The 144,179-nt window shown below is 38.2% G+C and overlaps 1 non-coding gene across 1 annotated transcript; it reads left to right on the top strand.

Moving 5' to 3' along the window:
• The first annotated feature begins 96,852 nt into the window (after positions 1–96,852).
• Positions 96,853–96,924, top strand: TRNAW-CCA (transfer RNA tryptophan (anticodon CCA)). Its single transcript has one exon. It is a non-coding gene; the product is annotated as a tRNA-Trp (tRNA).
• Positions 96,925–144,179: the final 47,255 nt, after the last annotated feature.

The raw sequence follows: 144,179 nt of genomic DNA, 5'->3' as shown, positions 1-144,179 counted from the left end.
CTTGTGTTTGATTTCATATCTTGAGAACCAGAGAATCCTCCCATTTGAGATTTCTACATTTTCATTTCAGAGACAGTCCATGCACCTTACTAATAATTGTCTCTGTATCAATATGAAGTAATCTTGTTTACCTCAGCCCTGCCTTCCTGTTGGGGACCCCACTTCCCTGCCCACTTGGCAGAGTCTTTTTCATCCTTGAAGGCCAGTGTGACTTTGGCTTTCATATACTCATTGCCTTCTCTTTATCCTCAAGCAGAAGGCATTTCTCCTACTTTGACATGGTTCTATCTTTTCCTCTCTTATAGCTCTTGGTTTAGTTTAGTTACTAAGTCATGTCCATCTCTTTTGCGACCCCAAGCACTGTAGACCACAGACTCCACTGTCCATGGCATTTCCCAGGCAAGAATACTGGGTTGGCTTGCCACTTCCTCCTCTAAGGGATTTTCCCTACCCAGGGATCGAACCCACATCTCCTGCTTTGACAGGCAGATTCTTTACCATTGAGCCACAAGGGAAGAGACCTTATAGCTCTTACCATAATATTTCAATTGTTAATTGCCAGTTGGTAACTCACTGAGAGCAGAAACCTAATTTTCTTCCTTTCGTGCCCCCAGGCTTAGCAGACACAGGTATTAAGAGCTCAGCACCTGTTTACGAAGCTGTTTATGAACTTCCTTTGATCTAAAGTGATCACAGTTTTCCAGTTACTTCACACACAAAAGAAAACTGCTTATAGCTTGGGAAACTGAAAAGAGCGAAGTACTTGGAGGGTAAAAACTAATTATTATTTTCTCTTTTTCCCTAAAAAATATCATCTCGTATTTTCACATATTAATAAACAACAAATTTGTGTTCAACATTAGCTGAAGACACGATTAAAGGAATTTACTTAATAAAAGTCAGTGATACCTAGGTTGTTTATTATCTGTAGTCTTAATATTTTCAGACTTTTATATGTGGAAATATATACACAATATATATACTTTGGGTGAGAGATCTAAAAGCATCTTAGTCAGAATGACTGCGATCCAAAAGTCTACAAGTAATAAATGCTGGAGAGGGTGTGGAGAAAAGGGAACCCTCTTACACTGTTGGTGGGATTGCAAACTAGTACAGCCACTATGGAGAACAGTGTGGAGATTCCTTAAAAAACTGGAAATAGAACTGCCTTATGATCCAGCAATCCCACTGCTGGGCATACACACTGAGGAAACCAGTAGGGAAAGAGACACATGTATCCCAATGTTCATCGCAGCACTGTTTATAATAGCCAGGACATGGAAGCAACCTAGATGTCCATCAGCAGATGAATGGATAAGAAAGCTGTGGTACATATACACAATGGAGTATTACTCAGCCATTAAAAAGAATACATTTGAATCAGTTCTAATGAGGTGGATGAAACTGGAGCCTATTATACAGAGTGAAGTAAGCCAGAAAGAAAAACACCAATACAGTATACTAACGCACATATATGGAATTTAGAAAGAGGGTAACATTAACCCTGTGTACGAGACAGCAAAAGAGACACTGATATATAGAACAGTCTTATGGACTCTGTGGGAGAGGGAGAGGGTGGGAAGATTTGGGAGAATGGCATTGAAACATGTAAAATATCATGTATGAAACAAGTTGCCAGTCCAGGTTCGATGCACGATACTGGATGCTTGGGGCTAGTGCACTGGGACGACCCAGAGGGATGGTATGGGGAGGGAGGAGGGAGGAGGGTTCAGGATGTGGAACACATGTATACCTGTGGTGGATTCATTTTGATATTTGGCAAAACTAATACAATTTTGTAAAGTTTAAAAATAAAAAAAAATAAAAGCATCTTAGGCCTTTTTTTATTTTTTAGGTGATTAATGCGCACATATTGTTTTTAAATTATATCATATTGAACAAATTTTTTTTCTTTTAAGACTTTTATTTTGTATTGCTATATTGCCAGTTAACAAACAATGTTGTGATAGATTCAGATGGACAATGAAGCGACTCATGTATACATGCATCCATTCTCCCCCAAACTCCCCTTCCATCCAGGATGTCACATAACACTAAGCAGAGTTTTATGTGCTATACAGTAGGTTTTTGTTGGTTATCCCTTTTAAATGCAGTGGTGTTTTAAGTATGTTCCTATCCAGAGCTGAGCTTCTCAGATGGCTTACCAGTAAAGAAACCACCTTCAGTGTGGGAGACATGAGCTTGATCCCTGGGTGGAGAAGATCCCCTTGGGGAGGAAATGGCCCTGCTCCATTATCCTTACCTGGAAGATTCCATCCACAGATGAACCTATCAGGCTATAATCCATGGGGTCACAAAGAGTCGAACATGACTTTTGTAGCATAGATTATGCTTTATAGCATAGGTTATGCATACAAGCATAGGTTATGCTTTTATAGCATAGTTTATACTTTAAATAAGAAATCAAAAGACGCTTGCTCCTTGGAAGAAAAGCTATGACCAACCTAGACAGCATATTAAAAGCAGAGACATTACTTTGCCAACAAAGGTCTGTCTATTCAAAGCTATGGTTTTTCCAGTAGTCATGTATGTATATGAGAGTTGGACTATAAAGAAAGGTGAGCACCGAAGAATTGATGCCTTTGAACTGTGGTGATGGAGAAGACTCTTGGGAGTCCCTTGGACTGCAAAGAGTTCCAAGCAGTCAATCCTAAGGGAAATCAGTCCTGAATATTCATAGAGAGAACTGATGCTGAAGCTGAAACTCCGATACTTTGAACAGCTGATGCAAAGAGCTGACTCATTGGAAAAGACCCTGATGCTGGGAAAGATTGAAGGTGAGAGAAGGGGACAACAGAGGATGAGATGGTTGGATGGCATCACCAACTTGATGGACATGAGTTTGAGTAAGCTCTGGTAGTTGGTGATGAAAGGGAAGCCTGGCATACTGCAGTCCATGGAGTCACAAAAAGAGTCGGACATGACTGAGCAACTGAACTGAACTGATGCTTTAAATAGCAATTTAGACATTATAACTATGGAGCTATATATTCTAAATATCTCATAAACACATTTCCAAGGAATGTTTGGTAAAAAAGCAATGAAAAATAAAAGCTTTAAGAGGTTAGTCAATAGCTATGTGTTCCTAAACTTATCTCCTCTTTCTTAACATAACTTTATAATCTTTTGGTGAAAAACATAAAGTTTATTGTTCATTATACAAACTATTTGTTCTTTAAACATTTAATGTTTACATCAGCTTAACAGATTGAGGATCAATCTGTTTACTAGCAATTAAGGCTCTTTCAAGTTTACAGTTGCCTCCTCACTTATTGGCCCCTCAAAATACTCAAAATTGATGCAGTAAGAACATAAGAGAATAGTCTTCTTCCCAGAGAAATTAGTTGCAGACCAGAGCAACCAGAAAGTTAGCAGCAAGTTGGCCTGATTCTTGCCTTAACTTTTATTCCATAATTTCAGATAAGAAATTGCCTTTTCAGAAAAGTTTCCCGTCTGTGCTTAGAAGAACAATGAGGGATGATGATAAAAATTTCCAGATGCCTCGGTATTGTTAAAGATATTAGGCCTTTCCTATTTAACTGAGGCAGAAAGCAATTTTCTGAGATGCTTTAATTCACTTGGTTATTTACATTCACTTGGGCCATTGGGATTGCCTTGCATTGTTGTCAAAGTTCTAATCTTATTCAATATTCATGTCTTCAGAATTTGGGAGGAATAAATATATTCAGAGAAAACTTCCTTCCCATAGTGACTAGTGCATGCTCTCCTTAATAGGTTAATACAATCCAATCAGAGTGTCAGGAAAGCAGTTTAAACTTTATATTTTGTATTGAAAATAGAAACATTTTAAAGGTAGACACCATTCAGATGTTACTATGGCAAGGAAGTATTTGTGTGACAGCAGAAAGAACATTATCTTTACCTTTTGAGGCTGGTTCAAAATCATTTCCAAGTTATTACAAGGTTTATTTCTGTTTTCAGAGTTCTTTTTTTTAGCATTAGGCATGTTTATTACTTTTTTAAACTGTCACTATTCAGGAGCATTTTTATTATGAATTATGCAATATTTCACAATAAATTGTACTAACAGCCTGTGAGAAGCCACGGGCGTCCTTCCTCCCAAATTCAGTGTCTCCTTGTCTCCTTGCTAGCACTCTGTCAGCCTCATTCCTTGTGTTGATAAAGTGAGAAACAAGGTTAGTTGTGGTAAATTGGCTTTATGCCATCGTTTTGGTTGGGGCTAGACTATAAGCAGCAGCAGATTATAAGCAGGTAGCACCTGTTTCTCACTTTTCTCAAAGAAATGAAAGTCTTGAATATAACCAAGGAAAATTTGCCTCAATTATAAATATTCCTTTGGAGGAATATACTAAGAAATCTGAAGGCAGAACTACTTACTGCATTTCAGGAAGGAAGAGTTCCAAAGAAATGCAGGCAGCCCTCAAATAGTGAGGCACAGATCTGTGTATATTCTCCACGAGGTGCACAGGACTGATGGCTTTTAAATGCATCCCTTTCATCACTTCTGTGTTTCACTGCTTTGAATTATTTCACACTGTTTTCTACTCTGAAGAATTCTGTTCCCTCCCACATTTACTTTGCCATGATTTGGCTTCTTGGAAATCCTCCACTGGGAAGGTTGTTAACCCTACAGGGGAAGTGTTAGTTGTTGAATCGTGTCTGACTCTTTGCAACCCCGTAGACTGTAGCCTGCCCGGCTCCTCTGTCCATGGAATTCTCCAGGCAAGAATACTGGAGTGGGTTTCCATGCTCTTCTAAAGGGGATCTTCCCAATCTAGGGATTGAACTCAAGCCTCCTGCACTGCAGGTGGATTCTTTACCCTCTGAGTTACCAGGGAACAGGTCTCAAATCAAGAGTCTTCTTGAATTCCCTCTGCAATTACTAACATGATACTCTTAGTATTACAGAATTATGAATATAATTTTTTAAAGTCTTAAATTTCCATAACTTCTACCTTCTTGCAAGAAAACTTCTCAGTTATTTTCCTCAGTTGTAACAATATATAATAAACAGGAACCAATTAGAACTGTTTTCACTTTATGATTAAGAAGAAGAGGCGTGTGTGTGTATGTGTGTGTGAGAAATAAGTTTTCAAACTTCAAGTGACAAAGTAATCATAGATTTTAAGAAAGAATCAAGGGGGTGTGTTGCTAGACATATCTCCAAATTCCATTTCCTTTAATAAGCATTTTAATGACATTAATTAAAATTTCATGTGAATCTGGACCTCCCTTTGAGGTCCTCATCAGTATCTTCAGAGCCCTACACCTCTCACATGAAGTCAGGAGCCTGGGTTCCTATAACTACAGTCATTTTCTGATGGAAAAAATACCTGCCACCAAATCTACAAACTTCCCCGAACATATTCTAGTCTTCTTCCCCTAGGTTTTTCATGCTAGAGAAAATGAATCACTGCAGCTTGAACTCTGAATGTCATTCCTCCTTCCTTCTTGCCTCCTAAGAAACCATAAGTGTGGCTCCCAGATCCTCTCTTTTGTGTCTTCAATGCTTCTTTCTCCCTGGGATTTGAATCCTTCCCATCGGCCTTCAGACATCCTGAAAACTAATTCTTAATCCAGAGCTGTGGATAAATATCTCACCTAACTGCCAGAGCAATACTGTGAACCAAGCAATGCAGATTTTATATATAATGAAAGTAAGATTTACAGTGTTTTGCCAAAGACTGCACACTTAGTAACAGTTGGCAGTAGAACTCTGATCTTCCTACCCCTTCTCTAATATTATTTACAAATTATTTTCTAGTGTTAGTAGTACTGTTCATCAAACACTATAATAGACTGCATCTCATGGAAGGTGAAGGGCTCTTCAGGTGGCGCTAGTGGTAAAAAATCCACCTGCCCATTGCAGGAGATGCAAGAAACGTTGAGTTCAACCTCTGGGTTGGGAAGATCCCCTGCAGAAGGAAATCGCAATCTGCTCCAGTATTCTTGTCTGGGAAATTCCATGGACAGGGAACCCTGGTGGGCTACAGTCCATGGGGTCACAAAGAGTTGGCTGAGAGACTGAGAACATACACGTATAAGGAGAAGTAGAAATATGAAATTAATATGTTGGAGCAAATTCACTGTTGAAACCAGATCTGTGATAGACCACAGTACGGTATTGCCTGAATTCTCTACATAGCATGCTGGAGAATGAAAAGTAATATGAAAAATGGTGTTTCACTTAGATTAGAAAGAATAAGAACTTTCTCAGGAGCACTTAAGGAATGAAAGCATGAAATGATATTCTCGCCTCTTGCACTGCCTTTTTATCTTTGATATATTTTCAGGAGCAAATCAAAATTGAACAGCCCTCTCAGTGCCTTACTTCTGGGGACTACACTGCATTTGTCTTTTTTGAATGTGAGGCTTCTTATATATAATTGAAAAAAAAGCACTATCTGGAAGTATAATTTTCACTACCCATTGGGGGTTGTCTTTTGAAATTTTACCACCCCCTCTTTAAATTGTCTTCCTCTCATTCTTTGATCTCTCCAGTTAAAATTCTTCCTCTTGTATATTTTGTGAAGTGTGATTTTCTTATCCCTTTGCTCTTGGAAGCTACCTCAGCTCTCCTATTTTAAGCTTGGTCACCATCTTCGTGACTGATCTGTTAAGCTTAACTTGTTTTCACTGCGGTTACAACTTCTTTTAAATACAAATCTCTATCTGGTCTCTATTCCCTCTCTTCCATTGATTTCCCATTCAGTAATATCTTTAACTCTTCAGGCAACCTTATGGGTGAAAATGGATTAAGAAAACATTGGGAAAGTGCTGAATAAAATGATTGTTGGTGGTGGTTTAGTTGCTAAGTCATGTCCACCTCTTGAGACCCCATGGACTGTAGCCCACCAGGCTCCTCTGTCCATGGGATTCTCCAGGCGAGAATACTGGAGTGGATTGCCATTTTCTCCTCCAGTGGATCTTCCTGACCCAGGGATCAAACCTGCATCTTACATATAGGCAGGTAGATTCTTTACTGCTGAACCACCAGGGAAGCCCTGAATAAAATGGTTAGAACATTCTATATAAAATAAAGCCATAAAACATTGTACATGGGACAGACATTTGAATTTGCCTGGATTTCTCATGTTTAGATGAACAAAAATCCAGAGAACCTGAATGATTTATCCAAGGGTTCCCAAGACAGGACTTGCACTAAGCACTCAAATGCACCTCCTAGGTTGATACTGTTTTCAGCACCGCATGTATCCTAGGGGAATAGTCACTAAAATAATGACTTCATTAATGGTGGCACCCAGTACCTGGGACAGCTTAAGGCTTATAGAAAATAGAAAATATTTGCTAACAAAAAGCAAGTCATGTGGATGGTTGAATTGTGCCTCTTTATTGGAGTCAAAGTAGAGTGATTCTGTAACTGTAATTTTGAATGTTGGGATTCAAATATTTTATCAACTTTGACTAGTTTCCCATGCAAAGCACCCCAGCAACAGTGGAGGTTTTTGACCTCACAGTGGTTTAATAACCCTGATTGCCTCAGAGATCTGATCTCAGCTCTTCTAAGAAAGATTCTCCTTAGTGGCCACGTCCATCTCCAGTGGTCCCGTGGCAATGCTAATGGCAGGTGAACACGGGGGCTGTTTCTGAAGGCTAAGGGGGATGTAACATTAGACTCAGCAAGGAAGTCATTTCTGTTTTCATATATGCTCTTGATCAGCTCATCAAAACAGAGACAAGTTCATGTAGAACACATTTCTGATCTCTGTGAAAACATAGGCATTCACCTTCTGGCTGGCTAGGTTGAACTCTAACCTTAGAAACTACAGTATGAATGCAGCTAGAAAAAAAATGGGGAGAATACTTGCCTTTCTCAGTCATGGATGACAAAGGTTTCTGGGCTGTGTATTCAGTTCTGTCAAAATGATCACTGAACCACTAGCTTGCTCAGACCTTCCATGGAGACCTGAGGTTTCGGTCACCCATTCATTCTCATCCTCTCATCTGTGCCTTTAGAAAGTGGAGCTCATCTGTTTGGTTTTTTTTTTTTTTTTCTCCTTTTTTCCAGCTTAACACTTCAAAAGCCTAACATGAATAAGAGGAGAAGGAGTTGTCCGTAATTATTTAACCCAGAGATGGTTTTTATAGTTCTTTTGCCCAATAACACCTAGACGCTATTATAGTAACAAACTATTTTTTGGCAGATAATTGTAATATTAAAGATAATACATTTTAATATTTATAATAATGGAGCAGAAATACTTATCCCTTTTCAGAATGGCTCAAATATGATCAGAATTGATAATATGCAGGATGTTTATAGTCTTCAGATCATGTTAAACCTAATTGCTTTGAATGAAGCGAAGATCTGATAAAAGAAATCTGAAAGCATAGCACAGAACCATGTCTCAGTGAGTTTTAATACTGACATTGAGTTTTGAAATTTGTAAAATAATCTTTTTCAGAGTTTGTGATTTTAGGATAGTATCAGTTCTGATCATCCTTTGGTGAGCATGTTGTAGAACTATGTGAAGACGTTTAATATAGTGATAATTATAGTAAATTGGCATATATTATATAATTTAAGGTATATATATGTCAAATTAAAAACAATGTAGATACAAAATTCAATACTATGGATTGTAATTATGCAAAAAGAGTATGTTAATGACAATAAGTTGGGGCAAGTAGCACTTTATGCTTACACAATCTATTTAATCTTAAAGTAGATACTGTTATTGTCCCCATTATACAGACAGGAAAACAGGAGCACACAAAGGTTGCCTAGTTAGCTAGTTGAGGACCTGGACCTAAAACAAGGCAGCTTGGCTCTAGAGGCCATGCCCTGTGCCACTATGTACGTGGAAAACTGGAATAACACACAGAAGATTTAGTATGTGTTAGCCTGGTGGAATATAGTCTTACATCCATCATGTTGTAAATTATTTATCATAGTTATAGGCTATTTGGAAAATAAATCCTATAGTTGTAGTATCTGCTATAAACTGAAGGTTTGTGTCATTCCCCCCATCCCATTTCATATGGTGAAACCTCATCCTCATTGTGATTGTGTAAGAAGGTGAGTCCTTTTGGGAATGATTAAGTCATGAAGTGGAACCTTCATGAATGGGATTAGTGCCTTTATAAAAGAGATTCGAGAGAGCTCCCTCATCCCTTCTACCATATGATGACTCAGTGAGAAGACAGCTGTCTACAAGTAGGAAATTAGGTTCTTACCAGATACCAAATCTGCTGGTGCCTACATCTTGGACTTCTCAACTTCAGGAACTGTGAGAAATAAATGTTTAAATCAGGCAGTTGATGGCAATCTGTTACAGCACCCTGAAGGGACTAAGATTGTATCTAATTTGAAAAGACAGAAATTCTCCAGACATTTCAAACAAACAGAGTGTATCAATTTCCTTTGGCTGCTAATACAAATGTCCACAAAATGGTTAGCTTAAAACACTTTGGCTTAAAAAAGAGCAATGCGTTCTCTCACTGTTCTGAAGACTGGAAGACAGGGCCATGCTCCTTCTTAAGATTCTAGAAATCCTTCTTTGCCTCTCCATAGCCTCCAGTGATTGTTAACAATCCTTGGAATCCTTCTGATGGAGATGCAGCATTCTGATCACTATCCCCAGTGTCACATTAGTTCTCTTTATTCATCTGTCTCTGTGTCCAAATTTCTGTCTTCTTAACACCAGTCACCATATTTAGAATCTCATCTACTATAACCTCATCTTAAAGTGATTTAGTTGAAAATGAAGTCATACTGGCAAATTCCAAAAGGACTTGAATATGGGGGCACACTATGCAACCAGGAACAGGCAGGGATTTGCTACAGAGAATTGATTAACTGAATGTTAGGGAACAACTTCACATTGCCAAGGCTAGCCCAGCAGCCACTAATGATGAGTAGCCAGTCTGCCAACAGCGAAATCAATCATGAGCCCCCGTGCAGGCTAATGTCTTCAAGACCAGCCAGTCACGTTACTTACATGGGACCCCTTCCCTCTGCTGTTCTGTATGGATTTGCCTTTCCTGACCATAGTGTTTCTGCCAACACCACCAAACGTGTGGACATAAGGATGCCTTAATTAATGTCCTTGATTTTATCTTTCACAATATTGAAATAAGTATGCCTAACTCCTGACAGGAAATCCTGTAGCATTTGAGATTTAATCACAAAAACGGAATATACTCCATGCACTTCACATAGAGAGGAATTTAATACAGGCATTTGTTGCTAATGTATTACAAAAGCTAAAGGAGAAAAGGTGGTTTTAGCGAGAGATAAGAAATTGCAGGAAGCAGCTACCCCTAGTCTCCAGGGTGCAGAAGTGAACGAGGGGAATGGCATTGCTCAGAGCCCGTGAGCCCACACTCTGCACTCACGCTGCCGGTGGGGCCTTGTCACCACTCTTGCTATCGTTAGAATCGTGACTGCTGCTAATCTCGAGCATGGATCCTGTAGTCCCTGCATGAGTTCCTGAAGTTGAGATTGATGTTACTGCAACTACTTCCATAGCAGCTTTGAAAAGAAATAATGATGATTATGTCTGTGTGATGCTGCAGAATTCCTTTGCCTCTGAATTATAGTTTGCCAATAGTATTATTTTCTAGTGAAGTATTGAGTTATCATACTGAGTTGGAAAATCAAGTTGATTGGCATACCTCTAAATGCTGTAGTTAGACTGAGCCTGATATTTGAATGACGTCATGTTTAAAAGATAAATCATACATTTTTGTATAATGTTTACCATTTTTTTGAATGGGTTATCCATCCAGTGTTATTTATACTACATTTATGGATTTTTGCCATATAGTTTATATAGTTTTTTATCACTTTTATCAACTAGTAGATTTCAGTTCAAGTCGAAGACTGACAGTCTAAAAGAAGGATCAGGAAATGTTTCTGTAAAGAGCCATATTGCAGATATTCTTGGCTTTGTGAACCATACTGTCTTTTTTCAAAACCACTCAGTTCTGCTGCTCTAGTGCAAATGCAACTATAGACGGCATGTTAACAAACTGGTAGAATGGGGTCCCAGCAGAACTTTATTTACAGTGTATGAGGCAGGCTGGATCCCCTGGGCCACAGTATGTTGACCCGCCTTGATCTGTGGAAATATATTAATAGCAGTCCTTCTGATGTCCACCATATCTGATGAATCCACATAGACTATAGAAAAGCTAACAGGATTCTATAGTAAATATTCCCTAATTTGAGGGTAGACTAATTGATTACAAACATTGTCATAAAACCAAAATTAAGAAATGAATCACTACAGTACTCTATTGTGATAAGCAAATTGAGTACCTTATTTTAATTAATCTTTCCAGTGAGCCATGAAGTAGATATTAGCATCTCTGTATCACCAGTGAAGAGACACTGGAGAAGATATGTTAGCTTTTGTAGGTTCATTCAGGGAGTGAATGGTAGGATTCAAACCTATGTTTATCTGATTCCATATATATTATTGCTACAATATGTCTTATAATACATGCATTTCTATAGCGTTTCCTGCCTTATGTTCTATAACCACCAGGATTTTGAAATTAAAATCAAAACATGATATGATGCCCATACTCATATGCATATGTATGTATACACACAGAGTCAATTAGAAGATATTTGGGTCAGCTCCATAAGAAAAACTCTCTCTTTTAACCAATACTTATTAGAAGAGGCTCCCTGTGAAACACTGAGAGTTCTAATTATCCTAAGAAATCATGGAGAGATGAAAGCTTTAGGTACAAGGCAGAGCCCTGCCCTGCTTGCCACCTGCTGGCTTAGTTTTATTCTGCAAATCCTTGCTGGACCCTAGTCCCTAGAAGCCTGGACCCTTGCCCTGATCACAGCCATTGACTGGTGTCTTTATTCAAACCCTGTCACCTTTCTCTACAATTCAGAATCCTTTGACAATATAAACCACTATTGCCCTGAAATACCTATAGGTTTCCCTTTGTTGTTGTTCAGTCACTAAGTTTTGTCTGGCTCTTTGCAACCCCATGGGCTACAGCTCGCCAGGCTCCTCTGTCCTCTACCAACTGCCTGAGTTTGCTCAAAGTCATGTTCATTGAGTTGGTGATGCCATCCAACCATCTTATCCTCTGCACCCACTTCTCCTTTTGCCTTCCATCTTTTACCACCATCAGAGTCTTTCCCAATGAATCAGTTCTTCGCATTAGGTGTATTGACCTTTATGTGTCTTTGGAGAATGAGCTTGCTATGAATTACCATAGCTCTACGAATCTACTTCTAATCTACTCCCTTCCCACCCCACCCCCAGCCCTTTCCCTGAAACCACATAAAGTTCAGAGAAACCCTCACGGGTTCTCTTCTATCCGCCAGCCCAGCTTTGCTTGTCTGTGTTCCCATTTTTGCTTCCTTTAGTAATCTAATCTCTAAATCTCTTGGCATTTCTCTGTTTCCTTTGGAATAGCCTTGAATGTCACTGATATAAATTTGGCAAGACCACTGTGAAGAAAAACACTGATACTTAGTCCTGATCACAGAGTATATGTTGTTCTAGATTCATGGTTTACATTAGCTCATTTAGTCCTTCCATCAGTTGTATGAACCAGATATGAGGCATCTGAGAATATTCAAACAACTCATGCTCATCTTCTGAGGACACAGAAGACATACTAATGGCATCTTTTCATGGTGTAGATTAAAAAAATTCGTGTTCTGTTCAATAATCTGCCCTGATGGTACCCATAGCACCTAGCCACTGAGCCCAGTACCCTGTGATCCAAACCTTGTCCACACAAGCCACCTTAGCAGGGGGTGGTTTGGTTTGATTTTGTTTTTTAGGTAGCTGTAAATCAACTATGAGAGATCCCCATCAGATCCCCTGATGATACCTGCAGCTACATGAAAGCCATGAACTCTTGTTAATCTATGGAACTAGTAGAATAGTGTGGTTATTACATCTTTAAATGCATCATGATTTAGCCCCATGACCCTACCTACAAAGATCAGTATTTGACATTGCTGGATAAACACCAATATGGAGCCAGACTTGAAAAGTAAATGGGTCTTTCAGCATTCCAGTTTCCTATCTTTTCTTTCTTTGCAATCCAGTAGATTCTGAACACGTGAGTAACACGGTAGACTAGTTCAACTACATGTAACATGAAGGACAAGCAAAAGTTCCATGAGTTCCAACTAGTTATTCCTTGATTTACAGTACTGGCAATTTTTACACTTTTCCTTCCTGCATTTCTGAAAAAAGAATGGCTATTTCAGTCAAGGAAACATTCCAGAGCCTGCAATGGCATTTGATTTTGGCTCTGCATATTTTGCCTGGACTGCAGCCAACTATTTGCATTTGAAACAGATGTATTGATCTTGGCTCTTCATAATATCCCATCAGAAGAACGCAAGGCTGGATCCTACTTCTGTTTGCACACATCTTGAGGAGGTCCAACCCGATGAAATGCACCGACTTTCTCTGAGGGAGAAAAAATTCCTATGTATGAAGCATTAGTTTGAGGACTGGCAATGGATCAATTTGGATCTTCCAAGAAACAGATGACAGAAAGGACTTATATGTATAGAAGATTGATTGCGGAAAATGTGAAGAATAAAGGAGAGAGAAAGGCAGGAGTGAACAAGGAGGGCATTCAGACCTCCATACAAGTCTAACACGTGTGAAGGGAAAGAAGAGTTGGAGATGGGAGAATTGGGTGGAAGGAGCTTTGGCCACAGTTTAGCTCAGAGTTAATCCTAACCAGACCAATAAAGAGCCTCAGTGGGGAGATCCTCCTCTGAGGCATCCCCCAGTGGGTAGAAAGAGCAAGGCTATAGAACTCAACTTGGGCTGGTGGTCAGGCTTCAGCTGTGAGCAACCCGGGAGAGCATGGCCTGAGTGAGAATCCTGTGTGAATCCTGCGGCTGAAGAGCCGGGAACTCATTACCTATACTTCTTGCTGCTGTGAGGTCTCTCTTGAATGGAGATCGAGATCAAGCCATGGTGGTGCCCTTCCATGGCGGCCATGGGCAGGGAAGCTTTTTAAAAGCGACTGTGGAGACTGTCTTCTATCAAAACTTGTAAACTAGACATTTTCTCAAATGTGGAAAATAGTTCATAACCTAGGTGCCTAAGAGTAATGATGTTTACTGCACAACTCCAGACATAAACATTGAAATAGAGATAAAATTAGTCAATGGCTAAATGGCAAATAATATTGTTTGGCAAAAGTTCATTCAGGTTTTCCATCCTATCTTACAAAAAAACTTGAATGAACTTTTTGGCCAGCCCAATAAGTTATCAAAGAAGAGAAACCTTCTTTACACTTTCAGTGCTTCATAAAGCCTTTAGTAGATTATAGTTGCTTCCTACCTTTTTGTAGAAATGATAGATATTAGCAATTTCTACTCCATTCTGGAGGGGGCCAAACTGTTAAGAAAAAGTAACTCAGTGTTATAGTAATGAAACAGTCTCATCTTTGCTTGAGCGATTATACCAAGCCCACTCCCAGTGTACCTATAGAGTTTGACAAAGTGGCTCAGATGGTAAAGAATCTGCCTGCATTTCAGAAGACTTGGGTTCAATCCCTGGATTGGGAAGATCCCCTGAAGAAGGGAATGGCTACCCACTCTGGTATTCTTGCCTGGAGAATTCCATGGCAGAGGAACCTGGTGGGCTATGGTCCATAGGATCGCAGAGTCAGACACAACTGAGCAACTATCACTTTCGCTGTACATTTCAATCAACAGCCATTCTAAGCATCAGCAACATGACTGAAGCACATAATTTGAGAACTTAAATGCAAACTGAAATAGACTGTGTTGTGATCACCCCTATTATGGCTACTTCCTCATCCTTGATTCACAGCCAAAGCTTTTGGGATGGTTACTTGTTCTAAACAAATTTGTCCCAAACACAGACATGGGGAAAAAAAAAAAAAAAAAAAAAACAGGTCCATTGAAGAGAGCAAATAAAATCAAGTGAGACAATTGTTTATAATCCACTGGATATTGGAACTATGACTCAGGTATCCAAGTTAATTTCAATTCTGCTTGCTTCTCCCTGAATCCTTTTTCAAAGAAAGGATTTTCACATAATTTAACCTAGAGGGCTGCTCTTACATTTTACTGCAATATCAGAAAATGAGATCCCTCTTTGTTTTGATTGAAGAACATACACGTCTAGAGAAGAGCTTCTAGGGAAGTCTTCTGAAACAGGTTAAGATGTGTGATGTATCAGCAAGGACTTCTGAATAGATTACAATCTTTCTTTAAAAAGATATCTGGATATTATGTTTCTTATTTGATTTTTTTCAAGGAGAAAAATCAGTTTGTTGTGGTTTGAACATGCTTGGATTGTTTAAAAGTAAAGAGAAACTCACATCACTTTATTCTTGTTTTTTTAATTAATTTTTTATAACACTCTAAACATCTAGTTCCATGTCACAGAGACAAAGCTTATGTAAAAAGGAGGACAAGGAATAAGCCAAAGACTAGGAAAGGAAGTTTTAAATTAATTTATGTTCTATTATTTAAATATTTCAACATGGCCAATAATTGACTTTGAATGATGTGACAAGATTTGTGTGTGTTAAAATTTCCTTGCCTATCTCTAATATTTACGTCTGTCCAATTCACCAGTTGATTTTATTTAAACTCAATTAAAGTAACAAGATTTCGCTGTATAATTAAAACTGATTTTATTTATGACACATTTGTGGAACAGTTTACTTGAGATACTGCCGAAGTTGCTTAAGTCAATGTTTTCCTTCTGGTTTAATGTACTGTTTTCATGTTAAGCTGACATGAACCCAGCAGAGGTCTTCCTTCTTTTACAAAGCTGGCTTCAGGTCCCTGGATCTGTCCCCCTGGGTCCCTGAATGGACTTGTTCCCTCTCTGGGCCCTTCATCTTCACTCACCTTCTTCTTTGGGGACCTGATGTTCTCATTTATCTCCTTCCCACTTTGAATATGTTTAAAAACGCAAACTAAACCTTCCCACTAGATCCCATCATCCCCTCTATCAAAAAAATGCTCTTTCGTTTACTGAGGCACACCCTGCACAAGCGTAATTCCCTCATTGTCTGCATTTTGTAAAACATGTATGTTTTCCTTAACCCCTTGCCGTGAAGTGGTTCCCTCTTTACACAGTAAATTGCTAATCAGTAGGCCCCACCACCATTTTCTTGGTCTCATTCTCATCAGCTGTTTCTCAGGGTCTCATACTATTGATGCTCCTTTTTTTTTGGAAGTATCCCGTGACTTCAGGGACCCCATGCTGATGATCCATCACTTTTTTGGCCTCCTTTTATAACCTTTCTCCCAGGCCTCATTCCTCTTCGTTTTTCTGTTTTCCTTCTTTTTATTTATTTATTTTTAGCATCATCTTGCATTCAAAGTAGCTAAAAATTGTGCCAGACAGTGTGCTCATTGGCCTGAAGTTATTATTTCTGTTACTAGTAACAACATACTGTGAAATTCTCAGGGTTAAATCATGGGCTGCCCCATTCCCTTGACCAACAATTTCAATTTGGAAAGGAGGATGAGTCCTGTGAACAAACCACACTTTAAAAAAAAAATTACACACACATCTTCAATCCCTGATTCATTGGGTAACAACAAGTTGTTCAACATTTACTTCCTTTCTCATCCTACCATCAAAGAGTGTATTTCAGACTCTAGAGAGCGATTAATAAGGCCAATGTAAGTGCTGTCTTATAAATATATGGACCAAGGAACACATGATCCTTAGAAATTCTTCCCCAAAGATTTTATATAACATGATCAACCTTAAAAAAAAAAAAACCTTTTATCTTCAACACTTGAAACTCATCTTTCACGTCCATCCTGGTTTTCTGAAAACATCTAAAATGCTGTCTTCATTTTTGCTTATTAATAAAAGATTTTGGAACTTTTTTTTGCTCCTGCATTTTTTTATGATAATAATGACCCATCATTAGGTACCAGGCAAATGACCAAATTGTCATGATTGTGTTGGTGCTATGAACTCATCATAGGCGGAAGCAAAGAGAATGTGCAGTATGGTGCCTAAAAATGCAAACACAAATTAAACTTCTTTAATTTGTGTGGGGATAGATAAATAATGATTTGCAGCAACTAGGAGTCTCATATGGCTTTGTTCATATTTTAATAGTGTACTCCTCTTTGCAGTCTGAGTAATTAAGTCTTATGACATTCCTGGAACCATAAATCCTGCTGAGATGTTTAAGTTTAGAACAAACTCTTGATGTACAATCAAAATATTAAAAAAAGACACTTTTCTGGTTCTTAACAAGCTGTTTTGCTTTCACCTTTGAAACACAATTGAATGTGGCCCACTCCAACTGTTCGGCCTCATTGTTAACTGGAAGTTCCTTTTGAAATTCATTGCCTTCAATTACATTTTTTAAAAGAATTTTAATTGCATGGCTGTAAAGAATAAAGATGCTCTAGGCTCCATTTGTTTATCATGGAGGGGCCAAAAAAATGAGGACAGAGCTTCCCAGCTCATGCAGGGGTTGCAGAGAGAGGGAGATGACTTTTAATTCGACAAGTTCAGAGAGATTTCTTAGTTTGACGCGCTCTGCAGGGGGTCTTTGAGCGCCTGGCAATGCTTCAGCATTCTGAGCTTTGAAAGTCTTTCCCTGCAGCAGAAATTGTATCAAAAGCCAATGATAATATTCCCTGCAAGGTAAAGCACCCTATTGAAGATTTCGAGAGCTGTTTATTTATTCATCACAGTTTTTCTTTTAGGACATATCAGGCATCTAGGTAATAATTCACATAGATGATAGAAAATGCAAAAAAAAAAAAAAATCCTCCTCATTAATCTTTCACCTTTTCCTTCTTCTTCTCTGTAGGCCACATGTAGATATAAAATGTTCTTTCTGCTTGTCCCAAACATATATATCTTTATCCCAAATCTTAGTCTCTTCCCCTCTCTTTCCATTTTTTTTTTTTTTAACAAAATTGTCATTTCAGCTTCCTTCTACCACCAGCTGAGCATATAAGATGTTTATGGCCATTTCCCCCTGCTAAATCCTCAAAGTGATTAATTAATTTTACAGAAGTAGATTCAGTTTCTAAGGCTCTTTTTTGAATCCTGGCATTTTCAGTATGTTTCAGAAAGCTGTTTCCAAAGCAAATGTTAACAGTCCTGTTGATCTCTTGAAGGATATACATATTTTAATATTTTGTATTATATTTTGTATACATGGTAGGAAAAAGTGTTTCTCTTTGGCTGTTTCCAGGACAGAGCTGGGAATAAGGGACTGTGATAACCTTTCCCTCATGTAACATCAATGTCTGCTCTTGGTTTGGCAGAACCAGTGAAGACAAAAACAGTCCCCCTGTTTTTTTGTTTTGTTTTGTTTTTTTTCTTCCATCTTCGATGGCATTAAAAGTGACCTTGCCTTGCAAATATCAGTGAGTTACCTCGGGGGAAACAGTTGCCATACAAGAGAAAGTTAATTTTTTTTTTTTAAAACTATGGGGATTTAAGGATAGTGTGATGCTTGCAATCGCAGTTTTCCTTTTTTGTTTTAATGGAATCAATGAAGGAAAACTACGCATGCAAAGGAAACTTGGGAAAAAATCAGTACCTCATCATATTTGGGCTTATTTAAGTACATTTCACTTTACAAACATAAACCAGGTTGAAGATTGTATTTAAATATCAAAAGCATGAAAGGAAATCACCAGGCCAAGTAACCACTTCACTAACAAAATATCCATAAAGTGGCATCAGCAAATATTCCATTCACCTATTAATATTAATTGAACTTCCATAGAGTGTGAAGCAAGTCACAAGGCACTTTACAAACACAAACTTAACCTTAGATCTCAAGCTCTCAGGTTGGTCTGGATGATGTCTACACGTGAAAAAGATCAGGACCAAGGATAACTGTTCATTTTCAATCTGCAGAAGGGGAGGATATATTTTACAGAAATATTTGTGTACTTAATCGTAATAATGTGATTTTAACTATTATACCCAGCACAGGAGAGTCTGAGGAACCTGCCTCTGCCCAACACTGTCACCATAAAATCATTGCCATCACAAGCCAGGGCACCACAGGAATACATTTCAATTTTTTTCTCTTAGCTGATTGTAGGTTTCACTCTCTCTAACCATCCTTGGGGTTGGAGAGCTCATCATCTGAGTGTCTCCATGTACAAATGAACATAATCAGTCACCCCTTCAAACTAATTAGTTCTGATAACAATAGAGTTTATATGCAAATAAATTCTATTGGTAAACCAAAAGTAAAATAAATTTAAATGTGATATATAACGTATAACATCAGTTCAGTTCAGTTGCTCAGTCATGTCCAACTCTTTGCTGCTCCATGGACTGCAGCACGCTGGGCCTCCCTGTCCATCACCAGCTCCCGGAGTTTACTCAAACTCATGTCCATTGAGTCGGTGATGCCATCCAACCATCTCATCCTCTATCGTCCCCTTCTCCTGCCTTCAAACTTTCCCAGCATCAGGATCTTTTCAAATGAGTCAGTTCTTCACATCAAGTGGCCAAAGTATTGGAGTTTCAGCTTCAGCATCAGTCCTTCCAATGAACATTCAGGACTGATTTCCTTTAAGATGGACTGGTTGGATCTCCTTGCTGTCCAGGGGACTCTCAAGAGTCTTCTCCAATACCATAGCTCAAAAGCATCAATTCTTCAGTGCTCAGCTTTCTTTATAGTCCAACTCTCACATCCATACATGACCACTGGAAAAACTATAGCCTTGACTAGATGGACCTTTGTTGGCAAAGTAATGTCTCCGCTGTTTTATTAAAAAGCATATTTGCTGTCTAGGTTGGTCATAACTTTTCTTCCAAGGAGTAAGTATAACTTACCATACCTTTATTTCATATCATTTCTCAATGAAATAACTGTGAAACATCTTATGAGTTGTGCATTTTAAAGCAATCTCTACTTAAAATTCATTCAACAATAGAGATGGGTAAGAAAATATTCAGATGTATTGTGGAAGGGTGAGTAATCTCAATCATGAGTCTTTTAAAAACACATTTACCTCTCCTGTCTAACAAAAGCATACTGCTTTTTCTTACTTCATCACAGTTTCCCCAATTGCCATGGGTTTTCCATTCACAGCAGTGGTTCCATAAAATGATAAATAGGAAAACTCATTTTTGATTCTGTCAAATCATTCGTTGACCCCACTGCCCATAGAACATAATATCTAGTTATTTGTATAGTGCACTCAGATACCAGTTTATGTGATTCATTCATTTATTTTTGAATTTCTTTAAAGCTATATGATAGCAAGCAGATTATCCCATGACTGGATTAAAACAGTTAAACTGAATAAGTATTTCAAATTATTAAGAAATTTCACACCAAAGTTCTGAGTTTAGTGTATATTTATGTTAATTTTTAAAGTTTGTTTTATCATATGCTTGTAAAAATTGCTTGATTATTGTTAGGTATGGAAAAAATATTCCTAAGTGATTATATTGAAAGAATATTTTTTCTCTTCATCGTAATGCCAGATAGTGACTTGAGGACTAAAATCAGCACATTGTTTGATAAAGAACAGACTTTATTTAAAATTTGATTGATCTGATTTGATATGTTTGCATTTGAAGTTTCTCATAATTTAATGGACTATTATACTTAATGAGTGATCTAGACCTTCCCAAGGCCTCTATACTAGTGGTTTTATTTTGGATCATATAAACTGTTTGAAAACATGCAAATAGTCTATATGCCAGTATAGTCAAATAGAATAATAAATGTATGTGAACAATCCCAGTGTTGCAATGAAAGAAAATCTACTTAATATTCATCAATGAGTTGTTTGTTTGAAAACAAACACCTAGGTTGTTTGAAAGTCAACATTTTGGGGAGAAGTATTTTGTCTCATGTAACAAAATGGAAAACTCAATATATAATGGGATAAAACACAGCCATTGTACATCTTGGACATATCTATTCTGTATTTGTGTTTGCATTATTGACAAGAACAATTATCAGTCATTTGTATGATGAGACCAGAATGCCAATGAAGGCATTTCCTAGGTTGGCTTGTTCCCTGTTTGCAAAAAGGACTCTGCCTTTGTCTCCTCAGTTTCTACTTTCTTATTCTAGGGAAGTAGCTGTCAGATACTTTGGGGGACTCTACAGACCACAGAATCTAGAGAAAAGGGAGAAAGGGATGGATAACAGCAGTCAATACCCTGGGCATTGAATTTCTCAGGGTATTGAGGAGGATATTGTAGGAGCAAATGGGATGGGTGAGAGAAAGGGGTATTCATAAGTGTTGCTTATCGATCATCTTGACTTTGTTGAGAAAGGCAGGTGAGGAGATTTGGAACCACGTTTTGATTATTGTATTGTATTTTTTCTCAAAAGGACCATATGGTAACCATTTTATAAAGGTAATAATTTGCATTTGCACTATGTTCATCCAGTAGATACAGTTCTTGGGCAGTTGTTGCAGATAAAGTGAATGTGAGGACCAGAACTGCCCTCTTGATCAGATAGTAGTATAATTAAGCTTCAACCTGGTTTTTAAAAACCTTGGCAGAAGCCAAAAACACCATTTGCTCCTCTTTACCTACTGAGGTGTTGGTGTCTATCCAGATACAGAGATGGTGCTACTCACCGAAATGATTGAGCCCCGTGTGGTAGATAGAAATGTGCAATGAAAGGTAAAGATGCACACACACCCCCTCTTTTTTAAAATTGACTCTAGGAGAAAGGGTTACAAATGATGTCTCTAGCAAAGCTAGAAGAGAAAACCGATGGAGGACCACACAAAGGAAGCAGGAAGAAATATAAGAGAAGGGATCAGGACAGTTTTCGAGTTAGAGAAAAAAGTAGGACATTTGCTTTGAATGGAATCACAGGTTCTCTTCACATCAGGTGGCCAAAGTATTGGAGCTTCATCAGTCCTTCCAATGAATATTCAGGATTGATTTATTTTATTTTATTTTATTTTTAAACTTTACATAATTGTATTAGTTTTGCCAAATATCAAAATGAATCTGCCACAGGATTGATTTATTTTATGATTGATTGGTTTGATCTCCTTACAGTCCAGAGGACTCTCTAGAGTCTTCTCAAGCATGACAGTTTGAAAGCATTAATTCTTTGGTGCCCAGCCTTCTTTATGGTCCAACTCTCATATCCATACATGACTATTGGAAAAATCGGGGCTTACCTGGTGACTCAGACAGTAAAAAATCCACCTGCTAATACAGAAGACCCAATTTTAACACCTGAGTTGGGAAGACCCCCTGGAGAAGCAAATGGCTACCCACTCCAGTATTCTTGCCTGGGGAATTCCATTGACAGAGGAGCCTGGCAGGCTACAGTCCATAGGGTTGCAAAGAGTCAGATATGACTGAGCAACTTTCACTTTTTCACTGGAAAAAAACATAACTTTAGACAGACCTTTGTTGGCAAAATGATGTCTCTGCTTTTTAATATGCTAGGTTTGTCATAACTTTCCTTCCAAGGAATAAGAGTCTTAATTCCGTGGCTGCAGTCACCATCTGCAGTGATTTTGAAGCCCAAGAAAATAAAATTTGTCATGGCTTCCACATTTTCCCCTTCTATTTACCATGAAGTGATGGGACTGGATGCCATGATCTTAGATTTTTTAAATGTTGATTTCCATTTTAATAAAGAGCCTCAAACTTTAGGGGTGGAAGAGGGTGATATATGCAGTGCAGTGTGAGATTTCAAAGATAACATGTTTCTCAGATAAATATTGCAAGACTTATTAGTTATTGCTTAGTTTATAGAAGAAAATGATAGGAGTGCAAACATTTAAAAATTCCCTCAGGGTTAAGGGAAATCTAACAATCTTACTGAGGTTTTCTCCTCTATGTATGAAATTCTTTAGAAAAAGGACTCTTTATCTTTGCCTTTAAATACATATCATCTGTTTAAAAAAAAAAAAAAGTTGTTATAGAGAAGACAACCAGGAACTATTGCTGGTATGAATGAAAGCAGAAGATGAATCATTGACCATAGTAATTTTTCCCTGTACTTGATCCATCCATATTTTCATTTAATTATTTTCCTTTTTTACCTTTTCTCATTGTTCCTTTGCCTTACTTCACAAACATGGTTCTTTTCCTTTTTTTACTTTTGATTTCTGTTTTTCAACCTCCCACACTATTTTTTTTTTAACCAAAAAAATACGAAGTAGGAAATGGAAGGTTCCCAGGAGAGAAAGGAAGGTAGGCAGTGCCAGGTCAAAAGTGGTGCTTCACATAACAGGGAGATAATTCTTTAACTAGATTGAATGAACCATGAATCTGACCAATATGGAAATCCTTGGGTTCTTAAAATTCAGCATCTCATGTGGGGATATTGATTTATAACGGAAAGCCCAGAAAATGGAAGCTTCATTTTCCTGGCCAAAAATATAGTAGAAAAGATGTGACATGAATATATATGTGAAATGCCCATGGCATTTATCTGCAAACCCATTGCAGAAATTAACTTGTAAACAAAGCTCTTTGTATATTATGTATCCATTCATTGGGCAATGGCTTTTAAAGTCTAAAAGTAATTATGAAAATAAATTTCAACTTGTTTTGGAGGCTGCATTTTTCATTCCATGAAAAGTTTGTTAGAAATGGGGTTCAAGTCCATAGGCTAGTCTATAAGTTTATATCAAATATAGTGGAACCAGAATACTAACATTATTTCTCATAGAAGTCAATAAACTGAAGTTTAAATGGAAACTTTACCATTTCCAAGAGACTTGGCCTCAATTTCCTCCACTGGAAAACTGAGATAATGATTCCGACCTCATAGATTTGTTGTGAGGAAAAGCACTTAGCATGGGCCTAGCTATTGTATATCATGGGAGATGGTAGGACTATGGCCAAATGAGTAAAAGGCAGAATTTCCAGTGGACCCTAAGCCTTTAGATACGGCTGCAAATTGACACTGGTCATCATTTGGGGTTAGAATCATGTCTGGTATTTTCACCCTAAGCTTCTTTGTCTATACACATCTTTGCTGCAAACATTGTTGCCATATAACTGGTTGGCTGTAAGGCACTTTTGCTATAAAAGATAAAAAACAAAAGTAAAAGAGAGACTTTTTTTGTTTGCTGATTTGTTTCGTTGTTTAGCACTGCACTTTGACTTTTTTACTAAAACATCTTCCTTCAGTAAGAGAGGTATAATTTTCCAGCTGCTAGGAGGCACGTTCGTAACCGAGCTTTGTATTGCATGAAGGCCTCTATGCACTGTTGTTTCTCTGTGTTGTCACCCATCTGTTTATATTGATAGATGTTCTGTGGAAAAAGTGGGTTCAACTCTGCACCTTGGAGGCTCTTGTCCTCTTTCTCTTCCAATAGAGTATGTTTGAAAATAAGAAACCAACTCAGGACAAATCATTGTCATCTGTCAGCTTGAGAAAGCCACACTGTCAGCTGCTTGAAACCAAGCTGTCAACCCAAACTGTCAACCAGTTATTTTATCTTTTATGGCAAAATTGCCTTACAACTGATTGCTTAGGCAACAAAAATGTGGTAAAAGTGCTCAGGGCAAAGATATCAGTGCCAAATAAGCTTTTGGTTGAAATACCTGTAATCACTTAGAATAACTCAACACTGGCTAAAAAAGTAGGAGCCTACTCCATGTGCACACACATATGTAGATTGGCAAAGATGCCTCATCTGGATAATGGCAGGAAAGATTAATGGAGCAATGTCATATATGCATACATACATACTCACTGATTCAGTGGACATGAACTTGGGTGAACTCCAGGAGATAGTGAGGGGCAGGGAAGCCTGGTATGCTGCAGTTCATGGGGTTGCAAAGAGTTGGACATGACTTGGTGACTGAACAACATCATACTTTCTGTGTCCAGGAAAATTTTACTGGGGCTGGCTGGCCCTGTGGAGGGATGGCCAGGGCCCTTCTGCTGGCACTCAATTTATGGATACTTCTGGCCTGTGACAGTCTTTTGGTATAAATTTAATATATAACTGTGGTGCTAGAGAAGACTCTAGAGAGTCCCTTGGACAGCAAGGAGATCTAACCAGTCCATCCTAAAAGAAATCAGTTCTGAATATTCATTGGAAGGACTGATGCTGAAGCTCCAATATTTTGGCCACCTGATACAAAGAGACAACTCATTAGAAAAGACCCTGATGCTGGGAAGCTTGAAGGTGGGAGGAGAAGGGGACAACAGAAGATTGAGATGGTTTAATGGCATCACCAACTCAGTAGACATGAGTTTGAGCAAACTCTGTGAGTCTGTGAAGGACAGGGAAGCCTGGAGTGTTGCAATCCATGGGGTCACAAAGAGTGAGACATGACTTAGCAACTGAATAACAACATCAGCAAAATACACACACACACACACACAAAATAGTTTGACTAAAAAGTTTGATCAGATTTTTCCATAAGATGTTACGGAAACCCAAACAAACTTTCTGGCCAATGATACATGTATGCCTTATGCATATTTCCATGGTTAAGGGGCTGATGTTGAGGTATAAGGGAGGAATTACTGTATTGGTCTTTGTTAAATGTAGTTATTGAAGAAGTAGAGGTTAGAATCAGTTACCCGAGCCATAAGAAAGGCGGTTTTCTGTTTATAAAAAAAAATTCCTAAGGACAATTCCATCATCCCTTTCTTTATCTCTCAAATATTTGTTGAGATATTTCCTTTACAAAATTAACAACTGTTACTATTTAGTGAATCATATAATAAATTTACATTTTCCTGTAAATTACATTCCATCTCTACATCCTATACATTCCATCTCATGTTCCTTTAATTTTTCAAATTTATGTTATTTCAACGTCATGTTTGACTTTGATTTTATTTCAGCTTTTATTTTCCACACTGATCTGAATTCAGGAAAGCCTCTGAGGGCTATTGGTCTGTGCCAAATTCCACTGTGCAGATTCCTGAATTGCTGCCTAGACTTTCTAGTCAGCTTTCCCTCGATACATATGAAAACGGTTGTTTTGTTTCTGTTTTCATTGTTACCCTAGAAGCGACAAGCTTGTACTCTGAAACTCTCTCTTTATCTAACATTTCATTGTCTGGTGTCCGGAGAAGAGCGGCTTGCATTTTGAATGCTCATGATTGCCACGATTTCTCATGGCAATCAGAGCAGAATTTTTTTTTTTTTTTTTTTTTTTACTGTATCTCATTTTTTATAAATAATTATAAAAATGCTTCTTTGAGAGAAAGGTAGCTTTTAGATTACCTGAACATGTAGGGGGGGAATGTCATTATAAAGCTTCATAACCATGTGGTCATCTCGGAGGCAAAATAAAGAGAAAAACATCAACTCGGGTTCAACCTTTCAAATCACAAGAAGTAGCTCCTCTGTCATCCAGACAATACCTGATGGGTTCTTGTGTCTGATTACCAAAGGGAATCTAAAATGAGTTTTATGCAAATTTTTCTACAGTGAAACATTTTGTAAGTCATTACACTAAAAGGAACGTTTTCAAAACACTTGCAAAATAAAATCAACTGATAATTCAGCAACATCTAAAGAAAGTAGACAATTAAACTTTCTCATGAATTGCCAAGAACTCTACTTAGATATTCTTATATCATTTTGGATGTGGATGTAGATATTTTCCCCGGATTTTCCTTCCTCAACTGTCATTTCCTCCTCTTAAAACTGAGTTTTAAGGCTATTTTTGGTCTGTTTCCTACTGCTTCTGAGGCATTTAAGTTATAGAACTTGATTTTTATGTTAGTATCAGGAGAAATGGTTTCAACTCGGGGAAGCCCAAACTTCAAATACCTATGGAAGTAAGATTAATGTAGTTTGAATTTTGCAGGAAAATAACTTCAAAGGTGACATTTTTGTTGGAGGTACTGAAATATCTACAGTAATACTTTTAACAAGGGTGAGTCTAGAGCACTTCTTGGAGCAAAGAAATCTAACACATCCTATAACTGTCTGAAGGCAAGCCAGAGGTGGATTTATGGGCCATACTTAGAGCTGTCGCCTTGAAGTGAGGCGCTTTGAAAGGCTGAATGAAGATGAACAGTCAGTCTCTTTGGGGGAAAGTCTTTCCATTTATTTTTTATTAGTTTTAAGAGTGATACCATATTGTGTCCTGGGTTGAACAGTGTCCAGTGAGAGTAGCATGCTTTGCAAAGCATCCTTCATGTGTTTCCAGCCGCCACCGGGAAAGTGCTTGAGGAGAGAGGAGAGGAGAGGAGAATGGGACATCCCTGAACTCTTTTGGAAGCATCAGAAGATTCCAACCTAAAATGTTCTTCCTGCTTCCCCACCCTCCTCCCCCGACCCCGACCGGTTCCTCTTGTCTTCTCTTGGTCTTTCCTATCACTTTCCAAAAGTTGAACTAACTGGCAGATAAGTAGGTTGTGATTTGAGTAACTGCAGTGAGAAACTTAGTGTCATTATCCTTTAAAGGCACATCATATTATGTGGGAGCCTGCTAACAACTAGACCATCAAAAAATAACCTGAAACCCAGAAGATTTGACATGTCCTTAACATTAAGATGATGTAATCTGTCACAACTAGTAGTAAACAAATCCTAGCGATCTGAGGCACCGTATAGTATACATAAACAGCAATATTCTATTACCATCATCTAATGTGCTAACAGACTGCTGCTGCTGCTGCTAAGTCGCTTCAGTTGTGTCTGACTCTGTGTGACCCCATAGATGGAAGCCCATGAGGTCCCCTGTCCCTGGGATTCTCCAGGCAAGAGTACTGGAGTGGGTTGCCATTTCCTTCTCCAATGCGTGAAAGTGAAAAGTGAAAGGGAAGTCGCTAGATCTTAATTATTCCAACCACAAAAAAGAAATGATTAGGATGTGATGTTATAGACATACTATTGTAGCAATAACAATCATATAAGCATATCAACTCAACATGTTGCACCCCTTAAATTTAAACAGTTGTTATTGTTGTTCAGTCACAACAAGAGTTGTGTCTGACTCTTTGTGACCCCATGTACTGCCACACCTGGATTCCCTGTCCTTCACTATCTCACAGAGATTGCTCAGCCTCAAGTCCATTGAGTCAGTGATGCCATCCAACCATCTCATCCTCTGTCACCCCCTTTCTTCCTGCCCTCAAACTTGCCCAGCATCAGGGTCTTTTCTAAAGAGCTGGTGCTTAGCATCAGGTGGCCAAAGTATTGGAGCTTCAGCTTCAGCATCAGTCCTTCAAATGAATATTCAGGGTTGATTTCCTTAAGGATTTTTTTTTCAGTGTTACAGCTCTATTTTATTTAGAAAATAGCAGGGGGGAGAGAGAGAGAGAGAGAGAGAGAGATTGACTGGTTTGATTTCCTTGCTGTCCAAGGGACTCCCAAGAGTCTTTTCCAGAACCATAGTTCGAAAGCATCAGTTCTTCAGTTCTCAGCCTTCTTTGTGGTCCAACTCTCACATCCATACATGACTACTGGAAAAATCAAACCTTTGACTAGATGGACCTTTGTGAGCAAAGAAATGTCTCTGGTTTTTAATATATTGTCTAGTTTTGTCATAGATTTTCTTCCAAGGAGAAAGCATCTTTTAATTTCATGACTGAAGTCGCCATCCACAGTGATTTTGAAATCCAAGAAAATAAAATCTGTCACTGTTTCCACTTTTTTCCCATCTATTTGCCATGAAGTGATAGGACCAGATGCCATGATCTTGGTTTTTTGAATGTTGACTTTTAAGCCAGCTTTTTCACTCTTCTCTTTCTCCATTATCTAGAGGCTCTTTAGTTCCTCTTCAGTTTCTACCATTATAGTGGTATCATCTGGATATCTGAGGTTATTGATATTTCTCCCAGAAATCTTGATTCCTGCTGTGATTCACCTAGTCTGATGTTTCACATGATGTACTTTGTATATAAGTTGAATAAAGGGGGTGACAATGTAGAGTCTTGATGCATTCTTTTCCCAGTTTTGAACCAGTCTGTCATTCTGTGTCCAATTCTAACTGTTGCATTTTGACCTGCATACAGGTTTCTCAGAAGACAGGTAAGGTGGTCTGGTATTCCCATCTCTTTAAGAATTTTCTGTAGTTTGTTATGATCCACACAGTCAAAGGCTTTAGCATAGTCAATGAATATACACAATGGTGGATTTCATATTTACTTCAAATTTTTAAAATGTAAAATCACTACTTAATCACAATGTATTTTTTCTATATCTTGCATAATTGTTATTCTTTTGATAGTCAGGGTAGAAAATTCCTATTGGAAAAAAATTTATTCAACAATAAGGTTTTCAATGCTTGATTTACTATAATACCAATGATAATAACAACTGATTATTAGCAAGTGTTAGTTAGCAAGGTGTGATCTCAATATAGTTACTGTTTAGTTATAGTATACACATTGGCGCTATGGAAAAATAACAAAGTACTTAATCCTTTGCCAAAGTAATTTTTGATCCAGATAGGGAAGCTAGTGTACATTATAGATATTGATGTGTAATAACAATGCAACGTGACACACAGGACCACCTTTCTGGGTATACCAGCTATGTAGTCTCATGGGGCCATGTACTCAGAGGGGTCCTCTACTTGGCTTATAGTTCTGTTGTTGTCTTGAAATTTTTTGAAAAATTTATACTAGGGCTCTTGCGTTTGGATTTTGTATTAATCCTAAATCTGGTAATTATGTAACCAGTCCTAATGGTAAAGCACAATGAATAACTGATGTAGTGTTGCTTGAATAATACATAGACTAGATTTTGTGCTTTGAGGATAGGAGGATGAGCTGGGGCTGGGGCTATGGGAAATGACTTCTTAGTGAATTTGTAGCTTAAGCTGAGCTTTGAATAATGTGAAGAATTTGGCTGGGCAGATGGAAGGGAGGGGAGAGTATTTCAGGTGGGGAGAATTGTGCGAGCAAGTTTCAGGGACAGGAGTAAGAAGAGGATGCTGGGAACTGGATGGCCTGGATCAAAGGTTTTTGTACAGCAATTGTGAGAGACAAGCCTCCTCTAGGTTTGTAGAGACCTTTAACCACTAAGATAAAAACTGTGTTTTCTACTATACAATTATGGCAGAACACAAATGAACTCAGAAAGATAAACTCAGCAGCAGAAATAAAGCTTAAATCTCAATAATTATCAAGGAAATAGAAAGAAGTGGCAGATGCAAAAGATCTGTTCAAGAAAGATGCATTGCGTGTGACACCACCTTGATTCTAGAGGCAGTGATGAAACCCCTGGCATCAATAAGAAAATCACAGTGGAGGGTAGAAAGTGGCAGATGTAAAGACTGATAGCATCATATATGGGAGCTTCCCTTTTGGCTCAGTGGTAAGGAATCCACCTGCAATGCAGGAGATGCGAATTCAATCCCTGGGTCAGGAGGATCCTCTGGAGAAGGAAATGGCAACCCACTTCAGTATTCTTGCCTGGGAAATCCCATGGACAGAGGAGCCTGGCGGAATACAGTCCATGGAGTCACAAAGAGTTGGACACGACTTAGCAACTAAACAACAATCATCATATATAATTTGAGGATGAAATAGTTTAGCTCACACCTGAGTGGCCATGTGCCTTCTAAACTAAAACCCTTCACTTACTTTGATATTTTACAAATATTTATAGAACATATCCTTTTGGACAACTACTTTAAATACACAAGTATTTCTTCATTGTGAAACTGAACCATAACAAGTTTTTAATAGGTTAGCCCCTTGATCTCTTCACAAAATAATGTAATATTTGAATACCTTCTAAAGGAGTTATGGAGCAAAATCATTTGAATATGTGTCTACATCAGACATGCCCACTGACAACAGAAACGCATTCTGAATTCCTGTTTTGTGTGAAGGTAAAGTGATTACATTCCATGCCCCACACAGTTATGAAGAGTTTTGATTTCCGTCACCTTTTCCTTCCTACTTTCCTGTGCAAAATATGCTAAAATGAAATATTTATTGTACAACAAAAGTAAACCACCAGTGCGATGCAAATGTGAGGCAAAGCTCAACTTTTCTTTTCTCTTCTTTTTTTTTTTATTCCTGAAAAGCAAGGATTTCAGGCTAGGTAAATTTATGCATCAGTGCCTTTCTTCCGTTTCCTCCTGATAACGCCTGATTGACACCCCTACAAGCATTACTTTTAAAGAAACCAGAATGAAGCCCGCAGCCTCATGTGGTTGGGCCTTAAACTGTCAATGCTTTATGTCCACTGAGGCCTGACTGATGCCACCAGCCATGGCGTGAAATGTAATCTATCACCTGTAGACCCATGCTGCCGTGTTTTTAACTTGCATAATTAGATATTGTGAAGGAAAATCAGAAGTCAAGCTAGTTGTAAATGTGCTTTCTAGCTCTCTCTTTTGGCATTTTTATAGACTTAAAGGGACTATACTAATGAAAATGGGTTACCCCTGCCTTTTCTCTTCTTTGCTTGAGGCCAAATATTGTGATTCTCCATCGATTCGTTGAGCAACTCCCAATTATTCCAGTTGTGATTTATCTAAAACATTTGATTCTTTTTCAGGGTTCTATTCTCTTAATCACTTGACTGCCTTTCAAAGGATGGATAGACATGCAGAGACAAGGAACACTTAAGTCAATTTTACCATATTACTGGGAAAAAAAAGGAATATTTCTGTTCAAAGGCACATATAGGTAGAAAAGATAGAAGCTGCTAGCTAATATGAGACCCTCACTCCATGTAGCTTCAAGTGATTGGTGCTTCCTTCATGATCACAGAGATCTGAAGAGTGATTTATGTAAACACAGGTAATATATACTTTTATTTTATTATTATTTTATAAATTAATAAGCTGCCACATGAATTTTAAGTATTTGGTAACATATAAATGGATGCCGAAATTCCATAACTCTACAAAAAAAAAAGTGAAACTTAAAGATGAGTTTTATGTGTAATGCATGTAAATTGGGCTGTTGTATTTTTAGATGGCATGGATTAAAGCTTATCAATGTATTCAGACTAAGCATTCTGACTGCACTTGAGCCAACTTTGAAGAAAAATGACATGTTTTAGTTGTTACCCCTGGTGGCTCAGATGGTAAAGAACCCACCTGCAATGTGGGAGACCTGGGCTCACCCTGGGTTGAGGAGATATCCTGGAGGAGAGAATGGCTACCCACTCCAGTATTCTGGCCTGGAGAATTTCATGGACTGTACCGTCCAGGGGGTTGCAAAAAGTCAGACATGACTGAGAGACTCTCACTTTCGCTTAGTTGTTAGAGGGGTGCATAGCAATAAAAAAAAAAAAGAGATACTGGGCCTAGGAAGGAGAATAACTTACTAACACTAATTTTGTCTAAAATTAAAAGACTTTCTAACTTGCTGAAAATAAACAATTTTAGGGCTAGGTCCTTGAAATCCTGCCAAAGCGGTATATCTCTGGGGCAGCATGTGACCAAGCAAAGATCAAAGACAGTGATGACAGATTGTGTTCACTGAGATACAGCTCACCTTGGCTTAACCTGCAGAAGATGATGCAAATGATGGACACCTTTCAGGTTCAAGTTTGCGTACCTAGACCCAGGGAGAAATGCAGAGAGTTGTAAACTTTGCTACTTTCACTTTGCATCACTAAGAAGAATGACTACAGTAAATATATTGCAGACGGTGGAGAAAACCTGACTGCACTAAGTAGAAGTCAGGAGCTGAGGTCGGAAAGTATTTTGAGAAGCAGGAGATGGCTGAATGTGACAAATGCTGCAAAGAGGGTGAGGAAAGATGAGGGTTGGAAATTGGACTGGCCCTTGGGCTTAGTTGTAATGAGGTCGTCAGAGACCTCACTGAAGTCAGTTTCTCCCCAGCAACAAGGGCACAAGCTGAACTAGATGAGCTTGAAAAAGGAGTTTTTTGAGAAGAATTGGGGGCAGTACATGCAAACATAGTTTAGGATCCAACACGTGACAAGGAGTTAAGATCACGAATCGACTGGTCAGATAATTTTATGGTGCTTATGAAAGTTTAAGAAGCTTTTCAGATGATAAAAGGGTCACTGGACTTGAAATAGCTTCACTAGATATATACCTGATATGTAATTTCCATTGCTTTAAAAAAAATTCTTGTCTGCTTATTGTTAGGCTAAGAGCACATAACTACCTCTAGGTACATAGAAGGAAAGAGAAATTGAAGTAAAAGTGAGAGAGAGAAGAGAGAAAGGGAAAAAAAAAGGGGGGAGACTGATAATTACACAAGTGTATGCATGTGCACACACAGATGCATATGACCACACTTACACACACACACACACACACACACACACACACTCACTAACAGTAGTAGGAAGAAAGGCAGAGAATAATAGAAACACTGAGTTAGCCTTTCTGTGAAATATGTTTATATTCATGACTGTTTTCTAATTAAAAATTCTAAATTTGGGATAGGGGATTTGCTCATTAGTCGGCCAAAGTATGTTGAATGTTGTTAGCAGAAATGTGATTAATATTACTCCCATTCTAACTTATACCGTACAATACCACATCTGATCAAAGCGAGCATCTACTATCGTATTAAATGATTGATTAGAGAGTAGTAATTCAGCATTGAGAGAGTTAATGGTTGTAGAAAAAGACTTAACACATTCTTTTAAAAATGTGTCAGCAGGCGTTAAATCTAAAAATGCAATGTTTAAATCATTCCTCTAAACAGGCAGTATTATAAGTAAACTTGTTTTCCGACTGGAGTGAGAGACTGGCGTGGAATATTCCATACTGTGTGAGGGCAGGGTTTCATCAGGAGGCTATTATGGTCATGCCAGCGCCAGGCATTGATAAGTGTGAAAGTATCAGCCGCTGAACATTGGACGAATACATTTTTGCATCAAAGGTGCCCTTTACTCCTCAACCAGAAAACCAAACTGCTGATTCAAATGAGCAGACCACTTAAAATTAAGTGATTTTTCATCTGCAAACTCCATATGCTGTATTTAACTACCTATTTCTAGGGATTTACCTTTTTTTTTTAAAAGTAGAACTTGATTTTACTATCTTAGGAAAATTTTAGTGAGAAAGGTTTACATTAAACAAAACACAACTCTGGGCTGTCTACATTATTTGGTAAATATGTTTAATGCAAATGGACAAAAAGGATATATGTCACTGTGGGTCACTCTTGAATATTCGTTTTTGGGCTTTCTAGGTTGGATATGCAATCTCAGCTAAATGTTTTGAAGAAGGAGGAATCAAATAAATTGCCCTATTTGGGGTCTTTCTCATCTGTATACAGTTGTGCAGCTCTAGTAGACCTGAAAATTGCCCAGAGACAAACTTTAAAAAAAATAGAGTGCTTTTGAGGCAGAAAATTGCTTTTCTGAAGTGTGGGCTAAAGGACAGACAGTGACAAGAGGACAAGGAGCTGTCACCACGCAGTGGTATTGTAAAGCATATCCTCCATAACAAAGAGGATAATTTGTTTTTATGTTTTTCCTCATTAGACCACAAAAGGATTTGGTGCAGTAACTTTATGGTTTTGATTTAAACCCTGGAAAGCAGATGCACAATTAGATTTTTGAAAGTCCATCTCTAACCTACACGTGATGCTTAGTTTCGATGGAAAACAAATAGCTTAATATAGTAGATCATTCACTTTTTCCCAGTTTCTTCCATAGCCCTAATTGTTTGGGCTTTGGGATAAAATATAAACTCATTTTCAATCGCCTTGGTTTTTGTGTATATAAGTCAGTTCCGTAGTAGCATTTCAACAAGGCTTTTGTAGTGTAATATTAAAAAAAAAAAAAAAACCTAGTATTTTATGTATTTGGATTGGCCCCTTGATGTTTTGGAAAGATTTTTTATGTGGCTTAATTTCCATTTTTATGGTGGTGTGAAGGAAAAATGGGAGAAAATATGTCTTTTGTGTGTTAAGGGATTTGAAACTCCTTTGGGCCTGTTATCATGTTAATGAGACAGTTGAGAGATATCAGGATTCTGTGTATTAATCTTAGCAGGCATTTGCTCACCAGAACTGCTCATTTAGAGCTTTAATGGCATTAGCTGTGAATTTGCACAAAATTAACAACAACAACAACAACAAAAACCAGCTCCACAGCATGGATCCATAATATCAAATGTTTATGAAAAGCTATTTAAAGTATAAGGATAAAAATTTACATTTAAAAAAATGTATTTTACAGTTTTGAAAGGCCACTCTTTAATTGCTTATTCTAAATAGCTGTATATCTGATCATGAAATCTGCTCCAATGCTAATATTCTTTGATCTCAGTAACTTTTTTTTAAGTTGAAAAAAAAATTTTTTTTTTTTTTTTCATTTAAAGCCCATTTCTCTTGCCCTACACTGATGCTCAGATGTGTATAGGGCAGTCATACCTGTAGATTTGATGAGCTGGACATTCTTCACTTGGCAACTTCCACTAAATGATTCATCTATAAATTCATAGCGTGGAAGGGACATGAAGGCTCATCCAGGCCTGCACTCACATGCCTCATGAAGAATCACTGCCATTTAAGTAAAAAGAAGTATCGCAAGTTTACTTCTATTTTCTCACTATACTAGAGATGTTAAGTACCAATAATTTCTTTTTTTTTCCATTTTCTTTCTTCTAAATTATGTATCATATTTGTACTAAACATCTTTTTTTGATAAATCATTGTTCTTTCATTCAACAAATTTCTTGAATATTTATAAGAAATAGTACATACTATGGATTGGTCTGCCAAGTGGCACTAGCGGTAAAGAACACCTGCCAATGCAAGAGACATAAGAGACACAAGTTCGATCCCTGGGTCAGGAAGATCCCTTGGCGGAGGGCATGGCAACCCATTCCAGAATTCTTGCCTGGAGAATCCCATGGACAGAGGAACTTGGTGGGTTATAGTCTGTAGCGTCATAGAGTCAGACACAACTCAAGTGACTTAGCATGCAGCATGCAAGAAAAAACTGCTTATCTGGGGGATGTCTCCCATGATCTTAAATCACTGATCTATGGTTTACAATGAGTCTCCATTTTGAATGATAATTACAATCTATTTCTGTACAACTGTGTCCATGTACATCATTTCCACTGAAATGTTGCAAATGTCACCCAGATAAACTTTGCTTACAAATTTCACAGGAAATCAATCTATAATGAGGCTGCCTCGTAAAATCTACTGTAGAGTATCCTACAAATCAGCATTGCACAGTGACATTCAGCAGGGGGGCCCTGTCTTCATTAGGTGGGGATGTGCTGAGGCGTGTGTACCCCGGCTGTTGCAGCTTCTTGCTGACAGATGCCAGTGCCTCCAGCCTGCTCACCTTCCTCTGCTCTGTCCATTGTAGTTCTTATCCTCTGACTCCTTTGGTGCAAAATGCTCCATTATTCTCAATTTGTGTTATGCCCATCTCCTGCCTCAGCCTATTAATCCATGCCAGCCACAGAGACAAAGGGAAACACATGATCACACTGTCAGTATCAACACAGTTGAGTTTCAATCACAGATTCTGAGGACTTTGCCAAAAGTGTACTCGGAAGACTTGTATGGTCTAAGTGGCCCTTGGTTCACAGATGGGCTATCTCGTGCCAGGATCTGTGACAAGCAGTGCAATAATAACAGAAAAATTACACACTTGCTCTCAGAGATAAACATACCAGGGACTTTGATAGGATCTTGTAAAATATTAGCTCAAGCATAACTTGTCTATTTTAAAGGCCTTACTATCTAGGATGGGAATACCAGACCACCTGACCTGTGGCAGGTCAGGAAGCAACAGTTAGAACTGGACATGGAACAACAGACTGGTTCCAAATAGGAAAAGGAGTACGTCAAGGCTGTATATCGTCACCCTGCTTATTTAACTTCTATGCAGAGTACATCATGAGAAATGCTGGGCTGGAAGAATCACAAGCTGGAATCAAGACTGCTGGGAGAAATATCAATAACCTCAGATATGCAGATGACACCACCCTTATGGCAGAAAGTGAAGAGGAACTCAAAAGCCTCTTGATGAAAGTGGAAGAGGAGAGTGAAAAAGTTGGCTTAAAGCTCAACATTCAGAAAACGAAGATCATGGCATCTGGTCCCATCACGTCATGGGAAATAGATGGGAAACAGTGAAAACAGTGTCAGACTTTATTTTTTGGGGCTCCAAAATCACTTCAAATGGTGACTGCAGCCATGAAATTAAAAGACGCTTACTCCTTGGAAGAAAAGTTATGACCAACCTAGATGGCATATTGAAAAGCACAGATATTACTTTGCCAACAAAGGTCCATCTAATCAAGCCTATGGTTTTTCCAGTGGTCATGTATGGCTGTGAGAGTTGGACTGCGAAGAAAGCTGAGCACTGAAGAATTGATGCTTTTGAACTGTGGTGTTGGAGAAGACTCTTTAAAGTCCCTTGGACTGCAAGGAGATCTAACCAGTCCATTCTGAAGGAGATCAGCCCTGGGATTTCTTTGGAAGGAATGATGCTAAAGCTGAAATTCCAGTACTTTGGCCACCTCATGAGAAGAGTTGACTCATTGGAAAAGACTCTGATGCTGGGAGGGATTGGGGGCAGGAGGAGAAGGGGACGACAGAGGATGAGATGGCTGGATGGCATCCCTGACTGGATGGACATGAGTCTCAGTGAACTCCGGGAGTTGGTGATGGACAGGGAGGCCTGGCATGCTGTGATTCATGGGGTCACAAAGAGTCAGACACGATTGAGCAACTGAACTGAACTGAACTATCTAGGATGAACATATAAAATCTTCACTTTTTCTGGATCAAATTTTACTCATCATTATAAAATCTACCCATAGAAAATTATGTTTTTAGGTTGGTTTGGAAGATTTACTCTTAAATTTTAATCACAGGAAAAGAAAGTAAAGGCCATGGCTATTTAAAATACCACCATCTTATCCTCTTAGTATCCCATTTTGCAAAGATAAATTTGTCATTAAGTTAATGTTGTCAATTTGCTAAGAAAAAATTTAGAGGGAAAAAAAATGTGCCAGCACATCTAGATGGTAGTTCCAAGGTGTTGTCCAGAAATTCTCAGAAACTTCCAGTAAGAGCCAGGACCTGGGGCACCCAGGCTACTCACCCCGCCTCACTCTTAACTCTTTATTTTTCTTTTCTAATATTTTATATAATTGGCTTCCTTATAACAGTGTATTTGAGGAAAGAGTTTTGTTGCTAAAAGTTTGGAATTCAGGGTGGAGTTGCACTAGAGAAGATGACTATCACAAGATAGGATCTCAAAATATCTTCACTATTATCAGTGAAATTAAAGCATATTTATGCTCAGTCTCTCAGTCACGTTGTATTATTTGCATCCCTGTCGACTGTAGCCCGCCAGTCTCCTCTGTCCATGGGATTTCCCAGGCAAGAATTCTGGAGTGGGTTGCCATTTCTTTCTCCCAAAGGATATTTATACAGGAAAAAAATACAAAGTTAATCCTATCTGTTATGAATATAATACAAATGCTAAGTATTAAGTGTTTTAAAGCTCATATTTTAGTATATAGTCATGTGTGCTATATCTATTCACTATATCTGTATTAATTCCCTTTGAGTAAACTATTCAGTTGAACATATTTATTATTTAATAATTTTAAATATAAATTTAATTAATTGTAAATTTTAGAGTCCTGTAAAATATACTTAGATCAAAAAGCAATAGAGTATGCACATAACTGTATCTTGTATTAACATAATTTTCACATTAATATACATGCTTCTTTAAAATTGTGCCTCAAACCACATTTTGAAAAATCAACATTTAAAAAAAAAATTTGTCTTTATCTTTAGACTTTATATGGTTCTGATAATTTTTTTTTTATTTAAAGTTCAGTACTTCATAATCAAAAGTAGTACAAAGTGTCTGATAGAACTCTACTGTGAAAGAGCTAATGGCTATCCTTCTAAAACTCTTTAAAACAATTGCAGAGGAAAGAACACTTCCAAACTCATTCTACAAAGCCTATCACCTCTGGTTTTGATACCCAAACCAGACAAAGACAATGCAAAAAAAAAAAAAAAAGAAAACTACAGTTCATCAGTGATGAACATAAATGCAAAAATCCTCAACAAAATTTTAGCAAACAGAATTCAGCAGCACATGAAAAAGCTCATATGCCATGATCAAGTTGGGTTTATTCCAGGAATGCGAGGATTCTTCAATATACACAAATCAATCAATGTGACACACCATATTAACATATTGAAGGATAAAAACCATATGATAATCTCAATAGATGGAGAAAAAGCCTTTGGCAAAATTCAATACCCATTTATGATGAAAACTCTTCAAAAAATGGGCATAGAAGGAACCTACCTCAACATAGTAAAGGCCATATATGATAAGCCTACAGCAAACATTATTCTCAATGGTGAAAAAGTGAAAGTATTACCCCTAAGATCAAGAACAAGACAAGGGTGTCCACTTTCACCACTACTGTTCAACATAGTTTTGGAAGTCCTAGCTACAGCAATTAGAGAATAAAAAGAAATAAAAGGAATCTAGATCATAAAAGAAGAAGTCTTTTGGACTCTGTGGGAGAGGGAGAGGGTGGGATGATTTGGGAGAATGGCATTGAAATATGTATAATATCATATATGAAACGAGTCGCCAGTCCAGGTTCAATACACAATACTGGATGCTTGGGGCTGGTGCACTGGGACGACCCAGAGGGATGGTATGGGGAGGGAGGAGGGAGGAAGGTTCAGGATGGGGAACACATGTATACCTGTGGCAGATTCATTTTGATATATGGCAAAACCAATACAATATTGTAAAGCTAAATAAAATAAAATTTTAAAAAAATCTTATAAAAAAAAAAAGAAGAAGTAAAGCTGTCACTGCAGATGACATGATACCATGCATAGAAAACCCTAAAGATAGTATCAGAAGATGACTAGAGCTAATCAATGAATTTAGCAAAGTTGCAGGATACAAAATTAATACACAGAAATCACTTGCATTTCTATATACTAGCAAGGAAAAATCAGAAAGAGAAACTAAGGAATCAATCCCATTCACCATTGCAATAAAAAGAATAAAATATCTAGGAATAACTTACCTAAGGAGACAAAAGAACTATACACAGAAAATTATAAGAAACTGATGAAAGAAATCAAAGATGACATAAACAGATGGAGAGATATTCCATGTTCCTGGGTAGAAGGAATCAATATTCTGAAAAAGACTATACTACCAAATGCAATCTACAGATTCAGTGCAATTCCTATCAGATTATGAATGGCATTTTTCACAGAACTAGAACAAAAATTTTCACAGTTCATATGGAAGTACAAAAGACACTGAACAGCCAAAGCGGTCTTGAGAAAGAAGAATGGAACTGGAGGAATCAACCTTCCTGACTTCAAATTAAACTACAAAGCTACAGTCATCAAAACAGTGTGGCACTGGCCCAGAAACAGAAATATAGACCAATGGAACAAGATAGAAAACCCAGAAATAAACCCATGTACCTATGGGTACCTTATTTTTGACAAAGGATGAAAGAATATACAATGGGGTAAGGACAGCCTCTTCTAAAACTAGTGCTGGGAAAACTGGACAGCTACATGTAAAAGAATGAAATTAGAACACTTCCCAACACCATACACAAAGATAAACTCAAAATGGATTAAAGACCTAAATATAAGACCAGGAACTATAAAACTCTTAGAGGAAAATATAGGCAGAACACTCAATGACATAAATCAAAGCAAGATCCTTTATGACCCATCTCCTAGAGTAACAGAAATCAAAACAAAAGTAAACAAGTGGGACCTGATTAAACGTAAAAGCTTTTGCACAGCAAACGAAACTATAAGCAAAGTGAAAAGAGAGCCCTGAGAATGAGAGAAAATAATAGCAAATGAAACTGACAAAGGATTAATTTCCAAAATATACAAGCAGCTCATACAACTCAATACGAGAAAAACAAACAACCCAATCAAAACGTGGGAAGAAGACCTAAACAGACATTTCTTCAAAGAAGACATACAGATGGCTAACAAACATATGAAAACATGCTCAACATCACCCATTATTGGAGAAATGCAAATCAAAACTACAATGGTCAGAATGTCAATCATCAAAAAGTCTACTAACAATAAATGCTGGAGAGGGTGTGGAGAAAAGGGAATGCTCTTGCAATGTTAGTGGTACAGCCACTATGAAAGACGGTATGGAGATTCCTTAAAAAACTAGGAGTAAAACCACCATATGACCCAGCAAACCCACTCCTAGTCATATACCCTGAGGAAATCAAAATTGAAAAAGACACGTGTATCCCATTGTTCATCGCAACACTGTTTACAATAGCTAGAACATGAAAGCAACCTAGATGTCCATTGATGGATGGATAAAGTGTGGTACATATACAAAATGGAATATTACTCAGCCATAAAAAGGAATGCATTTGAGTCAGTTCTAATGAGGTGGATGACCCTAGAGCCTATTACACAGAGTGAAGTAAGGCAGAAAGAGAAAGATAAGTATCGTATCAGATCAGTCGCTCAGTCGTGTCCAACTCTTTGCCACCCCATGAATTGCAGGATGCCAGGCCTCCCTGTCCATCACCAACTTTTGGAGTTCAATGAGACTCACGTCCATCGAGTAGGTGATGCTATCCAGCCATCTCATCCTCTGTCGTCCCCTTCTCCTCTTGCCCCCAATCCTTCCCAGCATCAGAGTCTTTTCCAATGAGTCAACTCTTCGCATGAGGTGGCCAAAGTACTGGAGTTTCAGCTTCAGCATCATTCCTTCCAAAGAAATCCCAGGGCTGATCTCCTTCAGAATGGACTGGTTGGATCTCCTTGCAGACCAAGGGACTCTCAAGAGTCTTCTCCAACACCACAGTTCAAAAGCATCAATTCTTCGGCACTCAGCTTTCTTCACAGTCCAACTCTCACATCCATACATGACCACAGGAAAAACCATAGCCTTGACTAGATGAACCTTTGTTGGCAAAGTAATGTCTCTGCTTTTGAATATGTTATCTAGGTTGGTCATAACTTTTCTTCCAAGGAGTAAGCGTCTTTTAATTTCATGGCTGCAGTCACCATCTGCAGTGATTTTGGAGCCCCAGAAAATAAAGTATGCCACTGTTTCCACTGTTTCCCCATCTATTTGCCATGAAGTAATGGGGCCAGATGCCATGATCTTCGTTTTCTGAATGTTGAGCTTTAAGCCAACTTTTTCACTCTCCTCTTTCACTTTCATCAAGAGGCTTTTGAGTTCCTCTTCACTTTCTGCCATAAGGGTGGTGTCATCTGCATATCTGAGGTTATTGACATTTCTCCCGGCAATCTTGATTCCAGCTTGTGTTTCTTCCAGTCCAGCGTTTGTCATGATGTACTCTGCATATAAGTTAAATAAACAGGGTGACAATATACAGCCTTGACGAACTCCTTTTCCTATTTGGAACCAGTCTGTTGTTCCATGTCCAGTTCTAAGTGTTGCTTCCTGACCTGCATACAAATTTCAAGAGGCAGATCAGGTGGTCTGGTATCTCCATCTCTTTCAGAATTTTCCACACTTTATTGTGATCCACACAGTCAAAGGCTTTGGCATAGTCAACACATATGTATGGAATCTAGAAATATGGTACTGAAGAATTTATTTGCGGTGCAGCAATGGAGAAACAGACAAATAAAATAGACTTATGGGCGTGGGGTGGGGGAGAGGGGAGGAGAGGGTTAGATATATGGAAAAGTAACATGGAAACTTACATTACCATATGTAAAATAGATAGCCAACAGGAATTTGCCGTATGGCTCAGAAAACTCAAACAGAGGCTCTGTATCAACCTAGAGGGATGGGATGGGGAGGGAGATGAGAGGGAGGTTCAAAAGTGAGGGGATATGTGTATACCTATGGCTGGCTGTTGTTGAGGTTTGACAGAAAACAACAAAATTCTGTAAAGCAATTATCCTTCAATTAAAAAATAAATAAATTTTTTAAAAATTGTAAAAAGAGTAATTCAAGTGTTGTCTCTGTTTCTTTATTGTATAACTACAGTGCTAACAGATTCATTAATTTGATTTAATAATTTGATTTATATTAAATATTTGGAATATTTTGAAACACTGAGCAACTTTGCATAGCACTATGCACCTTAACTGCCTGAAGAAATAGTGAAATATACATATCAGATGTTTCAAAATGTTTAAAATATTGTCATCTTTTTGTTAATTACCTGAGGTATATTTGAAATGTTATTTTAGCAAATCCTGAAATGTGGGCAAATGCTTAATTAGGTTGGACACATATGTTACCCCAATAGATGTATAGAAATTTATAATATTGTACAAGAATTCTTATATATATTATAATTATTATTATATATAATATTCTTATACAAATTCTTCTACCTCAATTTGGTATCCAAAAAGATATGAGTGGAGAAAGTGAAAATAAGGTTTCCAGTAATCACTGAGTGAACTGAGCTTGACAAAGATTAGGGGTGGGTTGCCTGCATTCCAACCTCTTCTCTGCCCAAATGCCAGACAGAATTTTAAATGCAGATCATTTTTCTTGGGCTCAAATATTTCTGTCTTGTTTGGAGGATTTTCCCCAACCTGTATAAATCCCACATAGTATACGGTAGATACAGGGCTTCCCAGACGGCTCAGTGGTAAAGAATCCACCGCCAATGCAGGATATGTGAGTTCAGCCCCTGGGTCAGGAAGATAGATCCCCTGCAGAAAGAAATGGCAACCCACTCCAGTATTCTTGGCTGGGAAATCCCATGGACAGAGGAGTCTGGTGGGCTACAGTCTGTGGGGTCACAAAAGAATCAGACATGGCTTAAGCAACTAAACAACCACAAATTTTAAACAATAAAATTCTCTAATAAGTGTGTTAGCTTTACCCTTACTTATCTCTGGCCCCCAGCTCTTCTTTCGGCATCTTTATGTATGACAGATAACTCGGTGTCCTACTTGAAAGATTATGACTGTTCAAAATGAGACTTTAACTTTCTTTTCAAATAATATTTGTGCCTTTTCTAAATGATCTGTGTTTTCATCCTCTTCCTTCCTATTTCCTCCCTCTTCTCCTCCCTGCTCTGATCTCCTACCCTGTAAAATTGACCGTCTCTTTTTGTCCTTCTTTTTATGATTTCCGATGCTTTCTTGTTCACTTTGGGATCTTATTCTACCATTGAGTTCTCCCCATTAGCTGTTATTTCCATGCTAGGACACTAAGTCCCTACATTATTAAAAACAACTCTGAATCAACAGGTTGAAATGTCAGTCAACAAAAGTTAACTGTATTATTACAGGAAATGCTTCTTGCATGTGTGTAGCTTGAAGAATATTGACATTATCTATGTCATTGTCTTAATAGTTTATGGAGCTTAGATCTCTTCCAATCAAAAGAAAAATAACAGTATTCAAATTTAGCACACTTATTGATTATTTTGATTTAGACCAGATAACATGTTTTGCCCTAAAATAAGCATGTTGTTTAAAATCCTGAAACTAAGTATTGAACATATCTGTTTTTTTTTTTTAATCCATTGAATAAAATACAAAAGAAAATAAAGAGGGCTCATTTCTTAATAATGGCAAAGTAATCAACATTTCCATTGAAAAAATTCCATCAAAAATTTACTCGATGCAAGTTCTGCAATTTTAATAAGATTATGTTTCATTAGATCTAACAAAGTACCTGCATACATACTAAAAAATTCCTCAAAGTCTAATTAATGCAAAACAAAAAAACAAACTGCCTCCTTAAAAATCTATTTGCAATATGACCTTTAATGCCTGCACTGTCCTATACGGTAGCCCCTAGCCAATGTGTTCAATAACCTCAGATATGCAGATGACACCACCCTTACGGCAGAAAGTGAAGAGGAACTCAAAAGCCTCTTGATGAAAGTGAAAGAGGAGAGTGAAAAAGTTGGCTTAAAGCTCAACATTCAGAAAACGAAGATCATGGCATCTGGCCCCATCACTTCATGGCAAATAGATGGGGAAACAGTGGAAACAGTGGCATACTTTATTTTCTGGGGCTCCAAAATCACTGCAGATGGTGACTGCAGCCATGAAATTAAAAGACGCTTACTCCTTGGAAGAAAAGTTATGACCAACCTAGATAACATATTCAAAAGCAGAGACATTACTTTGCCAACAAAGGTTCATCTAGTCAAGGCTATGGTTTTTCCTGTGGTCATGTATGGATGTGAGAGTTGGACTGTGAAGAAAGCTGAGTGCCGAAGAATTGATGCTTTTGAACTGTGGTGTTGGAGAAGACTCTTGAGAGTCCCTTGGTCTGCAAGGAGATCCAACCAGTCCATTCTGAAGGAGATCAGCCCTGGGATTTCTTTGGAAGGAATGATGCTGAAGCTGAAACTCCAGTACTTTGGCCACCTCATGCGAAGAGTTGACTCATTGGAAAAGACTCTGATGCTGGGAGGGATTGGGTGCAGGAGGAAAAGGGGACGACAGAGGATGAGATGGCTGGATGGCATCACCGACTGGATGGACATGAGTTTGAGTGAACTCTGGGAGATGGTGATGGACAGGGAGGCCTGGCGTGCTGCGATTTATGGGGTCACGACTGAGCAACTGAACTGAACTGAACTGAATGTGTTCCTACTCAAATTTGAGTTAAAATTTAGAATTTGTTTCTTGAAAAGTAATAGCCACCATGCCAGGTATTCAATACACAGAAGAGGCCAGTAGCCACCATTTTGGAAAGTGTAGGTTTATAGACATTGCAGAAACTTCTATTAGATGTTTTTGCTTTAAATCTTTCAGAACACCTACTTTGTCTTTCTACATAAAGTGATGGCAAATACTCAGAAAGTTGATAAGGAGGTTATATGAAAGCATGTGCATGAAAACATAGTCCACTAATGTCTTTTCAGTAAAAAATGTTTTCTTTCCTCTCTTCCTTCTTACTCTGGAAACTTTTCCATAATTATGGTTATTCCATAAATTGAGAAACAAACCATACATGTAAAGATATGTGAGATCATAGAATTATTGTTCTTCTGACTTTTAAAATGTTTTATGGATGACTTTCTTTTTTGACAATCTTAACTATATTTACCATTTTACTAACTATCTCAAGGTTGTAGTGGTTATCATTTTGTGTGTGTGTATAAAGTTCACTGAAAACCACAAGGGCCATAGTTCAATATTTTTCTGAAATATTTAGAGTAATATTTTGATCTGCTTTTCCCGAAAGCAAAGACTTAGAATAGACTCTACAGCCATTAAGATGTCTATGTGCAAGCATCATACCGATGACCACTAAGCAGTTACTCTCTAAAGCCGACTGAACTTCACCAGTCTCTTCTTCCATTCTCACTTTTGGCAAGAATGAAAAGAGGGAATCCATTTTAGACTCCATCCTTACCAGCACAGAGAACTCTGATCTGAAGAATCAAAGCCCAGCCCCAAACCAGCAAAACACAAAAAAATAACAACCTTTAAATTTCTTATTGAGTCATTGAATTGAAACTAGTTAGAAATTTCTACAACTAAATAGATGGATTCTAAAGCTTGACTTGCAGTTGTCGTTCCACCCCCACCCCCCCCCCCGCCCCATCATTAATTGATATTTCCATACCTGTAAATAGGAAAGGAAGGGAGGGAAGTGGGGAGGACAGTGGAGGACTATGATGAGATTGAAAAGTGGCTGGAGTCAGTTCCAGAAGCCTCGAGGCTTTCAGGTTGGTCCAGCCAGTCCCTGTGGTGCAGGGATCAGTATTACATTGTCAGGAGGATGAACGAGGCTATCCCTTTTTTTTTTTTTCTTCTCTTCATCTCTCATTTCCACTGCTCCCTGGGTTAAGCTCTCAGGGTGAAGTACTCCCAAAGAGAGCTAGAAAATTTCTACAGCTCTTGCCATAAAAGAGCCCAGGAACCCGAAGAGTCAAATACAGCCTAAAATTAGCCTTACAGGTGCTAAATATCCTATCGGGGCAGCTGCTTCTGCAAGTGGAAAACAAACATTGATTAAAGAACCTAATAGCATGTTTTGCTTTGATAATTGCAGAAGCTGTGGGAAAGAATACGCATTCTCCGGATCGAACTTTGCTAAATGAGGGTCAGTAGCTTTAAGCTTTTTATAGTAGAAGCTCAGCCCTGCAGTAAGTGAATATTTTAACCACAGGAACACTGAAAATTCAATGATATTTTCATAATTGCATTTCGGATAGTCAATAAACACTGTAACCTGAAGTAGCCTGCTTTGAAGCAAACTTGATTGCCTTACTGAAAACATTTTGCTACCTAATATTAATAAACCTAACTGCTGAACTCTGAATATAATAGGACAATTACCTCCAGGAAGCATTAGTATTCATTATACCCAAAACATTAGTTTGTGTAGACAGCTGCAGACAATGCATGTAGAACAATTATGGTGCATGCTATTTGAATTTTCTTGTTCGTCTGAAATACTTGTGTCTGAAATACTTTCTTTTAATAATGTCCTGGCTAAATAGAAAATATATTTACTTATTTATGTGTATAGATAAAATACAGATGTGGAAACATAATTACTAAACTCAATGAGATTTATTAAAAGAGAGACTGTGAATTTATACATATTTTTCTTTTGTAGTCAAAATATTTCATAGAAATAATAATACATCTTAAAATAGATATTAGATATTAGAAGGGCTTTATACTTACCACTGTAACTTAAATATCTTCTTTAATTCTTTGGTTTCTATTTGGGCTATTGGTTGCTTCTCTTTACTTGAGTATGCATATTAATTTCAGAATATCCTAAAATGATGAAGAAAAAGGGATTCATTATAACCAATCTTCTAGAACAGAGTATAGCTTTAAAACTAAAATTTTTGGATAACGTTCAAAAAGTAATAAATACCACCCCAAGTTCCTCAAATGTTGCTTCTTAGAAACCAAATACATCCTGATTTAGAATATAACATTCAAAACTGACATCTCTCACAAATCCTAAGTAATTGATGAAACCACACAGAAATCCCAGATAAGTAAAGGACTGCTTAAAAGGGAAATAAACTAGAAAAGATTATGGCATGAAGATGGTAACCAGCAACAATTAATTTAGCAAAAGTATCAAAGTTCCTTTCCCCTCTCCAACCCTTCTAATGCTTAGTGCTCACCTATGGTGTGTTGCTGTTTAGTCACTAAGTCATCTCCACTCTTTTGTGACCCGTGGACTGTAGCCCACCAGGCTCCTCTGTCCATGGGATTCTCCAGGCAAGAGTACTGGAGTGGGTTGCCGTTTCCTCCTCCAGGAGATCGTCCTGACACAGGGATTGAACCTGCGTCTCCTGTGGCTCCTGTATTAGCAGGCGGACTTTTTACCACTGGGCCACCTGTGAAGCCCGTGGTGTCGGTGATTGGAATCTAACTGAAGTAGCTTGCATGTTATCACCTGAAGGATTCCAGGGTCTAGAATTTTTTAAATTCATAGTATGGGCCTTCAATAATCACTTCCAACAGCTGTGATACAGAAAATAAGTGGCATTGAGGGATCTGACAAAATCAAGCTTTTGTCAGTTTGTCAAGTTAGTGCAAATGTTATTTGAAGCATGATTATTGACTGTTTTTGTTCTTTGCATGAAGGAAAAGAGAAAGAACATGTTTCTGTCAGACATATTTAATTGTTATTAATTTAAATCAATTCTGCAGTTACTTTTACTGACTCTTAGTTTGCATCTCTCATTGTTCTTTCATCTGCTTTTTATGCTTAGGAAGGAAAACCTCAAGAGCATTATTAATTGGGTTTAAAAAATAGAATGCAAAGTATACATTATCCATCATTTCTATTTCCTTAGCTAAACAAATTGATTGGCATTTGTTTTATACTTTGATTATAAAATCAATGATATTAGTTATAAATGATGTAGAATATATAAGAAAGTAAAATTAACAATTTTAAATCACTTCAATTTTGCCACCAGAGATAATTGACAACATTAGGATAATTTTTAAGAATCTTTTTCTAGGTATATATGTATATCATGTATATTTACTATGTTTTGAGCATTTTCTGAGGCTATCAGACATCCTTGAACGCTTGCTATTAACTGTTATTGACTGCATAATTTATTTAACCAATGTTGGACAATCAGATTATTTCTAATTTTTTTTCAATCTAGCTAATTTTGCAAAGAGCACCATATAAGTACATTTTATACCAATTTCTATGTATTTTTAATTTGAATATAATTAACATATAACATTATTTACTTTCAGATTTAAAACATAATGATTTGATATTCATGTATACTCAGAGACAATCACTATAATAAATCTAGTTAACATCTATCGCCATGTAGGGTTACAAAAAATCTTTTGTGTGTGTGATGAGTACTTTAGGAGTCTACTCTCTTAGCAACTTTCAAATATGCAGTGCAGTATAATTAACTGAGGTCACTATGCTGTACATTTCGTCCCATGACCTATATATTTTTTAACTGGAAATTTGTACCTTTTGACCCTGTTCATCAATTTTGTTCACTCTTTACTCTCCCCTGCCTCTGTCAAGTCACCAATCTATTCTATGAATCTATGAGATTGTTTATTTATTTATTTTTGTGGTTCCTCATTGGAGAAGGAAATGGCAACTCACTCTAGTATTCTTGCCTGGAGAATTCCATGGACGAACCTGGTGGGCTACAGTTCATGGGTTCACATGGTTCCACGTCTAAGTGAGCACGTGGTATTTGACTTTCTCTATTTGTCTCATTTAAATTAGCCTAATTCCCTCAAGGTTCATCCATGTTGTCACAAATGGCAAGATTTTGTTCCTTTTTAAGGCTGAATAGTAATCCATGGTGTGTGTCTGAGTGTGCTGTGAGCCATAGTTGCTGTATCCATTCATCTGTTGATGAACGTTGAGGTCATTTCCATATTTTAGCTATTGTAAATAAGACTGCAGTGGATGTAGGGTGCAGATATCTTTTTAAGTTAGTATTTTCAGTTTCTTTTGGATAAATATCCAGAAATGGAATTGCTGGATCATAGAGTAGGGTCTCAGAGAAGGCAATGGCACCCCACTGCAGTACTTTTTTCTAGAAAATCCCATGGACGGAGGAGCCTGGTGGGCTGCAGTCCATGGGGTCGCTGCGGACACGACTGAGCGACTTCCCTTTCACTTTTCACTTTCATGCATTGGAGAAGGAAATGGCAACCCACTCCAGTGTTCTTGCCTGGAGAATCCCAGGGACGGTGGAGCCTGGTGGGCTGCCGTCTATGGGGTCTCACAGAGTCGGACACGACTGAAGTGACTTAGCAGCAGCAGCAGCAGAGTAGGGTCTCTTTAATTTTTTGAGGAACCTCCATACTGTGTTCCAGAGTGGCTGTACTGGTTTACTTTCCTACCAACAGTGCACAGATTTTCTTTTCTTTGCATCCTCACAGTACTTTTTATTTCTTGATTTTTTATAATATCCATTCTAACAGTTGTCAGGTGATAGCTCACTATTTATTTATTCATTAATTCTAGCAGAAGTCTTGTTTCTCCACTGCTGGACAAATATATGATCAATGATTTAACTTCTCTGACCTTCTGTGTTATTTACAGGATGAGTGCATCCCTTCACCTGTATGACACAGTATAAATTTTTATAGTTTAATTTTTTAGTTAGTCAATTCATTATTTTTAATGAACCCATCATTATTTCACTATAAAAATAAAGATTTATATATAATGTATATATGTATGTATGTATATGTGCATGTATGTATATACATATATATGTATGTGTGTGTGTGTGTGTGTGTGTATATATATATATATATATATAGCTTTGTGGTAAAGTCCTACTCCAAGTGAAAATATGCACAAATGAATAACTGAGTTGAACCCTGCATATCTTTATAATTCTGGTTTTCAAAACTTAACAAAGTGAAGCAGAAGTCACATCGTAAACTTCTCAACATTATTTCTGGAGTCTGAATAATATTTTCCAGCAAATGTAAAGGTATTGTACCCTCTTTTAGTTACTGGGAACCTGTTAAGGGAACAGTATGTGCTATAATCTGCTCACCAAAACATACGGAATAATCCACCCTTGATTATTTGATTTTGGGTACTGTTTAGTTCTTCTGAGTATAAGTATGGAGATATGAACGATCTATATACATTTCCTGATGGATTCTTAGCACCCGTCTCCTCTTTTACATTTCTTGGAAATGTCTGACTTTTATTTTAGAGTCTGAAGACGTTATAAACATAATCTATCCACAGATACAAAATGCATGCAAGATAATAGCCCCATTCACCACCATTAAATTAGGATGTAAATATTGAATACCAGGTTAGGAAAGTAAAATAGTGACAAATTTGTTTCTAAATACTTGAAGATACAATGGATCTCTTACAAACAGTAAAAACCAGATGATAAACAGTCGGTTTTATATATTTCCTATATGCACTTTCTAGGGCTTCCCTGATAGCTCAGTTGGTAAAGAATCTGCCTGCAGTGCAGGAGACCCTGGTTCATTTCTTGGGTCAGGAAGATCCCCTGGAGAAGGGATAGGCTACCCACTCTTGTATTCTTGGGTTTCCCTTGTGGCTCAGCTGGTAAAGCATCTACCTGCAATGCGGGAGACCTGGGTTCAATGCCTGGGTTGGGAAGATCCCCTGGAAAAGGGATAAGGCTACCCACTCCAGCATTCTGGCCTGGTCGCAAAGAGTTGGACACAACTGAGTGACTTTCACTTTCACTTTCATACGCACTTTCTACTGTATTCAGTAAATCACCTGTTACAAGTTTTAGGTTTTCCCATTATAAATAGGTTTATTATATTCAACACACAGAGGCCAACTGAAATGAAATGATAAAATTATAGTATCTAAGAAAGTACCTGGAGTAATTTTAGAAACAATATAAAATTTAGATCTCATATTTTATAGCACAAATGTACACCTGGTACAGTGTTCCCTTTCAGATGTCACCCTGATGTGGCTGTACTATCTAAGGCCAGGATATTTCCAGGGAGAAAGGGTCTCATACCCTCCCCAGGAATATCTTTTTAATTTTAAAAATTGCATCCTCTATACGTTTAATAGCCTCCTCCAAGGGATACCAAATAATTTTAAAGTCTTACTTGTATTTTCAAGTTTCTTACCATCTGTTTGAGGAGACAAGGTTAACACACATGAAAGAAATAGAGACGTCAGTACACAGATGCAACCAAATTCTACATCTGATAAAACACTAAGCCTCGTGAGAATTTAAAAGAGAAAAGGAGACCCACATGGACTACTGTCAGAAGGCTTCATAAAAGAGGTGGGCTTGTGGCAAGCCTTAAAGGAACACATTTTCTATGGGAAGAAAATTCAGAAAGAGTTAATCCAGTAAAAAGTAGGAAATATCAAGAATATTGACTAAAAATAGGTTTATATGTCAGCCAATTTGGCCACCTGATGTGAAGACCTGACTCATTGGAAAAGACCCTGATGCTGGGAAAGATTGAAGCCAGGAGGAGAAGGGGACGACAGAGGATTAGATGGTTGGATAGCATCACTGACTCAATGGACATGAGGTTGATTGAGTAAGCTCTGGGAGTTGGTGATGGACAGGGAAGCCCAGTGTGCTGCAGTCCATGGGTCCAAGAGTTGGACACAACTGAGCAATGGAACTGAACTGATGTCAGCCTAAAGATGAAAGCCACGTTGCATAATTAGAATGGGACCAAATTGAGATTCTGGAATATATATAGATATGAATGGACTTTCATTTTAGGAGTTCTTTTTTTTTAATTTTATTTTATTTTTAAACTTTACAAAATTGTATTAGTTATGCCAAATATCATAATGAGTCCGCCACAGGTATACATGTGTTCCCCATCCTGAACCCTCCTCCCTCCTCCCTCCCCATACCATCCCTCTGGGTCGTCCCAGTGCACTAGCCCCAAGCATCCAGTATCGTGCATTGAACCTGGACTGGCAACTCGTTTCATACATGATATTTTACATGTTTAAATGGAGTTCTTAAACCAGTGAGAATTCCTAGTCAAATGGAATTTCTTTGGTGGTAGAGACTCCAAGAAAACTTGTTGAAATGATCTATTACAAAGTATAGTAGTTATTTTCTATGGACAGCATTGTTGAAAATGTTCTAATGTCCACCTGTTTTTCATAACGCATATGAATATCTGTCTTTTTAAAAAGCCCCTCCATAGTAGTGATTTTTATAGCATGTTATAATTTATTTCTGTGCAGGGTGATTGTTTGTATTAAATGAAAATACGCAGAATTAGCCATTCCAACACGATTATAGGCAAAATTATATTTAGTGGGTAAAGTAGTAATAAATCATAATAAACAAGAACTTCTTTCCTGTTTTGTGTTAAAGTTCCCAAGCTTTAGAATGGTCAGTTTTTTAAACATCCAAGAGGAACATAAGGTGGCTAGATATATATATATATATATATATATATATTAAGGTTATTTTTCCTTCTTCACACACACAAACATACATACATATATATATATATATATATGTATATATATGTATATATGTATATAAGAGGAGTTGGAGCCAAATAGCCCCAATTAATCCAGCACCATTTGGCACCATTGGCACTCCCTGCTGAGAAGAAACCCAGATCTGACACAAGCGAAAGGTCTGAACTGGCTCTTTATCTGGCTTCCCCAGGTGAGCCTGAAGGGCGGTACCTGGATTGTGTTCTAGAGACAGCTAAGTGCGAGTTGCTGGTGTCATCCTCAGCTAGTGAGTAGAGAAAAACCAAGATCCAACCTTCCCCCCAGATTTAAGAAGACATTTGAGATGTATGTGTGTATGCATGTGTGCCTATGCATGGAGATTATTTGCTAACTTGCTGAGTCTGTTCAAAAAATTCCATGAATCTTCAATTTTGCTTTTGTGTGAGAATGTGCACACTCTTAAAGTTTGTAGCCAAGGGCATACTCCCCTGCTATCCATTTGTATTAAAGAATGTTAGGCTCACCTCCACATCTCTAAGGCTTTCCTTGTGTTTTTGTTTTTGTTTTTGTTTTTTTTCCCCTAACCATTGGCAATTCAGTATCAACAGTTTTGGGACCAAACCTGTAGGGGATTTTTCAAAACCATCTGAAGTTTTATTCAAAGAAAAGCAAATTTCTTAATAAGATGCTAAGAAATCAGTAGGTCTGGGTGCTTTGGCAAGCCAAGGCTAAAATTTCATTTTATCCTTACCATCATGTTAAAATAGTCACTTGCTGACATTTATTATAAGGCTGAATTTTCCTTAATAACCAGAAATCGAATAAATTGCTCTTAGGTGAGGAAGTCAGTACATTTTAGAAGCCTTTCATCTTTTTGTTGATACAAATAACTATTTCATTAACATGGATATTTGTAGGTTATTTAAGAAGTTTTTAGGGTAAAGAGGTTTTAAGATAAATAAGGTGCTTTTTTTTTAATAAGGAAACTTTTTCTTCAACTAAATTCTGTTAATACTCTATGCTTGAATAATCTTAAGAACTAATGTGTATTTGAGGAGTGTTAGAATTTTATCTGAAATTATTTTCAGTACTATGAACTGGAGTGTTCCCTTTCCCAATTCCTACAATTGAGCAACATTGGTTGCCTCTGTACTTTCATAGCCCTCAAGGCAACATATGTTATTAAACCACAGACAGTCACCAGGGAGAGCCATGAACATGTGGGAAATTAGGGTTCCTAAGTAGAGAGAAGTTGGTAAATCTATAAAACTGTAGAAAATCTCTCTCTTGGGTCATCTCCCTACTTTAAATTATCCCTGTTAACCAAAATAAACCTAAAGGAATCATTCCATGGTTAATGCGCTTTGATATATTTTGTTCAGTTGTGGTCAGGAGGTCTGCCTTACATGTCTATAACAGATGTTTTCTCTGGGCACTCAGTGCTATTGATTTTGTGGGCAAAGGGGTGTGATCAATGGAGTTACAGTTGGCAGCCTAAAAATGATTGAGGCAGAAGTACCATAACGAGGAGCTAACCTCCAAAGGCTCAGCTTTAAGATGCTTATCCAGACCTCTTGCCTTCTCAAAACTGGGAGAGAACCTGGCAAGTGCTTCTTTTGTATCTCCTTTTGCAAGGATTCTGTTGGTATATACTTCATGTCAGATCAGAAATTCCATAAGAACATCTTTTACACTATTTTTTTTTTTTTTTTTAGCCAAGGGGCTGTAAACTCTTAAAGGGCACTGTTTGAAAACTCAGACTTTTCTTTGTTATATTATGGAGAGAAGTGACATGGAGAATTCTTAGCTTCAAAAACTTAACTTGTTCTGTGAAAGAATAAAGTTTCTTATTAATTTTTAATCATAAAGGTGGCCATCTAAAAGTAAACCTTCTCCTGCTGTGGAGACATTGGTTGACAAATATATTTTGTCTTTATCAATATTGGGAAGCTTCCCTGATGACTCAGACAGTAAAGAACTCTACTGTAATGTGGGAGATCTGGATTGGAAAGATTCCCCTGGAGGAAGGCATGGCAACCCATACTCCAGTATTTTTGCCTGGAGAATCCCCATGGACAGAAGAGCATGGTGGGCTACAGTCCATGGGGTCACAAAGAGTCAGACATGACTGAGCAATTAAGCACAGGACCCAGGTAAGCTCATGAATAGGGTAGCATGTCGTAGAAAGGAACTTGACTTATCTGCAGGCAATGGCCCATCTCTAAAGGATTTTAGGCAAAGAAAAAAGGCAGAGCTGATGGCAACCGTAGAAATGCTAATCCAACTGTACTTTCAGCCAAAGAAGTCACGATCACTTATAGTATGCCAGTTTGCCCAAAAGTATACTTGGAATAGTTCTGAGAACCAGTATACTCCTAATGAAACTGAAATGTTAGTAATCATCTTCCTTCTAGTGATACTTTGTGTGTTTTGAAAAATATGAGCAATTTGACCAATTATATAAATGCCCCCTATAACTGCCCATTGTATTAAAAATATTATCATGGAAGACTTTACATAATTCTCACACTACTCTTATTGACTTATTTGAGCAATATTGGTATTTACAATTTATTAGATGATACCTTGATAGCATGAAAAGTTACTAACCAGGTAAGGGGAAGCCTGGTGGGCTGCTGTCTATGGGGTCGCACAGAGTCGGACTCGACTGAAGCGGCTTAGCAGCAGCAGCAGCAGTGTATTATCAGAGTACATTGAGCACTCTAGAAAGATAGACTTATTTCAGGTAAGAGTGTGTAGACATGGTATCTATCTTGTAGCATTCAAAGGCACAGCAGGAAAGAAGAAATTTTTAGTCTAATACATTTATTTCAAATCTGAAATGTGCCTTTGGATATGTCTCTTAAATCTGCTTTTCTTATACATAATATGTAGTAGTAATTTTAAAAGACTATTGATTAGTTTAACACAAAAATCTACTCCTGGCTCCCTGTCTGATATCACCTTATTTTAAAATTGAGAAGTTTTTTGAGTATTATTTAGATATTTCATTGATATGAAAACTAAACACTTGAGTCTGCAGGCAGCAGAATGCCTTAGGCAACCAAGCATATCAAAATATAGTGCACAGAGAGACTTTTACTACTCCTGCTATTTAAAGACCTATTTTCATGAGCTTATTAGCTACTAGTGATCCCAAAGGAGAAATACAATTAAAACTTAATCATACCAAAAGCTGGGATTCTTCTGATTCAGCGAACTTGTAATCTATTATATTTAGTAGTTTACTTGTAAATGTCTGAACACCGAGAATGAGAATCATATAAATGGACTTCATTCTGTAGGGGTACAGCTTCTTTGACCTCACATCACAGAATTTGCCATTTCTGTGTACATTTCACTATATCAGCCCTCCCCCTTTTTTTTTACACTTTCCAGGGTTTCTAAATTGGCATCTCTCTTTTCTTTTGTGAAAGCAGAATAGCTTCCATTCCCTTTAACTATCACATTATCCCATTCCCTAGATCTAAGATATGAAATCAAATCCTTATAAAATAGATGATGCTGAAGAATTTGAGCCTGCATTAGCAAGTCAAGTAACGAGTTTAGAGATATATAAAAACCACACTCAGATGATTTTATATTTGCCCAGGAGCTTGAGGTGAACAGGGAGATTTTATTACTCAGAGAACCAAAGTGACTACGCTGTTTCATTTACAAATATTGATTCTCATGCGTGTCCCTACCCTACCTCCCTACCATCGCCACTGCCTTTTGTTATGGGATAGTTTGAGCTTCCCTAGAGCCAAGTAAAACAGAAAGGAGCAGTAAGAGAAAGGAGTACTGGCCTTGCCTCCCATAGTAAAGGAGTGTTTTCTACTGCTTTCTTTGGGTCTCCTCTGCTTTGTTGCTGCAGAAGGAAGCCTAGTCAGAGTGTAGCAAGCGTAACAGGAGACACGGGGCACCCTGGTATTCTGTTGGTCTTATGGCCACTTCCTGAGTCACCTTCTATGTCTCTTTATCCAACAGAGAATCAAACCTTCAGAAAGGGCAGGAATCATTGAAATGGTCTGTGTGTCATTTGGGAATAGAACTAGATACCCTCACGGGCGCATCTCATTCCATGTTTTGAATTTACTGGTTTTATCCACTGAATGAATTTTCAAATCAGATGCTCCATGGATTTTAAGTTTCAAATAATTATTATTTTTGTGTTCCCTCCTCTTTCTGTGGGGAGAGGGAACAAAGGACACTAAAGCAGAGGGTTCTCTCTACCAATGAAGATTCTCATAATTTTGATTAAATTTGATGAAGAGAAAGACCAAGTTCTGTGGCCATAAAAGAGAATTTATACTAAGACTACATTAGCCATATTGCTGATGGCCTAAAGGATCTCATTCTTACAGTTGACTCTTAAACAATGCAGGGGTTAGAAGTGCTGAACCCTCTGCACAGACAAAAATCTACATATAACTTTTATAGCTGGCCCTCTGTATACACAAGTCCTCAATATCTGTGGTTCCACATCTGGGGGTTCGACCGACTGCAGACTGTGTAGTTCTGTGACATTTACTATTGAAAATAATTGATGAAATAGTAGACCTGTGCAGTTTAAACCCATGTTGTTTAAGGGTCAGCTGTACTTGTGTTTCAGGTTGGGTCAACCAGTAGTTCTCATGATGAACAGTTTTATTTGGCAGAATCCAGCCCTATTGTCTTTGTTAGGATTTTCTTTTTTCAATCCATCCTTCTGATTTTGCCTCCCTCTTGGTTTCAGTTTTATTCTTGTTATTAGATCATTCCTATTCCATCTTGAGATTTAATGTCTGGAGAGTTTTGCCATTTGGCACTGGAAGTTTTTGATCTATTTTGAGGCAACTGAGACAAACTGCTGCAAATTATCCAGTGGTGTTAAAGAGCCCCCCACTCTCCTTCCTGGGCAAGAGGGCTGGTAGTGTCCCACTGAGGCACAGATCACTTGTCTTGCTGTGCATCTCCAGAAATGTGTATCATCTACTTTAGACAGATTTGTTCTCAAAGTGACACAGTGTGGCTTCAGTATAACCTATGTGCTTACAGATCAGAGTTGCATGAGGAGAAAAGTGATCTCCATTCATTCATTCCAAATATGTTGATTACTTGCCTGCTGCATGCTAGACGTTCTTAGAAATTGGGAGATTTCTATGGACAACAACAACAAAAAATGATGTATGCCTGTATGAGGCTTACATTTTCAGCAATATATAATAATCTGTATATTTATAATAATTTTATATGTATATATACATAGGAGAGAGAGAGGGGGAGTATTTTTCAGGGTGAAGCATAATTCTACAGAAAAAAGGAAAATAAGCAAAAGAGGACTGAGTGTGTTGAGGACAGAGTGGAGGGAATTTTGTCTCTTTCCTTAACCTGAAAGCAGGCCTATCCATTCCGGAGGTGCAGTTGGCTTTCTTGTGCTCCTGGTTTAGACTCCTCTCCTCTCACATAATCCCAAGGGATCAATTTCTCTGATCTACAGGGATGTGCAACTGAGAGGCTTGCTCTCTGTCTTCCTTGGGGTCACGTAAGAATGGCATATATACTTTTTGATCGTTGGTTCCTTTGGTGCGTAGCAAACCACAGGGTTCAGAGTTCATGATATCATGAGCAAATACTATAATCACCAAATTTGAACAACTTCCTTTCTTGCTATTAACCCATAAAGAGCAACCAAATAGGAAATGGCTTGTATAAAAAGATTTCATTTTTCCAAACAACATCAGGGAAGATTATGTATAGATAAATAGCTAAAACTGGTGTGTGTCATGAAAGAGTATTTAGAAAGGACCAGGCAGCATTCTAAGAATCATACCCTGTGTAAATACATTTTTCACTGAAAATAACTTAAGATAGTTACTGCTGTCATCTGCATTTTGTAGGTGAAGGATTTTCAGTGAAGCATTGATATTAAAATATATGTTTTTGATCATTGATTAAAGAAATCATTTTGTCTGTTGTGTTTAAAAGCAGGTTAACAGTACTTTCCTTACATATATTATATTTTGTGTGAATCAAATAGCATCCTTATTCAGTGGCTCAGCTTATTTTCTGAACCATGGCTGTGTTCTCATGAACTTTACTTCCTTTACTTCTTTCTGGAATATTCAATTTTCCTGGTATAATTAAGACCTTTCTTTTTCCCTGTGCTATAGTTATACCAACTTCCAAATTTATCATATTTATTCCTGCTTTCCTTATTAATTAATGATTTGGGAAGCAATATTTCAATTATATGAAATAAAATAATAATAGCAAATATTCATATAGCACTTCCTATATTACAGGTATTGTTCTAAAATCTGTATGTGTATTCATGCAGTTTTAAGTATTGCTAGAGACCTCATTACACAGACATAGAAACTGAAGTACAGAGAATCAGAGTACCCACCCAAGGTCTTGTTGAGTGATGGGGAGAGTCCAGATTCAAATGGAGACATTTGCGTTCAGAGTTTGTGCTTCCAAGTATTATGTGCATCTGCTTGTATGCATTGAGATCATTAAGAAGTAGAAGAGTTTATAAAATTAGGCTTCATTACGATGACAATTTGAAGGTCTATTCCATGGTTTGGGACATTTGGAGGGTTTTTTGTTGTTTTTTTTGTTTGTTTTAAACACCCAAACAATGCTGCGGCCAGGAGCAGTATGACACACTCAAAGACAAATCTCTCTTCATCACCTAGTTTCTTCCGATCCAAAATGCCTACTGTTTGGTTCTTCTCTCTGGTATCATATTTTAGCTATATGTCCAGAATTGCCTTTTGAGCTTCCTAGATGGCTCAGTGGTAAAGAATCCGCCCTCCAATGCAGCAGGCACAGGGGATGCAGGTTTGAAACATGGGTTGGGAAGATTCCTTGAAGAAGAAAATGGCAGTTCACTCCAGTATTCTTGCCTAGAGAATTCCATGGACAGAGGAGCCTGGTGGGCTATAGACAGTGGAGTCTCAAAGAGGCAGACAGGAGTGAGCGACTGAGCTCAGCACCAGAATTGCTTTAGAATACCACAAGTTTGGAAGGGATATAGTCATGCAGACAGGGTATTAGCAAGCATTCGGTGCTGAAGCCTGCTCCCCTAAGGACACATTATAAACCTAGTTAGGTTTTGTAGTTTTGTTTTTCATAGATCGAAACTCAACTATGTAAATCATATTACCTTTTGTGAAAAACTTGATCTCAGATTATTATTTGTGACATACTATGAATTTGAAAATTATACCAAACTGCTCCTGGAAAGGAATGTCATTAAAAGTCTTGGAAAACCTTTTAACTTTGAGTAATTGTAGTCAGTGATATGTTTCTAGCAGCACATTTTTCCCTACAAGCTGTTTACAAAGGAATTGTACTGAGACGCACTTCATTCTGATGTGTTTTTCTCTTTTAACGCTACTGAAATGGAATCTGCTCTCTACTAGTGGAGGGTGATCTCACGCAAGACTTTTACAGATAGAAAAGATTGCCTATTACCTCTTTCTTGCCTTCAGACATTTGAAAAGTACATAAATACTGAAAATGTTCAAGTGCCCATTTAGACATTATTACTGAAAACTAAGTATTGACAGGTATTTCATATCCTGTATCCTACATTTAACAAAATTCTTCAATTTCAGTTTTGCAGATAGTCTTAGAGATTGGAAGAGGAGCTTGGTATGTTTCTCTACTTGTCTCAACTGAGGAGCACAGGAAGGACGTGAAATGCCAGGGGCTTTATCACCATAAATATTAGAACCTCAAGGTTCTCGTATTTGAAAGATTATCTAAAAGGGTCAACATTATCTAAAAGAATTCTTTTGTGTGAAAATTGTCAATATTTTCAACTTCTGAGCAGCTTTTTCTTTGGAGTCTTTGGCCAAAGCCATGGGATATGACCCCCAGGCAATAAAAAGCAGAGATTTCTTGTAACCTCCAGGGACTCTGTTGTTGTTCAGTTCAGTCTTTAGGTCACGTCCAACTCTGCAACCCCATGGACTGCAACACGCCAGGTTTCCCTGTCCTCCACTATCTCCCAACTATCTCCCAAACTATAAAGTTTGCTCATACTCATGTACCTTGAGTCGGTGATGCTATCTAACCATCCCATCTTCTGCTTCCACCTTCTCCTTTTGCCTTGAGTCTTACCCAGCATCAGGGTCTTTTCCAAAGAGTCGGTTGTGTGGTCTTTGGAGACTCCCTTAGTTATCAGGGCCTCTTACTGACCTTGGCTTCAGATGGAACTATGGATATTACTCTTATCAGCCATCGTTACAAGAACTACTCCTTGGAAGCCTAATATGTGCCAAGCTCTGTATTATCTACTTTAGTTAATCCTTTCAACAACCATATTAAATAAATATTATTGATATTCCTATTTTATCAGTGAGGAAACTGAAGTCTAGAGAAGTAAATAGCTTGTGCAAGATCACTTGGTATCTATCATCCCAGAATGCAGTCCTGGTCAACTCAAATTAGGAGGCTGTGTCTTAACCACTAAACTATCTTGATTTGAATGTGGTTGGAGTCATCAGTGAGGCTTTGCATACAGAGGCTAATTTTAATGTTGCCACGTCATAATAAGATCTAAGAAATTTTCAATTTTCCCTCATAAAACATGAAATAAAAGTAGAGATATATTTTATTCAATCAGAAAAAAGTAATGTTCACTAGATGGTTGGTGTCTGTATGAAGTAATTTGATAAATTAGCTGGTGAGCTATTTTTATTTATGATTTTCTCTTCTAAAGGGTATCACCTCTGCTTCAATATGAGCTGAGCTATTGTAGACAGGAGTCTGTCTGAAAATAACACCCTGAGCTAGGAAATGCATAAATATAATCGCATTGTAAACAAGACTTATTTACTGATTGTCTGTAAGAGGTGGAAGGGTGTATTCATTTCCTAGGGCTGCCATAACAAATAACCACATTCTAGGTGGTTATCTGTTATCTAAATAACAGAAGTTTATCCTCTTATAGTTGTAAAGGCCAGAGTGTGAAATCAAGTTGTTGGGAAGCTCTCTCTTGCGACTCTAGGGGAGAATCATTCCTTGCCCTGTGCAGGTTCTGGTGGCTCCAGGAGTTCCTTGGCCCATGGCAGCATAACTTTAATTTCTTCCTCTGTTGTCACATATTCTTCTTCTTCTACCTACACCTTCTCCTCTTTACTGTGCATCTTTTATAAGGACATTTGTTGTTGGATTTGGGCTATACTCTGATTATCCAAAATGATCTCATCTTGAGATGCTAATTTATATCTGCAAAGACACTTATTCCAAATAAAGTCTCATTCATGGGTTCTAGAAATTAGAATAGAGACATGACTTTTTTTAGGGGGCTGGGTACTATTTACCCAACTCTAGTGGTCAATGAAATATGAAATGGTCCTTTGATTTCTAGACTGTAGGCTCTTAATTGAAGTAAGAAATACAGAAATGTGGAGAGAAAAAAAAAAAGAAAGTGATGTGTTTTGTTGAGGACCTACTGATTATGCCTGGGAGTAGTTTCAGACCTTTAGCTGGGGACTCAAGAAGAGTCAGTACGGAATATACTGAATTGGGGAACCCTTCAGAGTGTTTTAGTTTGGGTAAGGGAAGGGCATTAACAACCAGAGTGGGATGAGAAGGAAGTCAGAGTGAGTGCTCTGGATTCAGTTTGCTTCCACTTGATAAATAGGTTAAAGAGGAGCTGTCAAGAGAGACTGAAAAGGAGTGCTGGTTTGCGGCAGTCAGAAATAACGTGTGCATTAAATATGTGGGAGACACAGGAGGGGGATTCAGGAAACACAGTTGAGGAAAAGTGAATGCAAGAGGACACCAAACATAAATACCCTGTTTCTTAACATTGTCAGAAAGCAATTCTATGTCTCGGTAATGGGGAGAATCACGTTAACATTTCACTTCCGTCTTTGCCCAGTGGTTTTCCATTGCCTGTAAACTCATCAGAATGGTGCATGGATTCCATACATTTGTATTTACCCCAAGCCCTTTGTTTGGCTCCAAGTATGTGGACAATGACAGCCTAAGATAACTTCACAGCAGCAGATTGACCAGTGTGATACACACCTGTGGTTGTCACTTGCAGACCTGACCCAGGGTCTCTGTGGACCAGAAGGTTCTGAGTGACTGCTTTCCCTGTCCCTCTGTGCACATGAGGATAGTTAGCAATTCTGTCTATTAGACTAACCAAGTAAACAGGCCTGGCCCTTTGGGCCACCAGGATGACAGTGTCCAGTGGACAGCACATTGTTTCCTGTCATTGTGTCATTTTTGTTTTTTTTTCTTTCCAAATATTGTTTTGTTTGGTTTTGATGAAAATACAAACTCTGAATCTATAGCTTAAGAAAAATTCTCTCAGTAAACCTTGCACCTAAAACCCAGTGTTTCTCAAACTTTCTTCGGTATTATTCCCCAAAAGTACCTTTATGCTTTTTCTAATCACCACCCACCCAGTTATATATTAATACAATTACAATAAGTAGGTGTTAATACTACTATATATCTATGTGTGTACTATGACCTTTGGAGGAACAAAAACCATTGTAATATATGAGATTTTTGCAACAACATCCCCAACCAATTTTTGCCCTCTGTGGGCAATATCATCCTATTGAGAATGCATGGGTTAGGGTCTTTCACTAAAGTTCATTTTAGCAGCTACAATAGTAAATGACCATCCAGTACATGGAAGTAGGTACTTTACTTCAAATTAAGGATAATTTTATGTCCAAGAGAGCATATTTTACTTTCTTTTCTCCACTAGAGATTTGGAAACATTATTAATAAAACTAATGAAAATTTAATTTCATAGAAACATATGCTGAAGCTAATTTTTTGTCACTATTACTTATGATTTCATTTTAATCAAGTGCCACATGGTACTAAATGCCTCCATAAGTTCATACCCTGACTCCATGAATTGTTCCTGGATGACCTTTACAAAAGTCACCTGCTGAAATGAGTCCAACAGAAAGGAAATTCAAAAGCATCCCCACCTATTAGTATCCATCTTTATTCTTTAAACTGCAGTAATGGAAACCCACATTAGCCTGTATCCTCAATACATAAATTAAATATATAAATTAATTATCCACCTCACAGACTTGCCGCTTAAGAAGGATTTGGTCAACAAAAGCTATTGGGTTGGCCAAAAGTTTCTTTCAGTGTTTCCAGAAAATTAACTTTCAGGATTTACAAATGAAATTTTGGCCAACCCAATATTTGTGTGTGTGTGTGTGTGTGTGTGTGTGTGTGTGTGTGTGGTTGCTCAAACTAAAATCGCTGGAATTTGTCACCAGCAAACCCGTCCACACAAGCTGTTGACCAACAAACCCTGTCAACTGTGCCTTCAACAGAAAACGAGCATCCAGCCACCTCCCACCACCTTCACCCTGACCTGAGTCACAAGCATCTCGCACAAGCATCATAGAGGCTACCAGCTACATCCCTAATTCTACCCTTGCCCTCTACAACCTGATCTCAACAGCAACCAGAGGAGCTCTTAAAAGAATTCACATCACACCACTTGGGCTCACTGCTCATTAGTAACTTCCATCTCCTTCAAGGTAAAAGTCAAGCCATCATGGCCTGTGAGACCCATGCTGATGGGGCCCCTGTTGCATCTTTGGCTTCTTTTCTTGTATTCCCTCTGCTCTGGCCACACTGGCCTCTTTGCTGTTTCTTGAACAGTCTGAAGCACAAACCCCACTTCCCCAGCTCAGAGCTTTTTCATGATAGTCCCTGAACCGCAAGACTCTTTGCTCATGTTCTCATGGTTTGCCTCCTTGCTTTTTTCTTATCTCAGTTCAAATGTCTGCATATCCCTGAGGTTTTCTCCAGCCACCACATTTTAAATAGCCAAAACGAAAACAAATTCATGAAGGGGGCTCCTTATCATTTTACTCTGCTTAATATTTTTTTCTCAGCGTTTACACCAACACTATCTTTAATATTTGTGGAAGATTTGTCTATCTCTGTTCACCATTCAAGTCCTCTGGGACAGAAATTGTCCTTGTGACATAAACATAGAATGCATATAGAGCTTACAGTTCTTTGGCAATTAATGGACACTCAAAAATGTTTGTGTAATTCAGCAATTAAATTTTCTCATGTAGTATGTATTAAAATATTTTAATAGTGTGTTACCTACTTAACTGATATCAATTAAATATTATTTTCAGTGACCCTCAAAATCCTTGTCATATTGACCTCAGTGCTTGGCACCCCTGCAGTAACTTAATCAAACCCAAGGAGCTATCTGCCAGAAGCTACTCTAGAGTCAGGGGATATAAATGAGGAGACAGACTAGGTCTCTGCCCTATAGTTTACAGTTTTTGTTTTGTTTGCTTCTGTCTCACACATATTCTTAAGATTTTTAGTTAGTTGGGAGAACTTTGAAGTATATATTGAGTGTTCTTCTATAGACTGATGTCCCCTGGAGAAATACAAATGATAATTATTAAATAAAGTCTGAAATCATAAAGACAGGTTTTTTTCATAAAATTTGTTTTTTAAAAAATATTCCATTGGAGGGAAATATCCTACCAGGATATATTCACCAAATATATCACTCTCTGTAAACTGAAACAGGCTCAAGTACAACCATGAGGTGATATAAACATTTACATAGAAATTACTGCACCAATTTAGAAAACTGCAGGCAAAAAAAGCTAAAAATTAATTAGATCTACACTAAATTTTTTCTGTTGTTTTACATGCACATCTTATTTTGCCCAAACCAGGTAATTACATACAGTGAAGGTAGTGTTTTAACGTTAAGAGTCTGGGGGCTAAAAACCTGAATTGCTCCTCTAAAGATTCTTCTCATGTTGATAACACAATGTAACCCCACACCAAAGAAATGAACAGCCAGTTGCTATAATTAATGTAATTAATTTTAAAGCATTAAAGATTTAAAATGACTCATAAAAAAACACAAGACATGCATTTCCTTTTCCCACAGTTAAGGCCTATATTTCAGATGATATCTTTATGTTGAATTTAGAAATGTTAGATTGACTTTTTAATTACCTCTCCAATGACCACTGATGTGACTGACCTTCAAGGCAGTATTAATTACCTGATCTAATATCTTGCAGGTGCTTACTATTAAAAAACAGAGCACTGTGCTTTACCATATCTATGTAGTGATACATATATTACTTTAGTGTGAAATTAAAATGGAAATTTTGAAGTTTTGAACTTTGTGGCTGAGAAATACCCACAAATTGTGTGACTATTAATTCTTTTGGGATATCTTACCAGAGATAGCAAGGAAGATAGTTGTCTCTTGACTAATTTTAAGACTTGTTTTGCTTGATGTAAATGGATTTTATTGAGAATTGTCATTATGTAGGCTTTAGAACGATAGAAAATGTGTCTCATCTCTAAGTCATTAGGAAAGAGAAAGTCAGATATGAATGAGGAAGAAATGTTTGTAGTTGATATTACATATCTTGCATGGAAAATTATAAAATACACTGAAATTAATTTGGGGAAAGTGTCAAATCATGCATAGACTTCACCAACAGCAATAATAGAGGACAACTTAGTCAGTGCCTAAGTGTAACAAGATACACCATGTGTCAGATCCAAAGAGGGGGTATAACATTTTTTTTTCTAATTACACAGCTGGATTTTGAGTGCTAGTTGGAGCCATCTGGTCAGCATGGGATGAAGGTTAAAGGACTTAGTCAGTCTTCTTGTAGTCTTATCTAAACTTTACACAAAAGGACACCTCCGAGGCCAGCCTCTTTTATCCCCTTGAACTGCTTGAACAGCAACTCTCACTTCTAGAATCAGACTTAATATAGGGATGATGGCAGAGATTCCAGGCCCCCTGCATCGTGGCCACAAGCTTGGCAATAGTGCTTTTTATCAGTGAGGGAGTCCAGCTGAGTATCAGAGACGGTTTTCCAGAAACTGATACCCCCATGGCCCTCAGGACACACAACTCCACAACTCTCCATGGCTTCCAACTGAGTCTTCCTCAAGCCCCCAGCCCCCTGAGGTGCCTCTGTGTCTGATCATTCCACATGCTTTCTATTAATAGCCTCTAATGTAGCTCTGAAGAGTCATTTGTTGGCTAGGCCATCTTAAAAGGTTTTCTCATACTAAAGTAGTAGGAAATAGAAGAAAAAAGGTGTTCAGGATTTACAAAAACACTCTAAATTCTATTCTCTAAGGTTAAGATGCAGAAATAGTAGCTCACCTAAGACTACAAGGTAGGAAGCAGTATCTGGAAAAACAATACATATAGTTTTAAATTAAAATGTCTTTAAATTAATTGGATAATCAGTACAGGTCTGTATTGGTCAATCAATGGCTTGGAAAAATAAACTTTTTTATTGGAATATCATTGCTCTACTTACAAACTGTTTACCAATACTTTGGCCACCTGATGCTAAGAGCCAACTCATTGGAAAGATTGATGCCGGGAAATGATTGAAGGCAAAAGGAGAAGGGGGCGGCAGAGGATGAGATAGTTAGATAGCATCATTGACTCAATAGACATGCTGTTATTGTTCAGTTGCTCAGTTGTGTCCGACTCCTTGTGACCCCATGGACTGCAGCACACCAGACTTCCCTGTCCTTCACCATCTCCCAGAACTTGCTTAAACTTATGTCCATGAGTCAGTGATGCCATCCAACCATTTTGTCCTCTGTCATCCACTTCTCCTCCTGCCTTCAATCTTTCCCAGCATCAGGATCTTTTCTGAGTCAAATCTTCGCATCAGATGCCCAATGTGTTGAAGCCTTAGCTTCAGCATCAGTCCTTCCAGTGATTAATCAGGATTGATTTCCTTTAAAATTTACTGGTTTAATCTCCTTGCAGTCCAAGGGACTCTCAAGAGTCTTTTCCAACACCACAGTTCAGAAGCATCAATTCTTCAACAGAATAAGCTTGTGCTTGAGCAAACTTGGGGAGATAGTGGAGGACAGAGGAGCCTGGTGTGCTGCAGTCCATGAGGTCGCAAAGAGTCAGATATAATTTAGTGACTGAACAACAACAAATATTGTTTTATGATTTGCATTAGTTTCTGCTGTACAGTGAAATGAATCAGTCATAAGTATATATAAATATATCCCTTCCCTCTTGAACCTCCCTCGCACCCCTCTTCCCACCCCTAGAGGGAGAGGAGGAATATACTTTAAGACAGGAGCTGTGTGTAGCATTTTCACCCTACCACTTACAAGGGATCCAACTTAGTATTTAATTATTTTCTGCAGCTTTAGGAATTTCTTCTTCTTCCATTTTTTTTTTAAAGTAGAAATCTGAAGCAGGTGATGTATTTAGTCCAATCTGTTATGATCCTATAATCTCGTTTCCTGGATTATGAGTCTATAATTTTGTAAGTGCCACAAGTAGTTACTGCTCCAAAAGAGATACAATGCAGTTCAGTCGCTCAGTCGTGTCCAACTCTTTGCAACCCCATGAACTGCAGCACGCCAGGCCTCCCCGTCCATCACCAACTTCTGGAGCTTACTCAGACTCGTGTCCATTGAATTGGTGATGCCATCCAACCATCTCATCCTCTGTTGTCCCCTTCTCCTCCTGCCTTCAATCTTTCCCAGCATCAGGGTCTTTTCCAATGAGTCACATTTCCAGTTCTTCAAATCAGGTGGCCAAACTATTCGAGTTTTTCCTTAAGCATCAGTCTTTTCAAAGAATATTCAGGGCTGATTTCCTTTAGGATGGACTGGTTGGATCTCTTTGCAGTCCAAGGGACTCTCAAGAGTCTTCTCCAGCACCACAGTTCAAAAGCAGCAATTCTTCGGTGCTCAGCTTTCTTTATAGTCCAACTCTCACATCCATACATGACTACTGGAAAAACCATAGCCTTGACTAGACAGACCTTTGTGGGCAAAGTAATGTCTCTGCTTTTTAATATGCTGTCTAGGTTGGTCATAGCTTTTCTTCCAAGGAGCAAGTGACTTTTAATTTCATGGTTGCAGTCACCCTCTACAGTGATTTTGGAACCCCAGAATTAAGTCTCTCACTGCTTCCTTTGTTTTCCCATCAATTTGCCATGAAGTGATGGGACTGTGAAGAGGTGATGGGATGTGAAGTGATGAAGCTGGATGAAGCACAATGCAGTTAGGGAACCAAGTTAATACACCAATCAAGGGCTAACCTGGATGGCAAATATATGTATGCCAGTGAAAATATCAATGTTAATTGACATAAGATTAGACAAGATGTCAGAAAAATGGGAATTTTGTGCTGAGAAGGAAAGTGAGTTCTAAGGCAGAGAGATGAATATCAGAAAGGTTTTGGAAGTGTCTATGAGAACTCTGAGGCAATAAACCAGTTACAAATGAAGTGAAACAAAGGAATTAAGATTTAATGATGTAATAAAAAATATTTCTTTAGGTAACAAAATGAAAGCAATATTTAATTTAAAATATAGGCTGACTGGTGAAGGATTTATTCATTCAACAAATAGTTATTGAGTACACATTATATGTCAAAATCTCTGTAAAGCACTAAAAATTCAAATGCGAATGAGAAGATTCTCTTTTTCCACCATCACAAAGGACCAGAGCCTACCAATAGTAAGAACCAGAGATATAAACACTCTATTATGGGGTGGGATCTACTTAGTCTTGGAGACAGAGTCAGAGAAGACTTTGAGAGATAGTTACCTTTGCTTTGCAACTGGAAAAGCAGAAATTAGTCAAGAAAGGTATTTGTTAGGTATAGGATGATTGATAGGGAAGTGTGCATCTTCTAAATTTCCAAAGAGAAAGGAAGATGAGTTGGGGAGATAAAGTAGGATGCCATTATAATTATCCAAGCTTAGACTGATAATGCTGCTAAGTCACTTCAGTCATGTCCAATTCTGTGCGACCCCATGGACTGCAGCCTACCAGGCTTCTCCGTCCATGGGATTCTCCAGGCAAGAACACTGGAGTGGGTTGCCATTTCCTTCTCCAATGTATGAAAGTGGAAAGTGAAAGTGAAATTGCTCAGTCGTGTCTGACTCTTAGTGACCCCATGGACTGCAGCCTACCAGGCTCCTCCATCAATGGGATTTTCTGGGCAACAGTACTGGAGTGGGGTGCCATTGCCTTCTCCTGGACTGATAATAGTCTGGGGTAAATCTGTAGCAATTAGAAGGGAAAGTAAAGTACAAATATTAAAGATGTTTTATTATATTTATAGGCCACAGATACATATTCAGAGAGTTCCAATATCAAAATATAGGTAGTTAAAAGGGAAATTGTTCTCCATGATTTTATTATCCAAATATGCCAGTGAAATACATGCAAAATGCCTTTCCTTCTGCCTTTGTTTTAATATACACATCAGGATGAATTGGAGAGTATAAGTTATTTGTCTCAGAGTTATAGGAAAACCTTTATAAATTAGATGACCTAAAGAGCAGAATTTCAGAAATATTCAGATTATGTTATCACCTTATATTTTAGGTCACCAGCATTAGAAAATTCAATTTGGTTTTCTATATGCCTCATCTCTTATGTAATTATTTAAAAGCAATTATTTCACTTTGTCATACTACGCCTCAAATGAGAGGCATATTTCTCATTTCCATTTAGTAGATATAAGATAGGTAAATGGACCCTTAAAAACCCTAGGCTTCATATTCTGAGCAAAATCTCCTAGATTTTCTATCTGCCTTTCTTATCTATGTATCAGATGAATACTGACTAAATCTGGAACAAGTTTAACTCATGAGTTTTTTTTTTTCCAAAGTTACTTTATGGACTTTTACTGCAGTGAGTTCAAAAACAAAGAAGTTAATTTTAAAAGCTCATTTTATTGAGTTAACAGTGAATTAAAAAACCAATGAAATTAATTTTAGAGCCATTTAATTTAGTTCAGAAAAGAGCGAGACTCTTTTTATTAACTTAATTATTTTGGAATTCACTGTTTTAAAGCCCAATAAGTGTTATGTATTTTATTTCCAATTAACTTCCTTGTGCTACAGTTGTGTTTACTTTCTCCATGTGGCAAAATCTCACGTCTTGTTTTGCACATAGGCTGACCCCCTCAGAATGGGCTGGTGTCAGTAGGTGGACCTGAGTCAATGTAGATGACATCTTGAAAAATTTGGTATCTGTTGGTTGACTATTAATTCCAGAACTGACCTACTCCTTTGTAATATAAGGATAGCAAATCAGCAAATTTTTTAACTGTGCCTCTTGCCAACAATGTCAAGTGTTGTGTGATCATTGTCTGTGATAGCCTACATGCCATATTCACCAATTCATAAAAATTTAATGAGCTGGGTTGTAAAAAGGGAGTAATTCAGTTTTTTCATCATATTTTGAGAAATATAAATCTGAAAAAGGTAAACATTGTATGTAAAAAAAAAGAAAAAAAAAAAGCATTTTACTTAAAATTGTATAGAATCCAAAGGGGAGTTTCTACCTTGACTTTTGGAGAATTCTGGAGTAGGTTACATGAAACTGGTAAGTGCATCAGAATCTGCAAATCTTAATTTTTACATTTCCCCATCTCTATTTCTTACTTCATTATATGAAGGATGGAAAAATAAAATTATACTATGTCCAGTGAGAAAATTCATCTCTTAGCTGACATTTATTCAATAGGAACCTCAGAACCTCATTTTATGCATTCATTCATTCATTTAATTTGGGGTGGGGTCATGGATTATGTTGTGTTTTTTTGAGTGAGCAATTTTCAGAAAAAGTTTAGCATCTTTTACCTGCTGATTTTACTTCCGGATGAAATGGAAAGAAAAAATGGAATTAATATAAAGTCTTACCTCCCTGGTTGAGTTTGAAAATGGAGCTGTCAGACAGGAAAACCAGTTAGGGCAGAAGCCATGTAAAACTTCTTCACTAATTGGCTGACATTCAGAGCTGGAGGATCAGCAGCTGTGAAAGCAAATTCAGTCTGGATACAAGGCAGATTTTTCATTTATTTCAATTAATTACCACACACATCAAAAATTGCTGCTAAAAAAATTCTCCAATGAATACCTGTAAGGAAGAAAGAGTGCTTAGGTGTGCATACACTTCTGCCTCTTTCACAGCTCTCAATATACAGTCAACTGCTTGTTATTTGTAAAGGAACTTGCTTGACCTTTTGTAGAGTTATGAAAATAACATATGTACATTGAAAACCATCTCAGTTACATTCCGTGGAGAAGTTACTAATGGTAGAATACACATGCTGTAATGCATATTGAGTATGTGGGTGATTATATGTATTTAGTATGCATGTCTCTGAATGTGGAAATAATGCTATAAAACAATTGAAAATTGTCATTGCTGCTTGCTTATAATAGCTATAAAGTATACAGCATGCATATTGCAATATCTGTGCACTTTACCAAAAGTTCTTTATCTGGAAACAGTGTAATTCTGTATGATGCAGTACTCTAATTAGAAAAGGACTTTATTGGACAGAAAAGTAAATAGGCCATTCCAACCTACATAGTGTAATTGGTTACTATAGAATGTATAATGTGTATAACATTTTTAAAATGTATCCGCTTGTTATTTTTACTGTACTTTTTCTTCATATATATGAATTGAGGGTAGTTGTTCATTTTCTGCCTAACAACTGCTATAAAAGAATAGGAGAGGAACTCGTTCACACAGTACAAGATCACATGTATACATTTTAGCTTTAAGAAGAAAGCATAAGTACATTGTTATTGCAATTAGGTCATTACTTACTATTGCAGTTTCTGAAATCAAAATATTTGTCATGTTTTAGTCCAGTCCACCCTTGTGAATTAAATATTTATGAGATGGATTTTTATTATGAAGGTATAAAGAAAATAGACCCCTTAATATATGTGTATATATAAAATCCCATGCTAAGTATGTGTGTTCCCAGTTATTTAGAACAGAGAAGTAGAAAAATGAAACCCTTATCATTTACCCCATATAATCTAGCAAATCTTTGTTCATTCTTTGAATTCCAGAAAAAGCAAAGCAACTGCAGTGAGAGAACAAATTAGAAAATAGATGATTAACTCTCTAGTCCTCTCTGTCTGTAAAACTGTGGAATAAGATAATTAAAATATTTTTAAAATTTTAATATAATCATGCAGGACTTTAGACATTCAAAAAAAAATAGGATACAGTGATATATGCATATACCCACCACTCCACTTAAAACTAAAGCTTTGTCAATAATTAGACTCTCTTTTGAAACTTTTTGAGTCACTTCTCCTATCCTCCACCACTGAATTGGATTAAGTATTATAAAAATACGTGTTTAAAGTGACTAACTGTAATTTTCTTTGAAAACAATCAGTTAAATTCGTACATAAAATGGCTAAACAACCTAAGTATCTTCAAATACACTAAAGTCAAACCATCTTCATTGTGAATGTTTTGCTTACGTACCTACCACTCAGTAGAAATCAAACAAAACTAAGCCTCCGGCAATTATTTCTCTCTTTATTTTGAGGCGGGTTGGGAGCCATACACATATATATACCCCAGGGATTGGCTGAACTACCTGGGAATGTGCTTTCAGATTATCCCGGCCTCTAGTCTTCACAGGGGTATCCTTGCCAGTGAAGCTCTTTGAAACAATGTTTAGCTAATGACTCAAGAGGACTACTCAGAACCATTGAAGAGCACCTCAAAAACAGATGCTAAATGGACTTCTGTCAGGTTCTGCTGGTAGAGCCCTCAGCAGCACACCAAGTTGGAATAAACTGAATTGAAATCAACAAAGGCACATGCTGTTTATAGCGTTACATCAACTTTCCCTTCCCTTTAGAATTCAGAGACAGTTTATCATAGGATAAACCATGTCTCTATGAGTACTTCTGGAAGTCCAGTGCATTCTCTAAGCCCAAAGGAGGATGTAAGAATTATGTGATTCAGATCTTAGGTCTTTTAAAATGTTATTGCATGAATATAACACATTATTGTGTTATTTTGGCTGATTAATTATCATTATGATGTCCCATTTTACATTGTCTGTATCAATAATCCATATTATATTAAACAAATCTATGCAGAGAAATGTTTTTATTGGGGGATGCAATGAGGAAATATGAGCATCTGGCAACCACACCTTGATTCATTTTAGCCCCTAGAGTCATGGTATGGTGCATTAATTTCTCAGTTTGTAATTTGCCAGCTGCATTTAATGGAACCAATTTTCATTACATCTGTTCTATGGTTCAAAGAGCTCTTTTAGTTGCCAAAGGGGGCCAGCTTCACACAGATTCTGAGAGGGGCTAACACACTGTTTCTTAAAGTATTCAATAACCAAGGATGATTCCTAGTTTTACAGCAAACACATTATTTTTACAGAGGCAAGTTTTATATTCATGACTTACCACTGGTAGATTTCAAATTAAAAATATAGCATGCCCTTTTCCCAGGCATTACATATTGATTTTCATATCTTTCTTCATAATACCCACTGATCTCCTGTCTTTGCAATCGGTGGTAGATTTATTGTTTACCAGTTAAAGGAAACATAATTATGCTTAAGCAGATCCTCTTTGTAAATTGCAGGTGGTTAGATGAATATTTCTTAGCCAATTATGGAATTTATGAATGGTTTTTAAATTTATTATAGTAAGCATTATTTATGGACAAAAGCAGGTTATAGCACTTCATAGTGTGTAGTGGGAGCATTTTTAATAGTAGAAATGGTTTTGCTTGGGCAACTTTACATTCTTGGTGTGTAATTTTAATCTCCATAAAAATATGTCGCTGTTGTGTAATACCAAATGTAGGATTCCAGTTGAAAGCAACTTTCAATGCAAAGGGTTTTCTCATGGGCAGAAGAGAAATTTAAAATGTTCTACAGTGCTTTGAAGTTTTAAAGCTTCAGCTGGGAGAATTATAAAGCATTAAACCTGAAAAGTTTCTACCTGATGGTCATGACTATATGAAAACTGACTCTGCCTCACTTCCTCAGGCAATTTTTTTCCTTTTCAAGATATTCAAAAATATCATGCATCATGTTATATTGAGAAGATCATCTTAGACTTTATTCTTCTGAAATCATTAAAGTATATAGCATAATTGTATTTATATATGAAGGTTCAATGGAATAATAATCTGTACTGAAGAAGTCAAGTTTGCACCCAAGTTAGAGATGATTTTGTATTTTGTACCTAGATTCAAATGATCATTTTTTGTACTTGCCTAGGAGTAGAAAAATGAGCAGTTTATTTTTAGTTTCCAAATGTATTGTTCTATTTTTACATTCACTTTCCCTAATGGTTTTGTCACAAACAAGTGACATCACAACCTTTGGTCCAGGTCCCAAAGTAAGAAAGGAACAAAACTTAAACTCAATGCATATGACTCCAAACACCACACATCCACTAATATCGTATTATTAGGTCTTATGTCAGGTTTCTATTTCTAGCATTGGAAACATAGGTAAGGAGATAATAGTAACTTTGAAACATAGTGAATAACTTGACATTACAAGACTGTTTTCCTTCCATCAGGCTCAAAATATAATTTCACAACTAGTATCCTTAAAAAATGCTTCCCAGGTGGTGCTAGTGGTCAAGAATCTGCCTGCCAATGCAGAAGATGCAGGCTCAACCCCTGAGTCAGAAAGATTCCCTAGAGGAGGGAATGGCAATCCACTCCAGTATTCTTGCCTGGGAAATCCTATTGACAAAGAAGCCTGGTGGTTTACAATCCATGGGGTAGCAATGAATCAGACACAACCAGTATCATTAAAAACTATTTACTGACCCCCTAAAAAATCCAGCAGGCATTGATAGGAGGGCTGTAAAACACAACAGAGACAAAGCCCCTGCTCCCTAGGAAACCAGGTAAAAAAAGAAAGCCTCTGGAGTTACTCAGTGCCATTATTCTAAGATGCATGTTTCTCAAATTTTAGCATTTTTGAAATTTGAATTCATCTTCTAAATGATGGCATAGTAATGTGTCTAACTTAGTTAACACTTATTTTTCTCTTTTCCAGTGATACATAAAATAATGAATTTTATTATCAACTATAATTTAGATGTGATAAAATGCAGAATATAGTTTTTAAAATGCCCCAAGTTACTTATATGGTGTATACATTTACAATTTTAATTAACTTTTTAATATTCCACATGTAATATTAAAATGCTCATCACTGGTAAATCAATGCCCTTGCCATTTTGCTAACTGCTTTAGAGATGCCATTTTACTCAATCTTTGAAAACTTCCTACAAAGCATATTTTACTCATGTTGGTTTATAGATGAACGAACTGGGGGCAGGGAGCTTGAGTAGCTTGTCCAAGATTATAGTGGAGTCAGAATTCAGACTTGGATTTGACTAACTCATATTTTTTTCCTATTTAAAATAGTGTTAAACAATCACCTATAATGAAGTAGCTAACTTAATAATTATTTGTTTACCTTCTTAACATGTAAAATTTTTTAGAGATGGCTTAAATGATGTGGATCTCTTCACAAGGGTTTTTAAGTGAGTATGAAATGATAGCCTCTCTTCCTTTTTCTGATGAATTTCCTCTAGTAGTCAGAATCAAAGTCATTTCACTGACTTTTTAAAAATTAATTTTTATTGGCGTATAGTTGCTTTAAAACGGTGTGTTTTTTCCTACTATACAGGAAAAGGAATCCACCATACATGTACATACATGCCCTCCCTTTTGAATTTTCTTCCCACTGAACTCATCTCAGTGCATTGGGTTCCCTGTGCTATGGAGTCGGTTCTCACTGGTTATCTGTTTTATACATAGTATCAGTAGTGTCTGATGAATTCATAAACTTGGGTTGTATTAGAGCTGAAAGGCCCTGACACAGCATCCACTCAAGCATCATTAACAGCCGTTGCTCAGAGAGCTTCCGCCGGGGTGGATGGTCAGTTCCAGGAGAGGCTGGGACCCTGGCGGAGCCCTGGGTCTGGGTGCTACTCCGTTTTCCTCTCTCCTTGAGCTCCATCTGAATGGATTGTTTGAACTGTCCTTCAAGACAGATGTGCTCAGCCAGGACTTGTCATCGGCAATGAAAACTGTGTTGTTTCTCTTTGTCATAGAAAATTACATTTACAGCTCTATACTGCCCCAGCACTTCTTTCGTCTTTTCCCTTTCTCCTTAGTTCCTTCAAACCAGCAAAGCTGTCCAAGTCTCCTTCCTAAAAAACCACAGTAGGGAACAAGAATAGCTTTGGATTCTCCTTCTTTTTATATATCCGCAGCCTTGGTGTTATCAGTCACTATCTTCAGTCTGGCTTCCTATCCCAGAGGTTTGAGCATCTCCCGGTGGAATTTCTACACATGAGATGTTAAATCCTGTGACCCTCCTGGGAACCTAATTCTAAAACATCTCCCCTCCACCCTCATTTTTTTCCCCCTAACATCTTTATTTAAAAAGGGAAATAATTTAGAACTGTTTCTCTCTACATCAGGATTGGCTCCCTCATCTATCCTTCTTTCCAGTAGGCAAGATTCTTGTTCTGCAAAACCCAACAATGCAGAGACCCCAAAACACCACATCTCCAGTTGCACTTGACACTTCATTGATATGTAGGGAGTACTTCACTCGTCATTGAAAAGTCAGAAGTATCATAAAGTCATTAGCACTCACAGTTGAACAGAAATGGGAAAAAATGCCCACGATGCAAAGACTACACTGAGGATGCTATTGCCTTTTTGACATAGAAGTTGCCTAAGGAATCGGGGAAATAAAATACATCATAGAAAATGAAAAGATGCTGGCCTTTCCTTGGATGGAACAGTCAAAGAGCAAGAGAAGAATCTGGGAAGCCCCTGCATGTCTTACACTGGCCAAAATTCAATGTGCCTTTTTCTTTTATTTTCTTGTTTCCACTAAGTTTTGTCTGGTTTCTGAGAATCCGACCTGTGATCTTTTACTAATTTGCTTTGCTAAAGTAAAGCTACGTATATGATTGGAGCCAGAACAGAAGGCCAGATGCTAGCTCGCTGTTCGCACCTGTCTCCAGCCAGCCTCACACATTTATCTGTAAAGATGACATGGAAGTGTGTGCACACATGGACTCTGACCATATGTTTAAATCCACACAAAGCGCTACAAAACATTTCTTCTCTTTTGGAAGAAGCTTCCTCAGGATTTGCTGAAGGACGAAAGAACACACATGTTGAGCTCTCTACTTCCATCTTCAAAATACATATTTATTGTCCATAGTATTTAATAAAAATCAGTGACGACATTTTTTAGTTGCTGGAAAATGATGCTGCAGCGCATATTTCTTTGCCGCCTAAAAAGCAACAACAAAAATAACTTTCCCAGCCTAGTCTCCAGACACTTAGATTTGCCTCCTAAACAAAAACAAGCACAATTATTCATCTTACTCCTTTTCAGGTTCAAAGGCAGCATAGAACATTGCCATAAGTAATTGCACAAATACTAATGTGGATAAGTTCTACTTATGCATTTCCAGTCCTATACTTGAAGTAGCCTGAGATTTTTTTTCCTCCAATATGAGCTAAGATCAATGACAAGATTGCAGGTTAGACTCCCTCTGGCTTTTAGATTGGTCACTTTATTTGGAATGAATCGGGATCCATATCGTCAGCTTTGGATGCTCAGAATACAGGTCTTTCTCTTAAAGCAGGGAGGGGGTGGGGAATCCAATCCTCTGAGGCTTCTAATCTCTTGTCTTTTTTCATTACACGGAATCAAAAGAAGAAAGGCAGCCCTAGCAGTTTCTAAACATTCTGGCAAACAGCAGGACAGTTGTGGGAGTAGATTGTTTTCAGACTTTTTTCTTTTGTATTATTTTATATAGTAAGTTAATGATCACATTTACATTCTGTAGAATAAAAATGCATCTTGTTATGGGGGTGACACGTTTGTGGTAGGAACTGGAGGAGTCAAAATTCAACATTTGTGATCATAAGATAATGCCACAATAATTTATATACCAATTACCAGGAGAAAAATCCTCCTAATTTATACTCTGGTGGTAATTTTAAACAAAATACACTAACACAAACAGAAGCAAAGCCTCCAGACTAGTATTCAGACTTGATAATTCCCTTTGTTTTAGTTTCAGGCTCAGGAACACAAACCAGGGCGTTGTAGGTTTTTCGGTTGGTTTTGAATGTAAAAATGTCATTAGAGGAGCAACGTAAAAGTGCATAAAAGGAGCAAATGGAAATGACATAATAAGCAGCAAACTGTAGGAATATGAAACAAAGAAAAAGTGTCCGTTTCACAGTCAGTTGGGGAAAAGATGTCGCTATTCCGGAAAACAATGGAATCCTAGAACTACGCTTTTGAGAGTTAACCCCATAATCTTGCTTAAAGAACTTTTCTTCTTAACATTTAATTTGCCTCAATGTGATATTCATTTCCAAGACAGTATCTAAATTCTGTGTTTTTTTTTAATTTTTAAGCTTTTTATTTTATATTGGAATATAGACATTTAATAATGTTGTGATCATTTCAGGTAGACAGCAAAGGGACTTAGCCATGCATATCCATGTATCCATTCTCCCCCAGACACCCCTTCCATCCAGGCTACCACATAACATTGAGCAGAGTTCTCTGTGCTGTACAGTAGGTCTTTGTTGGTTATCCAATTTAAATGTAGCAGAGTATACATATCATGTATCTAAATTCTGATTCCCAATGTCTTATAATAGTTAAATATTTACTTATCTTTGGGTTTCCCTGGTGACTTAATCTGTAAAGAATCTGCCTGCAATGCAGGAGATACAGATTTGATCCCTGGGTTGGGAAGATCCCCTGGAGAAGGGAATGGCCACTCACTCCAGGATTCTTGCCTGGAGAATTCCATGGACAGAGGTGCCTGGTGGGCACAGTCCATGTGGTTGCAAAAAGTCACGCATGTCTGAGCAACTAGCACACTTACTGGTATTTATACTTACTAATGTCCATCTTGAGGTATACTGAATAAATGTTTGTATAAAAATGGGAGAATTTTGGCTACTACTCTAGATTAGTGGAGAAAATACATTAGAATCTTCAGGATATGACTTAAGAGAATGTTGCCCTTGATGTTACCTTGCAATATGGAGATATTTTAGTTCATTCACCTTACTTCAATTAAACCTATCATAGTCAATACACATGATTCAGAAGAATTATAAAACATGGTTCCTGCTGTCAAGTAATGTGTGATCTAGTCAGAAGAGAAAAATGATGTATGTAGGAAAACTTTAATATCAACATAGTAAATCTTAGACTGCCCATGGCCTATTATAAGAATTTAAAATAATAGGAATGAGAAGATAGAAATCGTGAGGTATAGCTGTATTGTCTATTCTGTTGTTGTTCGGTCCCTAAGTTCTGTCCGACTCTTTGTAACCCCATGGACTGCAGCACACCAAGCTTCCCTGTCCTTCACCATCTCCCAGACCTTGCTCAAACACATGTCCATTGAGTGGGTGAGGCCATCGAACCATCTCATCCTCTGTCATCCCTTTCGCCTCCTGCTTTCAATCTTTCCCAACATCAGGATCTTTTCAAATGAGTCAGGCTCTTCACATCAGGTGGCCAAAGTATTGGAGCTTCTGATTCAGCATCAGTCCTTCTAATGAATATTCAGGATAGATTTCCTTTAGGATTGATTGCATGGTTTGGTTTCCTTGTAGTCCAAGGGACTCACTCACAAGAGTTTTCTCCAACACTACAGTTCAAAAGCGTTAATACTTCTGTGTTCAGCCTTCTTTATGGTCCAACTCTTACATCCACACATGACTACTGGAAAAACCACAGCTTTGATTAGATGGACCTTTGTTGGCAAAGTAATGTCTCTGCTCTATAATATGCTGTCTAGGTTGGTCATAGCTTTTCTTCCAAGGAGCAAGCGTCTTTTAATTTCATGGCTGCTGTCACCATCCGCAGTGATTTTGGAGCCCAAGAAAATAAAGTCTGCCACTGTTTCCATTGTTTCCCCAACTATTTTCTGTGAAATGATGGGATTGGATGTCATGATCTTAGTTTTTTGAATGTTGAGTTTCAAGCCAGCTTTTTCACTCTCTTTCATATTCATCAAGAGGCTCTTTAGTTCCTCTTTGCTTTCTGCCATAAGGGTGGTGTCATCTGCATATCTGAGGTTATTGATATTTCTCCTGGCAATCTTGATTCCAGCTTGTGCTTCATCCAGCCCACAATTTCTCATGATGTACTCTGCATATAAGTTAAATAAGCAGGGTGACAATAGATAGCCTTGATGTACTCCTTTTCGAATTTGGAATGAGTCCATTGTTCCATGTCTGGTTCTAACTGTTGCTTTTTGACCTGCATACAGGTTCCATAGGAGGCAGGTAATGTACTCTGGTATTCCATCTCTTTAAGAATTTTCCACACTTTGTTGTGATCCACACAATGGATCTTGCAAAGATGAGGATATTTCAGGTGTGGGGATGGTCTTTAATATGGTTCTATCTGATTTGGTCTAAGTATTTTCATATTTTCTTTATTAACTCTTGTATTCTGTTAATTATCAATAACTAAAAAACAATGACTATGATCAATTTGAACATTTTTCCTATCGTTTTTCAAATTAAATTGTGGTGCTTTTATGTCCTCCTATAGTTACCATCTTTTTGAACTTTGGCTCTCAATACTATTGTTCTGTAAAAATTTTGCTTTATGTTTTTATTAAGCATTCAGATTTACACATTAAATGTATCTATCCATTTTTCCCCTTCATCTGGTGAGCTTAATATTCTTTGTCTTGGAATATTGTTTTAATTTAATTTTTATTTAGTAACCTATATATCTATAAAATTATTCTGCTATATACTATCAAAATTTTCAAAAACTTGTCTCCAAATTTTTCACTTCTATTTTCTGGAAAAGTAATCCATTTTAATAACAATATATTTGTTGAAAAGATGTCTAGATATTAAATATAGATGTCTGAAAAGCTAAATTTAAAGTGTCTAAATATTTAACAATGGACTCATTGCATGTAGGGGAAATTCTCAGAAAGAGACAATACAGTGATAAATGTGATAAAATTACAATCCCATTTTTTAGTGAAAGAGAGTCTAGTGTTGCATTTCTGATTTTTCCCGTCAGGGTATGGAATTTGCTAGAAAACTTTAAAAGCAAATGTTCTAATATTCCATAAGGACAGTATATATGCTATATAAATAGCCTTTTGATATATTTCAGTGATTCCTTCTGACAAGGTAGCATACCTAAGAGGAATCAATGGATAGCATCTTGTCCACAGTCATCTCATATTTGTTTTGTAACATGAAAACTATAATCCCTGGAACAAATTTTTTTCTTTATCACTAAAATTTTAGAAAGATATAACATATCTTGAAGATAAATAGTTTCCCCTCCCCTTCTTTTTCATTATAAATATCAAGCAGTATCTGTTGAGGGCAATAATCAGCATAAAGAAAACACTAGTTAAAAGAGGATGATACAAATGCCTAATGTGTTTTCTTGGTTGAAAATAACAATACAGTAGAAAATACACTGAACCATATGTAGCTTGTATATTTCAACATCTTGCAAAATCAGCTACTCTTTCCATGCACAAATGTGCTAAAGCTGATTTTACAAAATAGGCAACAATGTTTGTCCAAGTACCTGATTCAGCAGCTGGCCCACATTTTTTATTATGAAAAATGAGGATTAATTGATGAGAATGTTGACCTTCCCTCTGAAGAATCACACTCGAAACTTAGCATTTTTGTTTGGGTTGGCAAATGAGTATTGTTAGACCTACATGTTGTATTTTTAATCTAAAGATACATGAATTTAAACAACAACAACCAAAAAAAAAAAAAAAACAAAACAGTAAATGATATAGTCAATTTTTTCCTAGGTTTTGGAGCTGCTGTTCACTGCTCTAGTTTCAGTTACGAATTGCTAAGTAACTTTGTCTAACTACAATACTTGCTTTGAAAGTTTTGCATTTCTCTTCACTGATGCAAACTAGATACTTGGCATGTAAAATGATTTGAAATGCAGATGAAATTATTCTAAAAGCAAACTATTGATGTATTGTAAACCCAATGGATGTATTCTGGGCACAGAAAGATGACAGAAATTAGTTAGACATAAATCTTGTTTTCAAGGAAATACTGGTCATCTGGAGAAAAGGACATCTATTCAAGTTACTCTTGTTTCTGCAAATATCGATAACTTGCCTTGTTGCTTTAGGCAAGTCAGTTCAGTTTTGTGGGCCTCAATTTCTCTTCCCTAGAAGCTCAGATGGTAAAGAATCTGCCTGTAGTGCAGGAGACTAGGGTTCAATCCCTGGATCAGGATGATCCCATGGCGACGGGAATGGCAACCCAGTCCAGTATTCTTGCCTAGAGAATGGAGTATCCTGCCAGTTTGCAAATTCTATGATTGTATTACTTTTTTAACCTCAGAAATGCAAATCAGATCAGATCAGATCAGTCGCTCAGTCGTGTCCGACTCTTTGCGACCCCATGAATTGCAGCACACCAGGCCCCCCTATCCATCACCAACTCCCGGAGTTCACTGAGACTCACGTCCATCGAGTCAGTGATGCCATCCAGCCATCTCATCCTCTGTCATCCCCTTCTCCTCCTGCCCCCGATCCCTCCCAGCATCAGAGTCTTTTCCAATGAGTCAACTCTTCGCATGAGGTGGCCAAAGTACTGGAGTTTCAGCTTTAGCATCATTCCTTCCAAAGAACACCCAGGGCTGATCTCCTTTAGAATGGACTGGTTGGATCTCCTTGCAGTCCAAGGGACTCTCAAGAGTCTTCTCCAACACCACACTTCAAAAGCATCAATTCTTCGGCGCTCAGTCTTCTTCACAGTCCAACTCTCACATCCATGCATGACCACAGGAAAAACCATAGCCTTGACTAGATGAAGCTTTGTTGGCAAAGTAATGTCTCTGCTTTTGAATATGCTATCTAGGTTGGTCATAACTTTCCTTCCCAGGAGTAAGCGTCTTTTAATTTCATGGCTGCAATCACCATCTGCAGTGATTTTGGAGCCCAGAAAAATAAAGTCTGACACTGTTTTCACTGTTTCCCCATCTATTTCCCATGAAGTGGTGGGACCGGATGCCATGATCTTCGTTTTCTGAATGTTGAGCTTTAAGCCAACTTTTTCACTCTCCACTTTCACTTTCATCAAGAGGCTTTTTAGTTCCTCTTCACTTTCTGCCATAAGGGTGGTGTTATCTGCATATCTGAGATTATTGATATTTCTCCCAGTAGTCCTGATTCCAGCTTGTGTTTTTTCCAGTCCAGCATTTCTCATGATGTACTCTGCATATAAGTTAAATAAACAGGGTGACAATATACAGCCTTGACAAAATGCAAATATATGTAAGAAATATTTTTTAGATTTAAAATACAGGTCCACTAAGTTTTTCTTGGGCCCATGTAATTTTTTTTTAAATATGCAGAAAATTAGAGGGAATAGTATAATAAATACCATATACCTCATAAACTAGATTTAATCCTTATTGTTTCTGTTTCTGAAACATTTTAGTGTAGTTATAGACATCATGACATTTCACTCTGAAATGCTTCATTATGTAACAGCATCACAAATCCATTATGTTATATCATGAAATTAACAAAAATTCCTTTATATCAGCTGATCATGACTTCCTGATTGTCCCTAAATATCCCTTATGGAAGATCTAATCGGTGTCTATGCACTGAGCTATGGTGTCATGTCTCTTTTGTTCTTGACTTGTCCTTCTGCCTCTCACATCTTGTTTCCTTGTCATGCTTTTTTGGCCATGACATTGACATGTTTAAGACACTAGATCCATTGTTGTCCCAAAGAATGACACACACTGTGTTTGCCTTATGGTTTTTCTCTCTGTGCGTTCTACTTCTCTAGGCTATTCTAGTCCATAAATCTGAAGTTAGACTTACAAGCCTGATTAGATACAATTTAGACATTTTGAATACTCCCTCGGTGAGGCTGTATATTTCATACTGCCTCACAGAATCTGTTTCACTATCAGTGATGATAGGATTGATTGATCACTAAGTTGAGTGGTAACTTGTATTTTCCATTGTAAAATCTCCCTTTGCATGTGTTCTTGCAGATGATAAAATCCTTTTTCGTTTTAAGTTGATGTCTATGCTGATTGGTAGTTGTCTGAAAAGTCTAAGTAAATGTGTTCTCTCAGCAAGCCTATTGTAACATTGAAGTAATATGTGTATAATCAGCACATTTACTCTCTGATAATACCTTATCTTTAAGGTGCAAATTCATAAAGATAATAGGATAATCTTGTCATCTGAAATACCTTTTCTCCTTAGAGTCAAAATCTTTATTTCACTTTATTTCCTAGAGAATGTCATCCTCAGATCATTGTCGTCATTGTTTTACAGAACCTACCTTTGGATGTTTGCCAGGAAATAGTATTTAACCAAATTTTAAAACTACATGAGGAAATACAATTATAGTTTATGATTAACCATGGAGTATAGTTTTAATATTGATGTTCATAGGCTTTTACAAATACATATTGGCTATTGTTGTTTAAATTTAAGATATATTTGAATCCCCTGATGCATACACTAAAATACTTTAAATGTAACTAGCTCCAGTGATAAGTGATTGAAATTTGCACAGCCACCTATTTTAACTAACAGCGTTAGGATTTTACTGGTATCTTCAAGTGTGTGGAGTCACAGCACTATGAAGCCAGGCTTCTTGGGTGCAGTCATCAGCCATGTTACGTTTCTGCCCACTTCCATCATGACCACATTGTAGCTGACCTTGTCGGTGCCTGGCCTCATCCCTTTGATCTGTCAGTACATCTTGCAAAGTTTGAAGCATTTCCCAGGCCTCTGCCCCCCTTGCCATATGATTAAGCTGTCATTATGCATTGCATCTGATTTAACAGAGCCTGTTTATTGTCCAGATTCATTCACAGCTGTGTGTCATAACCCATCATCTTTACCAGAATTCTCACTATTTCCCAAGTAAACTGTTTAGACTCAAATCTTTGTCTCAAGGTTTGCTTTTGGAAAAACCCAAGCCAGGACAGCCATTCTTGTTCCTGACATACTGAACTGTTGGCCAAATTTCAAAGAATAGATCTATTTTATCTTCATATTTGTTCCTACAAGGAACACCATCCTTCCTTCCTTCTCTCTCTGGCTAACAGGTATGCATCTTCATTTTTAACACTTAGATTTATGTCTAATACATATATAGAAGAAAGTGGTTCTATAAAGTCTGTTACTTTTAAAGACATATATTTTGGCTTTTTTGTTTCTTTTTATTGTATTTAATATGTTTTTCTAGTCCTCTACCTTTTAAATATTTCATTTCCTAAGGGCAGGTAACCATTTTCAACTTTTGCCCTGGATTCTTGTGGAATTTGCCTCCCAGTCATATGGTAATATTGTTGTTTCTTGATTATTAGATTTTTGTCATTGACTCTGCATTTCCAAAATGGAAGAGAATGATTTCACTTTCTTCACTGGCACAGTACCACATAGATTCACAAACATTTCTGTCTCCCAGTTCTCCTAATATATGTGGTTGCTAAGTCGTTCAGTCATGTCCGACTCTGTGTGACCCCATAGATGGCAGCCCACCAGGCTCCCCCATCCCTGGGATTCTCCAGGCAAGAACACTGGAGTGGGTTGCCATTTCCTTCTCCAATGCATGAAAGTGAAAAGTGAAAGTGAAGTCACTCAGTCGTCTCTGACTCTTAGCGACCCCATGGACTGCAGCCCATCAGGCTCCTCCGCCCATGGGATTTTCCAGGCAAGAGTACTGGAGTGGGGTAATATACATGGTAATCTTGGCTAAATAAATATTCATTGTTTGCATTAGTTAGACTATATAAACATCATTGACAGAACTGTGCTATTATGATTTTTCTTTTTCATACAAATTTAGTTCCCATGCAAATTAATAATTATCCTAAATTTTGAAAAATTCTGGTTAACTTAATTAGAATCTTCTGCTCTGTGAAAAAAAAATTAAGAGAATAAAAAGACAAGCTTTAACTCAGACAGGGTTAAATATTTGCAAAATACATTATCTGATAGAAGAATGACATCCAAAATATACCAAAAAATAATAATAAAAGCTAGAGTGCCTGATGAGCTATGGAATGAGGTTTGTGACATTGTACAGGAGACAGGGATCAAGACCATCCCCATGGAAAAGAAATGCAAAAAAGCAAAATGGCTGTCTGGGGAGGCCTTACAAATAGCTGTGAAAAGAAGAGAAGTGAAAAGCAAAGGAGAAAAGGAAAGATATAAACATCTGAATGCAGAGTTCCAAAGAATAGCAAGAAGAGATAGGAAAGCCTTCTTCAGCAATCAGTGCAAAGAAATAGAGGAAAACAACAGAATGGGAAAGACGAGAGATCTCTTCAAGAAAATCAGAGATACCAAAGGAACATTTCATGCAAAGATGGGCTCGATAAAGGACAGAATGGTATGGACCTAACAGAAGCAGAAGATATTAAGAGATGGCAAGAATATACAGAAGAACTGTACAAAAAAGATCTTCACGACCCAGATAATCACGATGGTGTGATCACTGACCTAGAGCCAGACATCCTGGAATGTGAAGTCAAGTGGGCCTTAGAAAGCATCACTACGAACAAAGCTAGTGGAGGTGATAGAATTCCAGTTGAGCTATCCCAAATCCTAAAAGACGATGCTGTGAAAGCGCTGCACTCAATATGCCAGCAAATTTGGAAAACTCAGCAGTGGCCACAGGACTGGAAAAGGTCACTTTTCATTCCAATCCCAAAGAAAGGCAATGCCAAAGAATGCTCAAACTACCGCACAATTGCACTCATCTCACATGCTAGTAAAGTAATGCTTAAAATTCTCCATGCAAGGCTTCAGCAATATGTGAACCGTGAACTTCCTGATGTTCAAGCTGGTTTTAGAAAAGGCAGAGGAACCAGAGATCAAATTGCCAACATCTGCTGGATCCTGGAAAAAGCAAGAGAGTTCCAGAAAAACATCTATTTCTGCTGCATTGACTATGTCAAAGCCTTTGACTGTGTGGATCACAAGAAACTGTGGAAAATTCTGAAAGAGATGGGAATACCAGACCACCTGACCTGCCTCTTGAGAAATTTGTATGCAGGTCAAGAAGCAACAGTTAGAACTGGACATGGAACAACAGACTGGTTCAAAATAGGAAAGGAGTACATCAAGGCTGTATATTGTCACCCTGTTTATTTAACTTCTATGCAGAGTATATCATGAGAAACCCTGGATTGTAAGAAACACAAGCTGGAATCAAGATTGCTAGGAGAAATATCAATAACCTCAGATATGCAGATGCTGCCTCTAAGTTGCTTCAGTCGTGTCCGACTCTGTGCGACCCCATAGACAGCAGCCCATCAGGCTCCTCCGTCCCTGGGATTCTCCAGGCAAGAACACTGGAGTAGGTTGCCATTTCCTTCTCCAATGCATGAAAGTGAAAAATGAAAGTGAAGTCGCTCAGTCGTGTCCGACTCTTAGCAACCCCATGGACTGCAGCCTACCAGGCTCTTCCATCCATGGGATTTTCCAGGCAAGAGTACTGGAGTGGGGTGCCATTGCCTTCTCCAGGACACGCAGATGACACCACCCTTATGGCAGAAAGTGAAGAGGAACTAAAAAGCCTCTTGATGAAGGTGAAAGTGGAGAGTGAAAAAGTTGGCTTAAAGCTCAACATTCAGAAAACGAAGATCATGGCATCCGGTCCCACCACTTCATGGGAAATAGATGGGGAAACAGTGGAAACAGTGTCAGACTTTATTTTTCTGGGCTCCAAAATCACTGCAGATGGTGACTGCAGCCATGAAATTAAAAGACACTTACTCCTTGGAAGGAAAGTTATGACCAACCTAGATAGCATATTCAAAAGCAGAGACATTACTTTGCCAACAAAGGTTCGTCTAGTCAAGGCTATGGTTTTTCCTGTGGTCATGTATGGATGTGAGAGTTGGACTGTGAAGAAGGCTGAGCGCCAAAGAATTGATGCTTTTGAAGTGTGGTGTTGGAGAAGACTCTTGAGAGTCCCTTGGATTGCAAGGAGATCCAACCAGTCCATTCTGAAGGAGATCAGCCCTGGGTGTTCTTTGGAAGGAATGATGCTAAAGCTGAAACTCCAGTACTTTGGCCACCTCATGCGAAGAGTTGACTCATTGGAAAAGACTCTGATGCTGGGAGGGATTGGGGTTAGGAGGAGAAGGGGATGACAGAGGATGAGATGGCTGGATGGCATCACTGACTCGATGGATATGAATCTGAGTGAACTCCGGGAGTTGTCGATGGCCAGGGAGGCCTGGCGTGCTGCAATTCATGGGGTCGCAAAGAGTCAGACACGACTGAGCGACTGATCTGATCTGATCTGAAAACTTATCAGTGAAACAACTCAATTTAAATATGGGTAAAAGATGCTCAACTCATATGTCATTAAGGAATTATAAGTTAAAATAATGAGATACCATGGCGCTCCTATTAGAATGGACAAAATCCATAACACTGATAATACCAAATGCTGAGAAGAACATGGATCAGTAGGAACAGTCATTTGTTACTGGTGGGGATACAGAATGTTCCAGCCACTTTAGAAGAGAGTTTAGCAGTTGTTTTCAAAACTAAACATACTCTTAACATATAAATTTTTGGTTGATTTTCTATTTAGCATCATTATTCAACCTCAAACTGTTTGATTACTATTAAATATTTAGATATCCTGTCAGTTTCTTCATCTTGAAGAAATTTATATCTCCATATTCTTAGAGATATGACTGATAGTTTGGTTAGGTATACAATCCAGGTTATAAATAATTTTTTCATTAAAAATTTCAAGACATTATTTCTCTTTCTTCCTCCTGTCTGTCTCTCTCTCTCTCTCTTTCTCCCTCCCTTGAAAGTTTATAGCATGATCTTATTTGCTACTGGTTTTCTGAAATTCTTTAAATTTCATAATAATAAGTCTGATGATTGTGAATCTATGAGCACTTATAAAGTAATTTAAATCTATAAAAATCACATCCTTTGGTTTAGGGGAAATTGACTGACTATGTTCTTTGAAAACCTATCCCCCTCAACTTCTTCAGTTCTTCTTTCATGAATTTCGTATTACTTAAATGATGAAATTCCTAGACATATTCTCTATCTTTTTTCTTCTTTGTCTACGTTTTCCATCTCTTTTGTTTTTGTTAATTTTCTCATAACATTTTGTTTTCCAAATCTCCTACTTCTATATAATGTTAGTCTCAAAAAAATTTTATATCTGTATTTTTCCTCTTATAACATACTATTCATTTTATACTTGAAATAACTCCTCTCACTTCTCTGAAGGTGCTAATGATAATTGGTGAGTCTTGTTTTTCGCTTTTCCTTGCATGATTCCCACTTCTCCCAATATGCATGCTTTCTTGTTTTGGTCTTTGTATTTCATGTCATATATTCTCTTCAAAATCTGAAAACCCTTTGCTAGGAACTTATATCTAAAAATACCAAAAAAAAAGAACTGTATGAAACCCTTGGGCCCTTTGCTGAGTTGGCTGTAGTTCCTACCATAGGCTGGCCTGTCTGGACAGTTTCATTGCAAAGCCCCGAAGGTCATTAATTTTTTTTTTCCCCCTAGAATTAGCCGGATTCCCTAGAGAAGGGTTTTTCAGTGAAGTTTTATGTCTGACTTGGAGCATTCTTCAAGTCAATATGTGACCTCTATCTTCCATCAACCTGTTATCCCCAGTCTATAATCCCTCTGTTTTACCATCTCTGGAGATTCAACATATATTCTATGTGGATGGAGGGGTTGGTTATGAAGCAAAGTTCTCTGGTTATGGGGGAGAAGCTGCAGATCTAATTGCTTCTTAAATAGCTTTCAAACAATTGTGCAGGTACCAATTACAGGGGTACTTGCTCAACCAATGCCTGTTGCTTTTGATGAGTCTCTGATACAAATTAGGTGACATCACAGCTTCCTCTCCTGCTGGCATAAGGCCAAGTCTTTCATGTTTGCTGAATCAATTACCAATTATTCCTGTTTATGTGAGTTTATAAATAAAACAAGGAAACAAAACACAACTTTTGACTTACTTCAGTGCAAATACCTGTGGTTAGTTCTCCATCTTAAGCCAGAATTGATTTCACTTAACCTGTAAGAAGACTTAACTCCCAAAGTTTTCCCTTGGGAGACCTCTCCCACCATAACCTACCTTCACACCATCCTCCTCATGCTGCAGAGAATCCTGAGTATTCCGGAGTCTAAGGCAGTGCTTTCAGATTGCATATCAACTCTTTCCCTATCTGTCTTTTTATCCTCAATCTATACAAAAACCTTGAGATGAAAGCCTGTTTTTTATCCCCGTGCCTTTTTGCTTACTCAGTGTCCAGCTCATGGTAGGCTTTCTTTATCTTTATTGAACACATAGATGATTGAATGAAGTGTTAAGGAATCGAGAAAAAGCTAAAATAAGAGGAAATGGGATTCAGCCATATTCTAGCTCTTAACAAGTAATTAATAAAATCTGCTTCACTGTCACATTTATGGGCAGTTTCACTGAAGTGAATGAAAACCGGCTGAAAGGAGGAATAAAGAATTTAGGTGCTTGTTACCTGTTTATGGTAGTAAAAGTCAACATGGGTCCTGAGCATGTTTTGTGAGACCAATTTTTGTATCAAGATACCATTTTGCCAAATTGTATTTTCTATTTTTTGGCGTGTTCCCCTCTCATCTGAACAACAATAACAATAAAAAAAGTCCTGAACAAGTAGTTGCAAAACTTCTATATATACTTGATAGTTCACTATGCCTCATCAAAAGTCCTATTTATTTGTTTTAACTAATGTTCCAAGGAAAATGTGCAGACCCTCTAACATATTGCTTGAAGGTTAAAGAGTGTGTTCATTTCATAACCCTAAATTAATGTTCTGTGTTCTGTATTCACTCTAACAGAGCCGTATCTATCTCCTGAACATCTATGAAAGGAAACTCCCCTAGGAAAAATAATTCATAAATATCTGACCAGTCTGAACTGGATCTTTGATGTTATAACTTCACAGGGAGCTGCTTTTGGTTATGGAGGTTTCAGAAAATTTGTACTCCAGGTTCTTAGATCATTCATTTCAGGTTTATTAGTTTATCACTTTCGGGTCTTCATGTAACTGAAACATTCCACTTTGAGTATTGTCAACTGAAAGAAAAAAAAATGCACAACCTGAGAGTTAAGAATTATTTAGTTAGTTTTTCTTTTCCTTGACTTCACTGAGGACTGTAACCCAGGCAGGCAGCCTCTCAGATAGTTCTGAGGCACTGTTCCAAAGAAATAAAGGAGGGGCCAGGATTTGTAGGAATTTTTTGCTGGGTGATAAAAGTGTAACCTCAAAAATCACTGCTAACCACACACATACACACACACAACAGTCATCTTAAATTAATGAATTTAGTGTTTTTCTGTGTATGGGAAAATGCAAGTGTTCAGGCTTGAAATCATTCCTTTGACGTGCACCTCAACTCTTGAGGGCCAATATCCTCTTTTCTCCAGTCTGAATTCACCTGGGCTGCTGCAATGGCTGATAGCTTTATGGCTTCTCAGGGGGCTCAGCAGGTACAGAATCTGCCTGCCAGTGCAGGAGACCCAAGAGATATGGGTTCGATACCTGGGTCGGGAAGATAGATCCCCTGGAAGAGGAAATGGCAACACACTCCAGCATCCTTGCCTGGGAAATCCCATGGACAGAGGAGCCTGGCAGGCTACTTATCCATGGGGTTGCAAAATGTCAGATACTACTGAGCACAAGCACAGCTCTAACTTATGATTGTAACATCCTATGGGTACTGAAATGGCAGGTGATGTTCATTGTCCATAGTATCAAACCTGGGAGGCAACCTTACCTGCTAAGCAAAGATGAGAAAACAATAGAGTCTTCCTCATGAAGACAGCATTTTCCAGTTCGGCCTGTTCTGGAGCCTGGAGTCAGGGGCCACTGGTAGAACACAGCCCAGGTAGCTCTGCCTGGGCCATGAATTTGGCATGAACTATAGTGTTGGAGGGTAGTGACAGAGAATCAAGACCATGCTCTCTGTACCATACCTGAAAGGTCCTCTTGGTCTGAGGACTCTGGAAATAAATGAATTATCATGGAACAACCAACTGGATTGGGATAAATTAATACAAATTGGATAAAGATTTACTATTCCATAAAGTGACGTAGTAAATAATCTGCCTGCTAATGCAAGAGACATGAGTTCTGACCCTGGGGTGGAAAGATCCCCGAGAGGAGGGCATAGCAACCCACTGCAGTATTCTTGCCTGGAAAATTCCATGGATAGAGGAGCCTGGTGGACTAGAGTCCCTGGGGTCATGAAACAGTGAGAGATGACTGAGCAAATAAACAGCAACAACAAAATGATATCTCAGGTAGTGATCATCAAGAAGGCCTTGTTGTCTTTCTCCCCCAGGAGCACCTCAAGTCTTGGGTTTATATCTATACATCTTGGTTTTCCCCTCTTTTAATTTTGTCTTTCCTAGTTCCCTGATACTTTACATCTACTCAGACTCTGATCAGATTTTTAAGGGTAAAAAGATGCTGTGAAGTTGTTTGCTGGTGTCCTGTCCATTCTCTGGACAGTGATCACTGTAACTCCCCATTCCTTCTCCTAAAGCTGCCGGGTCGAACACTCCTGTGATCCTGCACTGGGTCCCTTTCCACACTGTGTTCTTATTCCATTGTTCATGCTATCATTTATTTGATTTTTAACAGACTTTTAAAAACTTCTAATTACAATGCAGATTTTCTGTAGGATGAATGATAACACCAATTAGCATTGAAAGATCTGCCAGACTGTGTGAAAGCACTTTACAAACATGATCTGAAATCACTTTCAAATAATCCTTTTGTCTGCAGAGGCTGTTGTTCCTCACTTTATACATGAGAAAAAAAGATGAGATTCAGCAAGCTTTGGTGTTTTCCCCATAGGCACACAATTAGAAAGTTCTAGAGGTGGAACTTGAACCTAAGTCTACCTAGATATTTATCATGGGAGTTAGATCTTTATCAAACGTGAAAAGGCACTCATAATTCTATTATCTAAAAGAGAACTTTGTGATATTCTTTCTTGTTATTTTGCTTATGATAGCACATGCATAAACTTGTGTATGCACATACAAATTCATACATGACCACAAATATATTTATGTGAGTTTTAAATTACATATCTATTTAATGGGATAATTTTTGTATGTTTTTATTTATAACTATTCTGAAGCTTTTTGTGTGTTATTTTGTATACTTTATGAAAACAAATAGTTTTGTGAAAATAATATCCACTATTCAAAATAATCTTCTTTTAACCACTCCTTTACTGGTGTTTATGTGGATTTTTTTCATTTTATATTTTCCTACTCTTTCCTTATGAAAGAGGTGGTGGTGTGCAGAGTTTACAGTCTGCCTTTTAATGACACATCTCAGCCTAACTCTAGGGGGCCTCCTTTGCTGTATACATTCTCTCATCAACCACTTTCATTGTTCTAGCCAAAATGGCCAGTCTTCCAGCCTGTTGCTCTAACAGACCAGCTCCCAAGAGAGTATATTCCACCTGTTCTAAATCTAATCAATCTTCATAAATGCGTGCAGAGAAAAAGGCTAGCTTCACGGCAGAGTGATGTTAGAAAGACTATTTCCCTAGAAATCAAACCCCAACCTCCTTCCCCTCCCCTGACCCCCCTCCCCCACCCCATCCCCCTCTCCTGTCTCCTATTTCCACATCCTCATTGAGGCCAGGACTTGCCCTCTGTGGGAGCCCAGCGTTAATCAGGTCATCACTAACTAATGTGTTCAATGAACTTGAGCAGTACAACCGTCAACTACGTGGTCCCTGAAATTACTTGTTTCCTTGTTTCCAGCTGCTTCCTGAAATACCACGTCTTAGGAGCAGATGCTACCTGCTTACTTTTATGTAAATTTGGATTCTGACATTAAATCCCAAAAGTATTCTTAAGTGTTGAAAGATTTGTCATGTCCAAACAGGATACCTGTAAACACTTTGCTGTTTTAAGCTGTAGTCTTAGTCCAAAGAGTGGATTTTGTCATTTCTTAAAATTACCTTTAAAAAAAAAACAACATAGCTTTGTTTTACTAGCTAAGACTTACAGGAGGAAAAACAAATTCTTTAGATCTGTACTCAGCTCCTTATTTCTCATTTTTTTGGCATTTATGTGACTTACAGAACTTCAGAAGTTTGAACATGCCCACACTTTTGTAAACAGCCTGACTACAGTTTTTCAAAGAGAATTGTGTAATGTTTTCTGTCTCCCAGAGCACCTGAGCAAACTTGTGGGTTTGAAGAACCTTTCTAAATTCTCTGCATATCACACATAACTGCCTTTTTCCTTATTTAGAATATTTGCATCAATATTATGAGCAGGGATGGAAAGATAATACTTGTACTCCAACATACAGAAGCTTTTTATTCTTTCTCTCTCTCTGTTTTACACACACACACATGAGAGAGAGAGAGAGAGAAATATGTGAGGTTCAGTTCTGTCACTCAGTCGTGTCTGACTCTTTGTGACCCCATGAACCGCAGCACGCCAGGCCTCCCTGTCCAGCACCAACTCCTAGAGTCTACCCAAACGCATGTCCATTGAGTCGGTGATGCTATCCAACCATCTCATCCTCTGCTGTCCCCTTCTCCTCCTGCCCTCAATCTTTCTCAGCATCAGGGTCTTTTCCAATGAGTCAGCTCTTCGCATCAGGTGGCCAAAGTATTGGAGTTTCAGCTTCAACATCAGTCCTCCCAATGAACACCCAGGACTGATCTCCTTTAGGATGGATTGGTTGGATCGCCTTGCAGTCCAAGAGACTCTCAAGAGTCTTCTCCAACACCACAGTTCAAAAGCATCAATTCTTCAGTGCTCAGCTTTCTTTATAGTCCAACTCTCACATCCATACATGACCACTGGAAAAACCATAGCCTTCAGTAGACAGACCTGTGTTGGCAAAGTAATGTCTCTGCTTTTTAATATGCTGTCTAGATTGGTCATAACTTTCCTTCCAAGGAGTAAGCATCTTTTAATTTCATGGCTGCAATCACCATCTGCAGTGATTTTGGAGCCCAGAAAAATAAAGTCAGCCACTGTTTCCACTGTTTCCCCATCTATTTGCCATGAAGTGATAGGACCAGATGCCATGATCTTCATTTTCTGAATGTTGAGCTTTAAGCCAACTTTTTCACTCTCCTCTTTCACTTTCATCAAGAGGCTCTTTAGTTCTTCTTCACTTTCTGCCATATGTGAGGTGATATATGTTAATTAACTAGATGGGAGAAATTTTGTTCACAATGCACATATATATCGTCACCACAATATATACTTTAAATATCTTGCTTGTAAATTTTAGCACAATAAAGTTTAAAAATATTCTTTTATTCATTTTCTGTGCAAATACATTTAAATAATGACAGTATCCCTACTAGTAGGCTCCTTTTCATCTAGTTTATAACTTTATTAATCTATTGTTAACCTTTGATCCTTATCAACCCTTTGCCTGATAAAAATTGAAACACCATGTACAGCTCTTTTGAATGAAATGCCATTTGTTAATATATAGTAATGCTAGTTATGATTTGCTGATCACCACGTGCTGCTTAGAACACTTTACATACTCATTTAGGCACCTTAACAGCTTTGCAGAAGTGATGTTGTGACTTGATTTTACAAATCAGAAAAAAAGAGTCAGCGAGGTTGAATAAATTGTATAGTATCACCTGGTTAGGCTTCCCTGGTGGCTCAGAGGTTAAAGCGTCTGCCTCCAATGCAGGAGACCCAGGTTTGATCCCTGGGTCGGGAAGATCCCCTGGAGAAGGAAATGGCAACCCACTCCAGTATTCTTGCCTGGAGAATCCAATGGACAGAAGAGCTTGGTGGGCTACAGTCCACAGGGTTGCAAAGAGTCAACTGAGCGACTTCACTTTCACTTTCATCACCTGGTTCAGTTCAGTTCAGTTCAGTTCAGTCACTCAGTTGTGTCCAACTCTTTGCGACCCCATGAATCACAGCACGCCAGGCCTCCCTGCCCATCACCAACTCCCGGAGTTCACCCAGACTCACATCCATCGAGTAAGTGATGCTATCCAGCCATCTCATCCTCTGTCGTCCCCTTCTTCTCCTGCCCCCAATCCCTCCCAGCATCAGAGTCTTTTCCAATGAGTCAACTCTTCGCATGAGGTGGCCAAGGTACTGGAGTTTCAGCTTCAACATCCTTCCCTCCAAAGAAATCCCAGGGCTGATCTCCTTTAGAATGGACTGCTGGATCTCCTTGCAGTCCAAGGGGCTCTCAAGAGTCTTCTCCAACACCACAGTTCAAAAGCATCAATTCTTCGGCACTCAGCTTTCTTCAACTCTCACATCCATACATGACCACTGGAAAAAACGATAGCCTTGACTAGACAGACCTTTGTGGGCAAAGTAATGTCTCTGCTTTTGAATATGCTATCTAGGTTGGTCATAACTTTTCTTCCAAGGAGTAAGCGTCTTTTAATTTCATGGCTGCAATCACCATCTGCAGTGATTTTGGAGCCCCCCAAAATAAAATCTGACAGTTTCCACTGTTTCCGCATCTATTTGCCATGAAGTGATGGGACCAGATGCCATGATCTTCATGTTCTGAATGTTGAGCTTTAAGCCAACTTTCTCATTCTCCACTTTCACTTTCATCAAGAGGCTTTTTAGTTCTTCTTCACTTTCTGCCATAAGGGTGGTGTCATCTGCATATCTGAGGTTATTGATATTTCTCCTGGTAATCTTGATTCCAGCTTGTGGTTCTTCCAGCCCAGCATTTCTCATGATGTACTCTGCATAGAAGTTAAATAAGCAGGGTGACAATATACAGCCTTGACTTACTCCTTTTCCTTTTTGGAACCAGTCTGTTGTTCCATGTCCAGTTCTAATTGTTGCTTCCTGACCTGCATATAGGTTTCTCAAGAGGCAGGTCAGGTGGTCTGGTATTCCCATCTCTTTCAGAATTTTCCACAGTTTATTGTGATCCACACAGTCAAAGGCTTAGTAAGAGACAAAATTATGATTTGCACCCTGAACTCTAAGAGTTTATGCTCTTTCCACAGCTCTCCTCAGACTGTCTTAAATCATTACCTGATGGCTTAAATGCAGTATTAACCTAATGCATTTACCAATAATTCATAGCGGATTTCAGTGAAAATTTGTCAATCTGAAGTTCAAGTGCTATTGCACAGTTCAAATTGATTCATTGCACATATTACTAAGTGAGCATTTACTAAGAACCAGGCAATGTGCCGGTTACTAAAAATATCATGAAAATGAAAGTGAAGTCACTCAGTCGTGTCCGACTCTTTGCGACTCCATGGACAGTAGCCTACCAGGCTCCGGGTCCATGGGATTTTCCAGACAAGAATACTGGAGAGCTCTGCCATTTCCTTCTCCAGGGGATCTTCCCAACCCAAGGATCAAACCCGGTTCTTCTGCATTGGAGACAGATGATTTACCATCTGAGCCACTAGGGAAGCCATATCATGGGGAGAAAAAAAAGGCATGACCTCTAGCCTCATGATGATAGCTATCTGGTGTATAGGCAACACTGCTCTTCCTGCATGGTTTCTTTCACCTGGGGCTTTATAACCTGAGATCATGTAAATAAGGGGAGTGTACTAATCAAAATCTGCTGTGGACATGTTGCCCCCACCAATTCCCATAGTCTTTGCTTCAGCTACGTGCTCCCATTGACCTTCTCTCCCAATCGTTCTCATTCCTGAATTAAAAAAAAAAAAAAATCTGAGCTAACTGTAAATATCCTTAAAAATACTCACACCAAGCCCTGACACATTTCTCTTCCCTACTCCATCCAGCTCATACTTACTTTTCCTAAAGTGAGGCCCAGGCTTCAGTATTGTAACAATACACCCAAATGATTCCCATGGGCAGCAGTAGTCAGGGTACTTTAGTTAACTACTACATCACTTACAGCTTCCCGTCATGAATCCGTAAAGATTCTGTGGCTGCAACAGAAATCTGGCTCAAGGTCAAAGTTCTGTCCATTGCAGTGGCCCATTTCTAGTGCCCAGATTTTTCTCTGAGTTCCTGAGCTACTGTTAACATTTCCTTTTCTGAGTTTGGTGAATTGAGGCTCTACCTAGACTGCTGGTCAGTTCAGAGACTGGATGCCTTCTGGGTATTTGCATAGTCTAGGGAGGGAGTGTCTCCTGAAAAACAGATAGGAGAATTAAGGGTATAAGGAAGTAGCAGAAACCTGTGACAATGACAATAGCTGGTGGCTTCTTGCCTGGCACTAACCACCCAGTATGATACATGCACAGTCAGTTTTGTGTGAACATTATCATGAGTATTCAATACTTAGGAAAACTTGCTGAGGATAAAGTTACAAGACAATCCAATGGCAAATAAACTTATGATCAGGGAGACAATTTAAATGATGATAAATGACAATGAAAAATAAGACCATTATGTCATAGTTGTTAAATAAATATTTAACAAGTGTTAGAATTTTAAAGAAGAGAAAGAGTTCTATAGAGTAGTGCTGTGCTTAGTCGCTCAGTCATGTCCAGCTCTTTTGCAATTCTATGAGCTATAGTCTGCCGGGCTTTTCTGTCCATGGAATTCTCCAGGCAAGAATACTGGAGTGGGTAGCCATGCCCTCCTCCAGGAGATCTTCCTAACCAAAAGATCAAACCCAGGTCTCTTGCATTGTAGGCAGATTCTTTATTGACTGAACCACCAGGGCAGCTCTATAGGCTAGTAATGTCTTGCTTAATCAAAGTGGGAGATGAGGTATGTCTTGAAGGATAACTAGGATTGTTAAGGTGATTACAGCAACAAAAATAATTCTAGTAGAGAACTTTCTGTGAGCAAAAAAGTGGAATGGATAAACCCAGCTCAGGCAACGCTAAATAGAGGCGTTATGTGGTACTAGTGGTAAAGAACCTGCCAGTGCAGGAGATTAAGAGACTTGAGTTCAATCCCTGGGTCAGGAAGATCCCCCGGAGGAGGGCACGACAATCCATTGCAGTTTTCTTGCCTGGAGAATTCATGGACAGAGGAGCCTGGCAGCCTACAGTCCATCGAGTCACAAATGGTCAGACACGACAAAAGCAACTTAGCATTCTTAAACTGGGAAACATAGGGAAGATACAGAAAGCATGAAAGATAAAGGCCATTTTGTTTATATAATCTTCTCAAGAGGTTGGGTTTATATTGAAGAGAAGAGTGTTTGAAGCCCTTAGGGCAAGGAAGTAATGAGCAAGCATTGCTTTAAGAAATACAGTCTTCCTTTGTTATCATTTAAATTAATTGGGGATAGATGAGAATTCAGAGAGATGAACTTTTTTTTTTTAATAAAATGGATAAAAATAAATGTGAAGGACACTGCATTACTAGTTTGGCGAAGGGAAACCAAGAAGAAAAAGGAGGCCATAAAATACTGGATGTCTCAGAAAAACGATGCTGTCATCAACAGAAGTAAATCCAAAAAGGAGACATTTGGCAAGATCAGATGCAAGAATATGTATTTTAGAAGTCTTACTTATGGCCTGAGGATCTAGGAAGGGCAAGTCCATGATGAAATACCTGTGATCACATGAAACTAAACCATTTTAGACAGTGACATATGAAACTGACATGAAAAAACCTGAAGGAAATCTTCACAAAATTGTGTAGTGTGCAGAAAGTGGCAGATGAATGATATTATGGTCACATAGGATAATGCATTCAGGTGAAAGAGATAAAAACTGTAATTTTAGCATGATGAGTTCTCTTATAAAGCTGTCACTTCAGCTATATAAATTTGTAGTTTCAATATTCAAGGGGTTAATTGTACCAAGTCATTGTCACCACCTAAGCAAAGGATGTAGGAATTATTGCAAACTGCTTCCTTAAGCCAATATGACACTGAGTACCATAGCCAAACAAATATTAAATGTTATTACGGAAAGTTAAAAGAGCTACATAATATAACATATACATATAAAGTTGCAATTGTTGTAGAAGGTTTAAGTTACTTCTGGAGAAACATGCAAGTGATATGATAAAGATCTTTTTAAAAAAGAATAATTCTTCTGTTGGAATAAAAATGAGTAAGTCAAAGCCCCAATCAGTGAGGAAATTACCATTTTGTGAACAGAGAAAAAGTTTGGACAATTAAATTACTGTAAGCTATGATACCAAATATATCAGAGGAATGAAAAGATTGTTTTGATAGCACAGAGGATGAAGCAATTGATTTTTCCCCAGGTACTTAGGAGAAGTTAACCAGAAGAATGAATATTTAAGTTGAAAATGAAAACTGGAATCATTTGGGTAAAAATGTGTGTCAAGAGTTCCAAGTGCAGAGAATAGCACCTGCAAGGCTGTAATGTCATGAAACAGCTCAGCAGTTTTACTGAACAGTGAATTCAGGATTATTTGGACAAGGAGTAGGGGAAAGGAGCAGAATAATTGCAGGAGCCAAGATGGAGAAGGTAAAGTGAGAATAAGGAAGCTTATGTTGCTGTAACAAATACCCCCAAACCTCATGAATTTAAAGCTGTGAAGATTTATTTCTTTCACAACATGGCGATGCCAGTCAGCTTGGAGCTCTGCTCTTCATCTTCCTCTTTCTCCACCATCTGAATGCTAAATACTGTGACAGGGAACAAAAAGAAACCTGGCAAATCACATATTGGAAACTCACCCGAAGTAAAACACATCTCTTACATTGGGTTAGCCACAGCAACGACATGGATACACCTAACTTCCAAAGAGCAGGGAAGGGAAACTTGACCATGTCCCTTAAGGAAAAGCTGAAAATATTGGTGAACTATATTGATTCCTGACCCAGGCATGCCCATGAGTAGCCAGGAGTCTCCAGCAGAGGCGTGGGTCAGCAGTGGCCTGCTGCAGGCTCAGGGGCCCTGAGGGCAGCAGGCCTGCATGGGACCTTTTGAGCTCATCTTCATTACCTCCACCACAGTTTGGCCTCAGGTTAAGCAACAAGGAGGAAACACAGCCCCGCCCTTCAACAGAAGATTGAATTAAAGATTTACTGAACCTGCCCCACCCACCCCACCCCCACCATCAGAACAAGACCCAGTTTGCCCCTCAGTCAGTCCTGAGTCTCTCCCATCAGGAAGCTTCCAAAAGCCTCTTATCCTTATCCATCAGAGGGCAGATAGAATGAAAACCACAATCACAGAAAACTAACCAAACTGATCACATGGACCACTGCCTTGTCTAACTCAATGAAACTATGAGCCATGCCCTGTAGGGCCACCCAAGATGGACAGGTCATGGCAGAGAGTTCTGACAGAATGTGGTCCACTGGAGAAGGGAATAGCAAACCACTTCACTTTTCTTGCCTTGAGAACCCCATGAACAGTGTGAAAAGATAAAAAGGAATGACACTGAAAGATGAACTCCCCAGGTGGGTAGGTGCCAAACGTGCTACTGGAGAAGAGTGGAGAAATAACTCCAGAAAGAATGAAGAGACAGAGCCAAAGCAAAAACAACACCCCGTTGTAGATGTGACAGGTGATGGAAGTAAAGTCTGATGCTTTAAGAGCAGTATTGCATAGGGACCTGGAATGTTAGGTCCATGAATCAAGGCAAATTGGAAGTGATCAAACAGGAGATGGCAAGAGTGAACATTGACATTTTAGGAATCAGTGAACTAAAATGGACTGGAATGGGTGAATTTAACTCATGACCTTTACATCTACTACTGTGGGGAAAAAATGCCTTATAAGAAATGGAATAGCCCTTATAGTCAACAAAAAAGTCTAAATTTCAGTACTTGGATACAATCTCAAAAACAAAAGAATGATCTCTGTTCATTTCCAGGGCAAACCATTCAATATTACAGTAATCAAAGTCAGTAAACTAACCAGTAATGCTGAAGAAGCTTTAGTTGAACAGTTCTATGAAGACCTACAAGACCTTCTAGGACAAACACCCAAAAAAAAATGTCCTCTTCATCATAGGGGACTGGAATGCAGAAGTAGGAAGTCAAGAGATACCTGGAGTAACTGGCAAATTTGGTCTTGGAGTACAAAATCAAGCAGGTCAAAGGCTAACAGAGTTTTGCCAAGAGAACGCACTGGTGATACCAAACACCCTCTTCCAACAACAGAGGAGAAGACTGTACACATGGACATCACCAGATGGTCAACACTAAAATCAGATTGATTATATTTTTTGCAGCAAAAGATGGAGAAGCTCTATACAGTCAGCAAAAACAAGACCAGGAGCTGACCATTGCTCAGATCATGAACTCCTTATTGCCAAATTCACTCTTAAATTGAAGAAAGTGGGGGAAACCACTAGACCATTCAGGTATGACCTAAATCAATTCCTTATGATTATACAGTGGAAGTGACAAAGAGATTCAAGGGATTAGATCTGATAGAGTGCCTGAAGAACTATGGACGGAGGTTCCTGACATTGTACGGGAGGCAGTGATCGAGACCATCCCCAAGAAAAAAGAAATGTAAAAAGGCAAAATGGCTGTCTGAGGAGGCCTTACAAATAGCTGTAGAAAGAAGAGAAGCTAAAGGCAAAGGGGAAAAGGAAAGATATACCCATTTGAATGCAGAGTTCCAAAGAATAGCAAGGAGAGATAAGAAAGTTTTCTTCAGTGATCAGTGCAAAGAAATGGAGGAAAACAATAGAATGGGAAAGACTAGAGATCTCTTCAAGAAAATTAGAGATACCAAGGGAACATTTCATGCAAAGATGGGTTCAATAAAGGACAGAAATGGTAAGGACCTAAGAGAAGCAGAAGATATAAAGAAGAGGTGGCAAGAATACACAGAAAAACTATACAAAAAATATTTTCATGACCCAGATAACCATGAAGGTGTGATCACTCACCTAGAGCCAGATATCCTGGAAGGTGAAGTCAAGTGGGCCTTAGGAAGCATCAGTAGGATCAAAGCTAGTGGAGGTGATAGAATTCCCATTGAGCTATTTCAAATCCTAAAAGATGATGCTGTGAAAGTGCTTCACTCAATATGCCTGAAAATCTGGAAAACTCAGCAGTGGCTACAGGACTGGAAAAGGTCAATTTTCATTCCAATCCCAAAGAAAGACAATTCCAAAGAATGTTCAAGCTACAGCACAATTGCACTCATCTCACATGCTAGAAATGTAATGCTCAAAATTCCCCAAGCCAGGCTTCAATAGTATATGAACCATGAAGTTCCAAATGTTCAAGCTGGATTTAGAAAAGGCAGAGGAAGCAGAGATCAAATTGCCAACATCTGCTGAATCAGTGAAAAAGCAAGAGAGTTTCAGAAAAATACCTACTTTATTGACTATGCCAATGCCTTTGACTGTGTGGATCACAATAAACTGTGGAAAATTCTGAAAGAGATGGGAATACCAGACCACCTGACGTACCTCCTGAGAAATGTCTATACAGGTCAAGAAGCAACAGTTAGAACTCAACATAGAACAGCACACTGGTTCCAAATAGGGAAAGGAGTACATCAAGGCTGTATATTGTCACCCTGCTTATTTAACTTATATGCAGAGTACATCATGCGAAATGCCAGGCTGAATGAAGCAGAAGCTGGAATCAAGATTGCCAGGAGAAATATCAATAACCTCAGATATGTAGATGACATCACCTTTATGGCAGAAAGTGAAGAAGAACTAAAGAGCCTCTTGATTAAAGTGAAAAAGGAGAGTGAAAAAGTTGGATTAAAGCTCAATGTTCAAAAAATGAAGATCATGGCTTCTGGTCTCATCACTTAATGGCAAATAGATGGGGAAACAATGGAAACACCAACAGACTTTATATTGGCGGCTTCCAAAATCACTACACACTGCACTCATTAAATTAAAAGACACTTGCTCCTTGGAAGAAAAGCTATGACCAAACTAGACAGCATATTAAAAAGCAGAGACATTACTTTTTGAACAAAGGTCCCTCTAGTCAAAGCTATGGTTTTTCCAGTAGTCATGTATGATGTGAGAGTTGGACTATAAAGAAAATAGAGCACTGAAGAATTGATGCTTTTGAACTGTGGTGTTGGAGAAGACTCTTGAGAGTCCCTTGGACTGCAAGGAGATCCAACCAGTCCATCCTAAAGGAGATCAGTCCTGAATATTCATTGGAAGGACTGATGCTGAACCTGAAACTCCAATCCTTTGGCCACCTGATGCGAAGAACTGACTCATTTGAAAAGACCATGATGTGGGAAAGATTGAAGGCAGAAGGAGAAGAGGATGACAGAGGTTGAGATGTTTGGATGGCATCACCGACAGAATGGACATGAGTTTGAATAGGCTCTGGGAGTTGGTGATGGACAGGGAGGCCTTGCATGCTGCAATCCATGGGGTCTCAAAAAGTCAGACACGACTGAGCAACTGAACTGAACTGGTATTGATTCCTGCATAAACTTCATTAAAGATACTAGCCTAATTTTACAGGTAGCCAGTGGAGGTTATCTATGGATGATAGCAGCAGCCTTCTTAGGTAGTAAACCATTCAGCCAGTAGAATAGAGATCAACTCAAATTAGTGATTCTCAAATTCAGCATTCATCAGCATTATGTGGATAGCTTGTTAAAAACACAGACTGCTGTTCCTCACACCCTGAGTTTCACAATCAGTAGGCCTGGGGGTATGTCTTGGGCCTTGTCTTTCTATCATGTGTGATGATGCTTCATTTTTTGGGATCACAGTCTGAGAACCATTGAACTGGCAGAGTCAGATGTTGGAGTTACTGTGAAAATATGATGGGAAGATGACAGATAAAATGAAAGCAAGAGCAAAGTAACAAGAGAAGCAATAGTAGACCCAAGAGACTTTTTTATTGTGGTTGCATTATGAGAATTTCATAATATTGGATGTTAGGGGTGAGAGAAGATTTGAAAGTGACACAGAATATCTTCTTTGGATAGGTAACTGCCCATTAACCACGATGGAGTCTACGGAGGATGGAGCAGGGTTAGGAATGGGTGGAGAAAGTTTTGAATTTAGTTTATGATATTGCATCTCTCAAGTCCCTGAAGGCATGCAAATTTGATATGTCCAGTCAACCACTAAAATTCAGCTCTGGATCTTAGAAGAGTGCTAATACCTGAAGATAGTAATTAAGAATTGGCAGAGTACTTATGGAATGGAAGCCAATGGATAAAGTGATCATCCAGGAAGAGTATTTTGCATGAAAAAGGCAAAGAACCAAGAGCAAAATCCTGAAATGCCCTAATAATTAGATACATGAAGAGGATGTTGAAAAGCCAGAATAAGACAATAAAAATGATTAAAGAGCAGAAGAACTAGCAAAGATATGTGTCAGGAAATAAAAAAGGAGACATTTAAAAACCAGGGTGTCAAAAATGTTAAAAATCAATGGTGTCAAATACTTTAAAGAGATCAACATGACCAGGGCTTAACACAGGCCTGTAATAATTAAGTGCATCCATAACTTTATTTATGGTGTCCCTGATAATTCAGTTGGTAAAGAATCCACCTGCAATCCACCTGGTTTGATTCCTGGGTCGAGAAGATCCACTGGAGAAGTATTTTTGGGCTTCCCTTGTGGCTCAGTGGGTAGAGAATCTGCCTGCAATGTGGGAGACCTGGGTTCAGTCCCTGAGTTAGGAAGATCCCCTGGAGGAGGGAAAGGCTACCCACTCCAGTATTCTGGCCTGGAGAATTCCATGGACTGTATAGTCCATGGGGTCACAAAGAGTCAGACCCAACTGAGTCATTTTCACTTCACTTCATCACTTTATTTAGCCAGGCCCTAAAACACCTGTTGAATACATTGTCGGCACAAGTCTTTTATCCTCATCCTTAAATTAATCATGGGAATCTTCTTAGCCACCAGGTTAATTTTTTAAAGCTGAAGTCACCCTTGAGGAATTAGTCATCTTGCAATCATAGGCACCAGTGAGGTTGTCTTATTCCTTTGGCAAAGGGAGGGATAGTGAAAAATGGGATGAGTCTAAACCTTTACTTGACAGTACTTCAAAGATGACTAGAATCTGGAACTGAAAGCATGCTGCCCGGACATCCAGAGTTGCTTGTGTACAAAGAGTCATTTCACAGGCCACACTCTGGCTCAAGTTTTAGAAATTCTTCCCAGTCACTTGATAAAACATCTATATCCCTACTTCTATTCTCAGGCCTGATATGAGCCCTAAACTCTAAGTTGAATCTATGACTTTTGTTCAAATATATATATGAATCTATATATGACTCTATATTCCCAAATGTGTTTATCTCCACTGGGACTACCACCTAGCCCAACCAGTCAACATGGTTTTTCAAGTCAGACTTCAGAGAATTGCTAAGGTCATCTCAGGTCATCTACAAACTACATCTGACCTGCACCTGTCTTTTCCTAGATGATCCTATCTAAACCTAACCCCTGCCTGCTCCTTGCTCTCAGCAAATGATGCCCCTGTCTTATTCAGGCAGTTGAAGCTACCAAGTATGGATGCTATGGGCACATAGTTGCATTAGAGAAAGAAGCCAAATAGATTTAAGTAGATCAAGCTAAGCCTTCATGACCATGAATGAGAGATGATGTGTCTTGCTCTTTTTGTTTGTTCTTGAAAGGATCCATTTGGGAAACTTCTTTCACTTCATTATAATTGAAAGACAAAGCTATTTTCTCTTGGACCATTATCAACAAATTGTGGTTTGAGTTATATGCGTGTTTTCTTGATTTAAAAAAAAAAGAAAAGGAAAAACAAATGATAAATAAATGAGAAGGTATAGACTGGTTGTCAGAAATCATCATAGTCCTTTATCATTTTCAATCAAAACTGTGCAAATATAACAGAAACGCTCCCCAAATAGTCACTGATTACAAAAGGACAAATAAAGAGTACATGATGCTAGGTTTAAGAACCTTGGTCCAGTTACTATAAAGAACGTGAACTGTGTATACCTTTATTTTCTCACATCCACAGTGAAGAGAAATTCATGTATGAGTAGCTCATGTCATTCTTCAGTTATACATTAATTTATAAATGTTCAGTAGTCATTTTATGGAAGTGTAGATGAAAAAAAAAATTCTGAACTTGATCTCTAATTTATCCTTGTCTCTGATATTAGAGACTGAATATGAGCAACACCTGCTCCATAAATAACTCCCTGATTCATCTGAACAACAACAAAAAAAGAAGTTCAGCAAAATAGTTGACTGCTTTAGGATACAGATGGCATCTGTCATTTAAATAACTTATTTAAATTGAGTAGCAAAAATATCTGATAAATCTTTTTCAGACAAATACAGCAAAGAAATCTGGAATAACATCTAAGACATCAGAAGTTGTTTTTAGGCCTTCAAGATTTTCTTTTATTTAGGGGTTAACTATTGTGTCTGTCCCTCTCTCTCTGTCTCTCTTATTTTATTTTTTGTTTCTCTCATGAATCCCATCTGCTTGTAAGTGTCATTGCTGGAGTTGCAAGGAAACACTTTTGATTAGTACTGAAAAGGTCTAATGTTTGAGACCCTGAATGAAAACTTCTGATAAAAATAAACTTCAAGGTCTCCAAATACTCTGATCAGATCAACTGTATGATCCCAGAGTAGGTTGCTTAAATCTTCTTGGCTAAGCTTGAGAGTGCAAAGCTTAATACCCACAGGCTTGCAATCTTTTTGAATGTGATTATAATTCAGCACCAGCTTTGCATCCTGGATAAAGGTTTCCCTTGAACACAAAGTATGTTACATGCCTGTGTGCTAGTGATCAAAATACTCAGAGGATTATGGCACTTGCTGTTCTTAAACCTCCAAAATGGTGTTAAAATGCTCCATCCAATCAGCTAAGCTGTAAATTAAATTTTTGTAGATTGAAGACATAATTTTATTTCATATGCCAGAAACTCATTTCAACCCTAGCATTTCTGTTAGCACGTTGCATCCAGCAGCATAACTCAAGAGGTTTAATGAAAGTTTAAAAACAATCTGTTGCAGATTTTGTGCCTAATTTATTTTTAATTGCAAATTGTACAACACATTATTGCCTGTGAAAATAGAAATTTAATTTTCTTCCTGGTTTTTTTTTTTTTCTTTCTTTTTTTTTTTATAACTCTCATGCAACCTCAGATAGGAAACGAATTTTAACATGCTGTTTTCTGGGTTTTATTTTTTTGTTTTTAGATCCTTGATGTGACGTCTTTGGAAAATATAGCTCATGTCACTATCATTATCCTTCAAACACACTTTCATGGTTTCAGAATGCACTATTTGAAATTTCTCTAAGAAGTCTGCATTGACACAATGGTTACAAGTGTTTAACATGCGCTGTGGTTACAGTGTCTCTCTTTTCCATGTGAAAATCTGATAGTTTATTCCTGCTAACAGTGTTCATCTTCATATTTAGATTATGAAGCTTTATTGGTGATGGGGAAAAGCACACACAAAATAGCTTTCATTGTAAGGACAGCTGGATAGTTTGTGAAAATTAGATGTGCTATCATGGTTTCTAATAGGAGAAGAAATAGCCTCTTACTGTGCAGTTTGCTTCTTTCCTATGACCTTTAATTTTTGTAATCACTCTTAGAAATGCAGCGAATGAAAAATCAACACAAGCGCTCATTCTGATCTTTTCTTTGGGAAAGTTTTGTCACACTCTGCTGCATCTGGTAGTTTGACTTTGGACAGAATCTGAAATGAAGCTTAATGTGAGTGCTATCAAGTGATTCTAGGAAAATGTCAAAATACAAGAGAAGAAAACAAAGGTCTTCTGTGCTGGATTTGCATTCCCTTCTGAAATCTTTGGCACTTTATATCAGAGAGGGAGTTGTGTTATTTATTTTCAATATCCTGCCTTTCTCTTCTTCCCTGTCCGTAGAGAGGGGCCATCAGCTTGCTCCCCACAGCTCTTCCCTCCCCGTGCTGGGGCATTGTGTCCGCCCGGCCAGCTGCCTTCAGAGCTGGTGACGAGACGAGAGCTGTGTCTCACTGGAGAGGGGTGGGTGGGGTGTCCTGATTAGGTCTCCCTGCCTGCTACAAACTTCTTGTTGCTTCCACAAGGCTCAGCTTCCAGGGATGGCCAGATCAGTGTGATACCCGGTCTCACGTGTGCTCCTCTGAGCAGGGTCCTTGCAAGGAACACTTGTTGTGAGTGAGTACCTTGACCTTGACCTCGTATAAAACATCAGAGTTCAAGTTCTGGTAGGACCTGCACCTGGGTTGGTGGAGCCGGAGTTATGGTGTAACATTTTGAGCACTTGAACAGCAATGCAGCTAAAAAAAATTAACCTCAAATTAAGTAGGAAAATGGTCAGGACAACTATTTGTCAATAAACTTCAAGTATAAAGTATAATAATCCTTCTCAACTTGAGAATGTTAATCATTGTAAAATAGCATATTCCTATAGAACATATCTGATTCGTTTAAACTTAACTTATACAGCTGTTTCTTTGAGACATCTTATGTTTCTATTTTAATTTTTCAGAATAGTTAAGCCTGCAATATGATGGTAACATTTCTCCTTTCATGCACCACTTGCCCTTAAAGGAAAATTATATTGTTTAAATTATTATTTCTTAATGTATTTGTTTCCTGCTTTAACATATTAGTTCTGATCAGAGCAAAATATTAATGTAAATTATTCTTAATGAAGTAAATAAATATAGAAATTCCAAATGAATTAGGTCTTTGTGATATACAAGAGAAACTGATCATCTGTTGTGTTTGTGTAGCATTAAGTACAAGTATATTTGAAAGAGATTTGATGGAATGGGCCAGACATCCCAAAGAAAGTTTGGATGGATGCTATTTATTGACCAAATCTATGGAAGAATGCATGAATTGATGGAATCAGTTGCAGTAAGTTTTTGGAATGTAGTGATGTACAGATTAGGCTAATAAAACTGATGCCTGCATATATAGAAATCATTGTAGAGAAACACAGTGATTATTACTAGGACAAAAACTTGTACCTATTGTTATAAACTCCTGTCAGAGAGTGAAAGACAGGTTTCCAAAAGGAAATTGCTTCTCCCGCTTTCTCTCCTTGCTATTTCCACAGGTCAGAGAGCTATGGATAAAAACAGTAAAGCCAAAAGAGCCTTTGGTGGAAGTTTTGCTGATGGGTGTGAAGGCAGCTTGAATTTCCATTAGTCTCAGGTCTTTCCAGATAGATCTGTGCTAATTCTTAATTCTTTGCTTATTAAAGGGACGCTTGTCTTTTTCTCTATATGCATAGATAAGCTCAGTGTAGCCTTGAAATATGTTCAATGCATGACACTAGGTGCATGCACACACTCATGCACACACAGACACACACACACACTGACCCTTGCTGGGGTAGAGATTCCACAAGTGCATTCATAAGCTTTGAAGTTTCAGCAATCTGCTGAAAATGAATATCTTCCTTTTAATCAGAATCTTCAAAATGTGATCAATCTTTAACTCAGGTCAGGAGATGGACTTGAATATACCTACCTTTTTATTTATAACTTTACAACTGTAATTTATTTCTGAAAACTATTCATTGAGTTAAAAAAGCTGTTAGATGAAAAACAGTATTTTCCCTTAATTTGTTTGTATGATCCATTTCGTTGAAATTCAAGACACTCCAAAATTGTTCAGTCTAAAATATATATCCACTGAAAATGAAAACAAGTTTTTACAAGTAAACAAATTTGAACATAAGTATAGTTTGTATATGAAAGGTAATCTAATGAAAGATTATTGTAGTTTTACAAAATGTTAAACTCTTTTAGAGCTTATGAATTTCTTAAATTCAAACTAAACTTAAAAAATAAAGTTATAGTCACAGAGTGGTTAGATGGTATTTTTTAATATAATTGACTTACAATATTATGTTAGTTTCAGATACACAGCATAATGATTTGACATTCGTACACATTATGAAAAGATCACCACTGTAAGTCTAGCAACCTTTGTCCCTGTGCAAGCTTATTGCAATATTATTGACCACATTCCTTATGCTGTATATTACATCGTTGTAACTTATTTATTATATAACCAGAGGTTTTTACCTCTTAATCCCCTTCATGTTTCACTACCACTACCGTTCTCCTCCTTAGCCGCAGCTCATTTATTTTCTATTATCTATGAGTCTGCTTTTATTTTGTTTTGTTTGTTTTGCTTTTGTTGATATTAAGTTAGTGAAATTTAAACCAAGTGATGCTCATTTGAAAATTTTATATTTAAGGTGTATGTGTTTCCATATTGATTATATTACCAATGTGCAATTCTAAGTTGTATATATATATATATACACACACACACACACACATACATACATACATATATAAAATAAAACTGTAGTCGAGAGAAACATCATGAGGATTAAATAAAGGCAAATTATGAGAGCCCTTTGAAACACTTGGAAATAGAATATGTATGTGAACCTGAAGAACTGAAAAATCTTACTATTTGTCTCTCTCTAAAACGACCTGTGCAGCTGCTTCTATGATGCTCAATCACTTCAGTCATGTCTGACTCTTTGGGACCCCATGGATAGTGGCCCACCAGGCTCCTCTGTGCATAGGATTCTCCAAGCAAGAATACTGGAGTGGGTTGCCATGCCCTCCTCCAGGGGATCTTCCCAACTCAAAGACTGAACTGTTGTCTCCTGTGTCTCCTGCACTGCTGGGCAGATTCTTTACCGCTGAGCTACCAGGACCTGTGCAGATCAAATCCTTTTGGGTTCATTCAAACACAGTGTATATGTGTGTGCCTCATAGATGAGTGCATTGTGGAAAAGACAACGTTTCTGCCCAAGTATCTGTAAGAGCCTGGCCATCCTTTTTAAATACTGAGGCCAAAAATGAGAAAGAGGGTGAAAAATATTTTTCACTTATCTACACTCCTGGATTATATACTATCTGTGAGTAGAAAGTGTTCATCAGTGAAACACATATACATTGAATATCTAACTTGGGTCCAGTACTCTACCTGATGCTGGGTACAGAGATAAAAGATTCAGACATATTCTATGATCTTATAGGATATACTCTTATAGCTAAATATGTACATATATTCATCATAATTCTTTTCACTGTGTTACTTTACATCAATCAGTGATCACTTTAACCAATGTAATCAGATTACCTGGCCTATCCTCATTCATTCATTCAATGTTTATTATTTCCCCATTATATACTATGTGATATAATGCAGTGGGATTTCATAATTTTTTCTCTTCATATCGTGTCTCACACAAAACAACAGGATGGGAGAGGCAGAAGTGAATAAAATAAAATCCGTGAACAGAAAGCTGATTTGTATTAGCACTTTCACAATATAATCAGTATTTTATAAATACATGTGTGTACACAGACTAAACTAATAGGAAAAGTGTCATGTGTTTTTGAGTCCAGCTCTTTGATGTTAAGTTACATCAGCCTATAAATCTTTCTTTCTGTTCTAACTAATCAGCATTCTGATAATTTATTATTTGTTTAAGATTACTTTTTAAAGATTTTATTCATCATTATGATATTCTACTGGCAGCTTACTCAATAAAATGTGTCCTACAGATTTCATGATCTATACATACAGATATGTGATAAAGATAACAAATACACTAATTCTACACAGGTGCGATGCCAAGACATGTCTAAAGATGTGACTTTAGGTTTGATATTGCCCCTAACTCATTGAAACTTTGGACAAGTCATTTTAGACTTGCTGAGCCTTAGGGGACTTAGGATAATATTCTTCAGTTGCTCAGCCATGTCCAACTCTTTGCAACCCCAAGAACTGCATCACACAGAGTTCCCTGTCCTTTACTGTCTCCCAGAATTTGCTCAAACCCATGTCCATTGTTTCGAAGATGCCATCCAACCATCTCATCCTCTGTTGCCCCCATCTCCTGCTCTCGATCTCTCCCAGCATCAGGGTCTTTTCCAATGAGTCAGCTCTTTGCCCATGTATTGAAGCTTCAGCTTCAGCATCAGTTCTTCCAATGAATATTCATTGTTGACTTCCTTGCTGTCCAAGGAACTCTAAAGAGTTTTCCCCAGCACCATAGTTTGAAATCATCAGTTCCTCAGCACTCAGCCTTCTTTATGGTCCAATTGTTTGCCACCCCATGGACTGTAGCCAGCCAGGCTCCTCTGTTTATGGAATTCTCAAGGCAAGAATACTGGAGTGGGTAGCCATTCCCTTCTCCAGGGAATCTTTTTGACCCAGGGATCAAACCCAGATCTCCCACGTTGCAGGCAGATTCTTTACTGTCTGAGCTACCATGGAAGCCTGGGATAATATAAAGAGTTCAAACTGTGGCCCTCAACATAGCTTGCCTAACAAGGAATGACCAGGAATGCATAGGGGTTTCAAAGACTGCAGTTCCTTTCCAGAATTGCTTGAGATACAGTTTCTGGGTGAATAGATAAAAGTACAGCTGGGGAAAACTTTCTTTTATTTCCAGATCACATTCACATCACCAGTAATTTGAATTGTACCTTGGCTTTTTAAACATAGCTTCAAAGGTATAGTTTGTGAGTTATGCAAAGAAAATAAAATATGGTTCTTTCCATTAACAAAGTGAAAACCTGAGTAGAGAAAATCTCAACCTGAGATAAGGAACAAGACCAGGCATTATGTAAGCAGTCAATGTGTACTATCAACTGAACTTGAGTTATGAGGAAAAAAGGGTGGTCTTGGAGATAGACACAACTTCTAATCCTAGAACTTGCCCTTTAATAAGCTGTTAACAAAATGCTACATGAACCCCAATTATGTTACCTGTAGAAGGTGTTGAAGAACATATGCACTAAAAGGAAGATATTGATCTTGGGTGTCCTCAGCCTTCAGTGGCTTGGAGCAGGGTTCAGGTTTCCAGCCAGAAATTGAGTCCGGGTCATGGCGGTGAGAGCACCAAATCCTAGCCACTAGGTCAGCTCAGTTCAGTTCAGTCATTCAGTTGTGTCTGACTCTTTGCGACCCCATTGACTGTACCACTCCAAGCTTCCCTGTCCATCACCAATTCCCGGAGGACCCTGGCCCTTCAACTTTGCAGAGAATAATTCCCACAAAGACAGAATGTAGTGAAGCAAGTATTTATGTAGTGAAGCAAGTTACATATTTATTAGGAGGAAAAGAGTCCAGTACCTGTGGATAGACACATGGGTGGTCTCGGGAAGAGTCGCAGAGTTACACCCTCATGGCAGTTTGAATTACTTTTATGGAGCACTTCTTCTGGGTTTTTTTGACCAATCAGTTTGATTTTCCTGGTTCATAGTCCATATATGGGGCTTCCCTTTTATCTCAGTCAGTAGGTAAAGAATCTGCCTGCAATGCAGGAGACCTGGGTTCGATCCCTGGGTCAGGAAGATCCCCTGGGGAAGGAAATGGCAACCCACTCCAGTATGCTTGCCTGGAGAATCTCATGGACAGAGGAGCCTGGCAGGCTCCATGGGGTTGCAAGAGTCGAAAAAAACTTTGCAACTCAGTTCTTCTTCTAGTCCATATATGGTTTTCCATGTGTGTTCACAAATTTCTTAGGCAAAATGGATTCAATCGAAAAGGCCTACAGGAAGAGCATTCCTTGACTTCCCCTTTGACTGCCCAAGTGTCTGTGCACATGTGATCAGGGAGGTCTGCTGACTTTGGAAAGGAGAAATATGTGGTCTGGGCAGGGCCCGACCTCCTCCCTTAATCGTCATGCTGTTCTCTTGGAGTTTCAGTCCATAGGGAATGAATCTCCAATTACTTTATGCTAGGAGGGGGGCTTCCTCCTCCTGCCTCAGTATGTGAATTTGAAGGGAGAATTTAGGTACTTACAGTTGTGTCCCCAAGTATTTGATTCTAACCAATCATTCATTTCTCTTCCATACTTTCACTTTTATCATCTTTCTCTTTTAAGTAAATGGGATGATCATGGATCAGCTGTGTCTGACAAAGATCTATCTTGAGAATAAAATGTAATCATAGACGTGAAAACCTTGGATGTTGTTGAGATTTAAGTATTGGTGAGGTGTTATTTCTGGTAATAGATTTTCTGAACTCATAGTGTCAAAAGGCCTTACCAAGAAGCAGAATTGTATTCCCAGAGACTTTATAAATAATCATAGAAATGACAGGAGTATAAAGAACTACCACTTGAATATGGGTTCCAGCTCATGTTCATCTCTATATTCAAGAGAACCACTTTTGCCTCAGATAGAGTCTGTGGATGGGGATGCTATTAGCAGAGATAACACCAGCCTGGATTCATGAAAGCATCAGAACCCTAACCCCCCTGCATTAGACATGTAACACAGATGACAATGTGTTTAGAGGCTAGAATGTATGGAGGAAGCATGTGCCTAGTAAAGGCTCTGTTTATCATATACAGAGACCTGATTTTGAACCTGAACTTGCACCCAAGTTCTCTTTCCACCACATACTCTATGATCTCAGTTATGGTACCCAGCTTCTCTAAGGGGTTAATTCCCTCATTTGTAACGTGGGACTAATCATTATGCTTCCTGCATGGATTGCTTGGAGGGTAAAGTGAACGTGTGGCACATGATAAGTGTTCAGTGAAGCTGGGCCATTTTCCTTAGCCCTAAGTATGTGACTATATGATCATCTTTTGTGCATTTATTAGAGAGATAAGTGAGTAACTCTAATCGAAAGGATAGAGGTGGTGGGGTGTGCTTCCTATCTCCTAAAGCCCTGGGAAGGAGGTTGCTCTTTGAAGAGTATGACTAGACTGTGAGAGAGGTTTGAGGTCATCCTCAAGTAGGAACTAAGGTGAAAGTGGAAGGAATACTTGGTAGACAAAGACAAAAATTTTAAAAAAGCTGTTCAAGATTTAGGGAGGCCAGGAAGACTTTTAGTAGTGAGCGAAAGAGGTGATGCAATAGTATGTAGACCATACAAATACACGTCAGGACTCATATTTCTCTCTCAGATCATCTGTCCTGTCTACTTGAAATAACTCTCTTATATTAAAACACATAACATAACACAGTGACCAAACACTTGAGTGTTTGGTAAACACTAAATAAACACCTATTATTTTACCCGCTGTGATTAGGTCTGAATGACCTCAAAATCTGCTGTCACCTCCTTGCTTACTTTGCTAAAACATGTGAAAATATCTTACATTGACCTCTAAAAATTTGGTAGGCAACAGGGACCAACTTAAATAAGATACTTGTGTGAAGAATTTAGTCTCATCATCCCTTTTTTTCTTACTGGGTAAAATGAATGAAACAATAAAATCTATTCTGTAAGAAAATGTGATATATACATACCTATGATTTGTTTAGATCACTTGGGCTAAACACAAAAGGCTGTATTTCATAAAGTCCATTACAGAGACTGCCATAGCAAAGTATGAAATGAATGAAGGAGCAGGCAAATATTGAAGTTGGTATTTTAGAAAGAGTGTATAGGTGAGGGGATATTGGTTGTTGCTGAGAATTAAAAAGAAAGCGATCTGAAATGTGGTTTTATAATCACTGACTTTAAGTGTTTATCTTTAATTAGGCCCAACACAAACTAAATGATGACAGTGGGTTGATGGATTCCCCTGTTAGATTTCTAAGCTGTTTAAATATAGGTAGTTACTGTAATTATATATTTACTATCCCATTTTTGCAGCTTTCCGAGTGACAAAAATTCAGCAGCCCCCCGTCATGAGTTTGAGATGTTAAACTGTCCTAAACATTGGCAGTGCCGTGATAGCTGAACGCGAGCAGCGCACGCTTCATACATTGTCACACGAGGCTAATTTTGGCTGCTGTAAATGAGTGGTTTCTAGGAGAGAAACCAACGTGGCGGAAGGAAGAGGTGTGAAGCCGCCTGCTGACAGTCTCGGTCTGTGATACAACGCTGTTTTATTAGTATCTTATAAGATCTAAAGCAGTTTTGCCTGGCTTTTGTGTCTGCATTCATCATTTGACTGTGTAAGCTGGCCCAAGAGCAGTGCTACGAGCAAGACCCTGCCTTTGCATAGTATTTGTTCTGAAAATATGGATCAGACATGAGCATTACAAACAGGACTTGTCAGAGGAGAACCACAGAGACTTTTTGCTAAATCAAAGATCCATCCCTTCACAAAATAGAGTTATATTTTATAGTTAATGATTTGTCTCAAGATCTGATAAGTATCTTTCAAATATGCAGTGGATGTTAAAGGAGAGGCATTGAATATTCTGCCACACTAGGTCCTTTGTGAAATCTGTACATGGGATCTGCACAACTTACTTGAAAACTATATTTCAGTATTCAATTTGCTCTGTTTTTTTTTTTCCAAGCAGAATTAGTTTCAAGAAGTATTTTTGTTCATTTATTATTGGAAAAGACCTTACTCGCTTATTCAAGCGAGAAAATTACCCCCAAAGCTTGCAAGATTTATAACGCTTAAGGAAAAAAAAAAGGCAATTCAAAACCTAATGAGACACTTTAGGCCTCATTTACATCTCTAACCTGACCCATTTTCTGCAAAATGTTTTTGTTGGTAATTTACATACTAAAAGCTAGTTATTTATCCATCCCTAACCAAAAAGTTGATGAGATTACTAAAACAACAGTGAAGTTAGCATTACCCTAAAAGCTAACTATGGCTGTTTCTAGAAGGTTGACTACTGAGTCATTTATTTAGCTGTAATTTCCATTACTGACTGGCAGTGCATCCAGATTCTGAAAGGATGACATGAAAGCTCAAATACAGCTTTGTCACACTCACTTTATAAGCAGAAGCCTTTCCAGGAACGCATACTCTGGAAATAAAGTGTATTAAAGTGCTCTGTGTATGGACACACATGTATCTACCCAGGACAATAAATAATGCCATGCAGTTCATTCTCTAAAACAAACTTCAGTATTGTATTTTTCTTTGAATGCCAAAATCCTTTGTGTATGTTCAGAGACTAAAACTGTATTGATGTAGTTCTTACTTTTTAGCGATTTTAAATTCCTGATATTTGGAGAGAAAAAGACTACAAGGAGGAGGTGAAGTGTATAGTAGCTGAGAGAGCTATTTCTCACTATCTTCAGGAATATTTATTTTTTTTTCATGGTGAAAAATAAGCATCCATAAATATATAGTATTAGTACTAAGTTGCTTCAGTCATGTCTGATTCTATGGAGACCCTATGGACCACAGCCCGGCAGGCTACTCTGTCCAGCGGATTCTCCAGGCAAAAATATTGCAGTGGGTTGATGTGTCCTTCTCCAGGGAATCTTCTTGACCCAGGGATCAAACCCATGTCTCTTGTATCTATATAGTTTATATATATATATATATATATAAATATAATATTTTTATTAAATATGGTGGTGGTTTAGTTGCTAAGTCATGTCTGACTCGTACAACCCCATTGACCGTAGCCTCTCAGGCTCCTCTGTGCATGGGATTCTCCCCTGCGCCATTTTCTTCTCCAAGGGATCTTCCCATCCCAGGAATTGAACCCTGGTCTCCTGCATTGCAGGAAGATTATTTTACCAACTTAGCTACAAGGGAAGCCCTGTATTAAATGTAGATTTGTCTTTTTATTAAAACATTTCTATTTTCCATTTTATATATTTGTATTTCAGTATTTAGTTTTGTATTATACATAAATGCTATATATTTTATTATGTTTATGTTATATATGTTATAAATATATATAGTAATATCACCATTTATTGGTAATTATTACCTTGATAACTCAGTAACTTGGCTCATATTCATAATATAGTCATCTATGGAATATGAACTATTGATCAATCAATAATTTCAGTTCAGTTGCTCAGTCATGTCCAACTCTTTGCAGTTCCATGGACTGCAGCACACCAGGTTTCCCTGTTCATTACCAACTTCCAGAGCTTGCTCAAACTCATGTCCATCGTGTCAGTGATGCCATCCAACCAACTCATCCTCTGTTGTCCCCTTCTGCTCCTGCCTTCAGTCTTTCCCAGCATCAGAGTCTTTTCCAATGAGTCAATTCTTCGCATGAGGTAGCCAAAGTACCGGAGTTTCAGCTTTAGCATCATTCCTTCCAAAGAAATCCCAGGGCTGATCTCCTTCAGAATGGACTGGTTGGATCTCCTTGCAGTCCAAGGGACTCTCAAGGGTCTTCTCCAACATCAGGTTCAAAAGCATCAATTCTTCGGTGCTCTGCTTTCTTTATAGTCCAACTCTCACATCCATACATGACTACTGGAAAAACCATAGCTTTGACAAGACAGACCTTTGTTGGCAAAGTAATGTCTCTGCTTTTTAATATGCTGTCTAGGTTCATCATAACTTGTCTTCTAGGGAGCAAGTGTCTTTTAATTTTTTGGCTGAAGTCATCATCTGCAGTGATTTTGGACCCCCAAAATAAAGTCTGTCACTGTTTCCATTGTTTCCCCATCTATTTGCCATGAAGTGATGGGGCCAGAGTTGGATAGTTGGGCAACAGTTCAAAGTCACCTTCCAAGACCTTCAAGACTATCCTCTGAATTGTAACATGTCTACCTCCTAGTTTGAACCCCCTACCTGGCATAAACCAAATCCCACCAGAATCCAGAGCTGGAGAGAACATAATACATCTGTGCAGTCATTGCTCATTGCTCAAGTACTTTTGTGTGTGTGTGTGTGTGTGTGTGCGTGTGTGTGATCGCGGCATGCAGTTTGTGGAATCTTAGATCCCAGACCGGGGACTGAATCTGAGCCCTCTGCAGTGAGAGCACAGCCCTAAGAACTGGACTGCCAGAGAATTCCCAGGAATTTGTAAACACACTGCATTGTGTGTTCCTTGATGAAATCCGGTCCTTTGGGGGCAGTGTTCAATCTGATTTTAGTTTCATTCAGCATCTCCTGCAAACCTTCCTGCCTAGATCAGTTAGCTTTTCACTGTGGTCAGGACAAGTCTGGTACCAAAGAAAGTCCCAAATTCAACTCCTGCTGGTGACCTTGGAGCCCACAGTCCGCATCTGGGCTATCCGAGACAGCTGCGGGACTGTGTTCCCTGGACAAAGGTGGCTCTATTTCTTTCCTATTTAATTTTAGTTCACTCAGTAATGAGTATCAGATTATATTTGTTTTTAGAAATTCTGTTTGCTGTTGTATTCTTCCTGTTAGTAGAGGCTTTACAAGTGGATACACAATTGATTACAAGCAGGAAAAAAAATAATCCTTGGCAAATGTAACTACTAGAAACTCATCTGCAAAGTAAATTGCCATTTATCAGAACTTATTATCTTATGACACAGATCAGATCAGATCAGTCGCTCAGTCGTGTCTGACTCTTTGCGACCCCATGAATCGCAGCACGCCAGGCCTCCCTGTCCATCACCAACTCCCGGAGTTCACTCAGACTCATGTCCATCGAGTCAGTGATGCCATCCAGCCATCTCATCCTCTGTCGTCCCCTTCTCCTCTTGCCCCCAATCCCTCCCAGCATCAGGGTCTTTTCCAATGAGTCAACTCTTTGCATGAGGTGGCCAAAGTACTGGAGTTTCAGCTTTAGCATCATTCCTTCCAAAGAACACCCAGGGCTGATCTCCTTCAGAATGGACTGGTTGGATCTCCTTGCAGTCCAAGGGACTCTCAAGAGTCTTCTCCAACACCACAGTTCAAAAGCATCAATTCTTCGGCGCTCAGCCTTCCTCACAGTCCAACTCGCACATCCATACACGACCACAGGAAAAACCATAGCCTTGACTAGACAGACCTTTGTGGGCAAAGTAATGTCTCTGCTTTTGAATATGCTATCTAGGTTGGTCATAACTTTCCTTCCAAGGAGTAAGTGTCTTTTAATTTCATGGCTGTAGTCACCATCTGCAGTGATTTTGGAGCCCAAAAAAATAAAGTCTGCCACTGTTTCCACTGTTTCCCCATCTATTTCCCATGAAGTGATGGGACCGGATGCCATGATCTTCGTATTCTGAATGTTGAGCTTTAAGCCAACTTTTTCACTCTCCACTTTCACTTTCATCAAGAGGCTTTTGAGTTCCTCTTCACTTTCTGCCATAAGGGTGGTGTCATCTGCATATCTGAGGTGATTGATATTTCTCCAGGCAATCTTGATTCCAGCTTGTGTTTCTTCCAGTCCAGCGTTTCTCATGATGTACTCTGCATATAAGTTAAATAAACAGGGTGACAATAAACAGCCTTGACGTACTCCTTTTCCTATTTGGAGCCAGTCTGTTGTTCCATGTCCAGTTCTAACTGTTGCTTCCTGACCTGCATACAGATTTCTCAAGAGGCAGGTCAGGTGGTCTGGTATCCCCATCTCTTTCAGAATTATGACACAGAAGAATTATGATTTGTTCCCTATTTTGAGGCTGTCAAGCCTTGCTGGTGCTGATGCCACTGTCTTTGTGACTGTTGACACCATCACAGTTTCAGCTGCTGCTAAAGCTAGTCCTTGAGAAAAGCCATCTAAAGAGTTTGATTTCTCAGCTCTACTGAGTGGTCTGAAAACAGGCTGTGTTGGCCTTACCCTCTGCCTGTTGGTCTTTCAAAGACTATGTGGCAACTGATTGTTCCGTTTTCTACTCAGCTACTTGGAATGTCTTTGGAAAATGTCTCTAGTGCTGAAATTGTAATACTCAATGAATACTATATTTTCTATGAAAACATTTTATCCTGTCAAAGATTCTCAGCTACGTGCTGCTAAACCATAGACACCATCTCCAGAGGTACTATTATATGCTAACGTCAGGCCACTTAGCAATGTATTTCTTTTCGCATCATCTGAGGATTCTTGTGCTTGATCTGTGAAGACAGTGTTATTTAAGTGCCACAATTCCTATTCACTAATTTAAAAGATATTTCATGATGATCTGAAACTATTAAAGACACTGGTAGATATGGAATCAAAATACATTTAATTGGGGGGGAATATTATATGTCCTTCTTAACATTTCCCCCCAATTAAGTATATTTTAAGATTCCATGTCTACCACTGTCTTTTCAGTTATTTTTTTCCAGAAATGTTGAGTGAATATTTACTATGTAATAGTTACGAATGAAACAACCATGATCCCTGACCTCATGAATCTTGGAGTCATGGGGAGAAAGTCAGACCGACCAAAAGACCATGGTATAATGACAAGTTGAGTTAATTTAGAGGAACATAATGTTCAGTGATGGAGAGAGGGTTGTATTAATATTTAGATAGAGTGTTCAAGAAGGGTAGCTAGCAGGGGACATTCAACTCAGGACTGAAAGATGATACAGAGCCAGCCATAGGGAAATCAATGGGGAAAGCATGCCAGGGAGAAGATGGCTATGTGGACGACATTCCTGATGCAGTAAGGAGGTCACTGTAACTAGGAATTGGAGGAAGGCTACTGTGGTTGGAGTGCGACGGTTTGTGTTGGAGACATGCACAAAAGCAAGACTGGAGAGGTGGACGAGGAGAGACCGTGACCAAGCACTGGGTGCCATCGTCACCCGCGGACTGAATCTACAGCCCCGACTGTGGCCTCCACCCCCACTGTCATTGGTAATACCGGCTCCTGAGTAAGCTTGTGGCGTACAGGAAAACAGAAAGGAGCATGCACTTTCAGAGGAGAGGCCGCCTCTGAAGAGAAAGGGAGGAGGAGCATCTGCCCTGAATTTGTTCATTTTCTTTTTCTTTTTTGTAAATTCATTCATGAGATTAGTCACGTCACTTTCCCTGTGGCAGAGAGATGAGTGGCGAAAGTTGCCTGGATTTGTATCCTAATGGAGTGCCCACAACACTCCTGTTGTGTCCCTCACTCTTCTGAGAGCAATCTATCATTTTATAAAGGAAAGTTCTTTTCTTTTCCATAAAGCTGAATTTCTTTCTGTGTGCTACCAAAATGCATAATGTGTGTGGTTATTGAAAGTGAAAGTGTTAATCACTCAGCTGGGTCCAACCCTTTGTGACCCCATGGATGGTGTCCCACCAGACTTCTCTGTCCATGGAACTCTCCAGGCAAAAATACTGGAGTAGGTTGCCATTCCCTTCTCCAGGGATTTTTCCGACCTTGGAGTGAACCCAGGTCTCCTGCTGTGCAGGCAGATTCTTTACTGTCTGAGCCACCAGGGTGGTTCATGTTGTCATTGGGTTAGCCCAAAAAAGTTTGTTCAGGTTTTTCCATAATATGTTACTGAAGCTTTTTGGCCAACTCAATATAAAATGAACATGTTAGATATACCCAAGTTATACATGGTCAGACTAGACTTGAATATTATAACCTTTGAATACCCTAAGAAAATTAAATCTAGTGTCGAGAAGATCAGAACCAGAGTTTTGATTGATCTAATTAACTATAGTCAGCCATATGCTTTAGTGTTTTATTTGTATCGTTAGTGAATATTGTATACCTACAAATGCACAATTATATCACATTTATCCATTTATTCCTCTTTTTCAGAAAAAAGTTTTAAAGCTCATGTAATTAAAATAAATGTTTTTGCATAATAATTACCACTAGAAATTGAATTTGTATCTGTGAATTGTTCACCTGCAGTCACAGTGAGTCATGGGTCCCTGTGTAAGGAATGCCTTCTCTCAACAGGCCAAGAACTATTTCCTAAGAAGAGCTGCTTCCCAGGGAGGCGAGGTGGCCCCCGTCGCCCACGGGCAGAGCCGGGGGTCCGGGCACAGGCTCGGCTGTCAGCTGGTCTACCTGAGGACCGTGCGGCCCCCGGGGAGGACACAGGAGTGGTGAGTACCCATGCGAGGCCGGGCGCTGTGATAGCTCTGTCTTCTGGAGAAACTTGTTTTCTGATTTTCCAGTCAATCCCGTCATTCTTTCAGACATAGCTTCTAAGAAACTGTCAAACATCTGCCTTTCCTTTTCACACTTTTTTCTGCACTCTGCCTATAGCTGCGGTAGTTCAGTAGATAAATGACATCTCACCTCCTCTCTTTGCATACATGCGCAGTGCTGCAAATGCCAATTCATGAAAGAAAGAGAGAGAAAGAAAGAAAGAAAGAAGGAGGGAAAGAGAACGAGGGAGGGAAGAAAGAAGGAAAGAAGGAGAGAGAGAGAGAAATAAATCAGGCTGTTTTGTATGTCTTTAAGTTCATGGTCATAGTTCTATTAACATCACTTAGAATTATACCAAATGTCCAGCTGCCGGGAGCCTTTGAAATCCAGTAATTATTTATGAGAATTTTATACAAAAAAGGTGGAAACCATAAAAGAGCTTTGGTTCATAAAACAGGAAAGACAAATGTTGCCAGAAAAAAAAAAATCCATAACAAATGTGGAGTAAACTCTGTGAATGAAAATCTGTTGTATGCTGGTGTGATCGTTAAATGGAAACCCCTGGGTATTTGTTTTGTTAATGAGCAGATCCTGCCCATGTACATAAAGGCAAGTTTATTCCCAAAGATATGGTACAGAAATATAACTTTTATTGTTAGACTATTGTTGGGCATCATGACTGTGAACATATTATAAAGTAAATATATAGCTGCAATTTTCTTTCTTTCTTTTAACCATGGTCTTTTGAAGTATTTTGATATGGAATTTCTGAGTTCTTCTAAGCTTAATTATAATTTTTGACCACTTTATGAACAAGAGTTAGAAAATAGAAATCATAAAGAATTACTATTTGCTGCATCATATACCCTCTGAGTACTTGAATATTTTAAGGCCTCTGACTATTTTTAGAGAGAAATAATACCAGCATCTGATGCAGGCAAAGATTGAAAGCAAGAATTCTATAGAACGTCTAAATGTCACAGGTGTTATTCGAATGCAAATGTACTTTTCTATACGTTTTATAGGTGTTATATATAGCAAGTGTTCGACACCATATTTTTGCACCTTTTTTTTTTTTTACTTTTTCACCTATTACCTTTCCCCAAATTACTAGAAACTAAAAATACCTGCCTGAAATTAAGAGCATGGATGCTTTGGCAAATAAAGACAGTGTGAGTTTTCTGCTGTCATTAAGATATAGGCTATATATCATTTTTCAGTGGGCTGAACTAACTACTCACTGTGAGAAATCTTCCTGAGATGAGATTTCTGTCTGTCAGCATAGGATAAATTTGACTTTGGAGACAAGGAATTTGCACAATCTCATTATTAAAAAAAAAAAAGTAGAGAAAAGAGAAATAAAAGCATTATAAAAATTAGATTTCAATAAAAGCAGAGTCAAAAGTTAGAAAACACATATAATTAATGAAAGGATTCATTTTATTTGATATTTGAACCACAAAATTGAAGTCTTCACATTCTTTCATGAACAAAACTTGGGTTTTGTGGAAATTAAGTGAAATTAAGAAATGATTTCCTTTCAGAGAAAAATGAGATGGTACATTTTGAATTAAACACATTGTATAAAAATGTAATGAAAATATGTGTTTAATTTTTATACAATGTGTTTAACTCAAAATGTACCATCTCAATAATATAAAACCTGTCACTTATGTCATTCTGCATATTTTTAAGTCAAACTTCTCATCAATGAGCTACTAAGTAATACGTAAGAGAAATGCTATGTTTAAATAAGTAATATCATTCTCTTACTGGATATTACATCAACGGGTATAAAAATATGAATGCCTTAGCAGAAATGCTACTTAAACCTTTCAGAGTTGTCAATATCCAAACGGTGTCTTGTCTGATAACATCATAGTCTCATTTGTAGCCAAATGTGTATTTTTATAAGTACTGTAAGTCATAAATGCAATGGGTTCTCTTTTTTAGGATCGCATTTTTGGAGTTAGTTACTTGAGTAATTTTCATTGCAAACACTTTCAGAGTAATTTTGCAGAAATAAAACAACTCTTGAAGAAACACAACTGCTTTCTTACTGGGGATGGAAATATTTTAGAAAGAAAAGAGCATCTGTTCCTTTTCCTCACCAATGATTTTATTGTCTTCTGGATTGTGTGAATTTGCTCTGGGAAAATAAGAGAGGTGTGCTGCAATTCAGGATCATTTTGCCCACTTAGGACCCTGAGTTTCCAATTCAGAATATGACCTGGCTTATTCAGGTGACACCAGTTCCTCATATTCTTCTATTATCATTTAAATTTCTGTTCATGTTTTGACAATCTTCTTTAGTAGAAAGCTCAGAAAACATCCAGCTACACCTCTTGAATCTTCATTCTTATGCTGGGATCCATTATTCTAGGACTAATATTTCCATAATATGTGATGTCACGAAGAAGAATGAAAATCTCACTTTGGAGATGCCACTGTAATAATTCTCACTTATAGTCTATAATTAATATGAATAATGGCAACAAAAGAAACACTTGAGAAAAGTAATTCTAGGCTTTAGTTAAAGAAGCTTAATGAAAGCAGCATTCTTCCACTTAGCAAATATTTATGTGCCAGAGACTTAGTTGCTAGGTGCTGGGGATCATGAAACTTACACCTACGCTGTGCTATCATTACACGTTCTTCTGATTGATGGAAAAAATACAGCACCCAATTTTACCTGGATTTCCATGTAATAGACCAGACTGCCCTCGTCATAGAGGGTGAAGGAAGGTGTGAGGAGTTTCAGACTTGAAGGTAGAGGCAAGGAGGGGAAGGATATTAGGCGGTAGAAAGAACACTTAAGATGAAGAACTACTTGGCATACTTGTTGCCCTGAAAGGGGTCCAGTGTGTCTAGATCAAGGAGAGCAGAGAAGAGAGAGGAGAGAGATCACACTGGAGCAGTCAGTGAAGAACAGGTTATTCAGGGCCTTGCAGACCCCATTAAAGAAATTTGATCTTAATTCTAGGTGCAGTGAGAAACCACGGGGGAATTGGTAGGCCAAGGGTGTGATGATGTCAGATTTCTATTAAAATTCATCACTGATTAATGTATGAAGAACAGAAGAGACATGAGGAGAGGATATAGGAAGACCAGTTTGGAAAATTTTATACCAGTTCAGCAAAGAGAAAGGGATGATGTTGTAGGAGTCCCCTGGGAAGATAGAGATATAAGTCCTTGGATGTCATGGCTGGTTAAGGAAGAGAATGGACCAGATGGGTCAGAGATCACAAGGGCCACAATGACTCTCATGTTTCTGGTTGGAGAAACAGGAGGATGTTTTTGATTGTCATGTTCAGTTTGGAGTAGTCACAATGTATCAGAGGGATGTTTCAAAAATAAAGTTCTGGATGTAGTTCTGGAGCTCAGAAATCTGAACCAAAGGTTTGATTTTGGAGCCACTGGCTTTCAAATGTTAGTTGACATCATGATAGAGGATGAGGTTGCTGGAATAGAGAACACAGGAAGATAAAGAAGAAAAGTCCTAAACAGAAAGAATCTGAAAGACTCTGAATTTTAGTAATTAGGTAGAGGAGGAGCAGTTGGGAAAAGAGGCTGATGAGGAAGAAGTATCATAGAAACCAAGGGAAGGAGAGTATTTCCACAAATTGCTGTAAGGTCAATGAAATGAAGATTATGACATATCCCCTTCAGTTAAACACCAAGAATATCATAGGTAAACTTTGCAACAGAGTTTTCATAGAGGACTGGGGCAAAATCCAGATTAAAGAAGGTTAGTCTATGAAAGAGAGCAAGAAAAAAGATCAACAAATACAGACAGCTCTTTCCAAATTTAGCTGTGAAACTGAGAAGATGAATAGAAATACATAACGGGAAAGATGTGATATAAACAGAGTGTTTTTGTTTGTTTGTTTTTAGTGATGATATAAAATTCCTGAAAAAAATAGGCACAGATGGGATCTGGCAATTCAGTGTAGAAAATGTTTATTTTTTTTTCTTGAACAAGAACATTTTTATTAATATCTCAATAATAAAATTCATGTTTTGGTTTAACTCACATCTTCATCTTTTTTTGCTGAGAAAATTTCCAAGTTAGCTTGGAGCCTCATCGTGTATTCAGGTCATCCTCAGTGGTCTTCATCCGTCTCCATAGGACAATCACTTGGGATGCTGTATAAAATACAAATGCCTGGTTTCTGCTCCTGGAGAGACTGGTTTAATTGGACTGGGTTTTATCCAATGTACTGAGACTTTTAACAGTCCCAAATGATACTGAAGAGCAGACAAAAGAGAGAATTACTGATACAAGGGACTATTTTGTTCAACCTCTAAACATTTTCAAGATATTTTAAACATGCAAGCCTATTATATTAGAAAGTGGTTTTTAAAAGAAAAAGGAGTATCTCTCCCACTGTATTAGGAGAGAAAGAGGAAAGGATGGCTACATGTGTTAAAAGGCTTTATTGGTTTGGTGGCAGGAGACTGAATTATTTGCTGTACCAAGGGAGACCATGTTGAGGGTGATGGGCAAAGACAGTCATGGTTGAAACAAGTAAACAGTGTTTGAAATAATCATTGCATTGAGTGGAGAAGAATAACACCTAGAGAAATGCAGGGAGATTACCCACTGTTGCTGGGAGGTTATTAAGGTTTATGACTATGAATATTCAGAAGGCTGCCTGATTTTCTCCAGAAACTTCCCAGCAGGGAAGCTCACAGATGGTATTAATCCAGGGCAAAATTTTCCAAATAGTATGTAAAGAACAAAGAGCACGAGAATGCAAGGGGGCTGTTAAAGAATGATTCCTCCATGGGGCCGTAGGTAGTAACCAGGATCCGCAAGGGAAGCGAAGACAGGAAATCCTGGGGTAATGGTCCTACTGGGGTCAAATATAAATTCAAGGTGAGCAACTGAGCAAACAGGTAGGTGGGGAGAGACTGACGGTGAGAGAGAGGATATCTGCTTTAACGTTTCCAAGCTGGGTTATGGGAAAGGATACCCTATTCCGTGACACTGCAAGTGGGTGGCTGAGGTGGAGATGAGAAGGAAGAGGTCACTGAAAATGTGACTATCAAGAAACAGAGAGATCGGATCATGTCATCCCAGGCTGGCAATGCTTGGATGGGAAGAGACAGTAAAGTCCTCAAGTAATGAAGAGCCATAGCCAGAGCTTTAGCAGTTGACAGCAGAGTGTAGAGGGTAAGAGAGGTATCACTAGGACTCAAAGATAACATGAACTCAGAGAGTGGTTCCCCTCCATGAGGACAGAAGGGATGAGGTCCTGTGAGCGGTGTGCAGCAGGCAGAGTACTTGTCAGTACTGTTCAATCACTAATTCGTGCCCGAGTCTTTGTGGCCCCATGGACTGCAGCATGCTGGGCTTCCCAGTCCTTTGCCATCTCCCAGAGTTCACTCAGATTCATGTCCACTGGGTCAGTGGTGCTGTCTGCTTTTTCATAAACAGTGCTATACTGTCTTCACTGCATATGTGTCTGCCTATGTTGCTATGGTTTGAGAGGAAACAGTAAAACTTTGGGTCCAACTAACTAACCCTTTAGTCCCATAGTGATGCCTTAGTATTTTGTGAGAGTCGAGTCCTTCCCTATTTCTCCTGGGCCAGGAACATTCAAAGTGTTAAGGTTTGTACAGGAGACTCCTCTGGCACAGTGACTCTGAGGATCCTGGCTTTGAACTATGGCTGTACCACTTTGCTGCTTTCTAGCTTGTGGTCCTGGGTGTGTGGCTTAACCTTAATCGCTGCACTTCATCCATGAAATGGGAATAAGAATAATAAATTCCAGTGTGGAATTGTGAAGATTAATAGAAGTAATGTACACAGCTGGCATTATTTGTCACATAGGAAGTATTTAAAAGGTAGAAGTCAATCACATTATTACTATTTTAATGTCTCTCCCATTATATGTGCTACTGTTTAAGCTCAAATAATTGTAAAAGGCTTCTGAAAGCTCCCCCCACCTCTCTGATGTTACACATTTTGAAATGCTCCTCCAAGCGCCCATGGTCTACATCTAACTGGCACATTTATTTCAAACTGATTCCATCCCCAAATTTATTCTCACTTCAGCTTCTAGATAGTGAACAGATAACCTTATCTAATGAATCCTAGATCAAATCAGATCAGATCAGATCAGTCGCTCAGTCATGTCCTACTCTGCGACCCCATGAATTCCAGCACACCAGGCCTCCCTGTCCGTCACCAACTCCCAGAGTTCACTCAGACTCATGTCCATCGAGTCAGTGATGCCATCCAGCCATCTCATCCTCTGTCGTCCTCTTCTCCTCCTGCCCCCAATCCCTCCCAGCATCAGAGTCTTTTCCAATGAGTCAACTCTCCGCATGAGGTGGCCAAAGTACTGGAGTTTCAGCTTCAGCATCATTCCTTCCAAAGAAATCCCAGGGCTGATCTCCTTCAGAGTGGACTGGTTGGATCTCGTTGCAGTCCAAGGGACTCTCAAGACTCTTCTCCAACACCACAGTTCAAAAGCATCAATTCTTCAGCACTCAGCCTTCTTCACAGTCCAACTCTCACATCCATACATGACCATAGGAAAAACCATAGCCTTGACTAGACAAACCTGTGTTGGCAAAGTAATGTCTCTGCTTTTGAATATGCTATCTAGGTTGGTCATAACTTTCCTTCCAAGGAGTAAGTGTCTTTTAATTTCATGGCTGTAGTCACCATCTGCAGTGATTTTGGAGCCCAGAAAAATAAAGTCTGACACTGTTTCCACAGTTTCCCTATCTATTTCCCATGAAGTGATGGGACCAGATGCCATGATCTTCGCTTTCTGAATGTTGAGCTTTAAGCCAACATTTTCACTCCACTTTCACCTTCATCAAGAGGCTTTTGAGTTCCTCTTCACTTTCTGCCATAAGGGTGGTGTCATCTGCATATCTGAGGTTATTGATATTTCTCCCAGCAATCTTGATTCCAGCTTGTGTTTCTTCCAGTGCAGCGTTTCTCATGATGTACTCTGCATGTAAGTTAAATAAACAGGGTGACAATATACAGCCTTGACGAACTCCTTTTCCTATTTGGAACCAGTCTGTTGTTCCATGTCCAGTAATAACTGTTGCTTCCTGACCTGCATACAGATTTCTCAAGAGGCAGATCAGGTGGTCTGGTATTCCCATCTCTTTCAGAATTTTCCACAGTTTATTGTGATCCACACAGTCAAAGGCTTTGGCATAGTCAATAAAGCAGAAATAGATGTTTTTCTGGAACTCTCTTGCTTTTTCCATGATCCAGTGGATGCTGGCAATTTGATCTCTGGTTCCTCTGCCTTTTCTAAAACCAGCTTGAACATCAGGAAGTTCACGGTTCACATATTGCTGAAGCCTGGCTTGGAGAATTTTAAGCATCATTTTACTAGCGTGTGAGATGAGTGCAATTGTGCAGTAGTTTGAGCATTCTTTGGCATTGCCTTTCTTTGGGATTGGAATGAAAACTGACCTTTTCCAGCCCTGTGGCCACTGCTGAGTTTTCCAAATGTGCTGGCATATTGAGTGCAGCACTTTATAGCATATTGAAAAGCAGAGACATTACTTTGCCAACAAAGGTCCGTCTAGTCAAGGCTATAGTTTTTCCAGTGGTCATGTATGGATGTGAGAGTTGGACTGTGAAGAAAGCTGAACACCAAAGAATTGATGCTTTTGAACTGTGGTGTTGGAGAAGAGTCTTGAGAGTCCCTTGGACTGCAAGGAGATCCAACCAGTCCATTCTGAAAGAGATCAGCCCTGGAATTTCTTTGCAAGGAATGATGCTAAAGCTGAAACTCCAGTGCTTTGGCCACCTCATGTGAAGAGTTGACTCATTGGAAAAGATTCTGATGCTGGGAGGGATTGGGGGCAGGAGGAGAAGAGGACGACAGAGGATGAGATGGCTGGATGGCATCACTGAACTAGATGGACAGGGAGGCTTGGCGTGCTGGGATTCATGGAGTTGCAAAGATTCAGACACGACTGAGCGACTGAACTGAACTGAACTGAATGAATCCCATATCTATAACCCCTGAAACAGAACTTGGATCAAAGTAGGTGCTAAATATTAGCTTAATGTAAAATGATAGGAAGAAGGAACCTAGTATGCGTTGCTAAAAGACATGTTGTTATTTGTCTTCTGGAAGCAGTGTTGGGGTGGGAAGCAGGTGCAGGAAGGAGACAGCCTGTTAATCTAAACTGAATGAGGAGAGAGAACACCCTTTGCTTCATCTATTGCAAGTGATGTATTCCGGTGCACTTGGCTGGGAGAAAGGATAATTACGAATTACAAGCATCCGTCTTAGAAATGATGAAAGTTCTAGCATCCCCCCATCATGCCCGCTGAGCAGAGGTCTTAATCTGGCAATATTTCAAATATGATAAAAAGATGTTTGAATAACATTTTGGCAAAGGTTTATAAAACATTAAATCCCATAGAAACATATTTGAAAGACCTAGTTTTTCAAAGTTTAATGATTGGATTATTTTTTAAATGAATCACTTTTTAAGATGTCATGCCCAACAGGAAGCCAACCATGTGAGCAAAACTTCAGTCTTATGAAATTATAATTAAATTAAATCGTATCTGGTAGCTTACATGCCATATGTATTACAGTGGTGCTGATCATATGGAACAAAACATTATCAGCTACAAAGAGGTATAAGAAGCTTATTCTTGCAATATATAGTCACATAAATTTAAAAATATATAAACAGGAAAGAAAAGCTAAAAAATCTGAAGTACCAAATTTAATTTAATTTTTTAATATTAATGACCAGGTTGTCCTAACAAGCTGGTTTACTATTGAAAGTAGCAAAAGACTATTCTTATATAACAATGGCCAGGAGAAAAGCAAGTAGCATTGACGGAGTACTTCTCTTCTGAAAAATCCTATAGATGCTGCATGTGTCATATCTCATTTACCTGTCATTCACTATTGCCCTCAATTTTCATACGGTTTAAAAATATGATACCAAGAAAGAATGACCTGGTGCAAATCAGCCATTAAGTGGCAGATCTGAGGTCTGAATGCTGACAGATGCCAAAGCCAATATTTTGATCACTGACATACAAAGTGTCAATTCATCCTTGGATTGTCTAGAAAGTCCTGGATGAATTAGCTTATTCATTGCAAGTTCTTAACCGATTTGTTCTGATTTTGACATAACACAGATAAGCCAGTTAAGAGTTTAAAACCAAGGAGTGAACAAATGATTTATGAGGTCTTAGAAAATGTGGCAGAACAGCTTGAATAAGTTTTGCCAAAATTTGTCATTTTCCTTTGATAGTTTTTAGACTGACAAAGCAGGAGTCAGAATTCTAAGCTAGAATAACAAAGCTTAATAATAATAAACTCATGAGCAAGATGGCGAAATGGGAGCAAGATGGCGGAACAGATAGGCAAAACTGGTGCTGAGATTATATTATCATCAAATAATTAACTTGACAAATGAAGGCTATAGATTGTGTGAATGATGGATTTTAGAGTGGGACTTAAAATGCATTGTTCAAAATTTTCTGTTTAAAATATCTTGGAAAATATTTTGAATAAATAATATATTTGAGATATTTAACTCTAGAAAATAAATTAAAAGTCTTTAATCACCGACTATGCTTTTTATGAATAATTAAGAAATTTAATTTAGAACTCCTCACAGCATGGTATAGATGTTTTGCTAAGAATACAAGTCTGTATAGCTCACTTCTTGCATTCAGTTCAGTTCAGTTCAGTCGCTCAGTTGTGTCTGACTCTTTGTGACCCCATGAATTGCAGCACGCCAGGCCTCCCTGTCCATCACCAACTCCGGAGTTCACTCAAACTCATGTCCATCGAGTCGGTGATGCCACCCAGCCATCTCATCCTCTGCCATCCCCTTCTCCTCCTGCCCTCAATCCCTCCCAGCATCAGAGTCTTTTCCAGTGAATCAACTCTTCACATGAGGTGGCCAAAGTATGTAGGCATAATTTATTTCTGGTTTAAATATTCACTGGAGCTTCCCTGGTGGCTCAGATGGTAAAGAATCTGCCTGCAATGCAGGAGACCTGGATTAGATCCCTGGGTCAGGAAGGTCCTCTGGGGAAGGGAATGGCTCCCCACTCCAGTATTCTTGCGTAGAGAATTCCATAGACAGAGGAGCCTGGCAGGCTACATTCCATGGGGTTGCAAAGAGTTGAACACGACTGAGTGACTAACACTTTCGCTTTTGAACACTCAGTAAAGAAATGATATCATCCCATTTAATAGTCAACATTAGTACAGGCTGCCTCTCGGCCTTTTGGCCGAGAACAAGTACACTATGTGGACTTCCCAAGTGCCACCGTGGTAATAATCTGCCTGCCAATGCAGGAGACACAAGAGACGTGGGTTTGATTTCTGGGTTGAGAAGATCCCCTGGAGTAGGAAATGGCAACCCACTCCAGTATTCTTACATGGAGAATTCTACAGAGAGAGGAGCCTGGAGGGCTACAGTCCATGGGGTCGTAAAGAATTAGACACAACTGAGCAACTCGGTACACACCCACACAGTAAGGGAGTGCTCTTCTTTGGATCAAGTCCCTAAGTGTTGGGAGTTTCTCGGTCACTTAATCGGTGATGACACAGAACAGGAGGAAAAGAATTAAACCTAATAGGGAAAGTTTATTCAAGGTTTATATTATATAATGTTATATAATAGAAAGATGATTTAAGATAGTAAAAGTGGCATTTTAAGATGATTTCTACTAGTTTAAAATTTCTTAATATTGAATAGCTGATAGAAAGGATGGTAAATGTTGATGGGCTTTATAGGAGCTTAAACTTGGTGTGGTAATAATCCCTCTGGTAAGCAGCTTATTTTGAAAGATACAAGTCAAAAAAAGGCAGAGCAAACAGAGACATCAATATGTTTGCCTCAAGTTTAGAATTAGTATTTATTTTAGAAATTTGATTCAGTTTCATTATTCTGTCTCCTTGGTAGTCAATTTATTGTTTAGGGCTCTCTCAATTAAACCCTGTCACTTCAGGGGAAGTTCAAGAGAATAGTGCATTATTGATATTACAGAAACAGTTGTCAGTAATCAATACATTTTGAACCACATACAAGGTATATCTTTAAGGACATAATTCATCAAAAATAGGCTTACTGGGGCTCTTCATGCTATTTTCATTGATTTTCCTGTTCTAGGAACACATGGTAGATATTCTATATGTGACATGAGTTATATTCAAATAAAGAAGCCAGCTACTCAAAAAATGCTCAGTTACAAGAAAAAAATTAAGGATAAGGATTCTAAAGAAGAAATAAAATTGAATTTAAGTTGTTATTTTCACATTTGAATATTCCTTTCAGAAGAAGTTAATTAGATGACTTAAAATGTTTTAAAAGATTACACATAAGGAATACCAAATTCTAGGTGTGAATCCTGTTCTTTACTTACTGTGTAAAATAGAGGTAGAAAGGTACTTTTATTTAGTTATTTTATTGCTGCTGCATAACTTTCTTTAAAATGAAGCATAAATATGCATTGCTTTATGCTATATGTATTCTACATATTTGTCTGTTACTGTAAATTTTACAACTATTGGAGTTCACACTATGAAAGTATCCTAAATGAACCCTAGTGTACACCAAGTGATTGACAAAGGGAATAATAACCTTCTAATCTTGCAAATCTGTACTTTCCTTTATAATGTGAGCTTCAAAAATCAAGATAATATATTCTTTTCCATAATTACAAAGAATCTCAAATGAGGGATAGATGAAAGTAACATCTTAAATTATTTTGTAAGATAGAATATTACTGTTCTTCCGAGTAAGGAAGGAAGAGTTGATCTAAAAGTGAGGCTTTTTACACGTAAAGCAGTGACTTGTTTCCTGAAATCCAGATGTTTTCATTCAGTCTAACCCAAATCTAACCCTAACACCTCCTCAGATAGCCTGTTATTCTCATTTTTGTATTAAAAGGGCATTGTTTCAAGCTACCTGAGTGAAAGTGCCGTGAAGGCATCCCATTTGTGGAAAAACAAGCAGTCTAGACACAACTTCGTGTGACAATTGACTCAAACAGCCACTGAGTGCACAGATACCGTGTATGTTGCCTCAATGTGGGTCCAACACTAATTTGGGACCTTACTTACAACTTGACCTCTCCACTCTTTCCACATAACACTTCACCAGTCCAACCCATCTGATGCATTGCTCTAGTTAACATTATCTTCAGAAAGATTCTCCTTTCTTTTTGTGTGTGTCAGTGATTCAATACTTTTTATTGCTGAGCAGTGTTGTCTATGAATTCATAAATGGAAGGGTATTTAAGCTGGAACCCACATGTATTTTAAATAATTTGACATGAGAACGGGAGAGAGTATTTGTGTGACTGTATATTTTTATTTTCCATGGGTAAATAGCTAGAAAATGGCATTTCTGTATCTTATTGTATGTATATATTTACTTTTAATTGCCAGATTTGTTGTTGTTGAGTCACTCACTTGTGTCTGACTCTTTGCAACCCCATGGACTGCAGCCATCAGGCATGCCTGTCCTTCACCATCTCCCGGAGTTTGTTCAAACTCATGTCCATTGAGTCAGGAATGCCATAGAAGCATCTCATCCTCTGTTGTCCCCTTCTCCTCCTGCCTTCAGTCTTAGCCAACATCAGAGTCTTTTCTAATGAGGCAGCTCTTCGAATCAGGTGACCAAAGTATTGGAGTTTCAGTCCTTCTGATGAATATTCAGGGATGATGTCCTTTAGGATTGATTGGTTTGGTCTCCTTACTGTCCAAGGGACTCTCAAGAGTCTTCTCCAACACCACAGTTCAAAGCATCAATTCTTTGGCACTCAGCCTTCTTTATGGTCCAACTCTCACATTCATACTTGACTACTAGAAAACCCTAGATTTGACTAGATGGATGTCTGTTGGCAAAGTAATGTCTCTGCTTTTTAATACTCTGTTGGTCATAGCTTTTCTTTCAAGGAGGAAGCATCTTTTAATTTCATGGCTGCAGCCACTGTCCGCAGTGATTTTGGAGTCCAAGAAAATAAAGTCTGTCACTGTTTGCATTGTTTCCCCATCTATTTGCCATGAAGTGATGGGACTGGATGCCATGATCTTCATTTTTGAATGCTGGATTTTGAGCCAGCATTTTCACTTTCCTCTTTCACCTTCATCAAGTGTCTCTTTAATTCCTCTTCACTTTCTGCCATAAAGGTGGTGTCATCTGCATATCTGAGGTTATTGATAATTCTCTCCACAGTTTTGATTCCAGCTTATGCTTCATCTAGCCCAGCATTCCATATGAGGTACTCTGCCTCTAAGTTAAATAAGCAGGATGACAATTTATATACAGCCTTGATGTACTCCTTTCCCAATTTTGAACCAGTACATTGTTCCATGTCTGATTCTACTTTTGCTTCTTGACCTGCATACAGATCTCTCAGCAGGCAGATAAGGTGGTCTAGTATTCCCATCTCTTCAAGAATTTTCCACAGTTTGTTGTGATCCACACACTCAAAAGGCTTTAGAGTAGTCAATGAAGCAGAAATAGATATTTTTCTGGAATTATCTTGCTTTTTCTATGGTCCAACAGATGTTGGCAGTTTGATCTCTGGTTCCTCTGCCTTTTCTAAATCCAGCTTATATATCTGGAAGTTCATAGTTCATGTACTGTTGAAGCCTGGCTTGGAGAATTTTAAGCATTACTTTGCTAGCTTGTGAGATGAGTGTAATTGTGCAGTAGTTTGATCATTCTTTGGCATTGCCTTTCTTTAGGATTGGAATGAAAATTGACCTTTTCAGTCCTGTGGCCACTGTTGAGTTTTCCAAATTTGCTGACATACTGAGTGCAGCACTTGCACAGCATCATCTTTTAGGATTTGAAATAGCTCAACTGGAATCCATCACCTCCACTAGCTTTGTTCGTAGTAATACTTCCTAAGACCCACTTGACTTTTCACTCCAGGATTGCTGGCTCTAGGTGACTGATTACATCATCATTGTTATCTAGTTTTTTAAGACCTTTTCTGTATAGTTCTGTGTATTCTTGCCACCTCTTCTTAATATTTTCTGCTGTGTTAGGTCATACCATTTCTGTCCTTTATTGAGCCCATCTTTGCACGGAATATTCCCTTGGTGTCTCTAATATTCTTGAAGAGATCGCTAATATTTCTCATTCTATTTTTTTTCCTCTATTTCTCTGCATTGTTACTTTGGAAGGATTTCTTATCTCTCCTTGCTATTTATGGAACTCTGTATCCAGATGAATATATCTTTTTTCCTTTGCCTTTTGCATCTCTGCTTTTCTCAGCTATTTGTAAGGCCTCAACCATTTTTCCTTTTTGCATTTCTTTTTCTTGGAGATGTTTTTGATCATGGCCTCCTGTACAATGTTATGAATCTCCATCCATAGTTCTTCAGGCACTCTATTAGATCTAGTTGCCAAACAATTTTTCAAATGTTGTTGTTGTCTAGTCCCTCATTCGTGTCCAACTCTTAAGTGACTCCATGGACTGTAGCCAGTCATGCTGTACTGTCCAGGGGATTTCCCAGGCAAGAAGACTGGAGTGGGTTGTCATTTTCTCATCTCGTGGATCTTCCCAACCCAGGGATCAAATGAGCATCTCCTGCGTTGGCATGTGGATTCTTTATCACTGAGCCACCAGGGAAGCCCTTTCTAAATACAATACTTTGCATTTGCACGAGCACCTTTGCACCAAAATTTGGTATGTCATTTCTCTTAACTTTAGCCACTCTCTAAAATAAGTACTAATATCTCATGGTGATCTTAATTTGTATATTTCTAATAACTAATGACATGTAATATTTTATGTGCTATATTGGTTATTGGAATGTCTTATTTTGTCACCCACCAGAGACCTTGGCCTTTCTTAATCAATAGAAATTGATGAAACCAGGCAAGAAATTCAGGCAAGACTTTACTGGGGCCCCTACTGCAGCTCAGTAGGTGGTTCAGACGGTAAAGTATCTGCCTATGATGCAGGAGACCTGGGTTTGATTCCTATGTCTGGAGAATCCCCTGGAAAAGGGAATGGCACCTCATTCTAGTATTCCCGCCTGGGAAATCCCATGGACAGAAGGGCCTTGCAGGCCACAGACTACAGTCCATGGGGTTGCAAAGATCAGACATGACTGAGTAACTAATGCACAAAACTGAAGCAAGGGTGAGCGAAAACAAGTAACAGGTTCTCTTGCTTGCCCCCCAAGTTGGGAGGTGAACTGGTTCCTCATATGGAGTGATGGTAGGGGTGTGCCCAGGAGTCAGGCTAGACGGGTGGCTGAGGTGCTTTGCCCACTTCTTTGGTGGTAGTAAGTACAGGGGTGGGCACAGTACCTTGCTTTTGCTTCTGACCTGTAGTTTTTGCTCCCAGCTCTTCAGAAGTGGTGTTTGGGTTTTTGATCTTTCTCTGTTTTGTTATCTACAGTTTGTCCCAACTGCACACACACACAGACACACACACACACACAATTATCTTTAGTTCTTTATTTGTTATTGTTGAGTTGCTCAGTCCGACTCTTTGCAACCCCATGGACTGCAGCATACCAGACTTCCCTGTCTTTTACCATCTCCTGGAGTTTGCTCAAACCCATGTCCATTACGGAGAAGGGCCCACTCCACTCAAGTATTCTTGCCTGGAGAATCCCATGGACAGAGGAGCCTGGCAGGCTACAGTCCATGGGTTCTCAAAGAGTCACACATGACTAAGCGACTCTCACTCACTCACTCACTCATGTCCATTAAGTCAGTGATGCCATCCAACCATCTCATCCTCTGTCCCCCTCTTCTTCTCCTGCCCTCAATCTTTCCCAGCATCAGAGCCTTTTCTCATGAGTCGGGGCTTCACCAAATCAGGGGGCCAAAGAATTGGAGCTTCAGCATCAGTCCTTCCAATGAATATTCAGGGTTGATTTCCTTTAGGATTGACTGGTTTGATCTCCTTGCTGTCCAAGGAAGTTTCTTTGTGTTTTGTTGGTTGAGGAGACATTTGTCAGGTGCAAGCACTGCTGCCAAGGATTTGAGGTCCCAGCCTGTCTCAATTTCATAAAATTTCTCTCTGTTCAAATCTTTTGTCCCTTTAAAAATAGTGATCTTATTATTGGGTACCTTGTGCATTCTGAATAAACTTATCAGATGTCTGTTCTGTGAATATTTTTCCCACTGCTAGCCTTGCCTTTATATTTTCTTAATGGTATCTTTTGAAGTGCACAAGTTTTAAATTTTGGTTAAGTATAGTTTATCTTTTTGTCTGTCTGTTCTGCTTAAGAAATCTTTGTCTAATCTAAGGTAAAAATATTTTCACTTGTGCTTTCTTTTAGAAGTTACATAATTTGGGGGCTTTTATGCAGATTTCTGATTCAAGTTACTTGATTTATATGGTACAAGATACGAGTCAGTGTTTTTACCTATGGATACCCAATTGTTCCTGTACCTTGTGTTGAAAAATACTTCCATTCCTCACTGAATTACCTGAGACACCACCAAAAATCAATTGGCTGTATAAGAATGGGTCTATTTGTAGACTATCTATTCTGTTCCATCAATCTTTGTATCTGTTTTTATGCCAATATTACATATTGTATTAATTACTGTAGCTTTAGAGTATGTCTTAAAGTCAGGTCATAAAGATTTTCCATATTTGTTTTTGTTTTTGTTTTTGGAAAATTATTTTGGTCATCTGTAATGCCCTTCCAATTGCCCTATAAATTTTAGAATCAAACTTTAAACCTGAAAGCCTATTGGAATGTTGTTTGGAGTCACATTGTAAACATAAATCAATATGGACAGAATTGACTTCTCAACAATACGACGTCTCCTAATTCCTATTCATTTATTTGGGTCTTCTATTAGCAATGTTTTGTAGTTTCAGTGTAAAGATCTTGGACATATTTTTTAAAAAAATTATCTCTGCATATTACTTGATACTGATGTTATTTTAAATGACCCAATAATAAAGTTCCACTTATATTTGTTGCTAATATGTAGAAATACAATTGATACTTGTGTTCTGTGACATTGAAACCTCATATATTAGTTTTGGGAACTATTTTGTACATTCCATGTGAGTGTGCGCTCAGTTGTGTCTAACTCTTTGCAACCCCATGGACTGTAGCCCACCAGGGTCTTCTGTACATGGAATTTTCTAGGCAAGAATACCAGAGTGGGTTGCTATTTCCTACTCCAGGGGATCTTTCTGATCCAGGGATCAAACCTACGACTCTTGTGTCTCCAGCATTGGCAGGCAGATTCTTTACCAAATGCACTACTTGGGAAGTATATTCCACAGGATAATTAAATAGATAATCATTCCACCTGTGAGTTGAGTGAGTTTTAGTTCCTGTTTCATATCTTGGACATTCAGTACAAATTTGAATAGAGATGAAGAAGTAGACAATGATGCCTTGTTACTGAATTTAGAAAACACTCTCTTATTCACCTAAAGTAATTGATATGTAGGTTTGCTATAGACAGCATATATTTGGGTGTTGCTTTTTTTGTACAATCTGACAACCACTGGCTTTTAATTGGTATATGTATATATGGTTTATGTAATTGATATGTAGGTTTGCTATAGATAGCACATATTTGAGTGTTGCTTTTTTGTACAATCTGACAACCACTGGCTTTTAATCAGTATATGTATATACAGTTTATGTATATATTGTATTTATATTTTTATCTTTTTAAAAAATATATTTATATATTTATATTTAATGTCATTGTTGAAATGATAGGTGAAAAAGTCCCACTTTGCTATATTTTCCCAATTAGCCAGATGTGTTTGCTTCCTTTTATCTTTTTTCCCCTGCCTTACTTTAGTTTAAATGAGTATTTTTAGTATAATATTTTATCTCTGCCATTGCCTTATTAGCTGTAGCCTGTTCTTATTCTGTTTTTTTTGTTTGTTTGTTTAGAAGTTGCTCTAGGGCTTACAATACACACCTCTACATTATCGCAGACAGCTTTCAGCCACCTTCTACCAGTTCGCGTATTATGTGAGAAACTTGCAACATTGCTCCTCATCCCCTTCCTCCCGTCCTTTGTGCTAACACCGTCATACATTTCACTTCTGCATGTGCTATAAACTCTGCAACATATCATTACTATTTTATTTTGGAGAGGCAGCTATCTTCTGGTTTTATTTTCCCACGTGCCTTCACTTCTCTGTACATCCAAATTTCTGTCATTTACCCTTTTCCATTTGTTTGATAAGCATCCTTTACTATAATTTGTGGTGCATATCTGCTGGTGATGAATCTTCTTGGGCTTTATTTGGAGAAAAAGGCTTTATTTTATCAATGCTTGAAAAATATTTTCACTAGATATAGAAGTCTATGTTGGCTTTTACCCTACCCCTCTGTAATTTAAAAATATTGCTTTTTTTTTTTCTTTTATCATTTGTGTTACAAAGTCTACTACTGTTCATATCTTTCTTACTCTACATCTAATATGTCTTTTATTCTGGGTACTTTTAAGCTTTTTTTTTTTAATAATCATTGATCTTCAGCAGTATGGATATAGTGTTCCTTGGTGTGGTTTTATTTGCATTTGTTTTGTTTGAAACTTATTGAACTTTGATTTGAAGTTTTCTTATTTATTTAAACATTTTCTTATTTTATTCTCTTTCTTGTTTAGAACTTCATCACACCCACGTTTAACAGCTTGTTGTCATTTTGCAGTTACTGGTCCTCTGTTGATGTTTTTCCTCTCCATCTTTTTTCTATGCTTTATTTTGTGGGATTTTTTTCTTTCCTTTTTTTTTGTCTTTTTGTCCCCATTTCCTTTTGGAATATTTATATGTCTGTGTTTTCAGTTAATGATCTTTTTCTATTCGGCATACTACAATCTATTGATCTTCTCTATTTTATGTTTCATGGCAGTCTCTTTTCTTTCATTTTTATAAGTTCCATTTCAATTTCTTTTTTATATCTTTCATATTTTCCCTCATCATGTCTGCCTGCTTATCAACATACTTAAGTATATGGAGCATATTCATTGCTGCTTCAATGCTTCTTCTGTCTAATCCTACCTTCTTACTTGTTTTTGTTAATTCGATTGCTTGATTTTTCTTCTAATCATGACTCACAATTTCCTGCTTATTTGTCTGCCAACTAATCATGGATTGGATACTAGACATGAAGATTACATTTTTGAATTCTAGATTTTGTTGTATTCCTTTATAGCAAAAGTATTAGATGGACTTTGTTCTGGAACACAGTTATGTTACTTGGAGTCAGTTTGATCCTTTTCTGTATTTGCTTTTAAGGTTTGTTAGGGAGGGTCCAGTATTCTTGCCTGGAGAATCCCAGGGACGGGGGAGCCTGGTGGGCTGCCGTCTATGGGGTTGCACAGAGTCAGACACGACTGAAGCGACTTAGCAGCAGCAGCAGCAGGGAGGGTCCAAAGCAACTTTAAATAGGACTAATAGCCACAGTATTAAAATGATGTCCCATTTGAGACGCCTACAGAATTCTCCATGTATCATGATGTCTTTCCACTCTAGCTGATGGTAACA

The sequence above is a fragment of the Bubalus kerabau genome, chromosome 2 (assembly GCF_029407905.1).
Source record: "Bubalus kerabau isolate K-KA32 ecotype Philippines breed swamp buffalo chromosome 2, PCC_UOA_SB_1v2, whole genome shotgun sequence".
NCBI classification, from domain to species: Eukaryota; Metazoa; Chordata; class Mammalia; order Artiodactyla; family Bovidae; genus Bubalus; species Bubalus kerabau.
The sequence above is the reverse complement of the archived record's forward strand: the minus strand, read 5'-3'. Positions and strand labels throughout refer to the sequence as shown.